The 144179-nt window shown below is 47.7% G+C and overlaps 1 protein-coding gene across 8 annotated transcripts; it reads left to right on the forward strand.

Moving 5' to 3' along the window:
* The first annotated feature begins 36917 nt into the window (after positions 1-36917).
* On the forward strand, positions 36918-103967 carry BCAS1 (brain enriched myelin associated protein 1). Of its 8 annotated transcripts, XM_059705262.1 has the most exons (13): positions 36922-37092; positions 45961-46037; positions 48261-48339; positions 55148-55728; positions 70704-70859; positions 71752-71796; positions 74569-74703; positions 79070-79246; positions 84808-84849; positions 89486-89659; positions 96981-97046; positions 99616-99906; positions 102992-103967. In XM_059705262.1, the coding sequence occupies exons 2-13, from the start codon at positions 45966-45968 to the stop codon at positions 103064-103066; spliced, it is 1893 nt and encodes a 630-aa protein (XP_059561245.1). In that variant the 5' UTR covers positions 36922-37092; positions 45961-45965; the 3' UTR covers positions 103067-103967. The 8 variants fall into 8 exon arrangements, with proteins under 8 accessions (XP_059561251.1, XP_059561248.1, XP_059561246.1 ...); XM_059705265.1 differs by lacking the exon at positions 89486-89659 and having other exon boundaries at positions 36920-37092; XM_059705263.1 differs by lacking the exon at positions 84808-84849 and having other exon boundaries at positions 36921-37092.
* The last annotated feature ends 40212 nt before the right edge of the window (positions 103968-144179 follow it).

Here is a 144179-nt window from a genome sequence, read left to right on the forward strand (position 1 = left end):
ATTTTGTAGAGCAATTGGAAGCTTCATCTCATCCAGGCTGATCACAGCTTTGGGATGGGTTTCAAGAGTTGTTTTAGTGATGTGGAAACTGTAAACAAATACACACACAAAAAAAATGATGGTTAAAGGATGCCCTGGCCAGGTGCCTCAGTTGGTTGGAACATCATCCTGTACATCCTGTTCTCTCTCTCCATTTCTCTCCCTTCCTTTCTCTCTAAAATCAATAAACATACCCTCGAGTGATAATTTTTAAAAAATCATGCTTAAAAGGAAGGACAACAATAATCATATTCTGAGAGATTTTCAATGTTTATGGTATTTGTCTTTTCTCCTTTTTTTCTTGCATTTTGGTTATTTTTCTCTCTCACCACCACATGTAAGGAGCACTCCCCTCCCTAAAAGAACTCCACCGAAAATCTTGGCTCCTTTTGATAAGGAAGGAGGAGGAGACAGTCCTGAGCGATCTTCCCAGCCTCCAAACTGCAGCCGCCCTGCGCCTCCTGACTTTCACGGCGTAAAAAGTACTTAAAAGAGCGTCATGGTTTTCAGTGGGAGTTTAGGACCATTGTTTGGCTGAGAAAGGTCCAAGGACAGGAAAACTGCTAAGCAGAAGAGGAAGACTAGGAGAGAAGATAAAGAATAGAAAAATAGAAGGAAAGGAAATGAAGAGCAGGAGAAATTGGTCATTGAGCAGGAGAGGCCAGGTAGAAGCAAACGAACCAAAGACATCCATGTGCTGACTGGCGTGGCTCCATTCACTGTGAAGCCCGCGTGGCTAGGGCTGGAGTAAAGACTTGAGAAAGGATGTCCCAGTGGATGACTTCTCTGGAGTCGCATCACCCTAATCCATCTGGTTGCCTCCCTACTGGATCCACCTCTGCCTCCTCTCTTCCCAAGAGGCTGGGCTCCATGGACCTCCCTGTTCTAGGCGCAGCCAGCAGGAGGCAGGTGTCTGCAGAATCTCACAGACTGAGACCGGTGTGGGGAGCCTCTATAGGGTTAAGCCTCGGATGACCTGTTGGCAAAGTCACAAACAAGTCCCAGCTTAGAGGGCACAGTCCTCTTAAGCATAATTAGGCTTGACCTTATAAGCTCCCTAGATCTTACCTGGGAAGCTAATGGGCTGAGGGAAGTGCAGCAAGAACAAGAACAAAAACAAGTGAAACTCACAAGAACAGTGTAAACAAGTGAAACTCACAAGAACAGTGTAAACAAGTGAAACTCACAAGAACAGTGTAAACAAGTGAAACTCACAAGAACAGTGTAACTTTGGTAACTACTACCTGTTTACCTCTGACTATAAATATAAAGGCTCAGTTTGCCTCCGGATCTTTCTCTGTGGCCTTAGCCAGGCACAGGAAGATCCACGGAGACTAAAGAGAGCTACAGAGTTCTGAACGCTGTCTCCGTGTAAAACATTCTTCACCGACTCGGTCCACACCTTTGGGAACCCCTGGACCGCTGGGGCTAGACCCCGGCAGACCGGGAACTGAAAGAGGTCAGAGTATTGCTTCTATCCCCACCATGGCCACATGTGTGCTACTGGCTTTATCTCTTTCTTTCACCGCCTCAGCTCTCACTGGGCACCTGCAAGAAATATTTCTTTTGCCCCTCAGGCTATAATCCTAGTCCTCAGCACAGGTAGTGTTTCAAAAAGATCTCTCAAGTGAATGAAAGAAACAAATGCTTGTTTCTGATAACCAAGGAGAGTACATCCTACCACGTACTCCCAAAATGAACTCATTTCCTCTTGGGAAGAAAAAAGAATGAATGCCCTTTTCCTCAGAGGCAAATAAATGACATCATGATTACACACTAGCACCACACTAGCCAGATCTTTCCTTTTTTTTTTTTTTAAGTAAAAGCAAAGCACTGAATTAGACAAAAGATCTTTAAATCCTAATATTATTTCTAGAAATGATCTCTAAGAAGAAAGATGATTTTTTTATGATAGGAAAAAAAAAACAACACTTGGAAATAAAGCAAAGGAATGGACTAGTACTCCAAACCTAAAGGTACCCACTAGAGCAGGGGTGGGCAAACTTTTTGACTCGAGGGCCACAATGGGTTCTTAAACTGGACCGGAGGGCCGGAACAAAAGCATGGATGGAGTGTTTGTGTGAACTAATATAAATTCAAAGTAAACATCATTACATAAAAGGGTACGGTCTTTTTTTTTTTTTTAGTTTTATTCATTTCAAATGGGCCGGATCCGGCCCGCAGGCCGTAGTTTGCCCACGGCTGCACTAGAGGCAACTCTCCGCCAAGCTTCCGCGGAACCCTAGGTCCCTTCTCGGAACCACAGGCACAGGCCAGCATATGAGCTCACTGCCCAAGCCAAGAGAGAAGCAACCTAGACAAAGAAACCAAAAGACTTTGGATTCCTCTGCTGAGTATTTTATGGCCAAAGGACATACACCAAGGGTCTTCAGGCACACTGGCAAGATATTTCTTCCCCACACACTTTGGGAGGTTACAGTTGTGGCCCAGAAATCACCATCCCCCACAGGGCTATGGTAATTACTAGATGAACTCATCAGAAGCTCTGTGTACAGCAAATAATTAAAAAACCCCAATAAGAAAAACATGTCCTACTGTGAGAGGGCCAGATTCCTCCTGAGGAGCGCTTTATCACAAGGTACATTACCTACTTTCCTATCAGCTTCAGCCTCCACTAATGCTGGACTTAAACATCACAGATTCAGGAAGAGTTTATTACCCTCTGCTGGCAATTTTGAGGAAAACTAATAATAGTAACCAATTAAAAATGGCCAATTAACTGACAATAAGTGGTAGAAAAAATACAGGAGAAATTTGAAGGGAAGTAAGGTAACTACTTTGAGAACCAACTTTGTAAAGACGACATACCCGTCTCGGGGTTGAAGACTTTTATGTGTCAAATGGAATAAGCATCTGGAGGCTTGAAAGGGTTCTGCATTGACAGCAGTACTATTTCTCTTGAAGGAAAGGCTAACGATGCATCTCTGTGGTCCGCTTCCCCAAGCCAGTTATCATGTGCATGAGACTGATGTCTCGGGCTGTTTCTTAAACACAGGCTGGGATAATGACAGAGTATTCTGTGAGTGTCCCGAAACACCTCCAGGAAGGGTTGCACTGCATGTAAACCCAGCTCCTCAGAGGAAAGCCATGTAAGTACATCATGTCTGGGCTCAGAGCACCCAGATTCCTCTTTCCATCTACCAGGGCCAACTCTGACATATTCGTGGGGGAAAGGAATTCATTCTTGACCTAAAGATGATCGGTTCACAAGATGAACTATGCGAGGTGAACATCCCTGAGTTGTCTCATTCTCCTCAGCTACTGGCCTTGTAAACAACCACAGATGACATCACCCTTCTCCAAAACGCACCCAGAGCACTTACATCCATGACCTTCTGCCAACCGTTGGCAGCCAGGTGCCATGTTGAAGACATTTCCCTCCTGTTCTCCTCTGAGCGCTCCTCTTTGACTTTCAGACAGATCCTGGCAATCATTACAACGCAGCAGTGTTTTCTGTGGCACAGAAATTAGAAGGCGCTGGTTGGAGCTGGTATTTCTCTCTCTCTTCTCTTCTTCAACACTCATAGTCTTTCCCAAACCCATGCTGCTGACAACATGACCAAGGCAACATTTTCACATTGTTAAAATAAAATGGGACCTGTTTCCTCAAACTAAAGGGGTGCGGGCCACCAATTGTTGAAGTTTGGCTTTGAATTTTTTATAAATCACCCACACATGCACTCCTTTTCCTTGATCCAAATTTCTGGACTACTTATTTATTGAGAAGAAAATAACCAAAATCACCAAGAAAACACTGTAATGCTAAAAACAGAAAGAGTATAGTGCATTAAAAATAATTAAAAGCATCAAATCAACATGCATTTAGACAGTATTACGTATCAGAAAACTGACTTGTGGAAAGGAAGCATGTCCTCCCTGTGAAGCAAGCCTTGTCATGATTCCCATTTTACAGATGAGGAAATCAAGGCAGAAGTAGCCTACCTGAAGATCCGTGACAGAGCTGGGGCTCAAACCTAGCAGGTGGAGACCGCTAACCTCGACCACACACTCAGTGGCCACATTTTAATGTCTTACTCCCGACACGCGGTAAGTTAGAGGCTTTATTGAGGACTTACCAAGTGCTTGGTGCAGGGGGTAATACAGGAAGCCTGAGCAGACACAGTGCCTGCCCCGTGAGGCTCCCAGGCTGGTGGGAGAGAAGGGCGCTAATCTGAAGCGACCTCATCAGGACAGTGTGACGCCTTGGGTGGTGCCTTCATTCCAATGGTGATTGGCAGTCCTTGGTCATTGAGAGCTGCCTCTACAGAGACCCTCCCATAGGTTGTCCTCCTTTGAGGGTGGCCTCTCTAAGAGCATCTGATTTGCCCAAATTCACATTATTATTTAAAGCACACACTCCTCTCAGTTCAAATTTCCCTTTCAGGGTCTCGGTGCACACACTTGGCCTCCTCGGAATTCCTCCTGTGGTGCTTGGAGCAGGCGACCTTCCTGCTGCTCTTCCCAAGTCAAAGGCAGCGCAGTGTCCGCCAGCCAGTTCCAGGTGGAGCCCCCTCACGTGGAAGCATGCAAAAGCACGTTTCTAACCTCAAGTTTATCAACTCTGAAAACCCTGAGACTCGTTGAGTCTCAGAGCAACCTCAGGGGTATGTTCAGTTATTGATGAGGTCATAAAACAAATACTCCCCTAAAGGTGACCCATCTTAGGGGCGTCAATAAGGTTTCCCCGGGGTCTATGAAAAGGTTGAGACTTGGAAAAAATGGTGTCTAACATATGTAAAAGAAACATCAAACCCACATGTAATAGATGCGTCATTAAATATCTGCAAAACATAAAAGATGTCAATAACCAGCTGTTCCTCAAATTAATGCATACATATGTACATATGTGTATACGAGTATGCATACACGAGAGTGTACGCATATATATAAAATTACGACTTAGTGTGGGATGTGGTTGAAGTCAGATCTGTATGGTGTGGGGTAGAAAATTCCAGATATAAGAAGAACCTGACTTTGAGGAAAAGGAATTTGTGAAAAATAATTGGAGGGGGTGTCGAAGATTTAACAGTGTTTGGAATTATGCTTCTGAAGAGCAACCAAAACAATTATTCTCTTTGCTATTGGTCAGATTTTTAAAAGTAGTTCTGCTACTGGGGAAGGACATGTAATGAGAATAGAGCCACAGTTGTCCAATAATTCACCTTACTAACTATAGATAAGAAGTTTTCTTACAGATCCTCGGAAACTGGAGGAGGAAACAAGGCTGTAAAAAGATCAGATGCCTCGATGGGTCCACTATTCAGAAAAGAAATACATTTTGAGAACAGACCAAGGACAGGACACGCTTTGATTTGGTGGCTGTGCCCGGACCCTGACCCCCTCCGGGAGTTTTTCTCAGGAACGCTGACCATTCTCCCGTCCCAGGAACTGGCTGAGCTGCTGGTAACATCACAGAAGATGTTATTGGACTTTGAGCTCCTGAAGGCCAGACTGCAGACCTTCCCCTCCCTGTTCCCTGTTGTACTGCAGCTCGCAGCTGCACCTAGCTGTCTTCTCCCTCGTGTGTGTATAACCAGCCACTGGCAAGGGGGGTCAGAGAGCACATCTTTGTGGGTGACCCACTGCTCTCCCATCTTACCGGCATTATTGGAATAAACGCTCAGATATGATTCAACCCAGTCTTCTGCTTAATTGGCTCAAGTGGTGACAGGCAGCCCGGACCCCTTGGTTGTCCGGCTACAGTTCTTTTAATTAATTATCAGAAACAAATGGCCCATTTTTCACGGCAGCAGTTCCCTTGATTCATGCCCTCGGTCTTTCTTGAGCGCCACACTATGAATGACCCTCCCATTTCTCTTCAAGACTAAGCCTCATGATGTCCTCAAAGCCCTCTGGGCTCTGCTCCCGCACTGAGAGACTGGCAGGAAATCAACAGTGTCTTCTTCACAGGCCCTTCGGCAAGAGAAACCTGACTTCCCTTCCCGGTGAGGCTGAGGAATGCTGCCCTGAACCTGCTAACCTACACTCCCACCCTCCATCTGGGCTGAGTGACTCAGAGGAGACCTGCCCGTGCCTTCTCCTAACTGGGCTTGGGGAGCCGGTAAACAGGCCGTTTGCCTTTGTCTAGACACAGAAATGATTCAGTGGCCCCTCCTGAGCTTCCTTAGCAGCTCTGAAAAGCGCAGGAGAGAGACGGCTGGCTGCCTTTGGAACTCCTTGCTGCTGGGAGCCAGCCCACGGGACAAGCGCCCCTCAGTTACTGTTCCCCTGAAGGACTCCTACAGTGACTCACCAGCTGGGAGATCCCGTGCTCTCCTTCCTCATAAACAAACATGAAACTTTGAGCCCAGCTACAAAGTTCCCTCTCACAGCACCTGTTTACCTGTACCTGTTGCCGTGGTTCAGAAAAGCCGGAAGGTAGCCTGACAATGACTGAAGAAGTTTGCACACCCAAACACACCTGTCCATTGTTTCCGGTGTTTTTAGACAGAGGTTCTTAGCCTCGGGGTTAGAAAGTGGGTGCAGGCAAGATCTGTGGACCCCTGAAAGACCCTCAAACTTTGGGTGTATGTGACAACGAGCATTACTGGGATAGGGGCCTTAGCTCAGGGCTGGGATGGTAAGAATCTCCTAGCTGGTATAGTTCACATTTCTTGAGTTGGCACTTGGGGCCAGGCATTGTTCTAAGTCTTATTTAGTCCTCCCAACCCACTTATGTGTTTCCACCACTATTTTCACCATCCCCACCTTACAACCCCAAATTAACCAACCAATAGAAGTGGCCCAACCAGAAATAGACCCAGACACCTGGTTCTAGTACCTCCCTTCTACCGTACAGTTTCGTGGACGTGAAACAGGTAAGGAGACGGATGAGCTCCCATTGTAGCTGTACCTAGTCTGAGTGAAAGGTGGATCCATCTAAAAGGAAATGTGGACTTATTATCTGGGCTGTAGGCTGATTAAAATACCAGGACATTTAGCCAACTTTCTGTGAATTATACTAACAGGCATGGCTTGTGTCAAATCTCAGAAGCAGCAACTGCCTACAAAATTCACCTGCCATCCCCAGGGACTGTGTTTCTTCCCTTACATCTTCTATATCCCCCAAAAGATACTCCATTTCCCCGCCAAGTCATTTCAGAGACCCTATGCTTTACAGGGACACGGATAACTCATGATCTGGGTCTGCATGGCGCACACATGTTCACACTTAGTGGTAAACATGGCCCAGTGTTCACCGTCTCTCTTCCCCAACATGATGTGATCAGTAGACTCTGGTTATGAACTTGGGTTCTATTTATCCTGGTCCTGGGCTTCAACGGAAGAAATATGAGCTCTGGAGTTGGACAGTTCTGTCTGTGTCATTTAATAGTTGGAAGCAAGTTACCTGTGCGAACACCAGTAGTGGACGCGCTAGCGTTAGTAACACTTCCCAGGAATAGACGTTTTTTTATGTACCAGATGCTGTTCTATGAGCTGCATTTTTATATCATTTTATCTTTACCACCACTTTCTGAGGGAGGCACTGTCATTACCTGTGTTTTGCAGAAGAAGGAGCAGAGGCAAGTAGAAGTTTAGTAAGATGGTAAGAGAGCCCAGAGCCATGAAGTGAACTGGTGAGACCGCTCACCCTAAGGAATCCCTCACTATCTTGTGCCTTGAATGTGTGTGTGGGGTGTGAGAAAGGAGGAGGGCATCCCTTGTTACCCAAATTTTAATAGATGAAAATTCATATTTCTACCCCATTATTTTGTTATTGAAGACAGTGGCTCTTTTAGCAGTTCTCTGAAAGATGTCTGTTCAATTCAAGAGCAATGTCTTAAAGTGAACACATTTGCTCACTGAAGAGTAGAAATTACAATCTGGGGAAATGGCCTCATCTTAAATGAAGGTTTTAACCCGAAACTGAAATTTATGGGGTTTATGACTCGCCTCTGACTCCTTTTTCCAGTTTGCATACCAATCTGGGAGAAAGACTTATAATCAAGCCGCGTGCTGTCATCCTGTTTTTCCTGCCTTAAAGATGCTCAAATGGGATTGAGAAATAGAACGAAGCAACAGTGCATGAAAAATGGCATGAGCCTCCCGCTCAGTGTCTCGCTCCGAGCGCAGAGGCGGACACGGTTCGCTGGCTGCTCCCAGAGGGACGGGGTTGTGTTGGGTCATTAAAGATTCACCAGGTCATATTTTTGCAATTCTATTTTTGGGCTCGGCTGAGCAAAAACCCTGCACCTTATGAACCCGGACTCTGAACATCCTCTCTCTAGTTTACTATAAAAAGAAGATTCTTTAATGAACAATAGGGCTGGGGTGAGAGTTTAAACCCTTCTCTAGTTCTTACCAGCCTTCCTGAGTTTGTGGCTGGACAAGCAGACTGTGAAAGGTAGGCAGGAAACAAAAGTTAATACTGCCTTTATTCAAGGTCCTCATTCAGAATAAAGGGGAGGAGATCGTCACATGAGGGCTTCTAACTTCAGAGCAAACAGGCTCCCTGGGAAGGGGAACCACTTGACAGGAAGTGAGGCGAGAAGGCTGTGGCAGAAACGTGTGGGGCGCTGGAAGGTTCTCAAACACAAGTCACAAACTGGCCAGTTTCCAGCTCACTGTGGACCTCGGAAATGCTTTGTTTGACTTGCATGGTGCATTTTAAATTTTTAAATTCATTGACAACTTTTAAAAACCAGGAGGTTTCACTCTCAAAACTGAGATTCCCATTTCTCTTCTAATGTTAGATCTGTCTACAGTGGGCCTGCTTCCTGGCTGGCACAGTTGACAAAAGCCCCTCTGGTTTGCCCCAGTCTCCACCATTCCCTGTTACCTCCCACTTGGTCCAGCTCACTCATTTAGATCCCTTGCCTTACCTTCTGTACCAGGGGTGGGCAAACTTTTTGACTCGAGGGCCACAATGGGTTCTTAAACTGGACTGGAGGGCCGGAACAAAAGCATGGATGGAGTGTTTGTGTGAACTAATATAAATTCAAAGTAAACATCATTACATAAAAGGGTATGGTCTTTTTTTTTTTTTTTTTAGTTTTATTCATTTCAAACGGGCCGGATCTGGCCCGCGGGCCGTAGTTTGCCTACTGCTGCTCTGTACATTTGGGTGTTTAGCAGGTGCTCTGGGCCATGGGCAAGTCCTTTTTTTAACTCCAGTCCCCATTTTATTTGTCTCCAAAACGAAAAAAAAATATTGAAAATGTGAAGTTCCCTTTTGTTGTGTTCAGCTTTAAGATTCTATTAAAGGAGTAGCCCTTTATATTCTTGAAACTTCTCACTAGCAAAGGTAGAAAGTTACTTTCCCAGTGACTTCTGGGTTTCAGGATTTCTTTGGAGCCCTATGATTAGCATGCCTGAATTATTTTTCTCTTATTTCACCCGCTTTTTTTCTTTCCCCTAAAAAATCAAAAATTAAATATCGAAAATCTGTTCCCTGGGTCCTGCTTGGTCCCTCACATGGCTCTGTCCTTTCTTCCTGGTGACATCTTCAGATCCCCTGATGGACCTTCCTCCCAGCAGTGATGTTAGACTCAATGGCCTGAACATTCCTGTTCTGCTTACATGACCTACATCCCCAAGTTCATCCTCCAGCCTCACCCCTGTAAGCACAGAGGCTATGACTACAGATGCTGCTAGGAGTGCCCCCTGGACACCTACAAGACAGGTGGACACCGACTACAGAATTGTGTTCCAATCGAAGCGGATCCCAAGCCAGTCACACCAGGCCTTGTCCAGCTTGCAGACATGCGCTATGTGGTCACTGTATTTCTAAGCATCGCCATCCATTGGCAGCATAAACAGATAAATGAGGCCTTTCACATAAAATCCAGATTTCCGGCCCCTCTGGAAGTCAGGTGTGTCTGATGTGGGCTCACATCTCCATTTGGCAAGAATCAGCCAGGCTGAGCGAGAGAAATGATGGTCCCAGAGGGACCAGCTGCACAGCTCGGTGACTACCCCAAATTTTTCTTCAAAAATGGCTGGAGGCAGAATAGTAGAGTGGTTTGGAGCTCAGCTCCCCAGTGGGAGAGATGAACAAATAGACAGCCTTCGCCCTTCCCTCACCCTTACAGTGGCTTGTCCAACAAACAGGAAAAAGGCAATCCTTACCCAGCAGGATGGCTGTGAGAGTTATAAACAATCAGGCATGCAATGCACTTAGCTCAGACCTCTGCATATGGCTAATCATCACGATTAGGGCAGCAATAACAATAACCAATATCTACTAAGCACTTACTACCTGTCAGGCTCTGTGAACTGCCTCACATACACGATGATACCTAACCTCCCAACAGCCTATGCTATGGGTACTGTGATTACCATGCTTGTTTTATGAGGACCAGAATCAGACTCAGAGATGTTAAGTAATTTTCCCAAGGTCACACAGTAATTAAGTGTTGGAGCCAGGGTTTGCATCTAGTGTTTGCCGTCTTCACCACGCTGGGATGTACTGATTTCATGGTCACGAAAACTTTATGAAGTGGGTGCTATTAATAGCTCCATTTGACAGATGAAGAAACTGAAGCAGGGAAACGTTCATTCATTCGCCCCAGGTCTCCCAGGTCAGGGAGTTCTCACCTGCTGCCCTGGTGACAGGCACTATACAGAGTCCTCTGTACACAGTCCCACTTGACCTTTGCCAACACTCTGAGTAAGAAATGATAACCCCGCATTATAAACTAGAACAATGAGTTTCAAATACACACCATAAATTCCTTCGGGCTACAAGGTGTCACAGGGTTAAATCTGGCTCCAGCTGATCACAGAGCTCCAGCCCTTAGCTGTCCAAAACCCAGTGGCCTCTTCCCCTCGTCCCAATGGCCCAGATCTCAAGTGCCCCCCTCTTCTCTCTTCCATGCCTCTTTTCCCATAAGTCCAAAAAATTAAGATCTTTTCAATCTGGCCCTAACTGGGACTAGACTTTAATCTCAAACGCTCATTTAGAGGTCAGAGGTCCCAAACAGAGAGGCGGGGGTCTGCCAATGATTGACAGCTGAACTTATCACCCCTACCACTCGCTGCAGAGTCATCCAGTTCACATGTTGCAAAATCGAATCAGAGATCTTTCCTCATATTCCTCTTTGGTAGGCAACCAACTCAAAATCTGGATCCTGCACCAGAAATGAATTGTTTTAAGTGCACTGAGGGTGTGGGTGGGGCAATTGGGGAGATTTGAATAGAAACAGAACTAAAAGTAGTATCATGCTAAAAATTTGGAATTTGATCATTGCACATGCTTATATGAGGGAATGCCCTTGCTCTCAGGGGGTACTTGCTGAGTCTTTAGGAGTCAAAGGACATGATGTTTGCAATCTACTCACCAGTGATTTAGCAGAAAAACAATATATGTATATTTTATTATATATTATACATGTTACATAATATGTCCTGTATATTACAAAGAAAGAGAGAGAAAGCAAAGGTGGTAAAATGTGAACAATTTGAAGAATCTGGGTGAATGGTATAAAGGTATTTGATGATGCTATTCTTTCAGTGTCTTTGTAGCTTGAGATTTTCAAAATAAAAATTGGGAAAAAATTTCTTAAAGCGCCCCAGTGGATGCAGAAAATGCAGTGTCTACACTCAACAGACTATTACTCCACCTTAAAAAGAAAGGAAATCCTGTCACAGTCAACCACACGGGTGGCCCTTGAGGACATTATGCTACGTGAAATAAGCCGGTCGCAGAAGGACAAATGCTGCCTGACCCACTTCTATACAGGACCCAGGATAGTCACACTCACAGAAGCAAAGACTGTCAGGCGGTGGCCAGGTGCTGGGGAGGGGAAGCCGGCTGCTCAGGCACAGGTATGAAGGTTCAATTATGCAACTTCAAGTTCCAATGAACTGGAGACAACAATACTGTATGTGGACTCCACCATCATAACATTTTTTAAAGTTTTTTAAACCCAACCAGCGCTTGTGTTTGCACCTGGCTTCCCGAGCCCTCCCTGCCGGCTGAGTCACCCCGAGTGTCCATCTGTGGTTAGACATGTCAGCTTTCCCAGCGGCTGAGCGGCGAACTTACAAGGCATTATACACAGAGCTGGTGACTTTAGATTTAATGTGTATGTTTTCATGTCCTGCCTCAGGTGTATATGCTCTCTCACACACATGTACACCCCCACACACACACACACAGACACATGCAGACACATGCAGAGTTGCCCGTCGGATCTGCCCCTGTTGGCTCTGGGTCTCATCCATGAACTCAGTGCCTCGTCTGCCCCCGGTGTCCACCTCGCCTTTCCTGGGTGCAGTCACACTTTAACACGGAAGTCACGCACCCCCTGACCTCTCTGAACCTTCCCTGGTAGGCAGGTCCTAACTCCGCAGGCGCCCAATTCCCTCGGGAAGCCTTATCTACCCTGTGGGGACACTGAGAGGTGACGGGAAAATGCTGCGGACCGAGCCTTCTGTTCTTGCCACCGAGTCACCTCCCAGCCCCTCTCCTTCGCGTGTGAAGGAGTCCACTGTCACGGCAGCTCAGGTTAGACACAGACCGCGTGGGAGCACCTGAAATCATTAACTCAGCCCTGACTCCAACTTGCACTTTCTGACCTCGCGGCCGAGCCCAGCAGAAAACAAGTTGTAACACTCGGAACTGAAATCTGCAAACCCCCGACCTTTCACAGAAGGGTCGTGGCAGGAAGAAAACACTGTCCCCAAAAATGCACATCTCAGCATGAGGCGCCAAGGGCGTTAAAATGGTAAAGCAGACCAAGAGAAAAGGTCCAATGAGAACAGACAAAACAAGTAACAAATTATGATTTTTTAAAATTGTGAAACACTTCAAGCAGACAGGAAAGTATCTAGCATCCAGCTGTTTTTTATTTAAATTCTTTATTGTTTAAAGTATTACGTAAGTCTCCTTTTTTCTCCCATTGACCTCCCCCACCCCCCAGCACATGCCCTCACTCCCCCCCCCCAACTGCCTGTGTCCATTGGTTATGTTCCTATGCATGTGTACAAGTCCTTTGGTTGATCTCTTACCCCCTAACCCTGAGCCTTCCCTCATAGGTTGTACAGTCTATTCAATGCTTCTGTGTCTCTGGTTCTATTTTTGTTCATCAGTTTATGTTGTTCATTATATTCCACAAATGAGTGAGATCATGTGATATTTATCTTTTTCTGACTGGCTTATTTTGCTTAGCATAATGCTCTCCAGTTCCATCCACACTGTTGCAAATAGTAAGAACTCCTTCTTTTTTACAGCAGCGTAGCATTCCATTGTGTAGATGTACCACCATTTTATAATCCACTCATCTGCTGATGGGCACTTAGGCTGTTTCCAAACCTTAGCTATTGTAAATTGTGCTGTCATGTACTAAGGGTGCATATGTCCTGTCTAATTGGTGTTTCTGATTTCTTGGGATATATTCCTAGAAGTGGTATTACTGGGGCAAATGGAAGTTCCATTTTTAATTTTTTGAGGAAACGCCATACTGTTCTCCACAGTGGCTGCACCAGTCTGCATTCCCACCAGCAGTGCACGAGGGTTCCTTTTTCTCCACATCCTCGCCAGCACTTTCATTTGTTGATTTGTTGATGATAGCCATTCTGACAGGTGAGATGGTACCTCATTGTTGTTTAATTGCAGCCAGCTTTGCTGAATATTAATATTGGTCATTGATGCCCCAATATGTTTGTAAGATACAAAGTAATACAGAAGCCCAGCCGGTGTTGCTCAGCAGTTTTCCCAGGAAACAAGAGCTTGCAGATTCGATTCCTGGTCCGAGCACATGCCCAGGTTGCAGGCTTGATCCCCAGTAGGGAGCGTGCAGGTGGCAGCCAATCAATGATGTTCCTCTCTCATCTGTGTTTGTCTCTCTCCTTCTCTCTCTAAAAATCAATAAAAACATATTTTTTTCCATTGATTTTTCAGAGAGGGGAAGGGGCAGGGAGAGAAACATCGATTTGAGAGAGACGCATCAATTGGTTGCCTCCTGCAAATGCCCAGACCAGGGATGGGGACAAACCTGCAACCCAGGTACATGCCCTTCATCAGGAATCAAACCTGAGACCCTTCAGTGCACTGGCTGATGCTCTAACCAGGGCTTCTATTTACATTTTGAGTAAAAGGCACCTACCTCTGAGATAGAATAATAGCCAACACGTCCTAGTATGTCAACATAGCGACAATAGTAATGATTTAAAAATAGCAGCTAACATGCATTGAGTACTGACTGTGTCAGACACTTGTTTTCAGTACATGTAGTATCTCATTGAATCCCTGCACCAAATCTGCTATTTTGATACTATTATTTTGAGGACACTGAAAATGGAGATGCAGTACAGACCAGGTGGAGGCGGGGCCTACTCCTTCCGTGAGCAAAGTGACCTGGAAGAAATAGCTGCTCAAAAACCTCCAGTGACCCCACCTGGGGACGCACCACTCTCTGGGCTGGAGGGCAGACCCTATCGGAAGCAGAGCTGGCCTTGCAGCCCACACCTGAAGGAAAGCCGACTGTCAGGTATCATCCAAAGGTCGGGGGAAGCTCAGCGTGTGTCAGGCACCCATCCTGTTTCTTAGGGAGTAGCCTGCCTGGAATCTTCAAAAAATCTGCTCACTCTCATCGTTTTACGCTTATCCGCGTGATTAATGCCACAGGGTGTGTCAAGTCTCGCATGTTCTCGATTCACTCAGCTTGAAGCTTGGGACAGCTAGGATCACTTTCATCGCTTCCGCATCTGAGTGGGTGGGCCTGTGCTCACCTTGGGGTGTTTTAATTCCGTTAGCTATGAAACCCCCACGTTTGTCTCGGGGCTCTGTTGTATCTTTAATGAGAAGGAAAATGGGGGTAGAGGAAAAGGAAAATACTATTTGAGGTGCAACGGTGAGTTTTGGGTTAGGTTGGGTTACATACAGTTAACCCTCGCTTTAACTCACTGGGGTGGGCATTATTGTCCGAGTTTGCTCAGAGAAGTCAAGGAAAGCACCTAAGGATCCCACTGATCAGCAGGCTCCAGGACTTGGCCCCAGGTCCGCAAGACAGGAGCCCAAGCTCAAGCTCTTTCACCATGAGGCCCGGACTGTATCCTAGGAAACGGATGATGAATTGGGTTCTTATAATTTATCCCGATGATGATGGTTGAAACAATACCATGTAACCCTATTAAATCACGGCCTGTAGTCCGGGAGCCACAATCTGCCAGGAAACACAAGAACGAAATGATTTAAGGCGGCTGCAGAAACCCACCCTCTCCTTGGCATCCCCAGCAGGAGTGAAGGGATGAGCCTTCTTTCTATAATCTTTGGGAGAAGATCTTTCCCCCCCAGCACCACTGGTAGCTCACTGGCCGGCCGCACTGCTCTGCAGCGCCACAGAGAGGGCGGTAGCTGAGAAACACCTGGAAACCTCTAGAGGTCTTCCTGCTTTTCCCCTCCACCTGCCACCCCAGACTGTGAGCCGAGATGTCTTCCATTTGCCCCCCAGACCCACCTTCTGCTCTTCAACATGCTGTGGAGAGCAGTGAGAACGGCCAGTAAGGACTGCCTACCTGTGAGACCTCAGGGTCCCATCATGCCTGACTGGCTTCAGCCAACAGGGTTTCCCGCAGAGGTCAGGAGAGAGACAGTGATCGGAGGGAGGGGACAAGTTCCCTGACTTCCTCCTGGGCATGACCTCTGGCTGGCTGGCTGGGAACCTTCATCATAGGCCATTGCCCACCTCCGGGGGTGCCCACTGCTTGACTCTCCTCCATTCTGCGATGACCCTCTGCTCCCTTTGGCCTGGGGACGGTCACAGCTTTCTTGCTGCTAGTCTATGGTTACCTCACCATCTCTGGGGTCTCACAACTCACACCTCTACCAACAGTCTATTTCACATCAACTCCTTCTAAGTCACTGTGTTCTGACTCTGCCATCAGGTGCTCCATGCGGCCCTTTTGCTATGACCAGTCATTGTCTAGGAAGAAGCCTGATCTAGACCAATGGCGTTTCACCCTGTGGGGCCAGGGCACCCGATGGCGTTTCACCCCGTGGGGCCAGGGCACCCGATGGCGTTTCACCCCGTGGGGCAGGGCACGTTGTGAGGAGACACAGCAGCCTGCACCACCAGCTGCAGCCGAGGAGAGGACACTCCGCTGGAACAGAAGTACCCCGGCCCACGAGCTCCACAGAGAGGGCGGCCGCTGAGAAACACCCGGAAATCCAAGCTCCTGCACTTTCCTCCCCGCTTCCTCTCTGTGTGTCTCCTGCTCTCTCTCCGCCTCACCAGTTCTCTCCGGTGGGCAGTTCATTCTCCCAACTCAGCAGCCCGGGGATGAACACCTGGAGTCTGTATCAGTGGCTCTCACAGCGCTGGCCCAGCCACCTCCAGCATCTGGGAACTCATTCGAAATAGACATTCTCGGGCCGTTTAACACCCCTGTCCCCGCCCCTCCCCGCAGGAGGACTCCGATGGGCACCATGGCCAGAGAACCGCAGCCTTAGAGGTGGCGGACTGGTGATTGCCTGCTCCCTCCGAGAGGCCCACCCCGCCCCCTCCTGGCCGAAGGAGGTGATGTCCGTGTCCAAGGAGGGCCACTTTCTCAAGCAAGTTTTCCGGGAGCTGGAAGGGCAAGTCCTTTCAGTCCGCCCTTTGGGTTTCTTTCCTCCTTGGCAGCCAGAACTACAGGGCTCGCAGTCAGAATCGGTGCTCGAAAAGCAAGAGGCGGGCACGGGAAAGGCAGGGAGGGGAGGGGAGGAGGAAGAGGAAGGAAAAAGAAGAGGAAAGAGAAAGAAATTGTGCAGAACCTCCGGGATCCGGTTGAAACTCGATTGTGGCCCTCACTAGTTTTGCTCAGTGGATAGAGCGTCAGCCTGGGGACCAAAGGGACCCAGGTTCGATTCCGGTCAAGGTTACATACCTTGGTTGCAGGCTCCTCCTCGGCCCAGGCCCTGGTCAGAGCCCATGAAGGAGGCAACCAATCAATGTGTTTCTCTCACATCGATGTTTCTCTCTCTTTCCCTCTCTCTTCCACTCTCCCTACAAATCAATGAAAAAATATCCTCGGGTGAGGATTAACAAAAAACAAACAAACAGAAAACCTCGATTGTGCTGTGTGGGCGTGAGACCCCATTTTTAACTCCCCCACGTCGGGGTGCAAACTGCTGGTCCCTGGGCTCACCAAGCGTCCTCTCTTTACCGACTCGTATTTGGAGTTAAAACTGAGAGTGAGCTTTGCTCAGCACAGAGGTGTCCCCACCCTGCCACAGGAATCACCAGGAGGCTCATGACGCCCAGCGCTGGGCCCCAGGCATCTACACAGTCTCCCATTCAACCCTCTGGGGTGGGGCTGAAAATTTTGCATTTCTAACAAGTCCCTCTGGTATCATTCTCTCTAACCAGCAGGGCATTTCCTGATATTTTTATAGCATCAAGTGTCAAAGATAGCCCTTATTTATTCCAGATGCTAATAATTCCTAGTGCTGATTAAAAAACAAAAACAAAAACAATTTATTGTTTGACAAAACCCAGGGCAGGAGGAGCACCAGGCCCCGACCATCTAAAATATAATGCAACTCCACCACCTGCTGGTTGTCTCAGGAAATGCAAGGGGTCCTGAGTGAAAATGGCTCCTTGCAAATTAACATTGGCAAACACAGTATGGGCTAGACTCTAAGCACCACCCTCCTCACCTTTCTTTCTTTAGAGAATAAATGTGATTTGTGTAGGTAAGGAATCAGTCTCGGGATTCTCACTACATGGCACCTGGCACCTAGAAATAAAAGTGATAGCGAATATTTGCCACCCTTTGCAATGAGCCAGTCGTCTGCACGTCAGCAATGTGGATGAACTCCACTGCTCCCGGGCTTCCTATGGGAAACTCAGGCACAGAGACTCTAAGGAACTTGCTTACTGTCACACAGCAGAGTGGTGGAGATACCCTGGCCAGTGTGGCTCAATGATTGGAGCCTTGGCCCACACACCAATGTGTCGCAGGTTCAACTCCTGGTCAAGGGCACATAACTGTGCTGCAGGTTCCATTTCTGAACCCAGTCAGGCCCATGTGGGAGGCAACCAATTGGTGCCTCTCTTTCTTTCTTTTTTTCTTTCCCTCTTCCTCCCCTCTTCCTTCCACTGTCTCTAATTTAAAAAAAAAAAAAAAGTCAATGAAAAAAATATCCTCAGGTGAGGATTAAAAAAACAACAACACAGTGGTGAAGACAGAAATCAAGGTAGCCTGCTGGGTGACCTCAAAAACTAGCCAGAGAAAAGTGCCCAATTACATGTTTTGGATTAATTAACTCACCCTTCCCAGAAATTTAGCGCTGAAAGGTGCTTTAGATCCGAAATTTTCCATCCCCTTTATTTTATAAAAAGAAAGCCACTTGGGCACAGAGAGGTGAAGTGACTTGCCTGTGGTCACTTGGGCTCCTTCAGCCACACGCGCTTTCAGCAGCGTTTACTGCAGGTAAATGCCAGGACTCTAGTACTGAGTTATCTTTGGAGACTAAACTCTAGAAATAATAACAACTCACTAAAAATACAAGGTGTTCAAAAAAATGAATACACACGTTAAAAGTGGATACCTCACTTAATTTTCACTCCTTTTCAGATTTAACTGATTTGAAATAATGGGTGAAGCCGGACTAAGCTTTGAACAAAGCAAATTTATCCTAAAGTGCCACTAGACTTTTTTTATGAGGGTACACAAGAGATAAACTTTACTGTACAAACCTGGCAAAGTCAATGAACTGAGCATGTACAAATACCAAATGAGATGATTCTTAATGTTCTTGATTCCATTGCTTCTCATTATCAGCAGTTCCTGGACCAGAATAGTCATTAGTTTGAAAACAGGCATTGGCAAAAAAAAATTATTAATTTCTGTAGATTCTTTTAAATTTTGAAAATGAACTGTTTTAATACACATTAACTTTATAATCATTCAAAGTGAGACTACATTTTTGGAGATAACCTGTATATATATATAATCAAAGGCCTGTCACATTCTGCCATTTAAAAAATCATTTCCCAGTCACTCAGATAAGTTATTAACACTTCTGACATGTACTACATGGATCATTATTGACTCGAGACTTTTCCTGTAATCTATTCATTTTGGTTTTATTTGTCCTTGTCCTAAGCAATCATATCTGTCGAATTGTGCATGACATCACCTGCTAAAGTTATTGTTTGATTTATTCATTTGAAATACTCGGAATTCATTTGTGTAATGCCTAAAAGTGTCCTGCTCCCCACCAGCGACAACCCACCATGTTTTGGGGAGAAGTGGCTGGGCCTTCAGTTAGCCTGGGACCTGCATTCCTCTCTTGGCAATGACACCTGTAGGTCGTGTCATGTGGGCCAGGTTATGACCTTACTGAATCCCGGTTTTGTCATCTGAAAAGTGAGGTTAATGCCTTTTCTTATCTGATATGGTCATTATTGGGATTAAATGTAATAAATATCCCACATCAGAATTTGACAAGATGCCCCACACATAGCAAATATCCAATCAATGCCAATATTCTAATGAGCATTAATAATTGCTCTTCTGAGGCATGACATTGCACCTTTTAAAATGAACTGTGAATTTCAAGGCTAGTCATCAATGTTGCACTTCATCATCTTCTTTGAGGATATAAATCTCTATTTGAAAGAAGGGACTATGTTACCCTTTCAACAGCTGGACACACAGAGGCATATCCTATATAATAAAGAGCTAATATGCTAATTAGACCAAACAGCAGAATGACCAGACAACCATCCGGACAAAGCCGGGTCTAAGCCCCTTGCATGAATGTCATGCATCGGGCCTCTAGTGTCATTATAAATAGAGTTACCATATGATCCAGCAACCCTTCTTCTGAATGTCTACCTGAAAGACTCAAAAACATTTATAGACAACGACATATGCAACCCTATGTTCATTGCAGCATTATTCATGATGGCCAAGATATGGAAACAACCTAAGTGCTTTTGATGGATGATTGGCTGAAGAAGATGTGGTACACACATACAATGGAATACTACTCAGCCATCAGAAATAGTGAAATGCTGCCATTTGCTACAACCTGGATGGATCTTGAGAGTATCATGCTAAGAGAAATAAGTCAGATGGAAACAGTGAATTGTTCTTTTCACTCATATGAGAGATATAAAACTGAAAGCAACAAACAAATAAGACAAAAAACAAAAACTCACAGACACAGACAAATAAGATCTACAAGCAGAAACACAAAGCGTATGATTGAAGCAAGCATGTGTGTAAAACACAGTGTTTTCTATGGTATTGTGGTTATCAGAGGGAAAGAGGGTGGGGTGTAGAAAAGGATAAAGAGGGTCAAATATATATATGGTGACGGAAGGAGGTTTGATTTTGGGTAGTGAACGCACAGATGATGTGTTGTAGAATTGTACACCTGAAACCTATCTAATTTTGTTAGCTAATGTCACCCCAATCTTATATAATAAAGAGGTAATATGCAAATTAATCCTCATGCCATCACAAGATGGCTGCACCCACAGCAGAGGCAGGGTTCCTGTAAGACAAGATGGTTGCACCCCCACAGCAGAGGCTGGGTTCCTGTAATGAGTGATCAGCAGGGACCTGAGGCTGCATGGCACCGGGCCACAGTGGGGGACTGGAGGCTGCACCCCCCCAGCCCAGCAGAGCTTGACTAGGGACCGCAGGCCATGCCCTTGGCCCTGGGCCAAGGGACCTGAGGCTGCGCCCCCCACCTGGCAGGGCTTGACAGGGGTGGGGCTGGCCCAATGGAGTGGGGCCGGCTGGGTCTGGGTCTCACACAATTTCAAGGTGCACGCGGGTGGGTGGGGACTTAACTCTGGGTCCCGCGAGGAACCCCAGACTCTGACAGGAGAAAGATTTTCATATAATTTGTGGGGAGCCGGCACAGCCATGGCATACTCAGCCCCAGGGCGCCTTATGTGCCATGCCAGCTCAGCCTGGTTCAGTGACCCTGAGTGGGGGGGGGGGGGGGGTGAAAGGATTAAGAAAAGACAGACAAGCCGAAACCGGTTTGGCTCAGTGGATAGAGCGTCGGCCTGCGGACTGAAAGGTCCCAGGTTCGATTCCGGTCAAGGGCATATACCTTGGTTGCAGGCACATCCCCAGTGGGGGGTGTGCAGGAGGCAGCTGGTCGATGTTTCTCTCTCATCGATGTTTCTAACTCTCTATCTCTCTCCTTTCCTCTCTGTAAAAACTCAATAAAATATATTTTTAAAAAAAAAAAAAAAGAAAAAGAAAAGACAGACAAGAGAATGAAAGCTGGGTCTTGGTGGGACACTGCTCCCTGATGAGGAGACAGCACCAGCGCCCACAAGCCGTGTCTTTATTTTATAGCAGATGCCACGAGGCAAAGTAGGGGCATGATCACGTTGTTTACAGCATTCTCGTGAGTTTCAACCTCACTCAACTACATGCACCTGAACTCTATCACAAGGCACGTGGGGCCACGTGTTCGGTCCGTAGGTTCAAGCTTACAACCACAGCCGTTGGCTATGATTGTGCTGGGAGGGCCCTGCCCTCCAGCTGGGACTTGCACGTGGCAATGAGAGGACCCTGTCCTTTCATTAGTCCGAGGCTTAAACCTGACCAAAACACTGTAGCCGCACCCCACATAATTTTACTAATTTTCTTTAATCTCTAACACTTCTATTATAGAGAAAGGGCAAATAGCAATATTAAAGTATTTCCTCTAATTAATTCCCTTTTAATGTGCACGAATTTCATGCACCGGGCCACTAGTCAATTTAATAATTTTTTAAAAAGTCATTATAATGATTTCCCTAAAGTCTTTGCACAACTCAGTAGGACTATGGGCATTGTCAGATCTGTGGGTTGGGAGTTTATGCTGTTAAAAGAGTGTGCAGTCTTCCCATATCAGGAAACAAGCAAACCATGAATCCTTAATGTTGCTCCCTAAGAATGGAGTGGACTCCGCCTGCTGGAGGATGGTCTCCCCAAGATTCATGAAGGACAGTTCCCTTGCTCCGAAAATAAATCATTCCTGTGGAGAAACCACGTAGAATTCATAAATTCTCCAATCTATTTGGGAGAAGAAATTCAATTTGCATTCTTTGGGCTTCTTATGCCACCGATAGGAAATAAGACAGCCTTCCTGGTCAGACGAGGACCTGTGACTCAGCGTGTTTAAATAATTGCACACACACAAAAGAGCCGGAACTAGTACAGCAGATTCAGACTCAAGCCTCCGAGCGCTCCAATGGGGCATTGTTCCTCCCGGGGAAGGCTGGGAGGAGAGGCTGTGGCAGACGCACTCAGGGGCACATGCCCGAGTTCTCTGCCCTTGGCCTACGCTGCAGGGGCCCATCCGCCCTGGGGAGCCAGCTGGGGAGAGGAGCCGGTACCCTGCGATCGATCGGAAGGTACACCACTGTGTTCTGCACGGACGCTTGCTTTAATGTTCTCCCTGGTTATCAATGCAAATTATCAAGACTGCATCTCAGCCCTCAACAGAACAGAGAAGTGAGCTGGACGCGTCCACGCGTCCTTGGGTGCACATCGCAATGACCTGAGCAGCTTAAAATCATGCTCCAGACCTGGCCCAGGCCAGCCCGCGGCACCTGTGGAAATTCATCCCTGGGAGGGTGGCTCCGAGGGCGGCGCCAACGTGCGTCCCATTCCCGGCTGAGAGCCACAGAGCAGGCGGGCAGGACGGGACAGCTGTAATCACCCAGCAAGCCAGGCTCTCCTGTGCTCAGAGGCGCCCCGTGAGGACAGCACGGGACCGTGGCGAATGCTCAGGTACCAGCAGAGTCCCTCCTGGGTCCAGGACAGGTCTGGGCTGACTCTGGCTGTCTGGCTTTCCCCAGACTCTTCTGTAACCTGCCTGCACCTCTCTGACTGCGATTCTATGAATGGAGGGGAAGAGCCACCCACTAGCGACTCATAAAATCAAGGTTATTCCAAATCACAAGGAATATTGTTACATGGACCAAATACAGTAGCTAGAACAGGGTAGAATATACTTAAAATAGAAGGTCTCACATTAAGTGTAAGCACTTTTTCCAGAGTCCGTGTGTGCGCACACCCACGTGCGTGCCTGGGAGCAGGCTCCCGATGGAAAATGTGTGTCAACTTGTAAGTGACTGTCAGAAACGTTTGAACAACTGTTGTCACACGGGGATTGTGTGAGCATGGAATCAGAGAATGTTGTGGTGCATGTCACCTATGAAGATCAGGTAGATTCACCGATGGACAGACAGACTGCTGGACTGACTGCCCGGCAGGCAACCTGAAGCGCAGCTGTGTAGCCCAGTGTCGGAGGACAGATCGATGGGAGTGGGGCCATCAGCTGTGGCGCCCTTAGCGGTGCTGCTGGAGGGTCTTTGCTCCTAAGAGAGTGTGACTCCCAGAGGGACTTGAACCCCATTAATCCCCCAACATCATAGATGAAAATGTCCCCACCACATTCAGATTCAAGAAATGTCACATGGGGTTTAAAGAGTTTGGGTAATGTGTTATTACCTATAAATGCAAGGTCTCTGGGTCCCTTGGTGTCCCTGACCACACTCTTTGGAAACTTTCCAGATAATTCCATAAGCATTTATTGCCCCTCAGAAGGTTCCAGGGAATGCTGCCGTGAGGGGACCAAGATGCCTGCGATGGGGCCCCGACCTTCATGGAACTGACTGTCAAGTGGAAAGGTGGTGATGGAAAGAGAAAACCTCAAGCATTCACAGGATAACTGAGCTGAGAGGGGAGACGCTCTTACTACACGCCACCTCCATTCCTCTTGGTAGAGAGCAGAAACGCTCAGAAACGGGGAGGGGGTCATGTCTCATCCTTGGTAATGTTAAAGACAAGGAAGAAATATTTCCAGGTATCCCCAAGACGTAAGAGATAAAGGGACACCTGGCTGGGTGGCTCTGTTGGGTGAAGTGTCATCCTCTACACCGAAAGGTTGTGGGTTTGATTCCCGGCCAGGACACATACCCCGGTGGCAGGTTAGGTTCAGTTCCCAGTTGGGGAAAGTATGGGAGGCAACTGATCGATGTTTCTCTCTCACATCAATGTATCTCTCTCTCCCTTCCTCCTCTTTCTCCCTAAAATCAATAAAAACATCCTCGGGTGAGGATTAAAAAAAAAAAGAGGAAAAAGGAATGAGGAAAGTTTTTGGATGAAAGAAAAGGGATGTTGAAGATTCTAGAAAGTGACTTAGGCTTTAGCAAGTGACCTCAGAAGAGAAGTTTCTACCTTTCTTGAAAAATCCCTCAAGACAAGAACGTTAGAAGTTTGGCCATTAGCTTGAATTGGGGACAAGGGGGAACTATGGGACTCACAGCTATGAATTATAAATAGATCCTTCTGGATTCTTATGTTTTCTCCACCATTCACTATTACCTTGCTCACAACTAATCTGGTAGCAACTAGTTTTTAAAGATGGCCTTTACTGAGTCCCCCCCCCCCCCAAGGAATTCAGCTAAATTATCACCAAAGCAACAGCTCTCTTTATTTTGATCTTTATAGGTTACCAAATGATTTATTATTTGTTCTCATGATTATGAACAGGCACTACTGGCACAAGCAGGTATGAGAACAAACACAACTTGAGGGCTGGTAAGCGTACAATTCAACAGGTGGACGCACAGGGTGCCCAGACCCAGGAATTACCGAGCCCCATGGGCCGCAGCTGCTGGGGCATCCTCAGTGTGCCCTCCGGCTGGGTGTGTGCAGAGGAAAGACTCACCTGTACGCTGAGAGCGGGAGGCGAGGTCCATCCAGAGTGAACAACAAGATCGAGTTTACTTCAGCCAGCCATCTCTTATCTGGGCTTCACAATATACCTCCCTGAGACAGATATGCTAGTTCTTAGATAAAGATTTGCCCCAGTTTAATTGGTACCTTGAGTTGCTAGCTCAGCAATCGATTGATAATTGATCTCCCAGGACCAGCTTCTCCAATGCCTTCCAACCCAGGCAGCTCATTAGCTCGCCCCACCTGGGGCAGCTCCCCACCCCCATTGACTGCCGACCCCTTTCCGCCTGTGCCCTGCCCCCGAGGCCAGTCCGGATGGACTGTGTCAGTGATGTGGTGCCTGCCCTTGGGCTTCGGGTTGGGTGTGGTCAGTCGGGACGCCTGGCAGGAAATTGGAGGAAGAGGGGAGAGTGAGGTGACTGCAGGCTGGCTGTGACCTTCCACAGCAGCGGTTCTCAACCTGTGGGTCGCGACCCCTTTGGCGGTCGAACGACCCTTTCACAGGGGTCACCTAAGACCACCCTGCATATCAGATATTTACATTATGATTCATAACAGTAGCAACATTACAGTTATGAAGTAGCAACGAAAATAATTTTATGGTTGGGTCACAACATGAGGAACTGTATTTAAAGGGCCAGAAGGTTGAGAACCACTGTTCTACAGAAAGCCACTGTTCACCTGACAGCAGCAGGCTTTATCCCACTCTGGGCCCCCGCAGCTGCCCTTGGGATTCATGCTGTCCTGTCTCCACCCACACCTTGATCAATCTTGCAGGCGATAAAGCTGCCTTTGACTGTCCTCATTTGCGTGCACCTTCGGTCTCCTTTTGACAGAGACGGGTGCACCATGGGATGGCTGTCTGGAATGCGGGGGGAGGACACTGGTGGGGGATGATCCAGTTCCCCTCAGGAGACATTGTCAAGCATCCCGAGCTGCTCTCGGGAAAACAAACGAGGTGGCAGGGCATGGGGTTGTTGGAGAGGCGCCTGGCGCGCCCACTCTCTGCACAGCTGTCCTGGCTGTCAGACAAGGTGGCGTCCTCTATGGAAGTTTACACACTGTCACTTAGATGATAAAAACTGATTCCCAGGAAATCTCGAAGCAATCAGTGAGTCATCGCAGATGCCACGACGGGGCGAGACAGCGGTGGGCCCTGGCTGGCCCAAAGCCTCTTCTCCCTTCCTTTGGGGACGTCAGGTAGCGTTGGGAACGTGCTAAGTCGTGAGTAGCAAAAATTACTAGTTGCACACTTAATCATTGTGAACACTGATCGAGCGCTGTGTGCCAGGCACCGTGTGGTGCCCTCCCTGCCCTGACTCACCTGAACTTCATCAAAGCCCTAACAATGGCCTCTATTGTTCTTCACGTTCACAGCTGAGGGATCCCAGGCTGAGGGCTGTGAAAAGACTCGCGATCGCTCACACAGCAGGTGGCAGGGACAGTGTTCAAACCCAGGTCTGTCTGGTTCCTGTCCTGCCAAGGGCACAGCACCAGGTGAGCAAAATGCAGGCTGGGTTCCAGGCTGTCTTTGTCACTTAGTGTTTGGGTCACCTTGGGCAGGTCACCAAGACTCAGAACCCACATTTATAAAATAAGACTACTATTACCTGTGGCCAGGCCTGCTGTCAAGATGAACCGGGGTCCCCTCTGTCCCTACAGAGACGCCTGCCGCCTGGTGGATGCTGGAGGATGCGCAGGCCCCAAGGACATGGAGGGTCTCTGCTTTTCCACATCTGATTTTGTAACTCTTTATTTTGGCCACCTGGGGTTTACACTGAGGAATGAGAATAACATTAAACAAAACAACCAGCACTTATCTTATGCAAGCATTGTGCCTAGGGTGCTGTGTGCGCTACCTCATTCCACCCCACACTAGGCTACAAGGGAGGGACTATTATTGTCCTCATGTTAGCAGTGACTGAACTGAGTACCAGAGAGATTAAGTAACTTGCCCCAGGCTACACAGCTGGGAGGTGGCAGAACTCACCCCAGAGCCCAGATCTGCCTAGCTCCTGCACCACTACTCCTAACCGCTGCCCTATGTCACATTCTTATTTCTGACTGCATTTAATGAACATTTCTATGCTTACTCTATACCAGGAGCTGTTCCGGACACTTCAAATATTAACTTATTTAATCCTCATAAAACTGTCCTGGGCTAGATGCTGTTATCACCCTCATTTTTACAGGTGGAGAAAACTCAAGCCCAGAGAGGCTAGGTAACTTGCCTAAGATCGCACAGCTTTTCCAACTCCAGATCCACTTTTGCTCAAGGTTACAGATGAAGCCAATGCCAGGGTTTTGGGGAGTGACAGGTTTGGGTTGCCCACAGACTTACTGATTTGTGCGGCCATGCAACCAAACCGTACCCTTTGCAGAAGGGTGAAGAAAACAGACATTGGTTTTCAACCCTCGGCCTCCCCATAAAACAGCTGGGTGGATGCTGGCCTCAGTGGGAATGCCAAAAAGATGCAAAAGCAAGCCCTGTGCTCTGTGCTGGCTTCACCGCAGACATCCGAGAGCCTCCGCCCACTTGCCTGTAGGCAAATAATTCTGGATTAAATGTCAGCCACCAGGCAGCCCTGGGCGGGGAGCAGGAGCTGGAGAAGAGCCCAGGCTCTTGTTCGACAGGGAGACAGTGGGTATGCGGCGCTGAGCTCTAAAGGTTAATTGCTCTGCGTTACATTGTGGCACTTGGTCCTGGTGCCAAATGGACTAAGACAATATTGACCAAGCATCAGCCAACATCAGAATGCAAACACACATGGACATCCAAGTCCTCAGGCAGAGAGAGTCCAAGCAGGAATCTGAATGCCAGCAAGATCGGCCGAGGGTGAGGCAGCCCCCTCAGAACCTAAGACCTAGGGCAATGATGGCGAACCTATGACACGCGTGTCAGAGGTGACACGCGAACTCATATTTTTGGTTGATTTTTCTTTGTTAAATGGCATTTAAATATATAAAATAAATATCAAAAATATAAATCTTTGTTTTACTATGGTTGCAAATATCAAAAAAATTCTATATGTGACACGGCACCAGAGTTAAGTTAGGGTTTTTCAAAATGCTGACATGCCAAGCTCAAAAGGTTTGCCATCACTGACCTAGGGCCATGCATGCCAGCATTGTGCTGCTAGGAGCTTTGCCTGTGCTGGGCCTTTGCACCCGTGGCACTCTGTGCTAGAAACAGCTTTCTCCACTCTGCTGGACCCTGGCTTTCTCCGGACTAATGCCACTTTTTATTCAACTCTCATACATAAGGACTTCTTTTGGGGAAGTGCTTCCCCACCCTAGCTGAGCTAGACACCTCTTCGAGCTGCATAACCCCCCTTTGTTGACTGCTGTTTGAACATTTTTTTTCCAGTTTATACACATGTCTTTCTCCCTGTTAGTCTGTGGCCCAGACAGAAACTACACTCTTTTTATATTTGCATCCTTTTGTAATCTTAGCACTTAACACAATGCCTGGTATGTAAGTGCTTGATAAATGTTGGAAGGAAAAAAAGGATGAGTGAACAAATGAATGAATAGATGATTAGATGGCTGTATGAATGGATGGATGGATGGATGGATGGATGGATGGATGGATGGATGGATATTTGCATGCATGCATGGATGGGTGCATGGGCTGCATGGATGGATGCACAAATGGATGCATGGATGGATGGATGCATGGATGGGTGGGTGGGTGCATGGGTGGTGCATAGGTGGGTGCATGGGTGGGTGCATGGGTTTGATCAATATTGTCTTAGTTCATTTGGCATCAGGATGAAGTGCCACAATATTACTCAGAGCAATTAACCTTTAGAGCTCAGCCCACACACCCAAGCATCCACCCGTTCATCCACCTGTGCATTCATATGTGTGTGAATGGCACTTGGATGGATGGTTGGGTGAATGGATGATTGAGTGGATGGATAGATGCCTCTAGCAGGAGTGACAGAAGTTTCCATTTTCTGGAATTCAAAAAATCATGTCTTCTCCCACTATAATTGGTCCATAAAATTATGTAAATCCTGTGACCCAGACAGGAACTACACTCTTTTTATATTTGCATCTTCATGGGCCTTTGCACACGTGGCACTCTGCTAGAAACAGCTTTCTCCACTGTGAAGAAAGCCCCAGCCACACTTCCCCTTTCTCAGAACATAAGGTGTCTTATGTGAACTATTAATCATTAACTAACTGAGTTGAAAATATCTGTATGACTACTTGGGTTACTTCTACCTACCAGCTACTGTGTCAACAGGTTATTGATTGAACAATTACTACCCAGTGCTATTTTTCTTGAATCCTGACACAACCCTTGGAGGCTGAGAGAGAGAGAAAAGGGGAAATAGCATCTTGGTATTATTGTAAACATCGTGTAACCTCTTGGATCCCCTGAAAGGGTCAGGGACATTCCTGGATTCCTGGACCACACTGAGAATCCCTGTGTTAAATTATGCATAAGAAAGTATGTGGCTAAAGGAGATGGGGGAGGTCGCAGAGAGTATAGGGGGCATAAATGGTGATGGAAGGAGATTTGACTTGGGGTGGTGAACACACAAAACAATATTCAGATGATGTATTACAGAATAGTACACCTGAAACCTATATAATTTTATTGACCAATGTCACCCCAATAAACTCAATTAATGGGGAAAAGTATGTGGCTCTAAGAGCTGGAGAAATAGGTCCGCTTTTTCGGTTTGTGCGTTTGGATAACCTTTTGAATGGTTTATTGCACTTTTTCCCATGTGCATTTCAATTTTAGAAATCAACTTTCCTAAGGCCACTGTCACAGCTTGGCTCTATGAGAAGCAGCCACAGAGGGGGAGGTTTGTCTGTAGGGAGTTTATCGGGTGTGATCGTGTAACCCACCCTGTGAGGGAGGGACAGAAGCAGAACCTATGGGAAGAAGAGGGTGGACTCCATTACATAGTCGCATTGAGGCCTCAGCCCATCTGACTGGGAGCTCAGAGCTGGTCACCCTCCTGAGCTGTTCCCATGAGGCAAGGCCCCCAGGTCCTCCTATGTCTGTACCCACCAGTCTCTGCGCACTGACTGCCCAGGGAAGGGGCCTGATCTGGGGATGGCCAGTGCTGGAGAGAGGAAGACCATCCACAGCCTCCCTTCCAGAATTGGGCGCTGAGCCCTCGGGACTGGAGGGGTGATCGGGGCTGGGCACCGGCCTCCACTGCAGCCAGGGCTAGTCAACACCAGGCCTGGAATTAGAAACCGGTTTGGCTCGGTGGATAGAGCGTCAACCTGTGGACTAAAGGGTCCCAGGTTCGATTCTGGTCAAGGGCACATGACCGAGTTGCAGGCTTGATCCCCAGTGGGGAGCGTGCAGGAGGCAGCCAATCAATGATTCTCTCTCATCATTGATGTTTCTATCTCTTTCTCCCTCTCCCTTCCTCTCTGAAATCAATAAAAATATTTTTTTTAAAAAAGAAACCCCGTCCCTCTGTTTGACTCTGGAAGGGACCCTCTGAACACTGCTTCATCTCATGCAGGCTCTATTCATCAAGTGTAGGCAGCGCCCAGCCAGCATGGCTCAGTGGTTGAACATCTATCTACCTATGAACCAGGAGGTCAGGGTTCAATTTCCGGTCAAGGCGCATACTCGATCCCCAGTTGGGATGTGCAGGAGGTAGCCAATCAATGATTCTCTTTCATCATTGATGTTTCTATATCTCTCTATATCTCTTTCTCTCTCCCTTCCACTCTGAAAAAAATATATATATATATTTTTTAAGAGTGTGGGTGGCAAGCTCTACCGGTCTGGTCCTGGCTGCATCCCAGCCTTTATTGTCTGTGTGAACAGTGACAATAGTAACTGGAGTCACCATGTCCTGTGTCCCCGCTGGGCGAGGGTAAGCCCAGGGCCCGCCGTGCCCTTCCCTGTCTCCTCCCTGCTCTGGTATTTCTGTCCTCCATGCTCCAAGCCACGTGTCCTCACCTGGCAGCTTATAGAGGCAGAATATGATGCCACCCATCTTCCTACCCCAGCGCTTCTCCACTGGGGCAATTTTGGCCCTGCGGGATCATTTGACAATGTCCAGGGACTTTCAGGGTTGCCACAACGGGGGGAGGGAGGTGCTGCTGGCACCCAGTGGGGCCAGAGATGCTGCTAAACACGCCACAATACGCAGGACAGTCACACCTCGGAGAACGACCCAGCCCCAAATGTCAACAGTGCCGACACTGTAAAACCCCAATCCACCGTGCCCAACATAGGTGGCGTCTCCCTTTCCATAGTAACAAAAACAGGACCTACCCTCCGCTGTTTGCTAAATATTTTATACACATCAGGCATCGATCCCAATGTGACCTGAAGACACTTAGTCCTGGGGCCTGGGAGGAACTTGCCCACGTTCCCAGGGCTACTCTGAGGCAGCACCAGGTTCCAACGCTGAGGAGGACCCATCCCACATGGGGTCCGATGCCAGGGCCCTGATCTCAGCCCCTCGGCTAGTCGCCAGCCCCCCATAGAGGCCAACAAATAGCATTAAATGGTGGGAGCCATGGTTTGGGATTCCGGGAGATGGCAGATGGGCCTTCACAGATGATGGCAGCGAATCTCCAGGGACACGGACTGAGACCAACAAGAAGCTGTGCTCTGAACTGAGTCGCGTGGTCCTGGCTTGTGCTTTGCAAGGTAGCCTCTCGCTCATAGAGCCGGAGGGTCAGACTGTCTCACTATACCCAGGGTAGTTCCCAAAATAGTGCTTCTGTTAAAAATGTGCCTCAGAGCCCTGGCCCGTTTGGCTCCGTGGGTAGAGTGTTGGCCTGTGGACTCAAGGGTCCTGGGTTCGATTCCAGTCAAGGGTACGTGCCCAGGTTGCAGGCTCGATTCCCAGTAGGGGGCGTGCAGGAGACAGCCAATCAATGATTCTCTCTCATCATTGATGTTTCTATCTCTCTCTTCTTCTCCCTTCCTCTCTAAAATCAATAAAAACATTTTTTAAAAAAGAAAAATTTAAAAAAAAAGGTTCCTCAGAGATCCAGGGATTTATGTGAGCATAGTCAGCGACCAGCATTCAATGAGGGCGACAGGCAGCTTTTAGGTTACATGTGGGTTTTGTTACTATGTGTCTGTCCCTTGAATTACCTGTGTTTGTGTTTGCTTTTTGGTTATGTGTGCAGGAAGGAGCATAGCCTATTTTTACATATGCACACTGAACATTTGATTAAGAGCAGCCCCTGAGTCAGAGGGTATGCAGCTGTCATTTTGTTAATCAGACGATGCGCCAGGCGCCATGCTAAGTGCCTGTGAATGATCTCATCTAATTCCCAGAAAACTCCATGACTTGGGCCCTGCCAGTATCCCATTGTACAGATGACAAGACGGAAGCACAGAAAGGCAGGCCGCCTGCCCACCGTCACGCAGCTACCAGCCGCTGCGTGACCCCAGAGCCTGGTTCTCACAGGGCTGGGCCCGGGTTAGGCCTTGAGAGACTGACCCAAGCGTCGGTCCATGGCCCAGTTTGGGGTGAGATATCTGTCCTCTCTGAGCCACGTTTCCTCCTTGCCCATCCTTCTTAAGTTCTAATAAGGAGCACGTGGACAGGAGAGCGATCTGGAAAATGCTAAGTGATGGTGCACACAACTGACAAAGGACACGTCAGATTCCCCATCTCAGCCGATGCAGGCGGGCTCGCAGGACCACCCTGAAGTGTCTGGGTCGAGCGCCTCTGGCTCGGTGATCAAGAGCAGTGCGTGGAGGTCTGCATGCAGGAGGAGGCGTGTCTGCGGGGCAGCCCGCGAGGGAGGCCTGGGACAGGGTCCGAGAGGTTCCGGGGCCTCTTCTCAGCACAGCGACCCGCTCCAGCCCGGATCCCAGGGCGCCCGTGGATACCAGAGCTGACAGCTCCACGAGTCCGTCAATATTTGAAGAGGGTGGAGGCCGTCGAGCTGGGAGATTATGAGGCCAACCAAGCAGGCGTGACGGTGAGCACCACCTAAAGCATGCCCGGCGGGGAAGCCTGTCTCCAGGGAGCCGCTGAGTGGGCGCTGGGAGGCGGTTCCCCACCCTGAGGTGTGCCCGGGGACTCCCTGATGCCCGCAGCCAGGCTCTGCGTGGGTTTAATGCTCCGGGGTCACCACCTTTAGAGTTTTGAAGAGTTTTATCTTTGAACTTGTGCTGTGGGAGTAAATCTCATGGGCAACCTGGTAGAAGGTCCCAAAGCAGAACACTGGCAGCCCCAAAGCTGACGGGGGGAAGTCCCGCCCGCTGCTGGTGGGCATGCAGAAGGTACGGCCACTGTGGGAGAGCCTGGTGGTTTCTTATAAACTGAACACGCTCTGACATATGACCAGCAACCACACTCCTTGGTGGTTGCCCAAAGGACTTGAAAACATACGTCCACAGAAACACCTGCACACGGATGTTTACAGCAGCTTTGCTCATAATTGCAAACATACATGAGCCTTGAGGCCATGAAAAGGCATGGAGGAACCTTGATTGCATATGACTAAGTGAAAGAAGCCAATCTGAACAGGCTGTAGGACCCCAACTATTGGACCTTCTGGAAATGGCAAACCTATGGAGACATTTAAAAGATTAATGGGGGTGCCCAGCTAGGGTTGCTCAGTGGTTGAGCATCAACCCATAAACCAGGAGGTCATAGTTTGATTCCCAGTCAGGGCACATGCCCGGGCTGTGGGCTCAACACCAGTGTGGGGACATGAGGGAAGCAGCTGATCAATGAGTCTCTCTCATCATTGATGTTTCTCTCTCCCTTTCCCTGAAATCAATAAAAACATATATATATTTTAAAAGATTAATAGGGGGTTACCGGAGGGGGAGGGGACTGGGGAGAATGCGAATTGGGTAAAGGGGGTCAAATCTATGGACAGTGAGCCATGCTGTGGCCAGGGGAGAGATGTACAATATGCATGCCCTGTCTGTTGCCGCCTCGTTCGCACTGGGCATCCCACAGGCAGAGGGCCCGGTGGCCACCCTCTCAGCAAGCCCCACAGGGAGTATAAGGTCTGCGTGTCACGTGTGCAACTGGGTTGTAGGGGCCCTGACAGCCCTGAGAAGTCACACCTTCCGTCCAAATCAGAAAGTGTCTCAGATACAGAAAGAAGGTCTTTCTAAGAAACATGAGCAACCACCGAAGAACAGTATCAGATCCCTGCCGACTCGGTTCCCGCCCTGTGACAGCCCCTCTGCTGGGGACATGGCACAGAAGGGAAAGACATGACCCCTGGCTTCCCTCCCTTCAGCCCTCGTCATGAGCTGAAGGCAGAGGGTGTCGGGAGGAAGTGTGAGTGTCTAGAGGGGACATGACAGCCACTGGGGGCTTGCGTGGCACTCGCTGTGTGTTGGTAAGAAGGAGCTAGGAGCCGTGGGAGTGCGGGGCGTCTGCCCGTGAGTTCGGGCTTTTGAAGGTGGCAGAGCACAGCACACGGAATGGTAACGTTCATGCTGGTGCCCTGGCCAGGGGCTCGGCTGGTTGGAGCGTCATCCGTGTGCCAAACGGTTGCGGGTTTGATTCCTGGTCAAGGCACATACCTAGGTTATGGGTTTGATCCTCAGTTGGGGTGTGTACAGGAGGCAACGGGTCTCTCTCTCTCTCTCTCTCTCTCTCTCTCTCTCTCTCTCTTTTCCTACCCCCCCTTCCTCTTTCTCTCTAAAATCAATGAAAACACATCCTTGGGTGAGGGTTTAAAAAATTCATGCTAATAACTTGAAATTTTAATTTTTCCTTTCTTAGAATGACTTTGTATAGCAAATGAAAGGTACGACAAGTAGAGAGAGACAGAGAGGGAGAGAGAGAGAGAGAGAGAGAGAGAGAGAGAGAGAGAGAGAGAGATGTCGTGGAGGAAGGAAAAGCTGTGTGCACACCTAGTGCCTTCAGCTATGCTTCTTCCTCTCCTATAAGGGACTTTGCTTTTTTATTTGTTTGCATCTGGTCCTGCAAATTCTGTCACCGGCCCTGCCTCTGCCACTACCGCTAGGTTAACACTTGGTGAGAGTCTGCAATAGACACGCTGCTCCGTGCCCTCCCTCCCTCCCGCCCCAGTCACTCCGATCCCTAAGCCCCATATTCTTCTCCTGTAAAATGGGTGCAAAGATCCCAGTCACAGTGTGGACACAACTGAGAGGGAGGGATGCAAAAGGCTTCGCGGAGAGTCAGATGCCATTCACGTGGCGATTGTTGTCCCAAATAATTCAGAGTGAGCAGGTCCAGTCAGGAATGGTAGTCCCAGCACCGGCTCTGTGGTGGGAAGACAGCCTGTCATGGTTTGCAGGGTGCTGGGGGTTGGGGATACAAAAATAAGCACAAAGGCGCTCAAAACCAAGGGCAGCGACGGGGGCTGAGGGGGCAGAGCAGCTGTCGGTCTAAGACGGGCTGAGCCAGGCCAGAGCCCAGGCCGTCGCACCTGCAGCCGCTCTGCCTCGGCTCCTAGGCACAGTGTGTGTGCACGGCGGCTGCTTAATAAAGGGGCCGATGACATTCCGGGCTTAAAGGTACAGCACGGAGCTGGAGTCAAGTTCATAGCCCTCATTACGGGGCATCCCTTTGTGAATTCAGTGTTTATTTAAATACTATTTTTGCCCCTTCCCTGTTGCATTCTGAAAAGGGTCTTCTCTGGCTCGCCCTGTTTCTCTCTCTCAGCAGCCTTGCCTTTTGCTTCATGGTGGGGATCACACTCTGTGGCTCTGTTTATTTGTAGGACTCTGTGTTCAGTCACAAGGAGCCCAGGAGGGTGGGGGCAGGGCCTCTCTCCTCACCTCTCTAAACCGGAGTCTATTTATAGCCTGGTACCCAACAGGTATTCATGATGGATGCTTGGAGGAGCATATTAATGAATGAAGCCACAGTAATTACTAGTCTGCATTTCTCCTACATGTTTTTCAAGAACACTGAAGAGTATAATTTACCATGTTTCCCTTTTTGCCCTGGCTGTTAGGAAGCTCAATTCCATACTAATAAAAGGGTAGTATGCTAATTAGGGCGGACATCTTCCAGACGACTATCCCGACATCCTTCCAGACAAAGCCACAGCGGCTGCCTGAGACTCAGGAAAGCCACGGATGGTGGCTGCTGCTGCCCAGGGCTGGCCCAAGGCTCCGGCAGCCATGGTTGCTGCCAGTGGCAGCAGTGGCAGGGTAATGGGGGCGGTGCCTTCCCCTGATCAGCCAGATTGCCTCCGGCAGAGGGAGGCCAGACTGCAGCTTAGACTGAGGGCCCAGGCAGAGGCGGTTAGGGGCAATCAGGCCAGTAGGGGAGCAAGGCAGGGTTGATCAGGCAGGCAGGGGGGCAAGGTAGGGGCGATCAGGCCGGCAGGCAGAGTGGTTAGGGGCAACCATGCAGGCAGGCAGGCAGAGGGGTTAGGGGAGATCAGGCAGGCAGGCAGGCAGAGGGGTTAGGGGAGATCAGGCAGGCAGGCAGGCAGAGGGGTTAGGGGAGATCAGGCAGGCAGGCAGGCGAGTGGTTAGGAGCCAGTGGTCCCAGATTGCAAGAGGGATGTCCAACTGCCAGTTAGGCCTGATCCCGTTAAACCAGCAGTTGGACATCCCCCGAGGGGTACCAGATTGGAGAGGGTGCAGGCCGGGCTGAGGGACGCCCCCCTCCCATTTACCAATTTCATGCACCAGGCCTCTAGTATCTTCATACCAAGTCTGTAAATCAACATGCACATTTTTAATGACCCTCGTCCCATTGCTGTACCCATTTTTGTTTTTCTATCTCCTTTAGCTATTTTTAATGTATGCTCTCAGACTGTATTGCATGGTCCTTGTGGGACATTTTAATAAATACCCCTCCTGGAATGAAATAAATTAAACAGCCTGTCCTGACCTTCCAATGCCACGCTCTGACCCCAGAGCAATGAGGGTTACCTGCTTTCCGGTGCCCAGAGCCCTTGGGGAGTGATGTTCACATGAGCAGGGCAGTTCAGTGAGTGAGATGTTATTTCCTCCCAATCTAATGGTTTGGTTAGTGGTGGTGGAGGTGGTGTTCCGGAATAAATGAAGGTGAAAGGCGAACAGAACTGCAAAACCCCACAGAACGTGTTTTCCCTGCTCTGCCCATGACTCATGGTAACTGGGGAAGGAATCAGCTACCCAGGTCAACCTGAGCGGCCGCAGTGGATGAGGGGCCCTGGACGGGATGCTTGGAGTGCCAGGGAGGCACTAGAGCGAGAGAAATCAATTGGCTGGCTTTTATTGAAGAGACGCTGCTGCCATAGGGCAGTCGGGGCACAGGTGGCCCCACCCAGACCGTGTTTGCCCTGCCTGTGTATTCAGCCAGCAGGCTCCGGATGAGGAAGCAAAGGGCAAGGAGCCGGCTCAGTTGACAGCTGGTACTGGGCCGAACCAGCTGCAGACAAGGCGCCCTGCACCAGAGCAGCTCCAAGTGACACCGGGGACTGAAGACACTCCCTCCAGGGACTCAACAGGTGAGCTCTCCTAGGTCCTTCGAGCACGGCGTGAGGGTTTGCAGTTTGTGGCGGGCAGGGACCTGCAGAAGCAGGGGTCAGCGAGGGTTGTTTGACCCCAGCCCTGCCCTTGACTCACTGTGTGGCCTTGGGGGTCTGTGAGCCTCCGTTTCAACTTCTGTGAGATGGATCCAAAGACAGCCTTACCGGAAAGGTCTGCAGAGGATGCAACGCTTATGTGGGCAGTGCCAGGTGCAAAGCAACAGAAATAGCTCCTATTTGCAGAGAACCGCCGAGGGTCATTTTCAGTGTGAAATTTGGGGTGGGGGTGGGGTAACCAGCAGTTGGGGGGTGAGGTATGCGATTTGGGGACCTCTGTCAGGACAAGGACGCCCACGGTAAAGCTGACTTTGGGGGTCCCTGGGAGCATTGTCTGAGACGGGGAGGAGAAGGGAGAAGAAACCTTGAGTGTCATTTGCGAGCCTGGCTTTTTGCGCAATTTGTCTTATTTAACACTCACGGTTGTAATCCCAGCTGCACGACTCCAGGAACCTGCATCATCTGCAGCCTCGTTCTCTGCCTGGAGAGTCATGATGATTGGAGGGCGGGGGGCCCCGGAGCTTCAGGCTCCTGATCTGTAAAATGGGGTAATAATAGTGCCGAGATCAAAGCCAAGGCCGTGAGGGCGGAAGGACCAGGGTGCGAACACGTGTGCGCCTGACGTATGTGAGCTGTGATTTTTGTTGCTGCTGTCCTGTCGTCTTCTCCACTTACATTTAGGAAGCTGAGGCTGGGCAGGGGGAGGGCACCTCTGGGCCTCACAGAAAGGAGCTCACGTCAAGACCAGGACTTGAGTGACGTGGGTGAGGCACTCCCCGCAGGAGCAGACTTAAGCAATACCAAAAACTCAGTCACCAGAATAAATGATACTTTAAGGCAATATTTAAAAATTTTTAAACCAATGCCAAGAGATCTATGGTGAGCAGAATAACATGTTAGGTACAGATGGGATAGTAACAGCACTCATTCTGGTTCATTAAAGGTTGTGTGAAAATACGTTGTTCATCTTGAGGACTAAGTTTTCGGGGTCCTCCTTACATTTCGCACTAGTGGCTCACTCCCCCCACCTCATCCAAGCTGTGATGGCACCACTTCAGGCCCGGGGTGTGCAGTCCTGCTCCCTCCGTAAATAATAGGGGAGAGGGCACACTAAGGTTTAAGGAGAGTGGGCCGCCCAGCCAGCGCCCCAAGTCCTGGGAGATGCTTTCCCCGAGTGCTCGGAGCCCTGGAGGGAGGGCTTTTCAGGGAGAAGGCAGGCACTTGGGGAGTGCTGGCCCTGAAGAGCCCACGAAGGCTGGTGTCTGATGGCAGGAGGTGCACGGGGCGGCGTGGGGAGGCCTGGGGAGGCGCAGGGGCCCAGTCCACGCAGGCTCACCTGTCCTCTCCAGTGTGAGGCTATTGACTGTCAGTGTCAGCAGCGCCTCTGGCCTCTGCCCAGAGCTGGGCGGGCAGAGGTTAAGGATTCGAGTGCCTGAGTCACGTGGAAACAGGTCCGACCCTAACTGCCTCTTCACAGCTTCTGGCCTGGGGACCACTTCTCCACTTAATCGCCAAATATGGGTTGGGGGCTCACCAGGAGCAAGCAGGACAAGCGAGGTGCCTGCCCTCACGCAGTTCACCTTCTGGGGGTGAGGGCACTGCATCACGGTCTGGGAGTCTTTATCTGTGTAATGGGGAGTGACCGCTGCTGCAAGGAAAATGCAGCTGATGGGAAGAAAATGCCTGCCCCAGGGCCGGGACTAGGGTGAGGCCAACCGGGCCCCTGGGGCAAAGCAGGGAGACACTCCCTGGCCGAGCCTGCCCAACCCTGAGAGGGCGCCTGTTTGCATTTGCTCCTGGGCCTCTCCCTGATCCTGGCCCTGCCTGGCTCATCATCAATAATTCATCGGTCAGTGTTACCTGCTGCCCTTAGCTCGACGATGTTTGGGCAATGCTGAGAATAGGTAGTGAGCTCTAAGACACTGGGAGCATCAACCATTTATATAAACACTAGAGGCCCAGTGCATGAAATTCATGCACTTGGGGGTGGGTGGTGTCCCTCAGCCCAGATTGCAAGAGGGCATAGGCCAGGCCAAGGGACCCCACTGGTGCATTATCAGGGCTGGGGAGATTGGCCAGCCTGGGAGGGACCACAGGAGGGCTACAGGGTGTGTCTGGTCCATCTCACTCAGTCCAGATTGGCTGAACTCCAGCAGCAAGCTAACCTACCAGTCAGAGCGTCTGCCCCCTGGTGGTCAATGCACATCATAGTGAGCAGTTGAGCAGCCTTAACATATCATTAGCATATTATGCTTTGATTGGTTGAATGGACACTTAGCATATTAGGCTTTTATTATATAGGATAATTGACTAAGACATCAGTTAGCAAGTATCCCAAAAACACGCAGTTCTGTTTTAATGACGGCACCTCTTCCCCTGGACCCAGGCGGTCCCATAGCAGGATGCAGGGCAGTCAGTCCTCATGCGCCCCCTTGTGGAGGAGACAGGCGGTACCACTGCACCTGGCGGTGTGGTGCTGGGGAACTCGGGGAAATGCAGGACCACAGGGCGTGGGGGAGCAGGTCTGCTCTCTTCACTCACCTTGACCTTGCCTTTGGAGATGGGGGCACAGGGCTTGTTCTGCTGCGTGTGCCAGCCTGGCCATGTTGGCACCACCCTCCCCTGGGGGGTGAGGAGGGCTCACAGTTTGCCATCATTAAAGGCATTTCTGTTTGCTTGGTGACTAATTCTGTCACCATCCACCCTCCGAGGACCTGCCCCTCCCTGTGACCGTCATTTCGCTGCCCGGCTGCAGACTGATTGCTCTTTCTCCGGCCTCTGGGACCGGGTTTGCTGTTTGATGGGTTCCCAGGAGGTGGGCTCACTGTTAACCTGCATGTAAACCCAGTGAATGTCAATCGTGGGTGTAAAAGCCACTGTCACCTCACAGGAGCCTGATGAGTTTGGGTCTGCGATGTCCTCTCTCCGGCCCTCACCTCACAGACAGGAGCGGAGGCGTCTGCCCGCAGCTGGTGCCAGCAGGACCTGACCCCAGGCGGAGGGCCTGACCCCAGGCGGAGGGCCTGACCCCAGGTGGAGGGTTTGCTGTTTCATCACCAGGGATGGCTCCCTAACCAGATCTCAGAAAAGCAGGTCCCAGGAGGCACTGGGCCACCACAAGGAGAAAATCACTAGGTCCAGTCCCGGAGCAGGTCCCTCCACCGCGACACTGGCGATATTTGGGGCAGATCGTCCTCTGCCGCCGGCATCCTGTGCACTGTGGCTGCTCACTCTGAGCCCTGATGCTCAAACCTGTCTGCAGAAATATCTACATGTGTGTGTGGGGGGGGGGGCAAAACTACCCCCAGTTCGAGAAACACTGCCTGTGAGTTACTGAGAGTCAGAACGGAGGGCAGCACATTTCTAAGGAGAACATTTTAATAAGATCACAGAGAGAGAGATCTCCCATATATCTCTACATCTGTCCCAGGACCACTTGGGTGCCTGCCTCATTTAACCTTCCCTGAAACACTGTGATGTGCAAGGCCTGTTGGGCTGGTGCCATGACCTCTCTGTGCCTCAGTTTCTCACCAGAAACTTGAGTAAATAATAGCATCTAACCCAGAGGGTGGTTGCCCAGGCCAGGGAAGTGAGGACACACACAACAGCAAACATGCAAGGTGTTTAATGTTGTCATCATGGTGAATACTGGCCCCTTCCACAAGGCAAATGCATCTGGAAGCGCATGCCTTGCTTCAAGCCTCATCATGGTGAGACTGACGGAGGCTGGCTCAGGCCTTAGCTTTCTCTCGGAGGAGGAGGGTGAGTGCTCCCCACTCAGGCAGCCCTTCGCTGTCCTCCCTGGCAGAACCCACACTCTCCTCCCTTCTCAGAGCCAAGTGGGAAGGCAAGGCTGCCAGGAGCAAGCATGGCCTGCACATGTTTCAGGAAAGAACGCTGCAGACCAGGTGTGTCTCTGTCTGCAGGCTGACACAACCGGCCAAGAAGGTGTGCCTGGGAAGGTTGGGGACATGCTCAGGTGCCCCGGCTGGAAGTGGTTGGTTCCCAGGGCCCTGCCTGCATCTGGGAATCCCCAGCCTGATTCTGTGAGTCAGGGAAGGCTGCACCCAAGAGGTTCCCAGCCAGGGACACTCATTCACCCTGAAATACTCAAAATAGTGGTTCTCAGCGTTGGCTGTCATGGAAACCACCTCGAGATCTTGAAACTACAGGGATGCCGGGCCCCAGCCCTGAAGAGGCTGATGGGATCGGTCTGGCTGGGGCCTGAGCACGGGATTGGAATGTCACTGGTGATTCTAAAGTGTGGTCCAGTTTGAGGACTGGCCTCAAGGACACAGCCGGGAAGTGGAGAAATAAAGGGGCTTCCTCATCTGAATGACCTCCAACCAGAGAAAGATTTACCCCACGTTCTCAAAATGTGAGGACCTCAAACACGAGTCCAATTTCAAAAACAAAACGCTCTGCCATAGGGCAGCTCGTGTTTAATGTCAGCCACGGTCACCAAAGCAAAACAACTAACACCATCAGCTCCTGAAAGAAAGGGGAATGTGACACCACCTTCAAACGTTGCCCTTCTCCAAAGAGAAGCTAGCTCTTGCAAATGAAGACATTTTCCTGGATGAAAACCTCTATCTGATTTATTTGTCTCTTTTGTTGGAGACTTGAGAAGACGTCACAGGAATCATTGCCTTAACTGCCTTGAGGCTCAGTTTTGCCATCCGTTAAATGGGGATAAAAAGAGTCCTTACTTCACAGAGTCCTGGAGAGGCTAGTAAGGTGTTCAGCCCATCCTAGTTGTAACAGGAAAGTCCTGCCTCCCAGAACACCCTTGTCCCTGGGGCAGATGTCACCATCACTGTCCCTGTGTATTTGCTAAAACTACAGCTCCAGGGCCCCAACCTGGCTTTTTGGTGAGAATCTGAAGTGCTGGCAGGTTCCTCAGTTGAGTCTTACCATCAGGGAGCTTTTGGGGGGGCACTGACAGAAAATCCTATATAATAAAAGGCTAATATGCAAATTGTCCCCACCGGTGGGAGTTTGGCCGACGGGAGTTAGACTTGCACTGACCACCAGGGGATGGTGTGGAACATGGCAGGTGTCAGCGATGTGGCACTGGCAGTGGGCGACAGTAGAGGAGACGCTGGCCCCGATGGGCCCCAACAAGTGCAGGACCATGGCTGGACGGTGAAGCAGGTGAGCAGGTGTCACCAGGCCAAGGTGGGTGCTAGCGGGGGCCCCAATCGCCCTGCCAGTCACCCCACAGACAATGACCAATGGTGTGGGGGAGGCCAGCAACCGGGTGGCACCAGGCCAAGGCAGGTGCGAGCAGGGGCCCCAATCGCACCGTTGGTCACCCCACAGATTGGCCCTGATCTTCGGCCAGCCCTAGGGACCCTACCCATGCACGAATTTCATGCACCGGGCCTCTAGTACCAATAATAATGATGGCAATAATACTAACCATGGCAACACTTGCATGGGCCTCATTGTGTGCCAGGCCCTTCCCAGGGCACCTTGCATAGATTAATTTAATTCTCACAACAACCTCTTAAAATGGGGGCTGTGGTTATCCCCATTACACAGACTAGGAAACTGAGGCCGAGCAAGGCTCAGTAACTTGCCCAGGGTCACTACTCAGAATGAAGCCTGGCAGGGACTCCAAACTCAGGGTTCATCCCCAGAGCCCACATCCCTGCCTACATGCTACACTGCTCTCTACCCAGAGCGCCCAGCACTGGCTGGCACATGGCAGGCCCGTCCTGCACGTCTGTTGTGATTATCATCACCGTTCTATTCTTTGTACTAGCTTTTGGGCATTAAAAGACTTGCCATTCCATTGCCAACTTTTAATTGCTAAACTTTTAACTGATGTTTTAATTGTGAAGGTTTAATTGGGACGCATTTTCTTTGCCCTCCCCAGACGTTTTGACCTCACCTTGTGTAGGCTGAATATTCATTTCTGCTGACACTGACATTGGCCAATAGGTGGCCTCAAACATTTTTCATAACCTCAAACCCCAACTTGGGCTGAATTTAACCTGAATACTAGGAGCTTTAAAAGTTGTGTAAAAAGCTGCATTTAGGGAGACAGAGTTTGGTGTGTGTGTATTTGTGCATGTTGCCTGGGTCACAACCTTTAACCTAGGAGCCTCAGTTTTCCCATCTGTAAAATGGTCATGCTGATTGGCTGTAAAGGAGTGAATTAGTTTACCACAAGCAACCCTCTTAGAAAGTTTCTCAACACGTGGACAGCACTCACCAAATATGTTGTTACTATTTGATTAGTATGGTTGTTAGAGCTGTTACTGTCATTATTTTTATACACAGTGGGTTCAAATCCTGGTCAGTCTTACTATGGGTAACATACAATTTCTCAGCCGCCTCAATCCACTTATTTGCAAAATGAGTGTATATTACCCAGAGTGATCTTGAGCAGGGATTGATAAGCTTTCCAGAAAGCTGTACATGGATGATAAAAAAAAAAAAAAATTAAGAAGATGAGTGTGGCTGTCTCCTTTTTTTTTTTTCCCTAGTAAAGCACAGAGATTAATTAAAACAAAAGTACACTCTCAGATCAGGGAGTGTGGGCAGACTCGAGAGGTGAGTTGCCCCCATGGCTGTCTTCCAATAAAACCAACATTTGAATTTCATATCATTATGATGAGTCGCAATCCATGATTCTTCTGATTTTTCCAACCACTTCTGAATGTAAAACCCGTGCTGAGCTCACTGGCTGGACCAAACAGCCTGCGGGCGGGCTCTGTCCCTCAGCTGCCATGTGCCGACCTGGTCTTGAGGATTCAGTGTTATATTCATAATGCCCCCTTTGTAGATGGAGTGATGACCTATTGAGATTACGCACACCGTGGATTTTACAAATAGAAAAACTGCGAAATACCAAGTGTCCTGTATGTGTTAGTGCTGCTCAGCTTTATTACCCGGTGCAATTAAAGAGCATGTCAAATCCCCAGCTCCTGTTATCTACCAGATTCCCCGAGAGAACGGGAGGTGAGATCTACGACCCTTTCCCACCTCGGTAATTTCTGCTTACTCAATGTGTCAATTCTCAGGGCATAAAAACTCACACGGCGGGCGAGAGGCCCATGGGACCCTTGGAGGTGCACTGGCTGCTTCCAGACAGAAATCAGGCCTGGCTTGTACTCTGAAAGCCGCCAGAGCAGGTGGGCCCGCGGCCAGGTGTTGGAAGTGGGGCTCCGCTGGAATCGCTTGCGGTGTGTGAAGTGGTGTTTAGGTAGCCAGGCAGCAGGTCAAGAGCAGCTGGAAGAGCCCACTCCTGGGACCAGACGGACTCTGGGTCAGATCCGTGCTCGGCCACGTGTCCTGGGTGGGTTTGAGAGACTGGACTCCCTCCTCTCGAGGGAGGTGATAAAGCGAGGAGCTGCCCAGGGGTCAGGAGCGCGGCAGCCTGTGTTTGCATCTTGCCTCTGCCACACACCTGGGTGACCTTTGGGACGTAATGGAGCCTCCGGGGACTCAAAGCGAGATGATGACACCTGTCTCACAGGTGCTGTGGGGCCACATGAGAAGATGCAGGAAAGGCACTTAGAGAACAGAGCGTGGAGGACAGCATGCTGAGTAATTGCTGGCTGTCAGCATTGTGATTATAACAAGGCTCAGAGGCGCGCGGTGGTGTGAGCTTGGCTGGCCCAGCATGCCAAGTGAGGGTAATTACCAATGAGGCGTCCCTCCCGCCAACCAATAAGCAATGGTTAGCACGCGATACGTGTAAATGCGGCGCGGAGAACAGGAGATGCAACGGTGGGTAAGACAGACAGTCCTGCCCTCGTGGTTCTTACAATGTATTGGGGGAGGTGCAGACGTTACATATTCAGTTTTGCCCTCCAAGCCTGGGCCAGTCGTTACTTGGGCCTCTTGTCCTCTACCGTGGCCCCCTCTTGCTATGTTAGCAATTTATTTTATTCCTAGCATCATATCCTGTGTCCTTTGTTTAACAAACACTTATATATTGCTTCTTATGAGCTAGACATTATTCTAACCACTTAGCAAGAATTAATTGATTTAGTACGTAGGATTCCTGTGAGGCACAGAGAGGCTAATTCACTCACCCGAGGACACACAGCGACAAGAGGCAGAAAGAGGGTTGAAGCTCAGGTTGTCTTGCTCCAGCTTTGTGCTCATAACCACCTACCAAGCTGCCTTGTCATCAGAAATGGCCTGGTTTGTGGGTTTCTTGTTTATTTGTTTATTGTTTGTCCACCCACCACCACTTCCCCCCCCCACCCCTCTCCCCCACCCCCAGGTTGCAGCTCTGTGACGTCAGGGGCCTCATTTCTTTAATTCATAGTTGTAACCCTAGTGCCTGGGGCAGTGTAAGATGCAGAGTTGGTGCTCAGTATATATTTGTTGAATCAGTGAATGAGGAAAATACAGCCAAATAAATGTATAATTACAAGTAGTGACGAATGCTATATAAAAAAATATATATCGTACTACGACGGGTTTTAACAGGGGGTCTAATTTAGTTTGAGGATCAGAGAATGCTGAAAATTGTAAGTATTCCTTTAATTATCTTCATCCTAAAATCTCCTGGGTATGAAAGCTGTGACCAAGAGGGAAGAAATGCTACCCACACTGAATACACTGTTCATCATGATAAAGATTTACCCCAGAAATGAAACACAATTGAAAACTGGGGCTGCATTTGACTTGAACTTGGTGGATTAACGGTCTAAAATGTCTCTCTCCCCCAAATAAATGTTGGCCATTGTGATGACAGGCCACAGTCACCTGTCCGGTCTCTACTTTTGTTTGTCTTGAATTTTAATTTCTCTTTTTTCTCTCTTGCAGGAACCATGGGTAACCAAATGAGTGTTCACCAAAGAGCTGAAGAGCAAGAGAACGATTCAGAAACAGACGCTCATGAGGTAGAGTAGTTGCGGTCACTGGACATGAGCTACCACCAGGCAGAACGGGGGGGAGGGGAGGGCAGGAGGCAGGGGGGATGAGTAAATGGCCTGCTCAGCGCTCACTCCATGGGCCCGCTCTCCCCATGGCTTGTCCTGTTGCATTGTAACCTCCGGAATCCATCACGGAGCTTGGCAAAAACGCAGGCGCTAGGGCCCCACGGAGACTCCCTGCATCAGAAGCGGCAGGGCTGGGAGCCTCGGGGTCCTGTGTCTTTAAGGACCAACAAGGTGATCCCTCTGGAGCCCATGTGACACCTGCTCCCAGGTGGGTTTGGGCCAGTGGTTCTCAACTGGGGGTGGTTTGGCCTGTCCCCACCAGGGGGCTTGGCAACGTCTGGAGACATTTCTGGTCGTCACAACTCAGGTAGTGCCACTGGCCTAGTGGGCAGAGGCCGGGGTGCCGCTAAACATCCTCCGTGCACAGAACAGGGGTCAGTGTCACCGTGCGAGGATGACAGCCCCCGGGACACCCCGTCGTTCGAAGCCTCGCTGCACATCAGAGTCAGCCGGGAGCCAGCGGCCACCCAGGACCAAGTGCACAGGAACCTGTGAGGGAGGGAGGCCAGAGCCCCTCGCCTGTTGCTTGTGCAGCCAACGGGGCAGGGGGCACTCGTTTAGGAATTCGTCTCTGAGAGACTTCTCTGGAAGGCTTCTCCTCAGGTCTCCGTGGCCAGGGAGCGCAGAGCCGGCACTTCCACCATCAGGGTGTCAGAGATGGCGTCAGTGTGAGACCTGGAATTCCTCCAGGAGGAAGATGATGCCTGTGAGCGAGTACGGATCAGAACACAGGGGGAATTCCTGCTCGGAATGGAAGGCTGGGTTTGAAGGAACGGCTGAAAACTCATAGCGGGTGTTCAACCTGACCGCACACTTTCATTACCCCGGACTTTTAAAACCCTGAGGGCTGGCCCCATGGCCAGCTGAAACCGGCCGGGGGGGTGGGGGGGCCCGGCAGCAGGTTCTAAGCTGCCCCGTGAGTCCATGTCTGGCCCGGGAGCCTCTGGCCTCCAGGGCGAGGCGGTCACAGGGAGCCGAGCCGTGTGCTGAGCCCATTCTGGGGGTGCGGGCTCTGCCCAGTGTACACTGCCAAGAGGTTCCCGACTCTTACTTCCATCAGGAGTTGGAAAACAGTGTTGATGGAATCTCCTGATTTGGCAGCTGATTCCAAAATGCTTTTTAAAATTCTGTGAGCCAAATAAATCCACTTTGCACCCCACGTATTGGCCTGGGAAAGCCGGCTGTAACCTCGGGGCCACATGGTCACGTGGGCTTGATGTTTCACTTTCGTGAATTCTTGGTAGAATTCACGATAAACTCGAGAACATGGGCTTACTTTAAACAACGAAAACCATTCAAAAATGTAAAGAAAGGAAAAGTCTTCTGTGTCCCCCTAGGAAGGCCCCACCTTTTAGCTGGTTGCTGCTGTTTAGTCTTTTTGTTTTCATTTTTCTCTACACTTACTAACGGCTTACACCACTAACAGAATCTGCAAAATAAGACACAACGTGCAAAGCACTTAGCATAACATTAGTCTTCAATTAATGTCAACTATTAGTGGTATAATTCAGATGATTTTATTACTTAACTGACATGACATACCATTATTTTCTCTATTGTGACCTTTTGCTTTCCATGTGTGTATATGTGTATGTCTGTATGTGTGTGTACACACACATACACACATACACACACACGCACACACAATCTTCTTTAATATCTACAATAAATAACAGAAGAGAAAAATATCAGGTCAGGGCCCTAAAACTGGACAAAGGCTGCAGCATGAGGTGAGGGGAGCGTGGAGCAGGCAAAGGCTGCAGCGAGCTCCCTGGGTGTGACAGGGGTGTTGACTAAGGGCCCGGCTGTGTGTGCAGGACGGTGGGGCGAGGTTAACCTCACAGGCTTTGGAGTCACATGCTGAGTGTTCCCCACTGATCAGTCAGCCTGGGCGTTCCATCGCCCGTGGGCCCCCCCCCCCCAGCTGCGCCCACAGGCTCCTGAGCTGAGACACAGACAAGTGGTGTTCTCAGGGTCCCGGGAATCCAGTCTTTAGGGGGGAGATGGCATTTCTCAGAGGGAATGCTGGGAGTTCCCAGAAATACGATCTTTAAATTAAGTTAAATTAAGGCACCCCGTGGCCTTGAGGTCTGACTTGACTGATACTGACACGTGTCTGTGCAGGTGGTGTCGAAGAGAAACGGTGTTCACAACGGGACGCCGGTGATGGTGTCGACCTACACAGTTCAACTCTACGACGAAGGTCGGTGCCACAGGGCCTCTCGGGGCCGGGACTGCTGATCCTGGTGACGGGGAAGTGAGACGGAGGATCGGAGTCCCAGGCTCACCTGGACACACCTGTGTCTGTCGCCGGGGGTGCCTAACAGTGTCCCAGCGGGTGGTTTACGCCACTGAAATGGGTTGTTGTGCAGTGCGGAGGCCAGAAGTCCCAGCTCGAGGTGTCGCGCAGGGGTGGTGCCTTCTGAGGGTTGTGGGGGGCTGTTCCCTTCTGAGTGCTGTGGGGGGCCGTTCCCCACTTCTGTGCGAGCTCCTGGGGCCTCAGGCTTCCTCGGCTTCCACGTGGTGTTCTGTGTCCCCACAGCACCGTCCTCCCGTGCGTCTGTCTCTGTCCAAATCCCCCTTGTATAAGGTGCGGCCACACCGGGTTTTCCTCCTCGGTGACCTCATCCGTACCTGGTCATCTGCACAGGGGGTCACGGGCACTGGGGGTGAGGACTCCATCCTCTGTGGGCACACAATTCAACTCGAACAGCTCTCAGCTCTCCTGGTGCAGGACAGCTGAGGAGGCCAGATTTACGGCCGATGAGATGAAAGCAACAGAGTAAAATCACCCAGTGTGGCCTGTGGAGGCAGACAGGCCCCTGGTTAAAACCGCTGCTCTGACCTTTCCTGTAAGCCGAGCCTGGCTCCCTCTGTCACTGTGCAAGCTGTGCCCGTGCCCCTGACTCCCAGAGTGGCCTGGGCCAGAGCATCCCAGCCACAGCGGGAACCGTTAGACCTGCAGATTCCGGGGCCCCAGCCAGACCTCCTGGGTCAGAAGTGCTGGCGGTGGTGACCCCCATGTTTTCTCGCATGTCCCCAGGGATTCAGCCTCTCCCTCCGACCCCTGCTTCTGAGGCCCCACGCGCGCCCCTGGCGGCAGAGAGAGGCCTGGAATCGCTCCGTCTAGAGCAGTGGTTCTCAACCTTCCTAATGCCGCGACCCTTTAATACAGTTCCTCATGTTGTGGTGGCCCCCAACCATAAAATTACTTTCATTGCTACTTCATAACTGTAGTTTTGCTACTGTTATGAATCGTCATGTAAATATCTGATATGCGGGATGTCTTTTCATTGTTACAAATTGAACATAATTAAAGCATAGTGATTAATCACAAAAACAATATGTAATTATATATGTGTTTTCCGATGGTCTTAGGCAACCCCTGTGAAAGGGTCATTCGACCCCCAAAGGGGCTGCGACCCACAGGTTGAGAACCGCTGGTCTAGAAGGAGCCACTCGACTCTGGGCCAGCTGCCCTGCGGGAATCCCTCAGCCGATAAGAAGAGGTTGCAATGAAAGCCGGATTTTAGGAATTTCAAATGAAGTTTCCCAATTCAAAACAATCTAAACACTGCGGGCCAAACCCTAAGCGGGCCACATCATAAATGCCAACCTCTGCTATTGTAGTTTTTTCCTACTTCACATCTCTTAACAAAGGTCGCTTCTTTCTTTAATCACCACCACCAGGTTATCCCAGCAGGAAGCGTTAAACATTTAAGCCCTATAGCCAACTCCACACGTGCTTGCTTGGATCTGGGCTCACCAGGAATCCTGCCCACGATAAAGTGTTCCTGTGTGTGTGCCCACAGGGAAGGGCCGCCTGGGTGGGAGGTCACCAGTGGCCGGTCCCCTTTTCAGCTCTATTTTCTCCTCTTAAACCAATAGACTGCCCAGGGGGTTAAATCATGAGTTCTTTTTATTTTATTTTAAGCTTAAATCCTCACCTGAAGATATTTTCCCATTGATTTCTAGAGAGAGTGGAAGGGAGAGAGGATGGGGGGAGAGAGAAACATTGCCTCCTATATCCACCCCTACACCCCTCCCCAGGGCTGGGGAACCTGCAACCAAAGTATGTGCCCTTGACCAGGAATCAAACCCTCAACCCTTCGGTCTGTAGGCCAACACTCTAACCATTGAGCAAACCAGCCACAGCCATGAGTTCTTTTTAAAATGACCGCTGAGAAGATAATCCTTCCTCCAAAGTTCTCCATATTGTAATACAAACTGTCTATATTTTTTAAATATCTCATGAGAACTCTGATGAAGCAGCTTGCTTTGACGCAGAACACTCAGTGCCTAAATGATACCCATACCTGAAACTTCTCTGGCCCAGATTCTCAGATTTCTGAGGATAAATTAATGCATTGCATTTCTATTTTTAAAGTCTTTCCAGAGCCCTCGGAATAACTCGTTGTTTTATGACTGATATTTAGGAATGTAAGCTGGTGATTGTAGTAATAATATGTAAATATTATGAAACAACTGATGTTTACTGAATACCCACCACCTACCACCTGCCGCATTCAGTGTCTTCCAGAAAATATGTCATTTAATCCTTACAGACACTCTGTGAAGGAGGCACTGTGATTTCCTTGCTCGTTTTATAATTGTATTGAGGCACAAAGAGAAGCCGTAGCCCAGTGGCTCTCAACCATCTGGCCCTTTAAATACAGTTCCTCATCTTGTGACCCAACCATAAAATTATTTTCGTTGCTGCTTCATAGCTGTAATGTTGCTACTGTTATGGATCGTAATGTAAATATATGATATGCAGGATGGTCTTAGGTGACCCCTGTGAAAGGGTCATTTGACTGCCAAAGGGGTCGGACCCACAGGTTGAGAACCACTGACATAGCCTGACCAGGTCAGTTGTTTAATAAATGACGGGTTCAGCGTTAAACCCAGGCCCTTCCCATCCACAATGTGAATTCTTTAACAATTGCCCTGAGCTGCCCTGGAAGCCAGTGCTCAGTCCCCCGCGGGATAGCATGACTTTCTTAGGAAAGAAAACCGGCACCCGACACAGTGTCTTTCCTGCACTGAAGAGGTCAGTGTCCCTCCCTCCTGACGCCGGGCTGCCCTTGGCCTGTACTTGATGCCGTTTCATCTTCCTTAAACTCTTGCACATTTTTTTCGTGGAAAGTGAAACTCTTTAGTATGTCGTCTGTTTGCTCTAGGAGAAAACCTTTTATTGAAACCAGATTCAAGATGGGCTGGGTTTTCCCAAGCTTCCTCCTAAGGAATGAAAGCTCGGTTCTGCTCATGGGAAGGGGAATTTTATTCTTTCCAGAATAATGTCAGCAAAGTACATAAACTATTCCCATCTTTGTAAGAGCATAAAACCTGTCACTCCAATGGGTTTTTATTTTAATTTTTTACTGATTTTAGAGAGAGAGGAAGGGAGGCAGAAAGAGAGACACATCAGTGTGTCATTCCACTTATTTATGTGTTCATTGGTTAGTTCTTATATGTGCCCTGACCAGGGTTCGAACCCACAACCTTGGCATGTCGGGACAACGCTCTAACCAACTGAGCTACCCGGCCAGGGCTCCAGTGGATCTCCTTCTGCTCACTCACGCAGATTGGATTTATGTGTGTGAGTATGTGTATGTGTAAGTTAATGTTTTCAAACATGTTTGTTTTTAATGTTTATCTAAGGCAGCGGTTCTCAACCTATGGGTCACGACCCCTTTGGCAGTCAAACGACCCTTTCACAGGGGTCGCCTAAGACCATCCTGCATATCAGATATTTACATGACGATTCATAACAGTAGCAACATTACAGCTATGAAGTAGCAACGAAAATAATTTTATGGTTGGGTCACAACATGAGGAACTGTATTTAAAGGGCCAGAAGGTTGAGAACCACTGCTCTAAGGTCACAAATGACTGTAATCTCATTTCCCCAAGTGGATTCCTTTCCTCTTACTGAGAAGACAAAGTGATTTTCACTTCTATCCAGCTCCTCAGAACTCACTTCCTCCCATTTCATTCTCTTTACCTTCTTTCCTCCCATACTAACTGCCTCCCAGGCAAACTTGAAGAGCCTGGAAACTCCATTTCAAGGAGAGAATTGGTTGCCACTAATTGGCTAGTGAGATAGGTACTGACCAAGCCCCTGAAATTCTCTCCAAGTCACTGAGTATGTACATAATTTAAACTGAATTAAGTGAGTTGGGGGCGGGGTGGGGGATTGTTAGCCCTGTAATGGTAAAGTCCAGCTTCAGGCAGAGCTGGATCCAGGTGTCCAAATGCTATCCTTGGGCCTCTCTCTGCTCCTTGATCTTCTGGCTCTGTTTTCATCTGTGTTAGTGTCATCTGCGGGCAAGCATTCCCAAAAAGGGATGGCCAAGGCCACCAGCTCTGATGTACCCCCTACTTGTTTGCCAACTCAAGCACAAAGGGCAAAACTCTGTTCTAATGGCAAAACTCCCAGGATTTGATTAGTCTTGCTCAGGTCATGTGCCCACCTGGGAGGTGAGCAATTTAGCAAGCTCCAGGGCATGGGCATGGGTATGCACTCACCCAATTTGGGGGGCAGAGCTTCGATGTCATGGAATGTCCCATGTAAGGAGTCCTAGATCTCACAAGTTATCAAAAAACACTTCATCCATTCTCTGATATCAAGAGTAATGGTTTGCATCTGTTGTAATCTCTAAATGACACTGAAGTCTCATCTGGATCCCAGGATGTAGGAAATGCATCCTTGATCAAAGCAATATATTGGCATTTAAAAAAAATCTGTCTGCAGGAAATGCTTTTCAGAGCCATTTTCTGGGGCTGTAGCACTCGCCTCTGTTCCTCTTGTTTCCAGCCAGAGAGAGAGGAAGAGAGGAAAAGGACTGAGAGATCAGTGATGCTCTTGGCATTTTGAAAAGCCCTTCCTTGTTCTGAATCGTAGTGTCTCCCTTTCTCTCAGCTGTTTCCTTTTCTCCTGGCATGGACCAGCCCCACAATTCATTTATATTCACTCTGACACTTCAGCCGCTTACTGGCTTTCTTGGCACCCGACATACTCATCTATCACTTTCTCACTCCCGCGCTTCCCCTCCCTCCTGTCCCCCCTGAGAGTAACATTGACCGTGATGATGAATTCCGGGACCACAGGGAAAAGGCTAAGAAGAGCTAGAAGTTATGGTCAATGTTCCTGCAGGCGGTTCCTTGAGGTCCGAGTTTAGGAGGAAACCCTGGTGCTTGCCATGGGTCCCCGGTGGGTTATTGGGGAGGCTGCCCTTCTGCACAAGAATCCAGATCTCTCTTTCTCTCTCTCCATGTTTGTTCCTGACTGTAGACACTGGGAGATACTAGAATTTGGCAACAATTGCTAATGGATGGATGTGTGTATATATGCTTCACTCCATGTTCATGCCCACTATGAGCAGTTCAAAAGATCCTCAGTTCCCCCTTCTCTTTCTCTCTGTCTTCCTACAATCAGATATTTAAGAATAGCTGTCGCCCAGATGGTGTGACTCAGTGGTTGAGCGTCGACCCATGCATCAGGAAGTCGCTGGTTCGATTCCCAGTCAGGGCACATGCCCAGGTTGCAGGCTCAATTCCCAGTAGAGGGCGTGCAGGAGGCAGCCGATTGATGTTTCTCTCTCTCCCTCTCCCTTTCTCTCTCTCTCTCTCTCTCTCTCTCTCTCTCTCTCTCTTAAATCAATATTTTTTAAAGCAGTAGCTGTCAGCAAATTATAAAGCAGAAAGCAATGTTGGCAAAGGCATGGCAGAAACCTTAACAATAATCACAGTATCTGCCAACTACCAAGATCCACTATGGAAAAGGCGATGTGCCAGGTCCTTGGCAAGAGTTTTCTCCTTCAAGCACCTCAACAGCCCTGCAGGGGAGCTACCATCATTCCCATGTTACATACGAGGACATTCCAAATGTTCAGTGACTCGCCCAAGGCCATACAACTTAGCAGTGGAAGATCTTGATCTTTAACTGTGGTTCCAAAATGTGTGGTACATCGCATTGCTTTATAACAGGGACCTAGAGGAGAAGGCAGTTGAAGGTCAATGCAGAGGTCAAAGCAAAAGAGATGCCGGCAGCAGAGTCCTCCTTGCAGAAGGGGCGGTCCCGGGCAGCTCACCCCGGTGTCTGACCCCACGTGCCTGAGGCCACGCGGGCCTGGGGTCCGAGTTGCTTTCTTGTGTGGACATCTGCTCTTCTAGCCTTAAAATAGAAACTTCTGAGTCTTCGTTTTTGAAATCCCTTCGTATTCTCAGCAGATTTCTAACTGTAACCTCCCTGGCTGTTTCCTCACTCATGAGTCCTGACAATAGCTAGTGTTCCAGGCACTGTTCTACCTGCTCTAAGAATGCTAACTCACGCATCTTCCTCACAAAACGCCTCCTTTTACCAGACCGCAGAGGCACAGGACAGGTAAGTAACCTGGATTCAGATAGGCATTCGAGCCCAGTGGTTCCCAAATGCGAGTCGCCCCCCCCCTTCCCCGTCCCCCACCCTCACCTCCCGCCTGCCACCAGGGGGCAATTGGCAGTGTCTGGAGACATTTTTGGTTGTGACAACTTGGGGGCGCTACTGGCGTCTGGTGGGTTGAGGCCAGGGATGCTGCTGAACACCCCAATGCACGAGGTGGGCCCCGTAACAAAGGACCCACCAGGTGCCAGGAGTCCCAAGGCTGAGCAGCCTCTTCCAGATGCGGAGCCCAGACTCCTCCCGCTCCTGCCTCCCAGGGGACATCGGGACAGCATTGTCCTCAGGGTCCCTGCGGAGATGCAGGAGGTCCTGGGCCTGAGCCTGGGGAATGCAGCACCTGGTGGGGCTTTCCACCACGGCTTCCTCCTCGGACCTTCTGTTCCTCTCTCCCGGGAGGAGTAGGGTCCGGGACAGCTGACAGCCACCCTCTGCTCTGCAGGGTGATGGCAATGGGCCCCTGTGCGCGGTGGCGTTTGTGTGTGAAGCGGGTGTCATCCGTCACCCGCCCTTGCGTTTCCTCTCGGGGCTGGGCTGAATAACGGCTGTTTGTGTGTGTTTGTGTTTGCAGTGGATTTGGGAATCAGCGTCCAGGAAGACAGTGCGGCCGCTTCTTCCCCCAAGACAGTGGAGACCAGCGCCGTCGCGGGGGCCGGTGGGCAGAATCCCGGGAAGGAGGCCAAGCCCCGGGCACCAGCTGCTAAATCGCATTTTTTCTTGCCTCTCTCGCGGCCGGTACCAGGGCGTGCCGGAGACCGAGGCGAGGACTCATCGGAGCCACCCCGTGCGCCAGGGCGGCCCGATGTCAGCTCCGCGGGCGGCCTAGGGGACAAAGGCGCGAGTGACAGCATGGCCCTGCGGCCGGCAGCTGCGCGGGGCACCGGCCCCGATAAAACCCCCGGCCGCACCCCCGCCGACCACCACGGCCTCTCTGCCACTCGGGGACCCGCGCCTCGGCCACCCGAGTCAGGGGGGGCAGCCCCCTCCAAGCCTAAGGACGCCGGCTTTTTTAACAAACTCTTCAAACTGGACAAGGGGCAGGACCAGGCCCCCGCTGTCAGCCACCAGGCGGCCGAGTGTGCGGCGCGCGAGGACCAGGACTTCGACATCCCCGCGTGCCCCGGGCTGGCCCACGATGTCCCCGCAGAGAGGGTAAGTGCTGGCGGGACAGCCCGTCCTGCTCTGGGTGCGACGAGCTCGGGCCGCTGGGTAGGACGAGGGCACACAGAGGCCTGTGCAGGCGCCGGGCCCTGGCAGGTGTCAGGCCCTCGCCCCCCGCAACAAGCAGCACATTGTAGCGGTGCCTCCCGGCATCGGGGCAGAAACATCTGTTTGCAAACAGTCCCAGCTGTGGATCTGTTTTATGTAAAAGCCAGCGGAGGTGAGTTACATACAGATGAATCCGTCCTTCCATTTATCAAAGGGGAAGAGAGACAGGTTGCATCTGTGCTTGATGGCGGCCGGAGGGAAAGGCGTTAGCAGGATAAGAAGATTTAACTAGCTTCCTCGGCTTAGGGGCTTCCCGTGGAACACATTTCGTTTCTTACGTTTCATAGCCCGGATTGATCTTTAACTGTCTTTTGCAGTAAAGGGTGGGTTTATGTAAAGAGCTTTTACTGCTATGGGCTGACTCTGTTATATACTAATTACTTTCCAACAACCCGGAGTAATACCTTTGTAAAAACTAGATTTTTTTTTTTAAAGGAGGCATCCAGAATTCGTTTTCTTTTCTTGACACTTTTTGGCCTGTACAAAGAAAGGCGCCAGTTCTTTTGATCTTAAGAAGAGCATGAGCTTTGAACCATGGAAATATTTGTTTGTGTTCGGGGAAGAGAGAAGAGATCCTTGCATAAAGAAGGAAATAAAAATGAATACATTGCCTCTTAAGGGATTTGTTTCCTTAGTTAATGGACTTTTAAATGACAGTATTTTTCAGACTTTGGGGTTAAATCAAGTGCCTCTAGTTGAGGTTAGAACCAGGAAAGCATTAGCAGGGCTGAGTTATTGATTATACGCTCATGTGTCAAGACGACCAATATATTTGTCTTAATAACAGCTAACTCCACGGCCACGCTGCGGATGCTGACACTGACTGCTGTTTGTTGAGTACCTACTGTGTGCCAGGCTTTGTTCTAAACACAGTACATAGATGGTGTGCACTGCTCTGCAGTTTCACCACCTACTGTGTGCCAGGCTTTGTTCTAAGCATGGTACATAGATGGTGTGCACTGCTCTGCAGTTTCACCACCTACTGTGTGCCAGGCTTTGTTCTAAGCATGGTACATAGATGGTGTGCATTGCTCTGCAGTTTCACCGCATCTGGGGTAGTGTGAAGAGTTACATTGTAAATATTAAACAGCAGCTGAAAATTCCGAACTGTTAAAACTGGGAAAAGATCACTAGGCTCATGTGTTTAGTTTCTTAACGATCAGTATTCTTGCTGTCCTGTAAAAGTTGATTCCAAGAAATACGATATTCAAATGTTCCTTCAAAAGTTTAGAACAAGTGCCCTTCAAATGCCCCCTTCCCCATATGCACCAGTTCGGGAGCCCATTGACCTGCTTTCTGTCTAATTCAAAGTAGGTCTGTCCATGCATCCAGGCCCCAAATCTTTGCTGAATGTGCCACAGCGAGGCCGGGGGAGGCCCGGCCTCATGGTGGACAGGTCAGAGCGCTCCTGTCCTCAGAGAGTGTGCAGTCCAGCAGGGAAGAGGATGAAAGCCCCACAGGTGTTATACGAGGTGTCAGGTGTCTGCTGGGGGGAGAGGAAGTTAAGGGGGGCAGATGTTGGAGAAGGAGCCCCAACATGGGAGAACTAGCCTCGCTAGCCCAGGGAACAGTCCCTCACTGTATAACCCCCTCGCAGAACGGTGCTTGTGTCGGGGCTATAAACGGGTCATTGAAATTCATGGATGTCTGAGAAGCTATGTGCTCCTTCACTCCGAGTGCGGGCACTGAGGGAGCTCGCGCCATTGGTCACGGGCCCCAAAGCCCATCCCGGGTGGGTGACCCACTGCATGGCCACTGTTCGCAGGGGCATCCGAAGCCCACCGCTGTCTGCCTTAGGGAAGGACTGACCTGCTGGTGGGAGACCCACCTTGCGGCAGGTGTCGAGTGCCTCCTCCTAATCCCCATCTTAAGGAAGTAAGCCAGGTCAGCATCCCATCGCCGCGCCTCACACGCACACGCGCTTCCCCATAGAACCCAGCGCACCCAGCCCATTCCTGTTTCAGGAAAAGTGCAGACGTCTCCAAGCGGTGCTTTCTCGGCTCAGCTTTCCTTTTCACTGACGACTCTTAGGGGGAGCCCCTCGATTTGAGTGGAATCAGTTTCAAAATGAGGCTGGGGTCAGAAGAGAGGGGCGTGTGTAGGGAGCATGGCTGGTGTCTGATATAGTCAAGCCCCAGAGATGCTCTGAAGGCACAGTGACTTCTCAGAAGACCCCCTCCCCCATTGTAACTTGTCTTCCTCTCTGAGTGAGTCCACGCCCTTAGGTCCACGGACAAAATGTGCATCTGATTTTGTGACATTACCAACCTCCAGTCGTTGCTGGTGGTATCCTTGGAATGGATGCCACTCTGTACTCTGCATATGAAACACAGACACAGCGTGAACTAGCCATTCCTGGTTCTCCTTCAGTCTGTGAACTTGGGGATATGTATGTGCATAGGTCTGCAAAGATCTTCACACATGAAAGCAGCCTTCTGATTGCTAAGGTTTCTCATCTGGTTGCTGGCGGCACAGTGTGTCTCTGGAGCGACACACACACACACACACACACACACACACACACACACACACATCAATTGTTCTAGATGTGTCATGAGAGAACACAGCCCTGAGAAAGTAGTAGGAAAAAGACTCCTTGATCCATGGCCTTCTGCGGGAGCAGCACTTATGCGTAAATGGCCGTCAGTGTACTGATTCAGAGCCCGCAGAGTGAATGATGCCTCGGGCTCAGCCATGCCAGCTCCCCCACCCCTCCCCCAGGCGATCGGAGCGGTGTGCCCAGCCCCTCGCCGGATTGGCATTCCAGCCACAAACCCACCGAGCTGCGAATTGGGAGAAAGATGCCACCATTTCATTCTGGGGGGAACACAAATCTTCTGTTTTCAGGACGACGGTCTGATTTTTGTGCCTCATAAAACTACATTCAGGGCCAAGCAGGACTCAGACAAGGCCGGGATTCATGAACAAACGCAGCATTTACTGCGCAGGCCGAGGAAGGATAAAGTCTGTGCCTGGAAGGTTTCGCTGCGCTGGGATTCCCACGGGCCAGCGTGTGGGCAAGGATAAGACTTCCTTTCTTAATTTTGCTCTCCTCTCAGCAACTGGCCCAGAGCTACGCATTGAAGATTCATCACACACACAAAATGACAATTTGACCTTTACTGGTTAAAACACACACACACACACGCACACACACACACACACACGCATGTGCGCACACACAATTTCTGTTGTCAGCCAGGCTTCAAGAAGTGTCTAATGTTGGGGGCAGGAGGAGGTCCCTCAAAAGTGTTGCCAAGCACAGATGTGTGAGATGGAAGCAGGAATATTCCTTTTCTTTTCAACGTTTAATTAAATTCTGCAGTTGTTATTTAAACACCAAGCTTGTGCAAGGCATTTAGGAGATAACTCATCATTCTAGCCCTTCAATGATGCCCTCACATCTGACACAACAGGCCCCTCCTTGAAGCAGCGTCCGCACCTGCTTCCCAGGCCCCCCCTGCCTGGCTGCTCTCCTTTATCCCCTCGGCTGGATCTTGCCCTCCCCCCTGGGTGTCCCCCAGAGTTCAGCTCCTAGTTGTTGTCTCTCACTGCCCTCACTTCCTTACAAATCTCCCCCTGGAACCAGGGATTTAAATATTAGTATTTGCTGACAAGTCCTAAATTTCTATCTCCAGCCTAGATCTACCCCTGAATTCAGGCTGCACTATCCAGCTGCCTCTTCTAGTTGACTGCTCACTGCATCTCCATCTGAGCGCTCACTGAGCATCTCAACCGCCATATGTCCAAAACTACAACCACAAAGTGCCGACATGCTGAATACACAGGATTCCTCCTCTCAGTGAAGGGCGACTCCGTCCAGCAGCTGTCATTTAGGATTGGAATTATAAAATCAATATCTTTAGTAAAGTAGTCAATTCAAACAGAAGCATTGCAGTCAAGGAGACTAGATTTCAGCTCTGCCTCTGTCGCCTACTGGCTGTGTGACCTTGTGCAAGTTACTTAACCTCTCTCAGCCTCAGTTTCCTCACCTGTAAAATGGAGATAATAATAGTATCCAGCATGTGCTCACATGATTCACACTTGGGAAAATTAAATGTCATGTAAAATACTTAACATAGAGATACCGCATTTTGAAAAAAAGAAAATGTAGCTATTATTAGGATATTGGTTTTCCCCCCGTCTGTCACTCCACATTTTAGTCTTTTTGTTCCTCCTCTCCGTAGTCCTCAACCAGAACTCCAGAGGCAGCACAGTTGAATCTAATTTGAAAGCTACATAACCAAAGACATAAGTTCAAATGTAGGTTTTAAAAAGTGCAGGAGTTGTGAAATTATTTTAGAAACAATAGAATTTAAATGCCCATGCCCATTATCCCTGGTTTCTTGGTCTGCTGTTTAAGGGTCTCTACACCCTTCACTCTGTATTTCCAAGTGCACTTTCCACTATTCCCTTAAACTTCTCCCATCAGCACGGCCAGCCTTGACCCTGGCAGATGTCCACTGCTTCCCCGTTTTCTCTGTCGGTATTTCTTTTTCTCTCTGTTTATCAAAAGTTTACTTCACCTTCAACCCAAGTTCTGAAACTGACCAGACGTCCCTCCTCCTGAGGGTCTTCTGGCAGCATGCTCTATCTTAGGTCAAATTATGTGATAAAATCACTTTGAAGGAATCATCTCATTAAAACACCACAACTCGCCAGGGCCATGGTCGGCAAACTGCGGCTCGCGAGCCACATGCGGCTCTTTGGCCCCTTGAGTGTGGCTCTTCCACAAAATACCATGTGCAGGCGCGCGTACAGTGCGATTGAAACTTCGTGGCCCATGCGCAGAAGTCGGTTTTCAACCTGGGCGAGTCTATTTTGAAGGAGTACTGTTGCTATTTGGCTCTGTTGACTAATGAGTTTGCCGACCACTGCGCCAGGGGATGTCTGCGTTTTTAGCATTTATAGAGATGAAGAAATCAAGGCCTGAGAGAAACCAACTCACTTATTCCAAGTTTCACAGCTAAAGGAGTATTGGCCAACTCCATACTTACCATGTTCAACATCATGTTTTTACCAATTATTTGAAACATGTGCAATAAGGTTGCAACTAGGCAAAATGGAAAACTGTTACTTTGAGGAAGTGCTATTCAAAAATATTAGTAAATAGAAAATCATAAATACCAAGTTAATCTCAAATTTAAAATAATAATTAAAAAAGAACCACCTGATTCCAACATTAGAAGGCCAAGTGAACTATAATCTGTGCGTTTTGTTTTGGTTTGTTTACGTCAGGGCCCCAAGGCCAGGCCATCGGGCTTAGTTCCTGAGGCAGTCAGAGCCCCAGGCAGGGTGCTTGGGCTGGCTCAGGGCTGTCACAGCCCCGGGGCCCAGTCTCTCTTTTCCAGTGTCCTCCGTGGACTGGCTAGGCTCATGGGGTCGGCCCTGTGGTTTCAGATGGCTGCCTTGGTTGCAAGTTGTCATCATCACAATGTCCTATAAAATGAAAGGGGTTTCCTAAGACTTACCCAGGGGCAACATTGAGTCACATGTCTATGATTAGGTAGAAGGGAGGCTAGGGAAGTTTCTTCATCAGAAAGTAGGCTCTGCCCTAGCGGTTAGCCTGAAGATTGAAGGGTCCTGGGTTCGATTCCAGTCAAGGGCACATATCAGTTGTGATTTGATCGGTGGCCCTCGTCCAGGTGCATGCGGAAGGCAGCCAACCGATGTGTCTTTCTCACATGGCTGTTTCTCTCTGTCTCTCCTCCTCCCTTCCACTCTCTCTAAAAATCAATGGAAAAATATCCTCAGGTGAGGATTAACAAAAGAAAAGAAAAGAAGGCAGGCTCTGCCAGCAAAGACAATGTACCACAGATAGAAAACTTTATATCAGGAAGTCATTAAGTGTGTGGAACTAGTAGAGTTGCTGCAGCATCATTTATTAAATACACTATTGCACTAACTTTTACCTTGACTGTGACCCACAAGAAGAATAGATTTCACATCTTGACCATAGATACATGTACATACATGAAACAAAGAATTCACAAAATGATGCTATTCGTACAGCGCTAACACAGGCTGCTATTTTCTTTTTCTTTTTATTCACTTTGTTCGATGTCAGTTTTGAACCACTAAGTTAGTTTCTAATCCACTAAGAGTCACAATCTAAAGTTTGCAAAAACTCTATTCTACCGTAGCCACCTTCTTTTCAGACATGGAGACAGTGGTCTTGCTGCCTGACTGTTTCTGATGCCCTGGGTGCCCCGTGCCCAGCACACACAGCAGGCACTCACGTTTCCCAGCTGCCTGACCAGGGTGAGGATGACACCTATGTTACCACCTTCCAGTGGGTGCTCGAATATATTATCGCAATCTCATTGTCAGCTCTGCCTAACACTCCTTTAAATAGAACATGGTTTCAAAATATGTGTCTGACATAAATGCGTTCACTTAGGTAAACTAGGTAAAATCATGTATGTGTACCATTTAGTTGGCGTTTTTAATTCAGACTTTAACCCGCCGTGGTGTTAATCATGGCTGAAATATCAACTGAAGGCTATGATGCAGAGTTTGCAAAATAAATTTTGAATTAACTGTCCCTTTCATGTTACCCAGTTTGATTCACTCCTTCCAGGGTGATAACAAAGCCCTAATTACTGAGCTGTTACTAACTCACAGGGAGGTGAAGTCAGTTGCATAGAATCACACAGCTAGAAAGCCTACATGCCTAGCCTCTGTGTCTGTAAGTTCAAAAAGAGGGAACACTTTGAACCTTTTGAGACATCTAATATCTGTATAAAATTTCTGGAAACATCAGTCCAATAAAATCGACCTAGAAATAAGACTCCACCAACAAGTAACTTTGGAAAATACTACTTGCTTTATACTATGGGTTCACAATGGGCACCAGTCTACCAAAGGCTCTGAGAAGTCCTGCAGCAAGCCACCCACTTCACTTGGTTTAGCTGAGTGTTTCTCAAATGTAAATGTCCATGTAACTATTAGTTGTCTAATCAGCCGGGCATGTCTTCCAAAGAACCATTTTAAGAAATGCTGTTAGGCATGTAGACCAACTTGGGGAAATGGTTTTATTTGACCTGTAGTGTGTTAAACATTATTTTAATTAATTGATAACATTTTAATTGGCAAAGTTGACAATGTTTTTAAATTACAAGATCTCAATACAATTCCATATTTCAGACATTCCTGAAAAATGGGAAATTTTGTGGGATGTGAGTTGTGACTCTCCCTTGAGATGGGGCATTCGCTCTCCTATTCACCCCTCATGGATTCCCAGCGGGGCAGCCGGGGCCGTGTCCCTTACTACAGCACTGCCTTGTCATTGTCTGTGGTAGAGTGGAGAGTAAATTAAAATATTTACTTCCTTCACAGCACTTACCACAATTTGAAGCCACTTATGGTGACCATCTGGCTAATAAACTGTAAATCCAGGCCAGAGTCCATCTGTTGATAGGTGTCAAACAATAAATAGGAGACATGAATACTTTTATTTATTCATTCAACAAACATCTGAGTGCTTTCTCTGTGCCAGGAATGGAGTTAGGTTCCGGGGTGATAGAACCACATACCTCAGGGGAGCTTTCATCCTCTAAACAATAAACAAGAAAATCAGTGAACAAACCATTCCTGGCTATAAAAAGGGCTGTAAGTGAAATAGTAGAGTTTTGAGATAGAAAGTGCGGGGCTGACCGGCAGACCATGAGTGACGGATGAATGATGGCTCTAACACATGTTTCTGTGAAAGAGAGGCTAAGGCACTACTTGGCTGTCGTCGCCAAGTAGCCCTGTTCGCCTGCCTCCTTAGGCTTTTATTGTCACAACAGCTTGAACTAAAATTAAGCTCTAGATACAATCAGCAGGGCAGGTATCCTTGAGAAAGCACATGCTGCCCTAACCGGTTTTGCTCAGTGGATAAAGCATCGGCCTGCGGACTCAAGGGTCCCAGGTTCGATTCCGGTCAAGGGCATGTACCTTGGCTGAGGGCACATCCCCAGTAGGGCGTGTGCAGGAGGCAGCTGATTGATGTTTTTCGCTCATCGATGTTTCTAACTCTCTATCCCTCTCCCTTCCTCTCTGTAAAAAATCAATAAAATATATTTTTTTTTAAAAAAAGAAAGCACACGCTTCTACAAAGTCGGGTCTTTAAAGACTAAACATACAGATTCTAGCAAAACACCCCGGGGGATCGGACTTGTTTGGAAAAGTCAAGGTAGGGGCTGCCCTCAGAGGCCAGGTCCCCTCAGAGGCCCAGCCTTTCAGAGATTCCTCCTTACAGACCTTCCAACCCAGTCCTGTGCTTCCTCACAAGAAAGTAGGAGGCTGGTCATTAAAATGGGGTGAGGAGGGAGTGTGGTCTGATCAGGAAATTCAGGGGAAAGGCTGTGATTTCTTTCCCTTTTCGCACAATGCCAAACCACTCTTAGAGAGCCTGCCACCTGATTCTGCCAGCATTCGCCAGTTATCCCACGACGGGAAAGGGTCTGTTAAACAGGTGACAAACACGTTCTAGGCTTTGGGTTATTAGCTTTTGCAGTTTGAAGTCATTTTTAACAGATATTTTTCCTCTAATAAATGTAAATGCCACTGTCAGAACCTGTTGGAACTAATCGTAGAACAGAAGAAGCTTCCACGAATCTCTTTGCCCAACATGATTTCCTTGGGAATCACTGTCCACCCACTCTGTGCCCACAGCAAATGCACGTTTCTGTTCCATCTCATGTGCAGTGGACTTTAAGAGCGTGCCAACTCACGTGTCCTTAGGAATGTCCCCCTAAACTAATGACTGCTTCAAAAAAAAAAACAAAAAACAGAAACAAGCAAGTAATATCTTACTGCATAGTCCTCTGCCCATATTTCACTTGCCATTGGAAATCAAGATGACAAATTCACTTCCGCCTCCAGTGGAGGAGTTGCTGGGAAAGTGGGAAACCCTTGTTTATAGGGCGCAAGCATGCATTGCTTTCTTTGATTGATTTTTCCCAATTGCTATCTATGACTACGATGAGCAACCAGTTTATTTAATCTCAGAAGGATAGCATCCCTGCCTCAGTCAGTGCCATGGATGAATGAGGCCCCTCCATGAAGGGGCTGGGCACTAGGCTTCTGCCAAGATCTGGGTATGTAGTATCCTGAGGGTACGTCTACAGAGCATTATAGCAGGTGTTGATCTGATGATGTACAATAAAAAGCATCTTACTGGGTAACTGGTCGGGCCTAGCTCCATTCAGTTCGTATAAGCAGATAAAACAAACACTGTTGCCTCTCTTCTCCCAAAAAGGGGAGGAGCAATGGATGAGGAGCAGATTTAGATCAGTGTCATTGCAGCTTAGATCCCCCTTATGGAAAACATTTCAGAAGGCAACAAAATTCTACCTTTCACGTTTTGATGTTTTATGTTCTTTTTCTTGCCCTCTAAAATCTCTAATAACTTTTTGTTGTTGTTGTTAATCCTCAGCTGAGGATATTTTTCCCATTTCTTCTTAGAGACAATGAAAGGGAGGAAGGGAGGGTGAGAGAAAGAAAGAGAGAGAGAGAAAAACATCGATGTGAGGGAGATACATAATATAACTGGTTGCCTTCTGCACACGCCCCGATCAGGGCTGGGGATCAAACCTGCACCTCAGGTACATGCCCTTGACTGGGAATTGAACCTCGACCCTGATGCTTGGGCCAATGCTTTAACCACTTACTCACGCCAGCCAGGGCAGAAATCTCCAATAAACCTTAATCATCTACCTGGATCGCTGGGAGGCTTGTTTGAACCATGGCACTTGGGCAATACCCAGTTTTAAAGTCCTAAAACACGCATGCTTTCTCAATGAGCAATTTGACATCAAGGGATTTATTGAGAAAAGGAGCAAATTTTTATGCACAAAACTTTTTTTTTTTTAGTTCCAGCATTAAAAGAGAAAGCTGGAAAGATACAAAGGTACCAATAGGATGGCTTTTATGATTACGGCACCACCCTTCCACTGGACATCAGAAACAAGGATGACATAGAAATAGAATCGTGGGCATGTGAAGACAGTCATAGTACAATGTTAATCAAGAAGAGCAGGTTCCACAATAGCACACACAGAAGGAGCCCTTTGGGGGAATGATGCCTGCCTGCCCGCTGGCCCACGCTTCACCCTTCCTTCCACCCAGAGGAGTGGAGAGTAAAAGCTTGTGGATTGTTAGTAGTAGTTTCTGCCAGTAGGGGGATAAAGGGAGAATTTTACATTTTTCCTCTTTGTTCATCTATATTTTCTCTTTTTTAAAAAAGAAGAAAGCACCGCATACTGCCTAGCTAATTAAAAACAAAACACTACAATCTAGGTAACTTCCTGATTTCTCCACTAGGCTGCGCTGTGAGGCTTGAGGCATCCTGAGTTCAGTAGAAATTGCAACAGCAGCTACTAAAGGCTTCTTTTTTTTTTTAGCTTTTATTTTTTTATCTTTAATTTCTTTATTGGTTAAGGTATTACAAATCTAACGGCTTCTTTAACGTTACTTTATGCTTACAATCATTCCCACACTGTGCGGCCCTGAGCCTGCGTGGCAAGTCCTTGTTCAGAAATCACGCTGACTTTTAAAGATACACTTAGAGCTTGCGTGCAGTAACCCCCAGGAGGAGATGGGAAGGGGTGATTTTGTTGCTGGGCAGCTTGGGGAGCCCTCTCACAACTGGCAGTTCTTGTGGTGGTGCTGTTGGTGTTCATTCCTCTTTTTTACCGGAGGGTTCAAAGATGGGGATACATTTGCACCCTCTGATGCAAATGGGGCAGGAATCGTGGAGGAAATAAACATGCAAAATCAGCTGCAGTGATAGGCCCTCCTTGGGTGAATTTCAGATTTGTAGTAAAGCAAAGGAAAATGATAATATTAATTACTTAATTAATGCCAATCTGCTTAGGGAATTGTGATGTTCCACAAAACATTTTTTAGTAGACTTTGGGTTTGGAGTGAGTTCCCGCTTGTTTATTAACTTGCTTTCTTTTCAAGGCAAATTGGAAGACGTAAATCCCACCTTCAAGAATGAACCCAATGCCATTTTCCCCCTAAATCTGACAAAGGCTCTGTGCAGGTGACGGTGCTCTCAGAAGGAGGAAAGGAAAGACTTAGTGATTGCCCGGAGACCACTGTTGCCTAGCAAGTCGTGCCCTTTGTGCTGTTGGGGCATCCAAGTGGGAGAGGAAGCTGCGCTTTTCCTTTTATTTTAGGCAGCACGTGGCTCAAATTTCTAACAGATGGAGAGGAGCGGAGTAGTGGGTTTTGTACCAGTCAACATTTCTCAGACAAATTTCCCTGTGTTAAACGGTACGTTAGGCTTGACTCTTGGTACAGAGGTACAACATGAAACCAGTGAGGTACAATCAATGGGGAACTGTAGACGGGACAGACGTTTATCACAAAGTGTTCCAGATGAGGCGCTTTTCAGCCTTGATCGTCTTGCCTTAACTTATACTTTCACTTTGACACAGTCGACTTAGCTTAACGGAGCCTGAAATCCAGTTGACAATTTACGGATGAAAGAAGGCCCCAGAAGTTCCATATGGGTTTTATTACAGACAATCAAATTATGATACAGCGGCATTATTTTTCAACATGACAAATTGTGATCACTTAACCAGCGTTCCTGCCTGATTGCTCTTTGAAGCCAACAGAAAGGGGGGAGATGCAGGCTTCATCCACACGATGCAGCACAAGTGGACACCGGGAACACCTGTTGGCTTCAAAGAAGCTTCCAGATGTTGCCTGGAGAATGTGTGTGCATCTGTCTAAGATTTCTGTTTGCTGAGAATGATCTGGTGGCCTGATGAGAAGAGCAAAACCCTATTTGTAGTTAAGGACCAAGATCCTACCAACAACCCAATAGTTAAGGCACAGGCCACACGCTGCTGGCCTTCGGTTGGTCATCTTCCCAACCATGTGAAGTCTGGCCCACGGGAGAGTTTTTAAAATTTGGAATTAGTGGCCCACATTATGTGATCATTGTAATTTTTAATGAAAATTAAGAAATTATAGAATGGTGTACTTGTCTACCAACACCACCCTAATAGATGATCATTGTTTGTATTTTTAAATGTATCCTTCTAGGGTTTTTTGGGCATCCACAAGTAAATACAAGCATTCTTTCTCCTTTTTTTTGCACAAAAGGTAATATAATATACACTGCTCATTCTGTACTCTTTTTCAGTTAGCGCTGCTTTCCATATCTGTATAGAAAGAACACTGCTTTCTATTGCTTTACCACTTGCTCATTTGCAACACTTACGTAGCTTTCTGTTGAGTAGATGTACCGCAACATATTTAACTAGGACTTTATTGATGACATTTGGTTGGTTTCCAAACATTCACTATTGCCTCACTGCAAATCTTGTATCTTTGTTATTTCACACGTGTGTGAATTGGGGTTTAGTATTAACTCTTAGAAGTGAAATTGCTGGCTAAAAGAACATATTCTTTTCTTAAATTTTGGTTGATAATAGAACTCTCCCTCAGAAAGAGGCCCCTGTAAGCAAACCACCTCCTTGCACTGAGCGCCTGGTCATCCTCAGTTGCTGTCCAAGCCCTGAGACGTTGTTGCACCGGAGTCAGAGGTGTAAAGGACTCCCAGGAAACGCCTTCAGGTGGAAACTCCTGGGGCAGACGGGAAGGTTGGGGGGCTCCTCTCTTCCTGCGTTCTGTGGAGCTGCATCCCCCCTCAGAGTCCCTTTCCTCCGTGAAGAAGTGCTAAGGGTCCCCTCTCCCTTGCTCAGAGAAGACCCATCATGGCAGGTTTTCCCTGATAGTAGCCTTGTCCATGTGACCCAACCTGGTCCATGTGACCCAACCTGGTCCATGCAGATCACCTGACATTCTACCAATTCATTTCCTTTTCAGTTGATTTTGCTGTATTTCATGTTATTTCCAAGAAGTTCAATAAATGTTCCCTTGTGTTTAGTCCTGGGAGCAGGGTGACTGAGACTCAGATCCTTCCATCCCCTGTGAGCACTGGGGTCCAGCCGATGGGCTGTGAGACCGGAGTGGCTCAGAGCAGCTGGCCCAGCCTAGGAGTCAGGGACCTTCCAGAATAGATACCTCCCCCACATCCCCACACACAGCCTCTTAAAGAAGCCTGTTCCTCGTCTTTAGTTTCTCCCTTGCAGTCCTCACTGCCTGAGTCATATGTCACATTTACTGATTTATTTGTTTTGCGGCGGTGGGGGGGGGGGGGTGTCAAAGGATCAGCTTCCCTCACTTTATCCATCTCCAGGCCAAGCTCCCCTCTCTGGGCACCGCCCTGCCTGTCCTGGATGTGTTCCATATATCACCTGCCACCCCTGCCAATGAACCAAACAGCTTTTCAGACCCAAAGTCATACCTGGTGAAATTTTCCTTTTTGTGTGAGAATATAAAGTTATAAAATGTGCACACTTCTTGACCCAGAAATTTCACTTCTGGGAATTTACTCAAAGGAAATGTAGATACACATGATTGATTAAAACCACTGTTTATAACATCCTAGATGTAAAACCATAAGTGCCCATCAATAAGGATATGAGACAGTAAATAATGTCACAACCAGACAATAGAATAGCACATGAGACATGAAGGATGATACAGATCTAAATGTATTGCAATGGAAAGGTGTTTGTGCTATTTTATTACGTGGGGGGAAAAATAAGTTGATACAGGTAGCACCATCCCATTGATATAAAATTTATTTACATCCATTCATCTATTAAGTAGTCAAATGGTCCATATGTATTGAATGCCTGCTGTGGCCCTCCCTGCCCTAGATATTAAAGAAACAGCAGTGAGCAAAGTCGATGTAACCCCTGTCTTTGTCAAGCTTCCAGTCTCGTGGGAATAGGAAGAATGGGATAGATACCGAGTAAATAAAGGAAAATGTTGTCATAGCTAAGACAGAAAAGGGCAAGGGACAGTCTTAGAACAGTGGGTTGCGGGGGGAGGGGGGGGATGGGGGAGGTGACTTAAGGCTTGAAGGATGAATGGAAATTATGCATGGGCAGACAGAGAGGGACAATGTTCCAGAGAGAAAGCCTTGAGGTTGGAACTAGCTTCCGGTATGTTTGAGAAACTCAAAGAAAGGTGGCGGGAGTGAGTGGAGTGAAGAAGAGAGTGCCACCCAGAGACTGGAGATGAGGACATGGGCCAGACCATGTAAGACATGGGAGCCCCTGACTCCATGGGCCATAGGAAACCTTTGGAGGGTGGGAAGGAGTGGGAGGCTAGGGTTTGCTGAGTCAGTAATGGATTGGAGGAGTCCAAGCAGACCGGGGCGGCGGGGGGGCGGGGGATTGCAGTCATGGGGTGGAGAGATGGCCAGGACTTGACCCAGAGTCACAGAAGTGGAGATGAGACAGGAGAACAGAGTCAGAATGCATGTTAACCCTTGGCTGAGTTAGAGAGAAACTGAGTCCCTATATCACCTTCCTGGCACCAATAAACAACCAGATCCAGACAACACAATTATTATTTTAAAATATCAGTTCTTTTTTTTTAGTTGCTATGATTCACCATTGTGTGGATTATGAGAACTCAGACACGTCTCTGGGGATCATTGGACTAGGAGACCACAAAGATGGAGACCATTGGCATCATGCACAACCTCTTTGCAGAATTGGGAGAAAAGGGTTTTTGTTTGGAATGCAACGTGCACGGCTGTGTTTGTTACCCTCCAAACAATGTCCCTCCAACTAGCTGCAAATGCTGAATATGTTAGAAAGAGTGGAAGGGGGAGGAAGAGTGACTCTCATAAGCTCTTGATTGTTCTACACACCCGTGGGCAGACGAAGTATGGCTGGAATTAGGGGGCAAGGGAGAGAGGGGTGTGAACCAAAAATATTACTTTGAGAGTCTACATTCAACAAGTTGCAACTGTGAAAATGCTGTTTTGCTCCTAGGACATAGTTGAAGGCCAAGACAAGGGACAGGAAATCACGCCCGTGAGTTGCTCTCTCCCCCGGGACCCTGAAGAATTGGAGATTGCCAAGGAGGACCCCCAGACAACAGCTATCACTGAGGATAATAATCCCATCATGAGCTTCTTTAAAACACTGGTAAGTCATTTCCTTCCTTTTCCCCTCAATTCTATTGCTCAAAGTTTTGTTTTTCTAAGAATAACGCACATTTGAGTGTCATTGTTCTGACTGATGCAGCTGGGACACTGGAGAACAGCGACAAGATGTGTTTTGCAAGGAAATTGTTATAGCAGGCCTTCAATGAGGGAGACTTCGGAAATGGGAGCCATGGGTGCCCAAATTCCATACCGTTGAGCTGGATTGTAATGGAACTCTCTTGCAACTGGATGGTCATTGATCATGAAAATAACTGGAGAATACTTCCTCAAGTTCTTAACCTGTCAAAGCATTTTGACACTCACATGGCAAATATGATAGAAACCACTTTCTATCTTGTTCCAGCTCAGTCAACCATTTGAATTGGATGGAGGCAGGAACCCTGTCTCCCATGGCTTGCTCATCTCTGACCCTGAGGGGAAGAGCCCATGGCCTGGCACATGCCAGATACTCAGAAAGGGGCTGGTAAATGAAGTCATTAAGCAGACAGCTCCAAGTGTGTCTGAGCTACTTCCAAAGGCCAAGACTGACTTCAGAGGAAAAACCAAAAAAACACCAAAGGGTTGTGCATTTGTTGGATTAGTGGCAGAATCGATGGAAAGTCTGTGGCATTCCACCAGTCAATTTTTTAATGTGGTCAAACTCTTGGTGAATGCATGAGATCTGATGCATTTCATTATAAAACATTCTCTTTTGTTAACTTCTGTATAGTAGATATACCAGAAGTCTGTGGGCTTCTGCTCTATTAAAAGGATTTTGGGTTACGTTCTTTACATGTAGAGTGAATTCGAATGACCTAAAATCTATCTGTCTATGAAATAAAATCACCCAAAAGAGCTATAACATTTAACATTTGATTTCTCAAACTTTTAAGGTGTCACCTAACAAAGCTGAAACAAAAAAAGATCTGGAAGACACGGTAGGTAGTTTGAAGTGTGTTTGTGTTTGGGTTCGTGTATAGAATTGGATTTGAATTGGTATCTGCTTCTTTGTTTCTTGAATTTTTGTGTGTGGATATGCTTATGCACATATGTACATTTTTAGCAATTTAATAGCACTGTTAGATTGTCTTTAAATGTCTCATTTATGTTAATGGCATTTTAATAAAAATTTTAGTGGGAAGCTTGAAATATATGCCAATTCTGACTAAATAATGTCACAACAATCCATTTCTTATATAGAAGAAGAGCAGAATACTAATAATTATCTATCATCTTGGTCTCTTTAGCCGTATATAGAGAGACCCAGGGAATATAGTCCAAATTAGCTCATGGAAATGAGGAAGAGGTGAGACTCAATTTATAGTGGAAGTAAAGGCTGCTATATTTTTGGTCTTTAAAAAATATGTTCCTTGTTTTTCATGTCGTTTGGGGAAAAAGTAAATCTCACTGCAAAGGCACTTATTTGATGAAATGAAGTAGCCACCAGTGGACACACCCAAGGAGTTAGGATGCCCTAGAGACCCGGGATTTTTTCACTATCATCCTGAAATTCAGCCAATTCCCCTCAAACTAAACTTGTTTGGAATGACTACTTTCTAGAGATGTTTTCCCTTCACAATTGACAAAACTGATTATCTCTAGTGGATCACGTGGCTTAAAGTCCACGGGGCTCCGAAGGAAAGTTTAGCTTGGTGACAGCTAAGTGTCTTTCGTCCTCCTTTTAATAATTGAGAGTGTTTTGAAAGACGCCAGGACCAAATAAATGGCTTGGCCAGCCTGATGCATCTGCTGCCCATATTTGAAGGGGCTACGTTATGAAAAGGATCCTAGAATTTGTCACAGACCTGTGTTTGAGCTCTGGTCCTTCAATCCAATTGCTATGTCATCCTAACCTGTCTGAACCCAAATCTCCACATTTATAAAATGGGGACAGTAAAAAAAGTTGGTAAACCATGGAGCTCTGTTCAAATGTCAGTGATCCCTCTTTCCATAACCACTGTAAGGCAGACAGCACCGTGACTACATTTGTCTGGTATTGACTCGTTTCTCTAGAACTTTATGCTTTTATTGAAAAAATAGAGCACAGCCGGTGTGGCTCAGTGGTTGAGTGTTGACCTGTGGACCAGGAGGTCATGGTTCAATTCCCAGTCAGGGCACATGCCCAGGTTGCAGGCTCAATCCCCAGTGTGGGGCGTGCAGGAGGCAGCGGATCAATGATTTTCCTCTCATCATTGATGTTTCTATCTCTCTTCCCTCTCCCTTCCTCTCTGAAATCAATAAAAACATACTTTAAAAAAAAAAAGTAAAAGAAAAAATAGGTATCTGAGTCATGTACATGTGTTTTCCTGTGGAATTATTCATTTGCTATAAGGCAGCCAGTGTCAAGTTCAATGAATATTTCGGGTCCAAAGTTTCTCTTTTGGGTCTGTGTTTTGTATTGTTTGAGGACGCATGGCACAATAGGCTGTAAATAGTGGGGTGTATGGGTGTGTTTTGTGGCTTAAGTGACCTGATGCTCTCACTCCCTTCAGCTGCTCAGACATCAGGCTAGTCCTCCACCCAGAATGTGGTCCCAACTGAATGGGCCTGGCTGATAAAATCTCACTGTCCAGCCCTGACAGCTGTGGTGTCCCTGATGGTGGAACCCGGTTTCAAAGGAGGGTTTTGCGAATGTAGGTTGTCCTTGACACCCACAGACCTCTTTCTACAGCCCTGGTTCTCATACCTGGTCTTTGTGACATGTTTTCTATTGCAGTTCTTGGAATCATACTTTTGAAATGTCTGTGCCATTTGTTCATGCTTCCATTTGGGGAATTTTTAGCCCACTGCACACCCCACACAAAATCGCCCCCCCCCCCCCCATTTGTAACTCGAGTCAACAATTCTGAGTGGTTGTGGCTGGACTACTTCAGTTCCAACCTCTCCCCACTTTGGCTCAGTGAACTGGCTCAGACTAGAAACTTCTTTGGCCTGGGAGATCTGCCCATCTAGAAGTCAGCTAACATTTTTGTGGGTGATACTGCTTCCCTGAAGTCCCTAGCACTGAATTAAAGGAGGTTCGTTTGGGAATGAAAGTCTCTTGATTCTAGGACGCAAAAATCTATCATTTGTTGTCTTCAAATATGTGTTTTCTTTCCCATGTGGCAGTACCACTTAGATCAGCGGTTCTCAACCTGTGGGTCGCGACCCCTTTGGCGGTCGAATGACCCTTTCACAGGGGTCGACTAAGACCATCCTGCGTGTCAGATATTTACATGACGATCCATAACAGTAGCAACATTACAGTTATGAGGTAGCAATGAAAATAATTTTATGGTTGGGTCACAACATGAGGAACTGTATTTAAAGGGCCAGAAGGTTGAGAACCCCTGACTTAGATATTTAAAACTGTCAAGTAGAGACTGTGTTACCTTTTTAACTTGGGAGATTTTTCATCTGGGTATTTTATGTCCTATAGACAGAGTTGAAATGTTCTGTCATTGTCTTTAGCAAATAAAGTTGTGTTCATCTGGGTCACTGAACCAAGTTGCCCTGGTGAAAACCCATGTGTGCCTGCCATGGACTGTGCTCTTTAGCAAATCACCTTTGAGAGTCTCAAAGAGAGAAACAGCCACATGATACCTTGTGGTTGGGGGATGCAGGTGATATGCTGCGAATTGTCGAAGTGTTTGAATATACTTAAAAACAATGGAGGGAATGGGTTTTGTTTAAAAACAAAGTGCTAAGCTGTGACTGCTGTTGCCCAAAAGGCGTGCAAAGCAGAAAGTGTCTGTGATGGGCAAGCTGGGCAGAGGACACTCGAGATCCAGGCGAAAGGCGCCAAGAAAAAGCACCTGGACAGCCCCAGGCTAGGACTCGCCTTTAGACGGTTCTTTAGGCATAAGGTCTGTATTTGTTGAACTAGGAGGGGAACAAAGAACCCTGGTCTTCACCACGCAATGCACATGCCATTCCGTATCCACCCAGCTCCGCTTCCGGGAAGAGAGAGCCTTGGTGGTTGGGACTATTAAAGGGGGATTCAAGATTCTGTGAATCAAATTTCAGTAATTTTTTTAAAAGTCTCCATATTTATAAACATCTCACACTGGTTTCTTCCTAGTGTGGACCAGGGTTCTGAAACTATTCTAACCCAGTGTTTCCCAAATGTTGAAAGTATGCATGCCACCGTCATCACTTTTGTCATATACACTATTATTTACTTGGTATTTTTATATTGAAGTCAACCCATTTCCTAAAGGCATCTTTAAAAGAAACTTTATATTACATTTTACGTAGGAAATCAGAATCCTCAGAGGAGGAAGGTAACTGTTAATATAGCTAATAAAAAAAAGAGCTTACATTTTTGTTTGTGTTAAGTCCAAATCTAATGCCCTTTAAAGGCAGTTAGCCACCAGCAGACCAAGAATTTCCCCCCAGATCTTTTTGGAATAATTTAGTGAGAGTTGAAAAATGAAAAGTATTTTCACTATTTGAGTGTCATTTCATGTCATATCTCTCTGCAACGTAAAATCCTTTCTGATATCATCAGTGGTATGCTTTCTACACTTTGGGAAATACTCTTCTAATTTAAAGATAACAATTTTATCTTTCTCTGGCCTGCTCCATCCATTGCCTGTATTAACTGAGCTTATACTGAACCCACATGAAAACCCAGGCAGAACAAAACAATGAATGGGCAGAACAAGTTCTATCTCCATGTCCTTAGGAGTCCTTGGGAGACTTCACTCTTCTCATGGCTAAGAAGATGCCAGTGTTGGTCTGAAACCATCAATTAAAAGCACCCTTGAATTGGGCCAGCGGGCTTGGGAATGTGTCTAAAATATCAACCATTCTGCACTAAGTTGAATGATCTTATTAAAAAATGTCCCCAGCTGGATGTCATAGTCCCAGGATTGTGTATGCAAATAAAAGCTCCATAGAAATTCTCATGGGTGAATCTATATTTGCATAAACGTGTTAGGAAGCCACCCTTCAATTTCCATACAGGCTTTTTTTGTTCTGTAAAGAGAGAAAGGGGTGATAGAATTTGCGATGGAAGGGGCAACGTTAAAAAGCAGTGGTACTGTGTGCGGGAGCCCGTTTGGTAACAGCTAGTGAAACGCCATAGGCCTCATGCAGGGGATCCAGCTGAGCTCCTCTGGAGCCCTGATGAGTAGGGGCCTTGGAGTGTGAGATGAGTACTCAGCCCCAGCCCTGCCTTTCACGATGACATTCATCTCACACCCAGAATCCCTCCCCTTTGCCTGGACCCCCCAAGTTCAATCTTCCTAGGACCTCCCCAAATCACTGGCCTCCCCTCCTGCCCCTGAGGTGCATATTGGGTAGGATGGGGTCGGAAACGACTGGAAGGTGCAGAGGTGTCCCTTTCTGGGATGCTGTAATTCGCATGCAAGGACTTTGGGGTTTTGCCTCGAGTCACACTCAGTCTCTTTTCCTGTAAAAGTGGAGTACGGGGATTCCCAAATGTTCTTAATTCTCATATGCAGCAGTTTGGTAGCTCTCCCCGGCTCTTATCTCCAGACCTAGGACAGTTTGTTTATTTTCTTTACTTGATTATCCTGTTGTGCAAAACGATTGGAAAATAGGGCCATTGAAACTGACCTGGCAGATTCTATCAATAACCCTTGTGGCATGATTACAGGAGGTGTGATTAAAATCATTCTTCTTGGTTTTATTGTAACCTAGAACAGAAAAGAAGAAATCCAAGCCCTAGCTGGTTTGACTCAGTGGATAGAGCATCGTCCCGAGAATGGAAAGGTCTCAGGTTTGGGTGTGATTCTGGTCAAGGGCATGTACCTCTGTTGCACGCTCCATCCCTGGCCTGGTCGGGGCACGTGCAGGAGGCAACCAATTGACATGTCTCTCTCACATTAATGTTTCTCTCTGTGTGTCTCTCCTCCTCACTTCCACTCTCTCTAAAAACCAGTGGGAAAATATCCTGGGGTGAGGATTAACAAAACAAAAGAAAAGAAATTCAAGGATGAAATACTATCTTCTAGTTGTGCTCTAAATGGTTACCAATTCTGGTTAATGCCTAGGTTTGTTTCTCTAAGTCTCAATTTTCTTCCTATAAAAAGAATTCTTTAGCCTAAAAAAGTGGAGAAGCCTGGAATTAATAAATGGAATAACATTCTTGCTATAAAGAATAAAAGTGTCAGCTCTCCTTGGGCTGAATGTGAATCTGCAATGCCTCAGATTGGAACCTTCTCATGTGTCCCCAAACACTGGGCGTGACCACAGGCTCAGTGGCGGGCATTGTTTTAGTGCTTTGGCCACGCCCAGAAGTGCCCCGTCCCCACTCAGGTTTTCCCGAGGGGCAGTCATCAATCCTGCCAGTGCCCTTACAGTTGCTTAACGACCCCCCACCCACACTGTTTGGATGGTAAATCAGTGCTTGCTACTTACCCTGAGGTGCTGGGTATCTGTCCAGCTCGCGGCTGCCCCGTCATTGTGCTCAGCCCACTCAGCCAAAGCCGCATGAGGGTTCCACACACACAACCGAAGCCCCCAGATTCTGAAGTTCTAGAATTTCTCCCTCTTCAAAGAAGCACAGAAAACACAGCGTGTGGCTTCAAATAGTCAAATTGATGTCCTTTGCAAACACCCTATGGAGAGGCGATGTGCTGTGTGGAAAGAAAGCCAAAGTTCAGAGCTGAGGCCAGGCTGTGGCCCCTAATTAATGTCGAGCAGATCATGGGCCTCAGTTTCCCCATCCGTGAAAATTCGGGCATTGGCCCAGAGGGTCTCTAAGACCCTGTCCAACATCGAAAGTACCATGAAGCTTCCTGAATTTCCACACCTCGGTTTTACCGCCGGATTTTTTTTCTTTTAGTCAGAGATCTGACATCCCTAGAATTGAAAGGGCTTGTGTCACTAACTCCTGGAGCACAAATCATAAAATGAAGATGCTTAAAAGAGGTCAGGTCAGATGGACTGAGTGTTAAAATTGGTTATGCTGGCCAGACCCATGTGGCTAAATCAATGGCTGAGTGTCAACCTATGAACCGGGAGGTCGTGGTTCAATTCCCTGTCAGAACATATACCTGGGCTCAATCCTCAGTGGAGGGCATGGAGGAGGCAGCCGATCAATGATGCTCTCTCATCATTGATGTTTCTATCTCTCTCTCCCTCTCCCTTCCTCTCTGAAATCAGTAAAAATATTTTTTAAGAGAAAATAATTGCTAATGCCGGTGTTCACTCATGTTGAGATCAGTTGAGACTCTCTTCCTCCTAACTCCCTTTACCCCATGACTCAGGGGGAGGCTGAGCATGGGAGCTCATGGTCCTGTCCCTGAGGAAGTCAGACATCCTGGAATTGGACCTCAGCGTGGCCCAGAGGGGGACAAGAAGAGAGAATGGGGAAGGAGGACAGGAAGAGAAAGAGACAGGAGGGGGAGAGCGGAAAAGAGAGAAGGAGGGAAGGAAGGAAGGAAGGAAGGAAGGAAGGAAGGAAGGAAGGAAGGAAGGAAGGAAGGAAGGGAAGGAGGGAGGGAGGGAGGGAGGGAGGGAGGGAGGAAGGAAGGAAGGAAGGAAGGAAGGAAGGAAGGAAGGAAGGAAGGAAGGAAAAAAGAGAGAGAGAAAAAATAGGGGTCAAATGAATAACACTTGAAGTTTTGAGTCAATTACAATCTATTCAATTACTTCTAATTTAGATATAGAGGCTCCATCTAAAGGTGAAGAAATGGGGTTTGTGGGGGCTCTCCCCACTCAAGAGCCTTTCACTCAGTCTAACTGTCTCATACGTCCTCGTAGCCTGAGTCAGCGATCTCCACAGTGGAGTGTAGGAGAATAATCGAAAACTTCCATTTTAAATTATATTTATTTTAACCCTTCTGTAATTTTGAACTGGGGTTAGTAAAACAATGCATCTCTATAAGATAAACAGGCATGCGTGTTGGCGGTGCATGTTCAAAATGTCTGTACTGATAGGAACATAATCAGCATCACCTGAAGACCAACGGCCTGGGTGCGCATTAACCTTCTAACAGCAAAGTTTCTCTTACAATCAGCTGGGTTCCTAATGAGCTACTTACATAAACACGATCAATAACGGTTCCGTAGGTATTTTTGTCCAAAAGGAAAGTCTCTTGACTTTTTCCAAGATTTTAACACAAACCCACATTCATAGTAGCATATTTGGAAAAGTATGAAGAAAATTAACATGCACAACCCCAGCCCATGTTTATAAAAGAGAGATCTTTCACTTTTGAGATCTGGAGATCATTTTCAATTTTGCTTAAAACTCTATAGGGGGCTGAAAAGTCACCTGCTACGTCAGCAGACCTGAAGTCAGACAAAGCCACCTTTGTACCCCAGGAGACCCAAGGGGCAGCCAAGAATCCTACACCCACAGAAACAGCAAAGGAGGGTGCCAAGCAGAAGGGGGGGGCCTCCCCTCTGCCTCTGGGCAAACTGTTCTGGAAAAAGGTAAGTGCTGGTCTCAAGATGTGGAGAGGGCGTGGGGCCGGGATGACTTGAGAAGTTATTTCCGTTGGGCCAATCAATGAACTCAGCAACATGTGGTGTTTCTTTCTCTTCTGCAAAATGACTCAAGTAGCCATTGAGTGGAAGACTTGCTCATTGACTCAGAATGACATGCCTCGCATAGTATAAACATGTGTTTCGTGGGAAAGGAAGGGGAAGGAACAAGGAGAATACTTCATTCTTGGAATTACTCCGGTTCATGACTGCGGGTTGTGGTATTTCATGACTTCATTGTCTTTTGAAAATCACTTATTACTTGACCCCCTCCCTGCCCCGGCTTCCTCTGAGCACTCTGTCCCTGGCGAGACGAGCCCCCCTGGGCTCTGTTTGCCCAGCCAGATGTAAGCAGTCACTAGAAGCACCAGGTTTCACGATCCTTTGGAAAAGCCAAGGTGTCCACCGGCTTCCCATGGGGCAAGCACACAGCGTGCTCTGTGATGGGAAAATGTAAACCACGGTCTGATTTGTTCCTCTCTAGAACGGAGGAGCCGTGCGAGGGAGTGGTTTGGGTGGGGCTGAGTCATTCTGAGAGCTATTGTTTGGTCATCACAGCTGCCACACATGTTCCCAAGTCTTGCGTGTTTTCAATGTGGCCAAACGATGAGCAAGACATGGTGGGTGAGGCGGGCGGTGGGTGTGATCCGTAGAGCTGGGAAAATCCAATTTAGTAATTTCATCAAAACCCATGCCACTTGCACACACGGCCAGGCAGGGGATGATACAGGTGCCGCTGTGGAGTTAGTTTATTCTCTCGTCTGGAATCCTGGATTCCTAGCTGGCTTTCTGAATGTCCTCCTGTGTGTTTTCCTGCCGTGAGGAATTCTTCCTTCCAGGTTCTGCCCAGGAACAAACTCCAACACCAAGTGAAAACTGAGGGTGATGCCATTTGGTGTTCAGTTCAAACCCTCTTCCCTCACCAACCACCGATGACTTACTTTTAAAAATCTGTTATCAGCACTATAATGTAGAGGACAGTTTCTAGTGAGTGGCATCCACATAGGGGCGGCAGGGCACATGAGTTTGGTGGCCCATAGTCAAACAGGTTTACTTTTATTTAAATATATATACATTTAAAGTGTTTTAGGAAAAACAGAACTGGCACATTGAACTTGGTTTAACATATATTTTGTTCAAGGTAAGAGATAGGTTTCAAAAGCAGCCCAATTGCAAGGCAAGTGCAGCATAAGTCACGGTACTGACAGTAAGTAAGTAAAGGTAAAGTGGATCCTCCAGGACGCAGACCCCGAGACAGAAGTGAGGTGCAAGAGGAGAATGAGTGTGAAGGGTAACGGGAGTGGCAGGAGGAGGCACAGAGCCTGCCCACCAATCAGAGGTGAACACCGTGACCTGTGGCTGAGGGAGGGAATGGAGCGGGAGAAGGTCCCTCAGCCTGAGGGTGGGCTGGGCCAGAGGGGATTCCCAGCACAGACACTGGGCGTTCTGGGGCCACACTTTGGGCAGAAATAGCCCAGCACCCTCAGTGCTCAGTCATGGGCTGGGAGCAGCCGGGGAGAGCCGGCCTGGGCATCGAGGATGCTGAAGACGCCACTCGATGGCGCATACAACAAGGCAAAAACCTCACAGGAGGCCAGCCAGTATCAGATGTTGGAGGATCCCTTACGTAAGGGTTAAAGTCTGTTGTCAGACAGATCTGACTTTGAGTCCCCGTCTGCTTGGATGAGCCTCAGTTTCCTAACCTGTAAAATGCAAATAAGAAGAGCACCCACATCATGGGAAGGAAGCCAGGGTTCAGTGAAATAATTCTGCTAAAACCCTAACACGTGCCCAGCGCAGAAGTGGCCGGTGGGTGCCGTCCCCAGGTCATTGATTTCCTGGCCTCCGCTCGGGAGGGTTGGGCACTGCCCACATCCACTTCTCATCCTTCTGGGCCGCCCGGTTTGGGGGCGCCTCTAAGCCAACAAGCCGCCGTGCTTCATCCTTTCTTCCCTTAGGGCTCTATCGGAGGTGTGCTTTCAAATTCAAGCTTTTCCCATGGAGATAAAAGGCGGGTACTGGACATTTATCTCCCTAATAACAGAATTTCATTTATTTCCGTTCCACTCTTTTTTCCCCAACATTATCTGGTTTTACTTCTTTAGTCGATTCTAAAAATTACTAAAAGCTGAATCCCCTGTAAATCTTGGTTTTCCTTCTTTCGCCGGGTCAGAAAGAACCGTGGCCTCTGGAGGTAAAATGGAACGATTCACTCCCGTAACAGTATTTTTAATCGGTTTCTTTCATCAGTGCTGACTTTTTTTGTGCTAAATACTTTGTGTCAAGTAATCAGCATTGAAAAGACAGCAGTGCCTTTATTTTGTTCGTTAGATTCTACTTATAAGTGAAATCATATGGGTCTTGTCTTTCTCTAAAAAAAACAAAATAGAAACAGACTCATAGCTTCGGAGAACAGACATGCAGCTGTCAGAGGGGAGGGGGAGGGGGAGGGGCTGGGTGGAAAAGGTGACGGGATTAAGAAAAAACAAAATAAAAGCCTCATAGTCAGACAACCTTATGGGATTGCCAGAGGGAAAGGGGGTTGGGGGAGGCAGAAGAGGGTAAAGGGAGGGTAAGTGGTGATGGGAGTTGGTAGTGAACACACAGTACAGTATACTGATGACGTGTTGTAGAATTGCACCCCTGAAACCTAATTTTATTAACTAGTGTCACCCCAATAAATTCAATCAATTGATCCAAGAAAAGACAGCAGTGGGGAGATTGCTGACCTCTTGCAGTTTACAGTCTCATGGGAACTTCTCTTCTAATTGGAAATAAAATTGAGACCTTTGTTTTCTTTAAATTAAAATAAGTTTAGCATAATACTCTCCAGGTCCCTCCATGCCATCTCAAAGGGTAAGAGATCCTTCTCTTTTACTGCTGATAGTACTCTAAGAGAAATAAGCCAGTCAGAGAAAGACAAGTATCACATGGTCTCATTCATATGTGGAATCTAATGAACAAAATAAACTGATGAACAAAATAGAATCAGAGACATAGAAGCACCGAACAGACTGTAAAACCTCAGAAGGAAGGTGGGGGTAGTGGGTGGGTGCGGAGAGATTAACCAAGGAACTCATATGCATATATGCATAACCCATGGACACAGACAATAGGGTGGTGAAGGCCTGGGGTGAGAGGGCGGGACAGCTAGAAGGGGTCAGTTGTGGAAAAGGGTGATGTATGTAATACTTTAAACAATAAAGATACAAAGTAAATAAAGTAATTAATTAATTAAAATGTTTTAGTTATAAAATCATTCTTGTAAAAATTCTGTAAAACTCTGACAAGCACTAGAAAATTCTGGTGTTTCCAGCCACAAACCCGCCGTGCAAGCTGCTCCAGACATGGGCTCTGAGCGGGTGTCTCTGACATGTGACCAACACGGGAGGGGCAGGAGCCCAGCCAGTCATTTATCCAATTATCCCAACTGGATAGGTCAGCCCCTGCTGACCTAACGGCGACACGCACGGCCAGTGTGCCAAAGGGGTTTGCGCAGCTCTTGGACGCTGCCTTAGAAGGTAACCAATCACCTCCTTTTCCCAACCCCCACTCCTTGGTGACACTGAGAAGAAGGTCTCCCCTTGCTATTGGCAGGCACCTCTCTCTGTGCCACACGTGCCCACCTCCCTTTCAACAGGACTTTAACTAGAACTTAATGAGCATTTGCGAAACGTCAGAAAGACCTGGAAGTCTGAAATCATGACAACGATCACAGAAGCATCGTGTCCCAAAGCAGCTCCTGCTTCTCACCATCACCTCCGCCAGGTTCCCAGTCCCATCTCGAACACCATCTCCACCAGGTTCCCAGTCCCATCTCGAACACCGTGAACGACAACGGCCAGGACTTCCCAGGCACAGAAACCAGACACAAGCTAAGCTCATCCCAGCCAGCGGGGCTGGCAAAGAGGCTTGAAGAATTGAAAACTGCTCTTTGGAAATGGTGGGAGGACTGTCCCCGCCTAACGCGGGCAGTATATTGCCTCTTGAAACTTTAGCAGGTCAGGTTGGAGGCGGTCTGGCTTTCAAAATATTGTTTAGTTCCTCACCTGTTCATAATATTAAGTAGCATGCAACTGTTCTCAAGGAGAAAGAGTGTAATTCCAAGAAAGCTACTCTTCTGAATGGCCTATGGTTTCTTGACAATCAGAAGCTTCCAGAAAACCCACAGTCCTTTTCAGGGGCATGTTTGTGCCCAGGTAAATGTCATTATAAGAAGCAGATAAATACAATAAATGATCCACACCGAAGTCTAGAGAGAAAGAAGTCTGGTAATGGGAAAAGACACTCAAACAAACACCCACCACCACCACCACCAAAAAAAAAAAAAAAGTGTTTCTGATCCTGGAAGTCATCATGGCAGGAGGAAAACTTGGTCCTAAGAACCACCTCCACCACTTTTTAGCTGTTCCACCTGGGACAAGTGACTGCCCCTCTCTGAGCCTCCGTTTCCTGCTGTGTAAATGAGGGTCCCCATTCTTACCGCTCGGGGCCACAGTAAGTGAGAGAACATATACAAAGCGCCAAGGGCAAAAGATGGATTTGTAAATGTCAGCTCCCGTCTCCCCTTCCACTGGATGTTTTAAAGGTAAAAATAAAGGCAGGACTGGGAACTAAGTAGATATGGGGAGGAGTTCTTAACCTGAATCCAAGAGCAGAGATGTGAGAGTGAATGAACACCCGGAAACCATGTGCAAAGTACGTTCTTCATGCTCACTTTCCAGGAAGACAGCCCGATCTGTCCAGTGAACCTGGACTGAAGTGGCCTGTAAACACCACCACCCGGAAAGTTTAGGCACAGCTGCAGGAAAGACCAAAGGTGAGCTCTGCAGCCAGAGCTTGGCAAACCGACATAACAATTGTGGCATCGTCTTTGGATAGAATAGGGCTAACTCCGCTCCTGTTTGGGGCAGGGCAGGGAGTAACCGTGAACTTGGATGTGTTGGGCCCCAGCCCTCTGGCTGTCCATTGACGTGTTTTACCAGAATTAGGCTTGGACAGAGGAACGTGGCCCCTATTGAGGGCTGACGTGAGCAGCTTCTGACTCTGGCCACTGTGCGATGGTCAGGACAAGGCCGAGGGCCTGCTTGTTACGCGGCGCCTGCTGCTTTCTGCGGACCGTGGATGACTCTCTCTGGTCCTCCACAGAATTTTCCTGATCATCATTTGTTTTTACCTGACAGTGTCCATGTATTGTGTGACCGAACACATTTCCCCCTTTCCAACAGCTACCAGGACATGTCACCATAAACGTGTTACAGCCAAGACTGCGGCTTGTGCTCTCTATAGTGACCCCTCTCCAGGCTGCACTGGCTGTTCATTTTCCCTTTGTTGCATTTAAAACTACATAGCATGTATGATCTTGCTCTTCTGTGTACATTTGTGTCAGCTCCTTCGAGTTCTTTCTGGAACAAGGCACATAAGCAACGTCCTGGAGTTGCACCCGGAGGCTGTCAGCCCCGGTGTCTGTAACATTCTGACTCTTGCTTTTGTTTTTATCTTCCCTTCAGTCGGTTAAAGAGGAGCCCGTCCCCACAGGTGCAGAGGAGAATGTAAGTGACACATGACGCGAGACTCATTCCATTCTCATCTGCATGTTGGACAGGGGCCCCTCAGCTCCCGAGTTGTGTTCCTGCATGCTCCCAGGGTTGCTCCTCTGCCGTGGACTCTTTCACCCTTGCACGGGATCAGGGACCTCTGGGGAATGACTTGGGGTGAACATTTGTAATGCCCATTGAGTCAGTGCCAACTAAGTGCAAAATCAGAGCACATGCTTTTATCATTTGTTATCCTTTAGGGGCTGAAAGAGTCTACTAACTGTAAGAGCATCTTTATACTTCCTTCGGGGACAAGGATGCCACACCCTCTGCTCCATTCTGCTCTGGTTGCTTCTTTTCTTTCACGTTCATTTGCATGACAACCCAGATTCTCTACTAACGGTGGGTGGTACCCAGGACAGGCACTCGCCTCAGGCATGAGAGCCTCTTGCTGCAATAGGTGCTGAGACTGTTGGTCTTGGGTGGGAGAGCCAACTCCGTGAGTCTGTACCTGAGAGACTTAGGTGGAGCCCCACTGTCTTTTTGGCCCTGATCTTCGGAGCAATGGCCAAAGTTTTCAAGACTGTGCACTCATGTCTGAAGGAGCGGGCTCCACACCAGACGCCACGAAAATGTTATCTTTCCAAAACATCTTCCCGGGAATGAATGAGTTGGCCTCGTGCTCTGAAAGTGGCAGTCCCTGGAAACTTTAATGAGTGGGGATGGTGAGTTCACTGCTCCTCAACTTAGAAACGGAGCACCATCGTTTTGCCGGAGCAAAATATACTCTGCTCTTCTGGGTGTCTCTTGTGTACTTGCCATGGATAGGTTGCGTTTTCGTTTTCATTTAGTTGCTGGAACTGAACAAATACTGAAAATCCAAGCACATTCCAGAAATATTGTTGGCGATGTGGAATAGAAATTAGAATGGCTATGTTATCATTCTTGTGTGTGTGTGTTTCTCTGCAAAAACTTCGTGGCCCTGAGTTTTTTTGCAGAGAAACTTCCTCTAGGCATTCGTGAGTGGTGGCCTGTCTGAGGCACCGGGTCTCCCACAGCTCACAGGCCGCGATGCAGAGTTAATGTCTAGTGGGCAAACAGGAAATATTTCACTTTCTAGTAAGGAATTTAAAACAGGAATATAAACATAAGTTAAATTACTGATACCAAAGATAAATGCAAAAGCTGAGAGATAAATGAAAAAAAAAGCAAAATATTTTCTCAAGAAAATAAAGAAGCATTACAAAAATTGGCTATAAATCAGTTTACAAAACTCACAGCTCTAGTAAAAACTGTATAAACCAAATTTTAAGAGTAAGTATGGTATAATATTTGAGGCAGAAAGTGAAACTGTATTTTTCCAAAATATGTGTCTTCATGCAACATCTAATATCCCCTCCTGGCATCAAGCAAGGGGGATTTAATCCGAAATTATAGTGTAAATCTGACTCTAATTGTGTTCATTAAAATGTGCAGATGTAATCATACATTCTAAATAAGGAACAACTTTTTCCAAAGCCCTGGCCTGGAAGGAAATCAGAAAACTATCCAAATAAAAGTGAAATTCTCATGTCTATATATGCAAATAAGCTCCTAATTTAGCTTAAATCCTTCTGGGTTTCCACACTGGACTTTCCTTGGCTGCTGAAAGCCAACTTGTGGGGGAGTCTTTTTTTTTAGAATAGACTCTGGTCCAGGATTTATGAGTTGACACCTGGCAACCTTAAGAAGGGCCCGGCAAGAGAACCACTGGCAAGCAGATCAAGTTGATTGATAGAGGTATCACCATACAACCTGATCGCTTTATTGTGTGAGTAATTTTCCCTCCAGCCCTGCCTCAAAGCCAGAATAATTCCGAACCAGAGTCCGTGAATCAGACTGTTCATTACTTACCTAAGGCCATTTCTCTTTCTCCACCTGGCTTCCCTTGATCTTAGGCAAGCTTGGTAACTACTACATCCCCAAAGTATTTGATCATGATTAGTCTAAACCAATAATTCCATATTCTTCCCCAGTAATCAGTGTAGGAGTAAAAATGTTACCGACTTTTGGCCAATGAAATGGCTCCTGAGGTAGGGAATTAAAGTACAGAAGTTCATTTGGAGCAAAATCTTTTGCTATGATCTTCCTTCCTTCTTAGGACCCTGGGTGGAGGATGTGATGCCTGGACCTGTGGCGGCTACTTTATATCCATGAGGTAGCAAATAAAAGCCAGCATGCCAAAGATGTCAGAGCCCAAGGGTAGAAAGAGCTCAGGTTCTCAGAGAAATTGTGGAGCCACTAAACCAATCCCAGAACTTCTGACTTTCAAATGTTTTGTTCCATAGCATTATTGGATAGGTCACTATTAGCTATTCAGTTACTGGTAGACAACTTCATCCTCACCAAAATGACTCCTGACCTGCGGTGTGACATGGGCCAAGTCATTCAGTCATTCCGATGCTTCCCCTGTCAGTAGAGATAACGTTGCCTGCGCTGAGCTGTCTCTGAACTACTTACCGAGGCCAGTATTAAACTGCCTTGCACAGTGACAGGCGCAGTAAACAGGTAGTTATTAGCATCATCTCTAAACCGGGCGCATGTGCATGGGGGGTGATTCCAGGGAACCTGTGCCCACATGGCAAACAGCTCTCTTAACAGCACACGCAGCAGCAGGAGTGTGAACTGAGCGTATTACGCACCAGGCGCTGTTCTAGGCACTTTACCTGCTTTGCCCAGTTTGATTCTGAAAACAGCTTTCTGATGTGTATGCTGTTCCCATGGAAAGGTGAGCAAATGCAGGCCCAGCGATGCTGAGTGGGGACTTGGCGTGTGAGAGCTGCTGGGAGGGGCAGAGTCGGACTTAGGCCCAGGCAGGCTGGTGCTGGAGGCTGCGCTCATAATCACCGTGTGCCCTGGCTGCACTGCAGGCTGACCCCAGGGCTCCTGTGGCTGAAGCATATTTTTCAGAAATGCAATTGAATTAAATTGGGCCTAGACGTGGGAGTCCACGCCCACCCCTGACTGCCAGGCCAGTCCCTCCTTTGGCTCCAGTCTGAGCTGGTTTCCTAAAGCCAGAACCGGGTCCCAGGCCCCGCAGAAGCCTCCTCACGAACGTGTTTTCTTTGGCTGGCCCCGTGCTGTGTTCTTCGAATCCCTGTAGATGGAGCAACCTGTCTGTTCTTCATGGCAGTTCCCACCACTCCCCCTTGTCTTCTATCTGGCCAGTCCAAGCTGAGATCCCCTGCTGAAAGCCAGCGTCTTGGCTCCTGGGACTTTTGAGTTTGTAACTCTCCAACCGAGATCTTTGTTTACAAAGCGAAGATGCTGGAAGCCATGCCAATATTTTAAGAAAAGGTGGGGGAAACAGCTGAGATGTAACTGCCTCATTTCGGGGTGTTGATGTGTTGGTGGACAGACAACTTCCTGTTCCCGTTGACAATGCTGAGATAGGTGCCCAAGGTCATCATTTGGGTCATTTGCAAATCCTGAAGGACAGGATAGGGGTTCCCCCACAGCCTGCTCTGCTTTGGAAGTAAGCCCCTCCCCCTCCTCCCTGCAGTGAGGACAAGACGGAGGAAGCTGGGCTCTGGCACCAGGAAGCCAAACTCTGCTTCCCTCCAAGGCAGGGACAGCAACCGTATGTCAAGGGCCAGAGAGTCAAGATTTTAGACTTCACAGGCCACACACAGTCTCTGATGGACATATCTCTCAGTTAAAAAAATATTTACAACCTTTAAAAATGTGGGCCCATTCTTAGTTTGGAGGCCATACCTCAACGGACGCGGATGGATCCGGTAATGGTTTGCCAATCCTGCCTGAGGAAACAAACTAGCAAACAAAAGTTATAAACCCTCTCAGTTAACTTTGGTCCTGTTGCAGGGACCAAAACCAATGCAGAAACTGCCCCAGATGTGACCAGGGCCCGGCGCAAAGGCAGGCCATGCACAAGGACACGTGTGGGATCAGAGGCAGGTGACCTGGACCTCCCAGCTGTGCACCAGGGCTGGCTAGCCATCCTCACAGACAATCAGGGACACTGAGCTCACCAGGCACCATGCTGGGGGCTGTAAACAACTTTGCCAAGTTCATTTCTCTTCTGAAAGTCTGAACTTGAGCTAAGCAACAATGACGGTCTGGGGTGGAGAAGGAAATGAGTTAGCGAGGACGTGGAGTCTATTGATGGAGGGGCTTTCGCATGATCCTTTCTGCACAGAGGACAGTTACCCCCAGGTGCAGGGAGCAAGGATGTGGAGTGGAAGTTGTCCCGGTCATGGTCTCTGAAGCCGAACTCTTAGGGGAATGATTTCCCCGATGTTTACACAGGCAGGTGCAGGTCACCTACGTCACATCAGAGGTGGGCCTCCTAGAAGGGGAGGCGTTTGGGGCAGCTTTGAGGGCCCGTCCCCAAAAGGCACTTCCTGTCCAAGCATATACCTTCCTGGGGCGGGTTTTGCTTCCAGGCCGCCTGTTGGCAGTTGTGGAGAAAGCAGCTGTGAGCGCACCTTGTAAGACATGAGTGCCCCCTCTTGAAGATTTGCCTGCGTAGAAACAGTCATAGACTCAAACCTGTAGCCACTGGGCCGATGCAGGGCAACCAGGACCCCGCTTTATAAAACATGGTTGGGGGCAATGTTTTTTTACTGTCTTATTACCTGGCAAAACAATCCAGGTGGTGTGTGAGTCACCGGTAGAGGTTAGAAGGTCCCAGGAAGTAGACTCCGCCTTACAAACAGTGGATCTCAACGAAGAGGCGGAGGCCACACCTGCACCCCCAGAAGGAAAACTCAAAAGAGAAGAACGCAAGCCACCGACAAACTCCCTGATGGCGTTCCTCAGACAAATGGTAAGCTGCTCGCTTCCGGTGCAGGCAAACCTGAACCCCTCGCACAGCTTCCGAGGCTAAAATCGCATGTACACGTGCATGAGATAGAATTACAGGCGGGGTGGAGGGCATGTGAATTGTGCAGTGAGAAAATTCCCTTTTATGCTTCAGATTCAATCACAGAGAAAGTCTGTTTATTGCTAATCCCATATAATAAAGAAGGAATATGCAAATCGACTGTTGCTCTGTCACAACGATGGCAGCGCCCACACCAGAGGCGGGGTTTCTGTAATGAGCCTTAACCCTTAACAAGCAATCAGCAGGGACCTGAGACTGCACCAACCCCCCCAACTTGGGGCTTGACAGGGGACCTCAGGCCATGCCCCCTGCCCCAGCACCAGACCAGGGGACCTGAGGCTGTGCCCCCCCCACCGGGTGGGGCTTGACAAGGGTGGGACCAGCTGGGTCTGGATCTTACCCAATGGGGGTGGGGCCGGCCAGGGCTTGGTCTCAGGAGATTTTGAGATGCACGTGGGTGGGTGGGGACTTGACTCTGGGTCCCGTGGTGTGCCCCAGACTCTGACAGGAGGAAGATTTTCATATACATTTTACTAATTTTCTTCCATCTCTGACACTTCTGTTATAGAGAAAGGGCAAATAGCAATATTAAAATATTTCCTCTAATTAATCCCCTTTTGGTATGCACGAATTTTGTGTACCAGGCCACTAGTATTTCATAACCTTTCGTTAACCTCTACTAACCCCTTTTTTATTGATTTCAGAGAGAGGAAGGGAGAGGGAGAGAGAAACATCAATGCAAGAACATCCATCAGTTGCCTCCTGCACACCCCCACCAGGGGTTGGGCCCCAACAGGGAATCAAACTGGTGCCCTCTTGGTACACAGGATGATGGTCAACCTACTGAGCCACACCAGCCAGGGCTCTACTAACTCCTTTCTTAACAAAGAAAGAGCTGGCCTTGGATCCTGAGTTTTAGCAGACAACAGTATCCACCTAGAAGTTAATATTATTGTTTACTTTTATTTATTTGTGAAGGTTCTACCTGTTTATGGCAAAAGACACTGCTTTTCTTATTATGGGAATTATATGCCATTTCCTTTGAAAACACATTTATGACCTAAAGAACATAGGCATTTTTAAAGGATTAAGTAATGAATAGTCAAAGTTATATATTGATGTTGAAAAAATTCTGAAGGTGGCACAGACTTGGATAAAGCTGACTTGTAGATATTCAAATAAGGAAATGAGAACATAATTTTCTAAGAATGAATATGTATAACTTAGTTGGTAAATTCGCCATGCTCTTAGTTATATAGAATGGAAAGAATTCAGGGATACAGCCTTTGGTGTCTATAAAGCATCATCCACATTAAATATCTAAAGATCCAAGAACCTAAATAATATAATGAACTAACACCCACATCAGTCGGAAGACAAAAGACAACAATGCATGTAAAAGGTCATTGGTTTAATTCTCTTTTAATGAAAAACAAGAATTTCATTATCGTGTGCCTTCATGTTCATGAGTATTTGGGAATTTAATCCTTTAAGAAAGCAACTCTAATTTCACAGGCCTAACCTGTTAAGGAATTCTTTCTAGTCCTCAAAATGAAACAACACAACACCCTTGCCAGTGGGAGTTGAGGCATATGCGAAATAACTCTTAGAAACTGTTGGCAGGAACTGTTCTCTTTCGTTGCTGGTTTCTCATGGAGAAGCTGTGTAGGGGAAGGCGTGGGCACCCTATGTGGCTGGAACCCCATCCATATTCCTGGCCATTTGCTCTGCAATTTGGCACTGAAAATGGGGATCAAGATTGGAGATGTTTAAACCAATTTGTACACAATGTCAGGAAAGAAAAGAACATTTGGCCTGTTTCTGAAAACCCACCTGCATCACAAATGGGGTCCCCAAATAGCTCGTCAGAGCCTTGAGTGTGATCCAGCTGGCCCATGTCTGAATGGAGTTGAGAGATAACATGTATGTCAGACAGAATGACTCTCTCTTCCAAATAACCAACATGCTCGACTTCTTCACTTAAAAGAGAGGAAAACACAAGAGACTCCAAATAAAGCATAAAAGACGTGTAAGCCATCCATTCAAAACAAATCCTTACATTCCAATGAGTCCCATGTTACTTAAATTCATCCTCCAGAGCTATCCATTGCTTGGTGATATTTTCTAGCAGTAGAAACTGAGTAATCTGAACTGTTAGGGGAACAAAATTGGAAACAAAAGTCCTTTGGAATTGATTTTCCATAGGATAGGATAGGGATAGAAGTAGACGCCTTTTATTTTCTGAAGCAGACTTCAGGGGATTCATAGTGTCAGGTCTCACCATGTCCATTGTTTTTAATATCTGTTGCCCAAGAAAAGGGTGGTGCCTGGGAGCTTAAACATTGTTCCTTTGATTGTGTAAACTCCAAAGCTTCCATGACTGTTGGGATTTCCCCTAAAATTCCAGATATCCTAATGACTCTTGTCTTACATTCTGTTTTGATTTCATTATAACATTATATTACTACTAGAGGCCAGATGCACAAAATTCATGCAAGGGGCTTGGCCCTCGCAGCCGCGGCAGCTTGCCTCAGCTCTCGCAGCCCCAGCTTCGTCCGGAAGGTCATTCGGCTGTCCAGTCTAATTAGCATATTCCACTTTTATTATTATAGATTGTGATTAATTCAAATCCACAAAAGACTTGGGTTTGCTAGTTTACCGCAATCCCCACTACTTCCTATTGTCACATCCAGCCCAGCTCACTCATTTATGTTGCTGGCCCTACCTCTGTGAGTTTGAAGTCCCTGATACAGAGCCACGTCATCCTTTATAACAACTTCATTGAGTCTCATTGTCTGGATTTATTAGACTCTGATTTGCTCTTGCTCTGTTGGTGGACAATTGGTTTGTTTCCAGCTCGTTGCATTTCATTCATTCACTTATTGAACAAATAATTATTGAGCACCCACTTTACTCAGGCACAAGGGATACAGCCGTGAGCATCAGACATGGTTCTTGTCCTCATGGAGACGAAAGCTAAGGAAGAAAACAGGCGTTTATTTTTCTCTCTCTGACGCATTGAGTGAGCACAAACCATGTGTCTTACACACAAGGTCTCACCTACTTCGCTAACTGGCATGAACACCCCTGCCCCCTGCTTTTATGCATCTGTGTTAATATGCCCTTAGTGTAGCCTCCTGGAAGTCAGCTTCGGCAATTATTTTGAGGAAATATTTTTAGATTATATTTAATGGCTTCCAAACTAATCTAAAGTCTTTGTATTTATGCAGGAAGGAAAAAAATAAACTGCTCTAAGGGCTTGAAAATAGAGACAGTACCTGGTCCATCTCTATGGCATTCTTTGTTTTTTGTGTTGTTGTTTTGTTTTTTGAGTAAAATAAGGAAATGTTTCCACTGATTTTAGATATTGTTACATAATATAGTTTTTTTAAATAACTGACTTAATAGAAGAGAATACTCAATTTCAAATGAATCCCCTTGTTTGTAAGCTATGTCTCCAGTCACCAGATCATTGATTTTCCACCTTCTAGTCTTTGTCACCCTTAAGTTTCCTTCAGATAATGCATTCACCATCCCATGATAAAGTAACTCTTGGTTGAGTTTTTATTTTAATAAATGTATTGCCCAGTTCATTTCTAAAGAGAGCTTTTTCCTTCCAGAAATTGACCTCATAAAAGTAAAAATAGAAAGAATATCATTTTTTTCCAAATAATTTTATTTCAGGGAGGGGGGGAAATAGTCATGTAAGTACTTACCTTACAAGTAAATATAGCACTTCACAAAGACCCTCTGGGCTCCTACAGACCTTCGGCATAATTGCAAGGAACAGCTGAAACATCTGTCATGCCCCAATCAAAAATGATGCTTCTATGCATTAAGTCAACTGTATGTCAAGAAATTGGATAGTTGAAGCATTATATTTTTATAAAGTGAGTGGGTAGAGGACAGTATTCATGTACCTGCAAACCAGGTAGGCAGATGAAACCATAAAGGTGGTAGAGAGAAATAGAGACATACAGATCTATCATTTGTCAATATTAATAACACCCTGTACTTGAAAAGTACAGTACGTTCCTCCTCCAAAATTAGTGCCACATACATTGTTTCACTGAATCCTCCTCCAGTCTCCTTAGACCATTAGTTTTGAAGGAAACTCTTTGTTAGAGTAACATTCTCAGGTTTAGGTAAGAAAGACTGTGAGCTTCAGTATTGGGCAAAATACATTCAATCTAATGAGTCTAAGAAAACCTGTTGAGATTTACTATCTGGAACGGGGTGGGGAAGACGGTGGTTTGTAATGGTAACTATAAAACAAAACACAAGAGTTTTCTAGCCAAAGTTCTGGGCAAGGGGGATTGTTACTGTTGTTTTTTAAATATATTTTTATTGATTTCAGGGAGGAAGGGAGAGGGAAAGAGAGATAAAAATATCAATGATGAGAGAGAATCATTGATTGGCTGCCTCCTGCATGCCCCACTCTGGGGATCGAGCCCACAACCCAGGCATGTGCCCTGACCAGAAATTGAACCCTGACCTCCTGGTTCATAGGTCGACGCTCAACCACTGAGCCATGCCGGTCAGGCTAGCCAAAGTTCTTTTTTTTTTTTTTTGGCTAAAGTTTTACATATGTCTCCTTTTTCCCCAGTTGACTCCTTCCCTCCCCCCTCCCCCCCAGCCATTCCCACCCTGGGCAAGCCCCTACTGCCCCAGTGTCTGTGTCCATTGGTTATGCTAATATGCATGCATACAAGTCCTTTGGTTGCTCTCTAACCGCCCCCCCCCCAACCAGTTGTCTCTGGATCTATTCTTATTTGTCAAATTATGCTGATCATTATATCCCACATATGAGTGAGATCATGTGATATTTATCTTTCTCTGGCTGGCTTATTTTGCTTAGCATAATGCTCTCCAGTTCCATCCATGATGTTGCATGCTGTTGCAAATGGTAAAAGTTCCTTATTCTTTACCACAGCATAGTATTCCATTGTGTAGATGTAACACATTTTTTTAATCCACTCATCTGCTGATGGGCCCTTAGGCTGTTTCCAAATCTTAGCTATTGTAAATTGTGCTGCTATGAACATAGGGGTGCATTTATCCTTTCTGGTTGGTGTTTCTGGTTTCTTGGGATGTATTCCTAGAAGTGGGATCACTGGGTCAAATGGGAGTTCCTAGCCAAAGTTCTTGATCCCAAATTCTTCCCTGAATATGAACTATAAATGCTGAACTGCTCATAAGGAAGGGTTTCTGGAAGCAATGTTTGTTTGAGCAAGTTCTGTCTTCACCAGCAATTTGCATTTCTCTCTACTCTTAAAGGGGATGAATTCTGCACTTCTCAGTGATTAATAGTAATGATGATAATAGCTTCCATTTGTTGCGTGCAAAGGGAGTGGCTGGTACTGTGCTAATCAGCACATCGCGTGTACCACTCACTTATTAATATAAAAACCCCGCGGAACGAGCACTCCTCCTGCCCTGCTGTGCGGGTGAGGGCACAGAGACTCGGGCTGAAGCGACCTGCCCGAGGTCACAGAGCTGCTAACTGGCCAAGCCAGAGCTCAAACTCGGTTTTTGTTGATTTGCCCTTCTACTCGTGTTATTTCTGCTTCCTGGGCTTCTCCTGGTCGCTGGCTTTCTCTGAGACGACCTGGAGATAGGCCAGCCAGAGCTCCATTTTGGTGATTCTCTGAGTAATGCTTTCTGAGCAAACATCACTTTTATGTCGTGGTCCTACCTGAAATTCCCTAAAATTACACTCACTTGGAATTACAAGGCAAAAGGGGAGGAATGAATACATGATGGGTGTAAAGCTTGGACATAGTTTTCTGAAAGTTTTTGTCACTAAAATGCGACTGGCCTCCACTGTGTAATTTTGTCTGAATTGTCCAATTTCGTTCCAAGTGAGCATCTTGGTAAAACACCAAGTTTGGACTCATAGCCTTTGTTTATCCTGGAAATTTCTAGCAGGTCCTGTTCCTGGGATGTATTGTAGTGAGGCCGATCAAGTAAACAGTGTTGCTGATATGCTCACACCCCATTAAAATGGCTTCCCAATTTTTCTTGTAAATCTCAATTTGGGTTGGATAACATCTCCATCAAAATACATGCCAAACGTCCCCATGAGAATTCTGAGTACCTAAGAGATATATGTATTGGAAATGGTTCAGACATGCCTCAGAGTATCAAGCTGTAGGAATGTACGACCCAGCAAAAGGAACAGAAAATAACTTTATGCAGACCCAAGGCTTGGGTGTCACAACCAGGTCCTGTCTCCACCCTTTGACTATCATGAACAGAAATAAACTCCATGAAGACAGTTGCTCTGTATCATGTTGGAAAATTTCTGAAATTATTTCAGAGTCTTCAGACTGTTCTTTAAAGTATTTGTCTCTGAATTTTAGTCTCTTTAAACAGGAACTCTGCTATTTTTGACAGCTGGAAAAATAAGTTTCTGTGGTTGTGGTCCTTTTAATACAGAGCCCAAGATGAACTGTTCCAATTCGTCTCTGAAGAGGAGTTCTGCCCAGAGGAACAGAAGGGGAATAGAGAGAAATTGAACAAGGGACGAGGGAAGGAATTAAGGAGGGAGGGAGCAATGAAGAACCACCAAATGTCACCAATGAAAGGCTACCAATGGTTTAATTGTTTATTCATCTACTTTATTTTTATTTGTCCCAGTTTTATTAAGATATAATGGACATATATCACTGTATGGCTTTCAGGTGTACAGCATAAAGGTTTGAAAGTTTAATTAGCATTCATAATCTCATACAGGTACAATTAAAAGAAATGGGGGGAGAAAAAATGTTTCTTCTTGAGATGAGAATTCTTAGGACTTAGTGTCTTATCAACTTTTCTATATCACACAGCAGAGGACACTGTAGTCATCTCGTTGTACATCACACCCTAATACTTATTTATCTTATTACTGGGTGTTTGTACCTTTGGGCCACCTGTTTGTTCATTGACTCATTCATTGATGTTTTCAGTCACTTCCTGGTTCCAACATTGGTATTTTCATCACCACTTATTTATCCCAGAATGACCTAACCCTGCAGTCGAAGACTTGTCTTGTTGTTGTCATTTTTGGATGCTGCTGCTTGAATTTATTAGACTCTCTGGGCGCAGACCATGTGGAAAGAATGTATCTCATAAGTAATCCATTTCCACTTGGTCGTCCATTTGTCTTGATCTGATTCTCAACAACGAATGACTGCGGCCACCCGTATCAGAACGGCCTTTGCGTGCTCTATTTTGCTGTGCGAGCGGTAGCTGAAAGGCCATTGTCTGTTTGTTATTTTAGTCAGTGAAAGGGGATGGAGGAACCACCCACTCAGAAGACATAAATGGGAAAGACTCCAGCTACCAAGTAAGTGACGGGTGACCTCGGTTCGGTGGTGGGTTTAGCTGTCGTGCCCTCGGTTCTTTCCAGCCTCATTCCTAGTGCAGTCCTCAACCATGCCAGCTCAGTCCGTGTCTCCAGGTTAAGCGCCTACTGTCTACCAGCACTAATGGGCTCTGCACATACAGCAGGAACAAGCGAGAGTTCCCCGGCTATTTCTTATTGCAAAGCTTTCCCACATGCTCTTCCCTCTTCTCCACATGGAAAATGCCTCCCTGTCCTTTAAGTCCTGACCTAAACATCACACGGGGACTTGAATCAACGAGTATTTCCTGAGTGCCTCCTCTGTACTGGCACTCGGATCCACACAGTCTCTCAGGATCACCTCTGGTGATGTTAAACCAGATGAGCAGTTTTTCCAGGACTTTCCCAGTTTTAAAACTGTTCCATGTCCTGAACGCCCGCCCCCGCCCCCCTACTCAAACCAACCAAGACAATTGGCCTCCTTATTCACATGGGCCCGGCACGGTGTCATTACCAGCTCATGTAGTCCTCCCAGCGGCACAGGTATGATTTCTTTAGTTACCTCCATACAGAGGAGGAAGCTGAAGGACCGAACACACAGCAAGGCCACACAGCCAGGTTGTGACAGCACTAGAACCTGGTCCCTTTGACTTCATACACCAAGCTCTTAGCTATTCGCTGTATCTTAAGATTGTCCATGCAACAAAATCAGTGGGGGAGCTGTTTGAATGGGGCCACTGGCTACTGATCTTTTCTGGTGGGAGCCTCTGGCTCATTGTCTGCTGTACTTGGACCTTCTGTGCCTTAGCATTTGCTAGAACGTAGGCAGCAGGGGTCCGACAGAAATACTGAGGACACAAAGTTGCAGAACAGCTTCTCGGGTGCACTGAGTGTCTGATTCTGATTTCTGCCGGGGGACGGGGGGTGGATGCTTGCCCTCCTGGGGCTGCAACCTGCCGAGACCTGGGGACTGGGGACTTCGCTGTCTTCCCACTTCCTTCCAAGGCATATGCTCAATCCACAACGTCAGTGACAGCTCTCTGGCTGCTCCTTCTCAATCAAACTGCCACCTTGTCATAGAATTTCTGGGCCTTGGGACAGTAATAACTTCATAAATCAGAGATTGCGAACATATGTCCAGTAGATCGAACGTGGCTCACAGGGTACTGGGGCTGTGGTTGGCTGTAAACAGCGCTTCAAAACTTGAGAAGTCAGTACTTAAAAATACACATATGTCACATTTAAAAAAATAAATTTTAAGTTTCCATTGAAAAACCAGATCTGATGATTACACTGGGCTGTAATCCTACATAGCCTCCCTAGGCTGGGTCTGAGCAGCTGTTTAAACAGGACGTGTGACATTCAGCACACCACAGCCCCCCACTCCAAATCATCTCCCTAAAACATCAAAGACAGCATTGCTTCAACTGGTGTCTTCTTACACTAGAGAAATAGTTCCTTGTCCCTACTTTGGTTTCGCAACTGGAGGAATAAGGTCTCCAAAAAAATTATTCTTACCTGTAGCCTCGGTCATGTTTTATTTTATCTGTCTGGCCCCTGTAGGCATTTCAGTTCAAGAAAATTGTGGAGAAAAGGCTTTTACTTCCTAGTAGATTTTTTTTTTTAATCTGTCATTTATTTACCCAGTATTTTCTAGAATTTTGGATTTTACAGCCTCATCTCTCCAAATTGTAGAAACCAAGTAGGATTATAAACATTCCACTTTAGCATGAAAGGATGTAAGTTCAAAACTAAAAATAAAACAATCATCTTCTTTATCACTGTTTTATGAAGCAAAGGGACAATTTCACACCAGAAATCAAGGTAGACATAGAATAGAAAAGGTATCCCCAAGAAAAGAGTCGCATGCAGTTGTACATGCAGAAACATCTCAAAACTAGCATTAGCATGAAGGGCTTCAGGAACAGCTAGATCCAGGCGCACACACAAAGCCATCAATATGTGGGCTCTTCCTTTCTTCCTCTCTCAGCTTTCCTCTGTGTTAGCTAACTTTTCAAACGTGTTTTTCCTGGAAGTGCCCGTGGCTCTGGAAGCTGCCGGCTTTTATCTTTAAACCCGGCAGGAAAGGAGCAGGACTCCCTCACACAGCTGTTTGAACAAAGCTCTGAGATTAGCCCAGTTTTCATCTGTTTGGCCATCCTGAACCAATCACAGCAGCCCAATCACATGCAATGGTTTGATTGGCCAGGCTGGGTCACGTGCTCCTGTCCAGGGGTATCATTAGTTTGCCTCAACCCTAGGAATAGTCAAGAGGGGAGAGTGGTTCCCCAAGGAAAACCCAGGTTCTGGTACCAGAGAAAAGGAAGAAGAATGCTTGCTGGGAAAGCATGAAATCAACAAATTATTAGATAAACAAATAACTGTTCCCTGCTGTGACTGTACCGTAATAAGTATTGGCGCATTTCTTGGTTTTCTTTTTATTATTTTCTTCATTTCACCCAGGACTCATGAAAACCTAGATCCCATCCAACGTTTGAGTATCTCTGTTTTAACGTATTTATTGAGAGTTGTCTTGCAGCCACTGAGATGCATTTGTTTGAACTTGCTGTAGACCTCGCACTCCGCGCAGAAGGCCACCACGCCGCCCGAGCCCCAGCCCCAGCCGGCAGGAGCGAGCCAGAAGGGCAAGGAGGGCTCCGCCAAGGACAAGAAGACGGCCGCCTCCGAGAGCAACAAGCAGAGGAACACCAAGCAGGAAGCCAAAGAGCCGGCCCCCTGTGCGTGTGCGGAGCCGGCCGTGGCCGTGGCTGTGGCCCAGGCCAACGCGCTGCAGAACGGGGACAGGCCCCAGAGGAGACGCGAGAAGCGGAGCCAGTCCTTCAGGGGCTTCTTCAAGGGCCTGGTAGGCGGAGCTTTCAGCATTTCTTTCTGGGCTCTCGGGCCAGGGGTGTGCTGCTCACCTCCTGAGGGGACCATTGGCTAGGGGCTGGCGGGACATTTGTCAAACAGTATTTATGGAGCACCTGCTCTGTGCCAGGCGCTGTGCTGGGCACAGAGAGAGAAGGTGGGCACAGGCCTTGCTGTCTGGAGTGACAGTCCTGGCAGGATGGATGGGGGGAAGAGGGGGAGCCAAGTCTGGAAACAGCTGGGAGGCAGAAGGCAGGCCTGTGAGGGGAGCCTGAGGGTGAGGGCATGGCCTGGCCTTGGCCTTGATAGGAGTGTCAGGGAGCGCTTCTCAGAGGAAGTGGAGTCTCGAACTAGTCTGCGGACAGAAGGACAAGGGGAGGTCTGAAGGCAGAATGTGTGCCAGGCAGAGGGAAGACAGGTGCCAAGGTGTGCTGGAGAGGTGGCAGAGAACTGGAGTTCAGTCTGACTGGATGAGAAAGCAAGGGCGGGAGATGTTGGCAGGGGCAGGAGATGACTAGAAGCATGGATGGCTGTCTGTGGCCAAAGGGAGTCTTGAAGAATTTAACCCAGGGAGATTGCTCTAAGCCTGACCCTGCAGGCCGGGGACACAGAGGTAAATACCAGTAAACTTAGCTCCTTCCATCCAAGGAAGCCTGGTCGGCATGAGAGGAGGCCAGACATTAAATAATCAATCAACCTTTTTGTGTTCTTTATTTCTGTCTGTTTAGTTGTTTCCTCCCTAGGCTATTGGCTTTGGGAGGGCCGTGACCATATCTGTCATGGCCAATGTCCTGTCCTCCCTGGTGTGGTGGCTGGCTGGATGCATGCCTCATGGATGGATGAGTGGGCGGATGGATGTGTGAGGGGATGTATGAGTAGATGATGGGTGGATGGGCAGACGGGTGCATGGATGGAGAGGTGGCTGGATGCATGGACGGATGGATAAATGGATGGATGCATGGATTTATTAAATATTGTATTTTCCATACAAAAAATACAATTAAAACTACTTTTGCCTACCCCTGTATATACCATACTATACTGTGTTACCCTATATATATTTATATTACATATACATGTTTTACTACACTGTACTATATGTACTATATGTTATGCTATATTAACCATACTAGGTTTCTATATGTATGTATCTATACTAATAAAAGGGTAATATGCTAATTAGACTGGGTAACTGGCCATCTTCTGGATGTCCAACTTCCTTCCAGACAAAGCCACAGTGGTGGGGGCTGAGGCAGAGACAGTTAGGGGTGATCAGGCCAGCAGGGGAGGGCAGTTGGGGGCCATCAGGCCAGCAGAGGAGCGGTTAGGTGGCAATCAGGTGAGCAGAGGTGGTTAGGGGCGATCAGGCAGGCAACCAGGTGAGAGGTTAGGAGCCAGCAGTCCTGGATTGTGAGAGGGATGTCAGATTGCCGGTTTAGGCCCAATCCCTGGGATTGGGCCTAAACCGGCAATCTGACATCCTTCAGGGGGTCCCAGATTGGAGAGGGTGCAGGCCAGGCTGAGGGACACCATCCCGTGCATGAATTTCATGCACTGGGCCTCTAGTATATAATATATTATTCAGTATACACTATCTTATAGTATACTATCCTATACTACATTATACTACACAATACTATCTATATATACTATCTATTATACTACTCTATACTATATGTATTTTACTATCTGTGCTTCCTTCTATGTACTATCTGCACTTGGGTTAGGGTTAGGGTATATATACTTTACTGTACTATATATATAAGCCCATATTATACTATACTGCCTTACAATATATTTACTATACTGTAAAATGGCCAATAATAATAGTACCCCTGATCATGCAGCAAGGTGGATAAATCTCAAACCCATGATGTTACATGACAGAAGCTAGGCTCAGAGCTCTATGCTCTGTGATCCCATTGCTGTGGCATCCTGAAAGAGGCAAAGCTCTAGGTCTGGAGAACAGCCCCTGGTTACTAGTGTCTGGGGCTGGGGGAGGGGTTGACTCCGAAGGCCTAGGAATTTGTAAGTGATTGAACGCCCTATTTTGGTTTTGGTGGTGGTTACATGGCTACTTGTATTGGTCAAAGAACATAGAACTGTACACAAACAAGGATTAATTTTATTGTATGTAAATTATACTGGACAGAAAAGGTTAAATAATAATAATAACAATAATAATAGTACTTGATCCCTAGAGTTTATTCAGCCGCATTCAGGTGGTGCCTACTGTGTGCCGGGCAGGTACTGGGCACCGGATACAGCCGGCAATCCACAGCGCTCCATGCAGGTGGAGACAGTGTGGATAGAGAGTGGTTAGAGAGGGTGACTGACATGAGCTATAATCATGGAGGGTTTTCTACGCCCCAGGCACGGTGCTAAATACATTACATGTACAAACTCACTTCATCTTAGAACAATTCTCTGAGATGACTTGTATCACCCACAATTTTATTTTTTTTTAAATAATAGTTTATTGATTTTGAGAGAGAGAGAAACATCAATGTGAGAGCCTAACATCGATCGCTGCCTCCTGCACACCCCAGCCAGGGATCAAGCCCACAACCTTTCAGTGCACTGGATGATACTCAACCAACTGAGCCACACCAGCCAGGGCTGTCACCCCATTTTAAACATGAAGAAACTGGCCCTGGCCAGGTAGCTCAGTTGGCTGGAGCATTGTCCTTATATGCCAAGGTTGTGGGTTCGATCCCCAGTCATGGCACAAACAAAAATCAACCAATGAATGCATAAATAAGTGGAACAACAAATCGATGCTTCTCTCTCTCTCTCAAAAAAAAAAAAAAAAAAGAAGAAGAAGAAGAAAGAAAAAGAAAGAAGCTGACTGAAGCACAACCAGTTATTTGTCTAAGATTTCACAGAGCTAGAAAGTAATAAAACTAGGCATTGGATTTGGGCATCTCATGGGAGACTATTCTCTTACCCACCACTGGCGAGTAAGGTGCATTTATTGAGCACAGTGCTCGGCCCAGAGTAAGTGCTAAATAAATGGCAGTTGTTGCTATATTGATATTACAGAGCCTCATTAGGACATACTTTCTGATATTTTTCTCCAGGGACCAAAGCGGATGTTGGACGCTCAAGTGCAAACAGACCCCGTATCCATTGGACCAGTTGGCAAATCCAAGTAAACAAATCGCCACAGTTCCCACCACGTCCTCCTGCCACCAAGAGGCCTCCTCCCTATCCATCTCCTCCCCAACCCACTCCATGTATATATTTTTTCTTCTGATGGCCATCAAATGCAATTCTGCCTACAAACCAAGCCTGAGCTGTTGTATATTGAGGTGTATTATTTACGTCTCTGGTCCGATCTTTGCTGGTAAATAATCATAAGGATGGTTTAGCAGGTTAACTTGTCGGGTCAGAAGAGTGGATGGTGGGGTAGGGTAGAGGGATCTTTCTGGTTAAACTATGAAGCGTGGCAGCGACAAGTTGCAGGAAAGAAATGGCTGCCTTGCGTAATTAAGCTTTGTCTTAAACGGGCTCATCCAAGAAGAGAGGAAAATCTGTTTGTTTAAGTTCACCTTTCAAGGAGGGAGGACATGGCTCCGTATTGGGAGGTTGCCAATTTCCTGGAGTGGAATGTGTGGGGAATGAGAAAAGGAGTAAGAGTTGTTTTTTACATAGGGTCCTTGAAAGTTATTGACGAGAGGGGCAAGATTGACTGGAGAGAGCTTGAAACAGTTTGGGTAAACAATTGCTTTTTTGAGGCTCAGTGACAAGGGCGAGGATTACAACTTAAAAAACAAAACACACAAAAAAACAAATAAATGCAGTTGCTAGTTTATTTTGCAACACAAGGGGGCGCCCAGGGCTCCATGTGACTCCTGCATCCTGTGTCCCTAACAAAGATGTGGTCCCTGCGATCTTATGTTCTTCATGTTTCTCAGGTGGCTGAGGGGCTTGCTTCATCTGTTCTGTCTGGCACTTGTCTCGCGTCTGTCTGTAATTTCCTAATGTTCTCAGGATGTGCTCTGGTAAAACCCTCCCCGTAACCCCAATTAATAAAAATTTACAGAAGATTATTCACATATGAGTTTTTTAATACTTGTACAGAGGAATAAATAGGACCATGAGTCTATTAAAATGTCATTCAAAAGTCGCATATGATTGGCTGATATCATGTACTGTATCTTTCTTTCTCTGAGTTAATAAAAAAAAATACATTGACATCTAAAGCATCTTTTAATTTTCCACTTTTAAAGCAGGTCTCTCACATCCTATGTCTGAGACGCCTTTATCTTCCCCAGTAAAATATATATATCAGTGCTCTTCCTCCAGCTTGCCCTCTGTCCTAGCTCCTCCCAGGTTCCCTGTATGTGGGCACACAGGAAGACCACCGTGTGCGCATGTACGTTTGCATATGCACACGCACCTGCATAGAAGTGCTGTCTTGGGCCAGGCTGCCTAGAGCTGAGCCTGAGATGGGATTCGTCCCGATGCACGTGAAATCCTGAGGGAGGACTCCCTTCAGAAAGGGAGGAAGAGAGCAGGGCTGGGAAGGAGCTGAGCAAAGCCTGGGCTCAGCTGGAGCTGGGCTGCACGCTGCATGGGGGGCGCTGTGGCATGAAGTGCACCCCACAGCAGGTGCTTCCTCCAGCCAAGGGGCCACCCTTCGAGGCAGGAAGGCAAGCTCTTCCATTGCGCTGAGAAGCTGGGCTCCCTGAGCAGCTAGAGGCCGTCTGCTTGGGCAGCGTCCGCTCACAGATACACCCACGGGGATTCACATTCACACCCCTGAGCATAAATGCATGTGTTTATACATATATACATACACTGCATACAGAAATAAATGCATACAGGGATCTATAAATACATGCATACATTCATATTCAACACACATACAAATAGTGTATGTAACTAACACAGATAGACACACACACTTGCCCATACAAATCCATCACATGTGTGATCCATCACACATTGATTGGAAATGAATTGAATATATTCTAAGACTGCACTTTAGCCAAATAAAACCATGGATTGGGCAACAAGGTGTTTAGAACGTGTGTTTGGGTGCTAGGTTTCAAATAAAGACCCCAGGTGTCTCCCATGAGGCTGAGTGACTTCCTCAGACCGCCTGCCTGAGCCTGGGGGTTACTTTGAGAATGACCTCATGGCACCTCATGTCCCAAAGTTTAACTTGGCACAAATCAGGGAAAACCCCTCTGGGGGAAGACTTTGCAGGGGGTGACGCTCCCCAGCCCAGGGTCACAGAGCATGGGAAGAGGGCAGGGAGCCAGGCCGCTGGGGATTCCTTTGTGTCCGGAACCAGCGGGGGGTTTGCGGGCCACACCAGTCCACTGAGAATGGTGAGAGGGTGAGAGTATCGTTTGCAAGTTTCGCCTCACTGGACACTGGGGCTTTGGGCCTGATGAGCATACTCAGGAGGAACTGAGTCATATGCAGAAGGAGCCCTCCCATCTGCCACCTCCCCCCCAAAAATGTAAAATCTTTAAAGAGGTCCTTTGCTGAGAATCCCCCTGCAGAGCAAGCCAATAGTTTCTATAACTGGTTTCCCATCCTCCTGGCCAAGAAGGAAAGCAATCTTTTCATGAAATTACTCGCTTTCTACGGCATGAACATTGAACCCAGCTGACTTACGTGGGGAGCTCTATATTGAATTGTTAATACAGCGCTAGGAAGCAAGTTTGAGTGTTGTGTGGTTGCTGTTTTATGGGGAGGGGGTGGTTGTGGTTTTGGTTGTGTGTGTGTGTTTTAGTTGAGAGCCCATTCCTGAGCATTTACAATAAACACGAAGAGAGACTGATGTTCCTCAAACTAAGCCACTCGGGCAGCGAAACTGCCTCAGCAAAGCCTTCGAACACCCGAGACTGAGAGCCGTGGCCTGGGGAGGGGCACGGGGCCTTGTTAGTCTGTGCTCTCATTCACTTGTTTGCTTATTTACTTTTAGGTGCACAGGGAAGTGCGTCTTCTCCAAAGTCAAGAAGTGGCCTTTCCCAAGAATTGAGCTATTGAGCTGAAATGGCTGCCACTGGGAAAACAAAACAGGAAAACTCCGCTCCCAGGCCCAGCTGATGGTGACTGACAGATGCCCACATATTAACCCCTTCACGGCACCGCTGTTCTCAGCGGCCCTTCGCGCAACTCGTGAAGTTACCTTTAGGGGAAGGGAACACATACCCAAAAATGCCCCAAGGGAGGAAAAAGGGAAAGAAAGTGAAGTTCTTTTATTTTTGTTGTCACCTCTCCCCCGCCCCCTCCCCTCTTTAAACAAATGATCAGGGATTTAAACACACAGACAGGGTAGCTGATTGCCCTAGTTTGTTTGCAAACAGCCCAGATTCGATTAGATTCCAGGAGGCCGGAATCGCAGCCTGTTCCCAGCCCCGCTGGCTCCTTCTCAAAGCGGGAGCAGATTCCTACCCACTGAACCTGGCAAACGTCATTTCTTATGTCAGAGTCCCAAATTGATCTTCAGCTTTAAAAAAAATAAATGCAGTCGGCTAGCCCACCTTCCTTAAAGAGCAGGAAAGCGATTGCAACGATTCACTCACCCAAGGAGCAAACGCGGAGCATGGCTCGCAGAAACGGAAATGGTAAGGGTCGGTTCTAACCATCCTCCCAACGTGCCCCTTAAGCCTTTGTCAAAGGCACTTCCCAGGTGAGTACAGTCAGGCTCCTCCTGGTCTAGAATCTAGATCTCAGTTCACGCCCTCAGTGGAGAGAACAGAAAGGAAGGGCTCCGTCAGGAAGAGCAGAAATTCCCGACTGAGCAGCAAAGTGGGTACATTTGTAATTCAGATCCTTAGCGCTGGCCTGGAGGCCGGTCAGCATCCAGCCCTTTGCATAAGTTGGTTTTCTGGGGAGTTTAACCCTTTCGCCTCTGTTTCCCTTCCCCAGAAAGCTACTCTTGGAGCCTCTCCATCTCTCGGCCCTTTAACTAGACATAACAGCCCAAGCAATTTCACCGAAATAAGGGAAGTCACAGTAATACCTTAGGCGACCACATTTCACAGCTTGTAGAATGGTTTTTGAATGCGTTATCTAATTTGAAGCTGTGCCCCTCACTGAACTTAATTGCTTCCTTTGTTACATTTCATTATGAGGGGACTGTCGTGTACCTGTATGGCTCACCCTCCCCTCCCCTCCCCTGATATCCCCCCACCCCCAAAGGATCACTTCTTGACAAAATGGCCCCCAGCTGCATTGCTGACAATGGTGGCCATGGAAGGAGCACCTTGCTTGTGTAATTTACTCTCCAGAAGGACGTTTTCTTTAAATCTGGCCACACGGGGGAGTTCCAGGACCGGGGGTCTGGAATCTCTAGCCAGGCTCTTTTCCCTGAGTGCCTAAATCAGCGGTTCTCAATCTGTGGGTCGCGACCCCTTTGGCGGTCGAAGGACCCTTTCACAGGGGTTGCCTAAGACCATCCTGCATATCAGATATTTACATGACGATTTATGACAGTAGCAACATTACAGTTATGAAGTAGCAACGAAAATAATTTTATGGTTGGGTCACAACATGAGGACCTGTATTTAAAGGGCCAGAAGATTGAGAACCACTGGAAATGGAGGTTGGGGAGAAGCAGCTCTTAAGAATGTGTTTCTTGATTGACTTCTAGAGAGCAGTCAAGTTGAATGAAGAGAACTAAAACAAGGGGCCAAACTGGGCATGCTCCATCTCTCTTCCCACTCAGCTCTGCCAAGCAGGCACCACTGCTACCCCGCTGCTCAGGAAGGGAACTAGAGGTTAGATCTCCTGCCCTCCAGCTGAGTGTGGGAGGTAAGGCTGGGGAGGATGACTTAAATGCTTTGCTACGACACCAACTTAAATGTTTGCAATCACACTACCCTTCCTTACCTTCTTCCAAGACTGAGCTGATGGGGATGGAAAAACAAACCAACCAACTTGATCTTTATCTTTGGGCTGGGACTCACAGGAGACCTGGACATAGTAGATTCTCCATCAATATCGGCTGAATGGATAAATCGGTAGATCAATATTCTATGTCAAATCCACTAGAAATTGAGTTGCCTCTGGTATGAGTTGATTTTAGCTCCAAGTGTTTGGTCACTCTAATCAGACATCCACCTCCCCAGGTGGGCAGCCCAGTGGTTCTCAAAGCATGGTCCCATAATGAGCAGCATCACCTAAGAACTAGGTAAAGATGCAAATTACTGGATCCACTCCAGGCCCGCTAGATCAAAACCTCTGGGGTTGGGACCCAGATGGTTCTGATGTACAAGAAAATTTGAAAATCACTGATCAGGGTAGTAGAGCTACCACTTCACTGAACATCAACTTTAGAAAAACAGCCCTGAAGATGCAAAGATAGCAGCTATTGGGACTGAGTCTATGCCAGGTTGAAACTTAACCTAAGCTCTTAAAGGCATGTTTTCATGTTTGTGGGAGAGACAGGAGAGCAAAAGACAGTAATAATGTCATGTAAGAGAGGTAGATGCAGGAGCTGTAGGACTCAGGAAGGCACAGATAAGAGCCAGAGGGGTTCTCAATAGAAGAGGAATGCAAAAGCAAGTAGCTCAGTGTGGCTGGAGTGAGGCTGCGGGAGGACAGATAGGATGGTAGGGGCTGGAGAGGCAGCTCAGACCTGATATCAGGACACGTGGAAAGGAGCCCATAGGAAGTTTAAACTTTCTCCCAAGGGCTATCTGGAGCCGTGGGAGAGATCTGACTGACTCAGATTTGTGTTTTGGTTGCAGATAGGACCCAACACAAAGTCAATTCAACTAATACTCATTGAGTGACCCGAACTGTATACTAGAAATAATTCATAATCATTTTCTTAAGCCTTTCTGAAGAGGATAAGGAATTCCCACTTTGCCCTGCCAGAGTGGCTCAGTTGGTTGAGTGTCACCTCGTAGACTGAAAGGTTGCTGGTTCAATTCCCTGTCAGGGCACATACCTGGGGTGTGGGTTTGATCCCCAGTCAGGGAGCGTACAGAAGGCAACTGATCAATGTTTCTCTCTCACATCGATGTTTCTCTCTTTCTCTCTCTTCCTTCCTCTAAGCATGTCCTTGGGTGAGGATTAAAACAATAATAATAATAAAGTCCCACTTACATAAAACTTCTAAATGGCTTTGGTCCTTACGTGGATACTTAAGTGCTTATTTCCCAGGATCATAAGTGTGAGCCTGGAAGTTGGCCCCAACCACTCAGATGTTCCACACCTATGACCCGAGGCTGTGAGATCTTGATCAAGTGACTTCACTTCTCAGAGCCTGAGTTTTGTCCCGGCAGAATGGGAATAACAAGGGTACTTATCCCCGAGAGTCAGAGGGAAGAGGAAGGAGACAATGCATTTATAGCAAGTACCCACAGTGCCTGGTGCGCGATAAGTGCTCACCCAGCATTATTGATGACATCTGCCCACCGTAGAATGTATGTGTTCTCTGGCCCAGGCTGAGAGACCGCCGAATCTTTGGGACACCCTTAAAGTGTGTCCCAGTCTCTCCCCACCCAGGTAACAGTTGGCTGGCTGGCTTATCCAAAGCAAGAGAAAGGGAGGAGAGAAGAAAAAATAATGTTGATTTTCCCTGGTGTCCAACTCCTTCTAAAGTAAAGTCCCCCTGTGGGAAGGGACTGCCCTTGGCTTTCCTCGGTTGTATGTATCTATAATATTAGCCAGGTTGCCATGGTGGCATCTCTCCGGCCCGCCACCTGCAGCAACGACAGCCTCCCACCTCAGAGAGCCCTCCCTTGTTGGCTTTCCTTCTGGGTGGCCTTGTCCGGGGTGGTGGGGATTTGTTCAGCCCAGGTTGCAGGGCACTGTGGGAATGCCTGAGGTTTCATGACCCCGGGCATCTCTCAACCAATGAGGCACGGAAGACAGTAGGCAGTATCTCAGCTCCCCATTTCTCAGCAGGACAATTTGGAGGCCTCTTATCCATGTTCCCAAAAGGGTCCCCAGCAAGACAGAAGCCTAGCTACCCCCAGCAGTAACATACTCATGAACACCCCACCCCCATGTGTACGTCCTGGGATCTCTTCCCAAATAAACTACCTGCATCCATGTTCTTGTCTCAGGGTCTGTGTCTAAGGCACACACGTCAGTGTCTCACGTAGGGTCCTGTCTGGAAAACCCAGCTGGTGCCAAGGGGTTCCATGGAGGGAACCCATATGGGCACCAGTTGGAAAGGTGCTGGAAGAGCGGAGCAGGCAGGCCTGTGACAAGGAGACATTAGACAGAGAAGGAAGCGGCAACTACATTAGCGCCAGGCAGCCAAAAAGAAGTGATGTGCCCGGAGCCAGGGAACCTGGGCCGGAGGAGAAACAGAGCACCATGTGGGGGTGGGGAGGGTAGCCAGGTCTAGGGGGCTCTCCAGAAGCCCGGCTTGATGACGACGAGAGGGTGCCAGTTGGCAATGGAACCTGCGCAGAGCAGTTTGAAGGGCAACATGGCAAATAGGCAATAAGAGCGAATAGGCAAATGCCGGGCACCCTCAGAAGCCCTGCTTTGAGGGAAGATGGAAATCAGGGCACCACTGTGGCTAGGGCCCCACTCCTAGCCTGGAGGGTGACCATGGAGCTTATGGCTCCAGGGACGGCCCTGCCACTTTCTTTATCTTCAGATCCTAGTAATGGTTAACCAAGCAGGCTCCTGGTCCAAAGGCCTTGGTTGGAATCCCAAATCACTCAACACCTTCAAGCCTCACTTTCACAGCCATGAAATGGAGGTGACAGCAGAATCCACCTGTGGCGTTGCGTTGCCATGGGGATTGAATGATAGACTCCAGGGGAAGCAGTTAGCACTGTGCCTGGCACACAGTAAGCGCCTAATAAATGCTCATGCTTATCAGAACATCTGGAGACTTAGCTGCTCTCTGGCTATCTGGCAGCCCATTCAAATTCCTGCTCAACCTTTTTTCTTTTCTTTGCCACCCACACCCCCAATGTCAATGTCTAGAATCTGCCTCTCATCTCTATTTTATTGCCTTTTTAAAAAAATATTTCCACTCTCACAGAAGTTCTGCCTTCCCCTCCCTCCTGGGCTGAGTCCTCTCGCCACAGCCCCACCCCCGCCCTCTCCCGGCCAGTTGTTCACAAGTAGCTGAGCAGTTTTGAGGATACAAAACAGGAAATTATGCACAGCTCTGACTAGGGCAAGATCTTATGCAAACCCTTCATCAGGCAGATTGCTCCCGCTCTCAGAACCTGGGGCCTTGGAAACCAGGTCCCCTCGCCAAGATCTCCTGGTCTGCTTAATCACTTCCTTTGCAAATGTACCGCCTCTTTGACTCTGGAATGGAAAAGAGACGGTGAGAAAGAGGGAGGCGGGAGCTGAAAATGCTTTACGTCAGCCACAAGACGGGACAGGAAATTCTGGAATGAGGGGAGCATTTTTCTTTAATCTCTCAGTGAGAGCCACAGCAGCCTAAGACAGCCGCTCTGGGCAAAATGGCCATTCTAGCATGTTCTTTTGCTGTTGGTGCTCACTCAGGGAAATGTGTGGTCTTCTTCAGTCAGGGGCTTCATAGAGAGTATTGGAGCAGCAAAGATTCATCCGACCCTTTAGTTGACTCAGGCAGCAAACATTTGTTGAGTGCTCACTGTTCCCAGTGCTGTGTAGAGATGACTACGGGGGGCTCCAGACAGGCAGAGTAACTTCCCCCCCACCCCCTCATGCCAGGTGAAAGTTCAAGGGCCTCCAGGAGGCTGCCTTCTACCAGAACCTGCAGTGGGTGATCCAAAGCTGTTGTGTCATTAAAATCCCTGAAAGACAATCACAAGTGGCTTCTTTTCCTTTCTCCCCCTCACTTTCTGAGCTTTCCCTGGCAAATCAGAGCTATGTGCTCTATTAATCCTTAAGGGAAGGCACAGTCTTACCTGTGATTTTTATCTACAACTGGGGACCAACCCATTAATGTTGAGCCAGTATATGGGATGGGATGGGATGGGATGGGATGGGATGGGATGGGATGGGATAGAACATTTCATGTCTAATTATAGGTAATATAGGTAATAGTGATTAGTGAAGGGTCAAATTTTTTATTATGAATATGTATATATAGATTCAATATCTATTTCTTACTCTGGTTTCTAATCAGAAAAGTTTAAAAGTCTCTGACCTTTAGGATAGTTTAGTGGTTAAACGTGTGGGCTCTGGAGTCTACTGGCATGGGTTTGAATCTCAGTAGCTGTACTAGCTGTGTGAGATTGGGCAAGTTCACTTACCCCCCCTGGATCTCAGTTACTTCAGGGAGGTATCCTATAGAATAAAAGCATAATATGCAAATCGACTGAATAGCGGAATGACCAGTTGGTGGGGGCCGGGGCCGGCAAGCAGGCCACAGCAGGCCAGGCAAGGCACGTGCCAGTGAGCAGAGGGAGGGAATGGCAATGGGGGCAGTTGAGTGGTGACCAGCAGCAGTGGAGGAGTGATGGGGGGGGGGGGCTGGCACCGTCCCCTAATCACCGTCTACTCACCTCCTACAGAGGGAGGCCAGGCGGCAATGGCAGGGTGATGGGAGTGGTGCTGTCCCCTGATTGGCCAGCCCAATCGCCTCCTGCAGAGGGAGGCCAGACTGTGGCTTAGGCCCGCTCCCCCAGGGGACATCCCCTGAGGACTCCTGAACTGTGAGAGGGCACAGGCCTGGCTGAGGGACCCTCAGCCCAGTGCACGAATTTTCATGCACCAGGTCTCTAGTCCTATATAATAAAAGCCCAGCTACTGAAATGGCAGAATGACCAGAACAACCAGAAACCAGAAAGACTGCAGCTCCTCGCCCTGCTGGCCCCACCCCCAGTGGGGACCCACACCCCAATCGGGGGCATGGCCGGCCTGCAAACCCCATTGCCCTGCCAGCCCCATTCCCCAGCAGGGACCCACACCCCAATCCAGGGCCTCCATCAGGGCAGGCTAGCCGGCCCTGACTCGTGCACCAGGCCTCTATTCTATATAATAAAAGGGTAATATGAAAATTGACCCTAACAGCGGAAAGATTAGAATGACCACTGGGCCCATCACTATGAGGCACACTAAACACCTCTTGGTCCCTTCCCCTAGCCAGCAGGCACCAATCACCCAATGGCGAATGGGAACCGGGGGTGGATGGCAGGGGACGCAGGCGGCGCCAGGCCAAGGCCCCCACCCCACCGGTCACCCCCCACACACAGAGGGTGACTTGGCGGGGGCGGGGCCAGCGAGCAGGCAGGAACAGCTGACCTCTCAGTCTCTTACCCTGGCCGTCAGGCACCAATCACCCAATGGCGAACGGGGAACCGGGGTGGGGGGCGCCCGGGGAGTGGCAGTGGGGGGTGGGGCAGACTGTGGGCAGCCGAGGAAGATGGCCCTGATCACAGGCCAGGCCTAGGGACCGTACCCGCACACAAATTTCATGCACCGGGCCTCTAGTCTATATATATAAAAGCCAAACAACCAGAACGACCAGAACAACCAGTCGCTATGATGTGCACTGTGGCCAGCCAACTGGCTCAATGGGGGTGGGGCCTGCCAGCCAATCTCCCACGGCCCCTCCCCCTGGTCAGCCCCTCCCCAATCGCCCCCCCCCAACCCCGGTCAGGGTCGGTGGGGCCAGCCAGCCAACCTCCCATCTCCTCTCACTGGCAGGTTGGCCCCAATGGCCTCAATTGGGGCTGGCCAGCCGGACCCCACCCATGCATGAATTCATGCACCAAGCCTCTAGTAACACAATAAAGAGAACTATAAGATGTGATATTGGCCCTGACTGGTTTGGCTCAGTGAATAGAGCGTCGGCCTGCAGACTGAAGGGTCCCAGGTTCGATTCTGGACAAGGGCATGTACCTTGGTTGTGGGCACATCCCCAGTAGGTGTTGTGCAGGAAGCAGCTGATTGATGTTTCTCTCTCATCGATGTTTCTAACTCTCTATCCCTCTCCCTTCCTCTCTGTAAAAAATCAATTAAAATATATTTTAAAAAAAAAAAAGATGTGATATTGGATATCACCATCTCTGAGGTTCTGGGGCCATCTATTTTCAGAAAGTGCCATTCTGTCCCCTATATCTCTCCTTTGCCTCTAGATTACTGCTAATCTTTTGAGGGAAACCCGAGCCATTTAATGTATAAAAGTTCTCTGGAAAATTGACCAGATAACTAGTTGCAGACCATCTCATCTACTGAGAACAACTAGAAAAGCTAGACAAAAAAATTGTTCTGAAGGGACCTGAGCACAGATACACTATGTCCACCTCCCTGTAGAGGACAAGGAGACTGGCCCGACTCTTCAGTAGAACTGATAGCAGCTAGAAGACAAATTCTTTAAGAAAAAATTAAAGGCTAGAAGAAAATAACTGCCCATCTATAATTCTATACCCAGTAAAAAACAAAACAAACAAACAAAAAAACAACACATCAATATTTAAGATGAAATAAATACATTTTCAGACAAAAAATGAGTAATACATTACCAATAGACTCTAAACAAAGACTAAAGAAAGTTTTTTAGGGAGAAAAATCATTATCTCAGATAAAGAATAAAAATTTAGGAAAGAGTAAAGAGCAGCAGAAGGATACAGGTATTAGTAAGTCTAAATAAATACTAACTGTATTAAAACATAATAATAATATCTCTTGGGATTAAAAACAGATGTAGAATTAAAATATATTACAGCAATAGCACAAAAGGTAGACAAGAAAGAACAGGGAATTAAACATGTCCTAAATTCCTTGCATTGCCTGAGAAGCAGTAAAAGCGCTAATTTTATTAGACTCTATTCAGTCAAGGATCACACTTGTGCTCTGTAGTATAATAATAAAAAGAAAAGAAAATATGAAAATAACAAGCTAATAGAGAGGAAAAATAGAATAATCTAAAAAAATAAGACCTCATTAATGTAGAGCCACACTGGCTAGGGCAACAAAAAGGGTCATAAAAGAGAAATAAATAAATGCATAACAGATAGAACTAATTGAAAACAGCTAATAATATATTAGTATTGTGTTCATAATATATGAACAATTGCATTAAATGTAAATGAACTAAATACTCCAATTAAAAGACATTGTCATACTAAAATTTTTAAAACTATATCCTGCTTACAAAAGGCAAACCTTAAACATACAGAAAGGATGAAAATAAAAGGGATGTAAAAAGGTATTGCCTACACACACTAACTAAAAGAAAGCTGATTAGTTATTCTAGTACCAAATTAAGTAGATTTTAAGGTAAGAAACAATACAATACAAGGGAGATATTTTAAAATAACAAAAAGAGCCAGTCCCATCAGAAAGATAGAAAACTTCTCAATCTACAAACACCTGCTAATATAGCCTCCATATATGTAAAACAGAGAAAATACCAGATCTAAAAGGAGAAGTAAAGAAACCCCACAATCATAGTGATAGTCTTTAACATTCCTTTATCAGTAATGAATAAACTAACCAATAAAATTACATCAGTAGAAATAGAAAAATTTTGACCAACACATTTAACCTAATTGTGACTGACTTGTAGCCTGGCCAGTGTGGCTCAGTTGGTTAGGTGTCATCCTGTGTACCAAAAGGTTGCCAGTTCAATTCCCTGTCAGAGCATATGTCTGGGATTGCAAGCTTGATTTCCAATAGGGGGCAGGCTGGAGGCAGCTGATCGATGTTTCACTCTCACATCAATGTTTCTCCCTCTCCCTCTCCCTTCCTCTCTCTCTCCCTGAAAATCAATAAAATATATTTTTTTATGGTAAAAAGAAAAAAGGAGTGACTGATTCATGTTAGCATTTTGGAAAGATGTGTGTGTGTGTGTGTGTACGTGTGTATGTGTGTGTTCATGCATGCGTGCATGTGTGACAGTCATAAGGTAGTCAGGAGTATTTACATGTGTGAGTCAACCTGGGAATGAACCTGTGTCCAACTGAACATGAAGCAATTTTTCAGACTTGGTTTCCGGAATATCCCCAGGGTGAAATAATTTCCTGTTTTAATCACTGTCTTCTCGGCCTAAGTGTTTCTTGTGTGAACTGAGCTGGCATCACCTGTTTCAATTTGGAATGGTGGGTACACAGAAAAAACTCTATGAAAGTCCCACAAAGTTACAGACACTTCTGAAAAAATGAAGTGTCAACCCAATTCCTGGCCTCTTTTATCAGAGTGGGATTGGTTGATTCCTCGACTGACTATTAGCTGTGAGTCTGGGTCTGGGAGAATGATAAACAGGAGAAGCAGAGAACACTCCAGTATAGCCAAGGAAGCATCCATTCCAAAGGCCATACAACAAGGAGACAGGGGGGGAAATCTCACATGCATCATTGGGTCATGTGCCCTTGTGTGATGTGTTTGCAGTAGCAGCTAAGAACATTCTAGAACTCAGTTCTACGAACTAGTTCTGAGGCATTGGACTTGATAAGAAATAGCACATCTCAGTTTCTTCACTGTAAAATGGGCTGGCGGACCTGAGACCACCATCGTTTTAAAGTAAATCAGATAATACACACAGACTACTCGGAGCAGTGCCTGGGATTAAGTCAGCACAGAGTTAGCATGTGCAACTTTTATCATTGTGCTGTTTCAAATATTTCTTTCCTTTTTTATTATAAAACCATAATATTTTTAAAAATGTATTTTTATTGATTTCAGAGAGGAAGGGAGAGGAAGAGAGAAAGAGAAAAACATCAATGATGACAATCGCTGATCAGCTGCCTCCTGCACACCCCCTACTGGGGATTGAGCCAGCAACCCAGGCATGTGCCCTGACCATGAATAGAACGAACTGTGACCTCCTGGTTCATAAGTCAACGCTCAACCGCTGAACCACACCAGCTGGGCTAACACCATATTTTTTAAAAATCTTTATTGTTGAAAGTATTACATATGTCCCCTTTCCCCCCATAGACCTCTTCTAGCCTTCCCCATCCCGCCCCCGCCCCCCCCCCCAGGCCTCCTCCACCCTATTGTCTGTGTCCATAGTTCTACATATATGCATGCAAGTTCTTTGGTTGATCTCTTCCCATCCACCCACCCTCCCCTGCCTTCCTTCTGAAAATCTACAATCTGTTCCATGCATCTATGTCTCTGGATCTATTTTGTTCATTAAATTCCACATATAAGTGAAATCATATGACACTTGTCTTTCTCTGACTGACTTATTTCACTTAGCATAATACTCTCTAGGTCCCTCTATGCTGTCTCAACATATTTTTTAATCTTAGGGGAGAATAAAGGTAAAACAGACCATCATAATCCCATCTCCCTGAATCAATCTTATTTTTAAATAGTCCTTTCAAATATTTTTATATTGACCTTTTCATGAAAGCAGGCATATAACAGGTGCTCAATAAAATGCATGCTTACTGCCTAATTTTCCAATTCAATGTAAACTATTTTGTTTTATGTTCTTTGTACCTTAATTATAATGATACTAGAGGCCCAGTGCACAAAATCTGTGCACAGGTAGGGTCCCTAGGCCTGGCCAGTGATCAGGGCCGATTTGGGCCTTCCTTCCCCCAAATGCCGGCTGCCGGCCGGGGCCTTCCTTCATTCTGTGTCACTCCCTGGTGGTCAGTGCATGTCATAGTGGGCAGTTGAACTCCCAGTCGGGCCAACTCCTGAGAGGACAGTTTGCATATTAGCCTTCTATTATATAGGATTATCCTATCTAATAAAAGAGAAACATGGTAATTAGCATACGTCCGCTACCCTTCCCATTGGCTAATCAGCGAGATATGCAAATTAACTGCCAGCCAAGATGGCGACTGGCAGCCAGGGAGCTTGAAGCTAACATTAGGCTTGCTTGCTTCAGTGACGGAGAAAACCAACGTTCCCCGCCTGCCTTGTCGGCCTCTGAACTTGCAGTTTGAAATATTCTTACAAATATAGAAGCTAAACAAAACCCCAGAAACCTGCTTTCAGCCTACCAGGGTCTCAGAGCTGGAGTTGATACAGTGTTTCTATTATAGAACCCAAACAAACCAGATACCTGCTTTCAGCAGCAGAGGCCTCAGAGCTGGAGCCAGAGCTAAAGCTGGCTCAGAATAAAAAAAAGAAAAAGAAAAAAAGGAGCAGTTGGGAGCTTCAGTCACCCACCAACCTGAAAACAGCCCTCAGCCCCTCACCCAGACTGGCCAGGCACCCCAGTGGGGACCCCCACCCTGAAGGGTGTGTGACCAGCTACAAACAGCCATCATCCCCTCACCCAGGCTGGCCAGGCACCCCAGTGGGGACCCTCACCCTGAAGGGTGTGTGACCAGCTGCAAACAGCCATCATCCCCTCATCCAGGCTGGCCAGGCACCCCAGTGGGGACCCCCACCCTGATCCAGGACACCCTTCAGGGAAAACCAGCCAGCCCCCACCCATGCACCAGGCCTCTATCCTATATAGTAAAAGGATAATATGCCTCCCAGCACCAGGATCAGCGGAGCTGCGAGGCCTCCCAGCACCGGGATCAATGTGACAGGGGGCAGCGCCCAAACCCCCTGATCGGCCTGCAGCTCTGTGTGTGACAGGGGGCAGGGCCACAACCTCCCTATCCGCCCTGCTCTGTTCGTGACAGGGGAAGGCGCCCCAACCTCTTGATCAGCCCTGCTCTGTGCCTGATATGGGGGAGCTCCCCAACCCCCTGATCGCCCTGCGGCTCTGTGTGTGACAGCGTGTGGCGCCCCAACCCCCTGATCAGCCCTGCTCTGTGCGTGACAGGGGGTGGCGCTGCAACCTCCCCATCGACCCTGCCTTGAGTGTGACAGGGGGCGGTGCCCCCCAATCAGCCCTATCCTGAGCATGACTGAGGGTGGCATCGGAACCTTCCGATCCGCCCTGCTCTGTGCATGACAGGGAGCGGTGCCCCAACTCCCCAATCGGCCCTGCTCTGAGCCCGACCAGGGGCTGCACCTAGGGATTGGGCCTGCCCTCTGCCACCTGGGAGCAGGCCTAAGCCAGCAGGTTGTTATCTCCCGAGGGGTCTCAGACTGTGAGAGGGCACAGGCTGGGCTGAGGGACCCCCCTCCCCCCCGAGTGCACAAATTTTTGTGCACCAGGCCTCTAGTATATATATATATATATAAGCCTAAGAGATCACCTGACCATCCGACCATTTTACCGGTAGCTATGACATGCACTAACCACCAGGGGGAAGACGCTCAACACACAGGCATGGAAACATGGAACAGACTGATGAATCTTGGGGTGGGGGGGGGAGAGATTAACCAAAGATCTTATATGCATACTAGAGGCCCAGTGCATGGATTCGTGCACCAGTGGGGTCCCTCAGCTTGGCCTGCAGGGATCGGGCTGAAACCAGCAGTTAGATATCACCCGAGGTGTCCCAAATTGCAAGAGGTACAGGCCAGGTCAAAGGGACCTCACTGGTGCACAAATCTAGTATATGATACAATACTATATTATGGTATTATAATTATAGTATGTACATTCCCCTTATTTTTTTATAAGCTACATGATTATAATTCTTTTGGCTCCAGGATATCTTGTTGTGTCACTCTGCAAATGTTGGCTAAGCCATTTCTCTTTTCCCTTTAAGTTAGCTGGAAGGGAGCCCAAAAAAGTTGAAACCAAAATGGAGTTCCTTCCATAAGACTGGGTTGTAATAACAGTAAGTCCACAAGGTGATGAGATTATGAGGTGATCCTACTTTCATTTGAAGCTTTGCTTTTCACTCTTTCAAAAGAAAAGTGTAGTAAAATTCACAAATCCCCCAACACAGATCAAGAAAAGATATGAGTATGTTGATGTATTCATGAACAAAACCGACAAATTCACCCTGAGTATATATGTAGGCTCTCATCAGACCTGATTAATTCAAAGACTGGCTTTAAAAAGCTACAAAGAAAATTTTTCAGCTACGTATTATGTTTCCTGAAGCAGCACCCCCAAAATCTTATGATGTGTTGGGTGGATAAATTCCTCCCTCCTGGTCTTGGGAAAGCAAGAGGAAGCTGAGTACAGCCATGCACAGGAGTGAGACAGCCCGTTGCACATCGATGCTTGCTTCTCATAGCAACCACGGGGGCTGCAAGCCTGCTGGTCCAGAGTGGGGTCTCGGAGGCGGTCAGCCATGGGTGTGAAGAGCGGCTTTTGCCACGGGCTACCTTGACCCCAGGTAAGTTAGTAACTGACCAAGGCGGGGTTCAGTCCCAAGTCTCCCTGCCTCCAAGCTTCCTGGGCTCCCACACACAAAGCTCCTCTGTCCAGATTGGTTTGTCTTGTTTTGGTTGATTCAAAACTTCACCAGGAAGAACAGCCAAGGACAAGGCTATTGCGCTCCCTTCTTGAGAGAGGGTGGTAGCTTCGATTAGTGTGGGTGCTTAAGAAGTGGTGGGAAGCCCCTGTTTTCAGGATTGGTTTGAATAAAAGTTGACAGAATAGTGTAGTCTATGTGCAACCCACACATGCACCTGAAGGGGGCTTAAGCATGCCGCCTGGAAGGTCACAGCGCTCAGCAAATTGGGTCATTGGCTCCCAATGGATATCGAGGTGGAATTGGGTGCCTTTGCCTTTCACAGGAAGACCTGCAGGTTAACAAGACTATCTTTCTCCCCAAACTGCCCTTTCTTATTTCAGCCCATGAGTGATGGCCATAAGGTGTGGTGAGCAGAAAATAAAATGAGATTCCACCTGAGAATAAGACCGCCCATTTGATGACTGCCACAGGCCCACTCCATGTATTTTATTTCATTCATTCATCTTCAAAGGGACCCAATGAAGCAGGGATCTTCACCCCCTTTTTACACATGAGAAAACTCAAGTACAAAGAAGTTACGGAACTTGCCGGAAGCCACAGAGCTGTGAAGTAAAAGGGCAAGGATTCCAAGGGGTTTGTTTGATTCCAGAGTTTGTAGGCTTCATCATGAGCTGCCTGCCATGCTGGCGGGAAGGAGGGGATCTTGGTGAGGAACAGGCCAGCCTTCGCTTCTCTGCAGGTCACAGGACACTTTCAGGGGCAGCCTGAGCGGCGGGGCCACACCTCTGCTGTAGCCGGTGGCTCCAGCCCACCGGGGTTCTGAGTTTCTCTTGTAAGTGTAGGAGCACACAGCAGCCCTGGTTGGGAGCGGGAGGGGGAACATTTGTCACCAGTGTCTGGGGAGTTGATAACAGTTCTAGATCCTTTTAACTGTATGGGAGCCTGACACTGACATTTGGGGAAAGGGGGGGAAAGTCTCCACAAGGCTGCCTGGGGCCTGCCTGCCCAATTCCTTGCCAAACAGGAATCCTTCCTTGGCGACCTTCCCTTGGAAACGATTCCCAAACTGCAGTTTTAAAAACAGTTCCTTCTGGGAATTATAAAAGCGATCGTGTTTTCGCTAGAAAATGGTTGTGTCAACAGAAATGCATGAAAAATAAAATCACCAATTTCCCCATCACCCAGAGAGAAGCACTGTTAATAGTCGAGGGCTTTTCTTTCTGTTTTCCTTCAGCATAGAAACTTAATTTTGTCAGTGCAATTGGACTCGACTGCATAAAAAGTCTCCTAGCATGCAGTTTTTAATCAAACCTCATATACAAGCATTTCTCTATGTTTTAAACTTTAAAATTTGGAGAACGTGATTTTTTAAATTACTACCTAATAGTCTACCCCAGTGGTTATTAAAACATATCTAATCATTTTTCCATTGGTGGACATTCCTTTGTATTCTATTTCAAGCCACATTATCCCTATATGAATGTTTCTCCTTTACACCGGTATTGGGGTCCTATCCCACCAATCAAACACTTTTTTTTGTTGTTCTTGTTAATCCTCACCCCAGGATATTTTTCCATTGATTTTTAAAGAGAGTGGAAGGGAAGAAGAGAGACAGAGAGAAACATCGATGTGAGAGAGACACATCGATTGGTTGCCTCCTGCATGCGCCTGACCAGGGCCAGGGATTGAGCTTGCAACCAAGGGATGTGCCCTTGAGTGGAATCAAACCCGGGACCTTTCAGTCTGCAGTCCGACACTCTAACTGCTGAGCTAACGGGCTAGGGCCCAATCGAACACTTTTCATTTCCTATCAAAACCCTTCTAGATTTTTCTACATCAGAAGAGTCAAGATGTTTGTTTGAGGTAGAAGTTCCAATCTGACATCTTGGCAGCTGAATCAGCCTCAGAGGTGTGTTTTATGGACCACATGGGATTACCTTCAAGACCTTGCAATTTATAAGTGCGATCTCGGCTCAGAAGCAAACCCATGCTCTACTGTAAAAGCAATGCCCTGTAGGAGAAGCCAAAATGCCCTTACATTGAGTTTTCTGTTACCCAATTAAAAGCAAACCAGCCCTGGCAGGTGTGGCTCAATTAGTTGGGCACCATCCATGCACTGAAGGGTTGCTGGTTCCATACCCATTCAGGGCACATACCCAGGTTGTGAGCTCAATCCCACTGGGGATGTGCGAGAGGCAGCTCATCAATGTTTCTCTCTCTCTCTCTTTCTCTCTCTCTCTTTCTCTCTCTCCCTCTCCCTACCTCTCTCTATTAAAAAAAAAGCAAACCAACAGAGAACTTTCCCTATCCCCTCACCCCAACTCAGCCTATAGCAGTGATGGTGAACCTATGACACGGGTGTCAGAGGTGACACACAAACTCATTTTTTTGGTTGATTTTTCTTTGTTAAATGGCATTTAAATATATAAAATAAATATCAAAAATATGTCTTTGTTTTACTATGGTTGCAAATACCTAAAAATTTCTAGAGTTAAGTTAGGGTTTTTCAAAATGCTGACGTGCCGAGCTCAAAAGGTTTGCCATCACTGTCTGTTCCTCGTTCCCTTAGCCTGGATCACCACTTCTTACCTGCCATTTACTCAAGATATTCTCAACCCTTCTTCATCCCACTGCTTCGCTGGGACAGACCAGACCTTGCAAACTGCCAAATGCGGAGTTCTATGCTTTCAGTTCATGTTTTACTGCACAGGTAATACCGAAATGCATTTTCCCAGTTAATATAATTAACAACTTTAAGATAAAGGTAGATTCCCTTCTAACCACTTATTCCTGATCTTGGACACTTTCTCCTTCAACAAGAACATCTAGCATTCTAAGTGTGGTGGTGGGTCCTCAGGTCTGAGAGAGAGGGAGAAAGAGAAGGGTGGGGGGGTGGGGGGATATAAGAATACTGCTATGGTGCTATGTATTGTTGGGAAGTTTTTCAGTGTAGCTTATCTTTTTCACTAATCCTTGGGTCCCCACAGCACAGATGTAGCATGGACCATGGTTTATTCACCTGGAACTCTACTGATGGGCATTTAGAGCGTTTCTACTTCATCTCTACACAGAGAAGGAGCACTCTACCTGTCTCTCCAGGGCGGCGACAGAGCGCTGGGCCTCCAGGCCATTGAGCGCCTCGTTTTCCTCTTGTGGTTAAGAGGTGTTGATGAACCAGCCCCTCCAAGAGGGCTGCAGGTCCACGTGAACACCCCATTTCACCCTTCAACTCCTGAGCTCCCCGGAGCAGCAGGCAGCAGGCAGCAGGCGGCCGCTGCGGTTTCCTCCTCCACTTCTTCCGGTTGCTTTTTCGTTCTCCCAGGCTATCGTTTTGTCAACGTAAGAAATGTTCAAACCTGTGAGGAATTTCTGTGAGTTTATTTGAGCCAAAATGTCAACCATTGCCCAGACACAGAATCTCAACAGTTTGAGATAATGTTCTGGAAAATGGCAGGTTCGTGCCTTGTTTTATGCATTACAACCAGAAGAGAAGACGCAAGTGGGCTACCTGAAATCCGTTGGTGATAGATTAGAAAGGTGGGAGAAAGCAAAGGGGGTGTGGTGGGAGGAGGGAGGACCCCTGGGATTGGATAAAAAGTAAAATGATAGACGTTTTAGGCGGGTGCAAGATAGTTAACAGTCAACAATTAACTCAGTGACAGTGAGGGGATTTGTGCCTGTGCTTTGAGGGTCTTGAAAAGGAAAACTACTTTGACATCCCAACGATATCATAGATGCAAAAAGACAATACACAGGCTTAGTTAAGGTCAAGGCTGACCTTTGTCAGGGAAGATACCGGCCTAGGACTTGACTACCCACCATAAACTGCTTTTTAGTTTAAGAAGTTTTCATTTCAGACCATCCTTTGTGGTTACTTTAGGTCTCTGAGTTTGCAAGGCTGCCACACAGGCCTCCGTGAGCTAGTCAGGCTAGCACTTGGCCCCTTTTCATCCACAATCCATAAGTCTCCTTTGCAATGTTCCCCAAGTGCCCTGAACTGTGGTTGGAGCCGGGAATTCCTGTCTTGCTCTGACTGGGTGACCACATCTACTCCTGTGGTTGGCACAACAGCTCCTGCAAGGGGCACAGACTCAAACGCTTACAGGAGCCCAGTGGGTAAAAATATTCCACGGCTCCCCCACCACCAAGCCCCGCCATCCCGACCTCCAGCTGTTCTTGCATTTTTGGAATCTGTGCCTTCTACTCTCAGATTTTTTTTACAAAAGGAGCTAGAACTCTAGATTTGTATGTGAATGCTCACAGTTTTTAAGAGTTGAAAATAAAATTAAGGGGAATTTTAATCCCATGTGGTCCATAAAACACACCTCTGAGGCTGATTCAGCTGCCAAGATGTCAGATTGGAACTTCTACCTCAAACAAAGCCGTTCCCTTCCTCAAATCCCCCTTTTTCTAAACTGGCTCTGTCCCTTACCCAACCAGTCGCTCATCTCCTGATTCCACCACAGAAATTGTTCCCGGATTCAGCCCACTCTTCCCTCCTCACTGCCATGGCCTTCATCCCAACGCTCACCAAGCCGAATCCTGGCTGTGACTAGAGCATCCTGCCCCCAACTGATACCACCCTGCACCCCTCCCTCCCACGTGCTACCCTCCTCTCCATTCTAGAACATACTCCCCATGGCTGATGGAGTGAGAGAAGGACGAGGAGAAGGAGGGGCAAGTGTCCAGGCCCCGCCTCTGCTCAGACAGCCTTCCTGGCGCCATATCCCCCATAAAGAAAGTTGCCGATGGTGGCCACGTTTGATCAGCACTTGGTCCAGCAATATAAAATTTGACCCAACATTATCAAGTCAGGTTTCACATAAATATTCAGATACTGGATTCAGATATTTCCTGAAAGGTCTGACTGACTGACAGCCCTGGGTCTGCATGTTTGATAATACACACGATCATTGTTTTATTACATGGTAGTTAGTTGTAAACAAAAGTGGTTACATGGACTCAATTGGCCTGAACCCAGGAGTGACCATGGCTTTGGTAAGCCAAGTACTTGACTCCCTTTCCTATTTCCTGACCTCAGTCAGCCTCATGCACCCATGTTACTGGTCCTAAAGGGGGTTGCAACCTCTGAACCACGAACTAAATCAATTCTGTTTCTGTGCACTTAAGACCCTGTGTGATATGGCCCTGACGCTCCCACCCCCAGCCCTTCCCCTCACCCCCTTCCTTTTCCCCATCACTAACACTGGCTGACTCTCTAAGAAATTGTTTCAGACTTGAACCACTCAAATGCCATGACTGTTTTACTTACTTAAATCAAGGCAGACACACTCCGTTCAGAGAGGTCTTCCCTGTGGCTCAATAAATCTCTCTTCAAATCACTAATGAAGTTGAACTTGCTCTAGACAGTGCATTTCAGGTTGAAGAAACTCCTACTGGAGCTCTTTATTTAGTTCTCAGGAGTATCCTGCTCATGTCAGATTCTAACAGAAGGAGACTGCGCTGCTGACCGACAAAGTCACCCCTAATTCATCGAAACCCCCAGGAGAAATATACTGAAGATCCTTCAGTAAGAGTGCAGCTCACGTTCATGGAGAACACACACACACAGACACACACCTCTGAACGAACTGGTTTTCTTCCTTTACAAATTTGATAATATAAACAATCGTTGTTTTATTACATGGTGATTAGTTGTTCATGAAGACTATTGAGTCAGGCTTATTTTTGCAAAACTAGATTAAATTTTTTAAAATTTGTTTTGTTTTAAGATTCTTTAAAGCGGTAAAGTCTGTTTGATGTTTATCAACAGAACACAACTTTAATGGAGGGGAGGGTGCAGTAGCTTTAAGACTATGAGCTTTGAAAACTACATTTCCCAGAATCCTTTGCAGCTATATGTGCCCATTTAAATGGGTCTGATCAATGAGCTGTCAGAACTCATTGGGTGGACTTCCCAAAAAGATCATTAGAGGCAGTGGGGGGCAGGTGAACACTCAGTTGGTCTCCTTTTCCCTCCTCTTTTTCTGCTACCTGAAAGGCCATGAGACTATGAGAAAAAGGCCAAAACATCTGGCCTTAAAGTCCATACCACACCAACACCAGCAACCACCTACCTCCGGATTCTTACTGAATAGGGGGAAATAACTCTTATTTAAGCTGCTGCTATTTGGTTTTTCTCTTATAAACAGATAAGTTGTATTCTATTCCAAGCTATTCTAAACAACAGGGTTGGGAGGACATATCCCCCATTGGCTAGCCCACCAAAAGTCACAGGAAAAGACTAATTAAGGGACAGCTGTAAACACTATTACTTTATTCATAGTATCTCAAAATTCCTCATGTGCTATTTCACCATTTTCTGCCTTTTGGCCTAAATGCAATCCAACATGAAATTTATCAACTGTGCGTGTAATAAACAGTCATGTGGAAGCCTGAGCCATCTGAAAAAATTTAAACCCAAATCTTTAGTTCCATTTTGGCTGAAAGCTAGATGCTGCAAGGCTCTCGATTCTCACTTTACTCTGATTGTGTAATTCAACCTGAACATGCTCCCAGTGCCATTCTGGATTTTTCTGTAATCTCCCCTCCTTAAGAAATTCAAGATAGCACCACAAATCACAATCAGATTGTAATAGGATTACTGTTTCAGGGCTCAGTTGGGGCTGCAACCCTGGCCAGTAGCTGTGTCTGTGGCTATCTGAATAACTGCTTCAATTCCCCACTTGTTTCTGCGTGAGTGTAGACCTGACCTCTGGGCACGGCGGAACATTACTCATAATCAAACCGAGAGCTTCGACGCTAAATGCGACCGTGTGTGCTATATCTGTTTTCTCTCTGGCGCATTATTCAAATACCATTGAGTTGAAGTCAAGTTGTCCCAGCGCCCACGGAATCTTTGCCCCAATGGTCCCTGCAGGAGCCCTTTCTTAAAGAGCTTCCTCTGCTGTACTGTAATCTGTTTCTCAGTGAATCTGTGATGATTGCATGTTTCAGCCTGATTCTTTTCTCCTGCCTCATGTCCCCTGGCGATCCCGTGGTCTCCATAAAAGCCATGTGTATCTTATCTCCCCCAAAGCAGTTGCTAAAACCAGAAAGCAGGCTGGAAAACATTTCCCCAAACTGGACTGTGTCTCATCATTCCTTCCTGACACCCTGAGATAGCTTGTTAGCATATGTCTCCCCCTATTCAGCATAGCCCCGCTGGGCGTCGGGGCTGAATGACATCATCCAGGAATGTATAATTAGAAACAAACACGCCTCTTTTCGAATCTGTGACACCAGGAGAACTTTAGAAAAATTGTCCAAGGAAGAGGTCTTCTCTGGCCAGACAGAAACTCCACTGGCTTTCAGGACACCAGCAGGAAAGGACTGGAAAGAAGTGGCAAATAGCCCTAACCAGTTTGGCTCAGTGGATAGAGCCTCAGCCTGCGGACTCAAGGGTCCCAGGTTTGATTCCGGTCAAGGGCATGTACCTTGGTTGCGGGCACATCCCCAGTGGGGAGTGTGCAGGCGGCAGCTGATCGATGTTTCTAACTCTCTATCCCTCTCCTTTCCTCTCTGTAAAAAAAATCAATAAAATATATATTTTTAAAAAAGAAAGAAAAAGAGGTGGCAAATAACCTTTCCAATGGCTGGTCCCAGTGCCATGTCGTAACCTAACCCTCCAGACCTGGGGTTAGGCTCAGACACTTGATGGGCTCCTGGCTCTCCCAGGCAAAACTGGGCCTCTCGAGAAGTGGCCTGAACTCCTGCCACTGTGGAGACAGACCACAGTGACTTTTGAGTATTGATTTTTTTATTGTTCAACCAGTTCTTTTTGAGGGCCTCTCTCAGCAAGTCCTATGTCTGGGGATTCGCTGCTGCTGTCCATGGCTGTCATCTCCTCCCATGGATAATGTGGCGAGAGTTCCACTAATGCGCTCGCCCTACACACATGCAAGTATTTCCATTTAAACTGAGATGAACAGACAGGAAAGGAAGCTACCCATGCGTCTCGGTTTTCAGAGCCACATCTCAGATGCTCAGTAGTCACATGGCTGCTAGCAGTTGCTGTATTAGATGGCACAGATCTAGAATATTTTTATCGTCGTGGAAAAGTTCTTTTGGGACCATGTGACTAGATTGTGTGACTGGCCTGGGACATCCTGAATCACAACTATTGACCTGGTGTAATTATGAATGGTACCCTCTTTCACTCTCATCACATCCTGGTTGGGAAACCTAACGGTAATGAAAATGAACTTGGCCACCGTCTCTATGCAACCCCATGAGCCACAGTCTTTGCCATGACTTCCCTGAGACCCAAAAGTTTTGTCTTGATGAAACCGTTGGAAGTGTCAGCAGAGCTCCTGTCGTTTCTTCCTGCTTCTCTCCCGCCTGCCAAATCTAACAATGTCAGGAACAGAAGAAAAAAACCAGGTGAAGGAATTTTCAGTTCTCCCAAATGCATGACTAACGTGTGAGCTGCTTTGGGCTTGTTTTATCATTTCTCCTCGCTGGAAAGAGCTCAGATGGGCCCTTTTGCTCTGAAAGTTGCCCGGGGTCATGGAAGAGGGGGACAGGCCTGCTGTGGCTTTCCCTCTGAGCTCCCAGCGCAGCTTCCATCCAGGGCCCCTCACCTGGGGCCCCCAGCCACCAGTTCCCAGCCACCAGCTCCCAGCCACCAGCCCCTAGACCCCAGCCACCAGCGCCGCCCTGGCCTCGGCCCCTGCCCATCTCGCCCAGCAGAGGGCATCCAAGTCTAATATTCTGGGTAAAGAATATTTACAGGATCGTTAGGGATTTTTTTTTTCCTTCAGTGACACTTTTTTGTGAGCAGCAGTCTGAGGTACCAGATAACAGAGGTCACCTGAAGGACGTGTGGTTGGACCTGGGAGCTGAGAGCCGTGGGGGCCGCAGCCCGCTCGGTGGGGACCCGCCTGGGCTCAGGGACGCAGCCTGCAGGGGGGACCTGGGCAGACACCATTTTGCAGAACCTGAGAAGTGAGGTCTAAACTGGCACAGATGTCCGTGCGGCCCAGTGAGGAAGCCTGGGGGACGAGACGCTGCCCCCGGGCTGCACCCCTGGGGCTGGCACCCCCCTGTGGGGCTCCAGGAGCAGCCCAGCATGTCACTCCCCAGGCAGGCAACAAAATGGTGGTGGCCCTGCAGGGTGGCGGCAGGGCCTCAGGGGACCTTTGTTCAACCTGCTGGGCTGCCTCCCGCCTCGTCAGTCCACATTCACTATCGTCTACCTATTTGTCCATCCATCTATCTATGTCACCCTCTCTCAATCTTTCTCTTTCTCCCCTTCTCTCAATCTCTCTCAATCTCTGTTCTCTCCCACTCCCTCAGCCTTTCTCAATCCCAAAATCTCTCTCCCCTCCCCCGCCTCCATTTCTCTTTCTGCTTCTCTCTCTCCCCCATCCCCACTGCTCCATTCTATTTCCTATCTGCCCTTCCCCATTCCTTGTGTGTGTGTGTGTGTGTGTGTGTGTCCCTACTTCTCTCTCTCTTCTCTTTTCTCCCACCCTCTCAGTCTGCCTCTCTGTCTCTGTTCTCTCTGTCCACCCCCTCCTTTTCTCTCTCTCCACTCCCCCCTCCTTCTCCCGGCCTGTCCTCAGAGGAGCCTTCCCCTCCCCCCCCCCGCCGCCCCCCCCTCCCCAGGGGTGCAGTCCCACTGACTGGATTCCAGCTTAGCTCCTCCTGTGGCTGATTGACTAGTGAGCAAAGTTGAGCTCTGTCCTATGAATCTAAGGGCTGAGTGAGGCACAAGGCCAGCTGTGAGCGGGGTTGCCTGGTTTGCTGTTTGGGGGCATGGCACATACTGAGGGCATCATGGATGTTCGCTGCTCTTGGGAAGATGCCAGGACACTTTGGAGGAGCTTGTAAATGGCAAACACTCAGCGTCTGGACCTTTCAGAATGAGAGCAGCAGGTCCCCTGGGCCCTGGCAGCTGGGCCGAGCGGGACATTTGTCCACTGAATCGCGTTTTCTTTTCTGTAATAATCGCACCTTCCTTAGGAATAAGTAAGACCAGGCAATAAATAACGAAGGCATGTGGTATGGGTGAACACTGGGTGTTACTATTTTATTATTTCCTCACCATGACCTCCCTCAGCAGGCCTGGAGCTTAGCTTCCGCACACAAATGCTTGATGGAGAGGTTTGGCCCCACCTCACCTGAGACTTCCTCTCTGGGACTTTGTAAGTCATCGCATTGTGATTCAGCTTCTCTCTGAATAAAGCAAACAAGCCTTGCTGATCACCGCTTCTGAGACTGTTGATAAAGCACTCAGCACAACTTTAGGGAGAAAAATTCCTGGCCACCCCCACCCCACGCTCCCAGGGTGCCTGGGGCAGCGCCGGTACTAAAGGTGCCACATAGATTGGATGATAAATAAGGTCACTCTACAGACACATAACACAGACCTGGCTAAGTTCAAAGTCAGGGACAGGAGATAGATAGATAGATAGATAGATAGATAGATAGATAGATAGATAATAGATTGATGATAGATGGACAGATAAATAAATAGATAGATAATAGAAAAATAGATGATTGATAGGTAGGGAGGGAGGTAGAGCGATAATAGAAAGATAGATGATTCATAGGTAGGTAGGTAGATAGATAAATAGATGATAAATAGATAATAGTTAGATGATTGATGGGTTTATCAGTAAGTAGGTAGGTAGGTATGATGATAGATGATAGATAGATAGATAGATAGATAGATAGATAGATAGATAGATAGATATAAAGAGATGAGAGAGAGGGGAGATTAAGACCTGGCATGAAATCCTACTCCCACAGCTGAGCGGCCAGGTGACCATGGACAAACCACCCACTTCACCTGGCAAGCGGGGCTCACCGCTGTGCCCACGGGCCGGTGTGCTGACTGGATGGCAGGTGCTGGTGCCCAGGCCGCGCAGGCTTCTCCGCGGGCACCGACCAGGCGCACAGTGAGGCCCCAGCAAAGGAGGGATGTCCCTCCCTGAGGAAGAAAGAGGCATCTCAAAGGAAAGCAACTTTGTTGTAGCACATAACTTCACGTGGCATTTCAAAAACCATCATTCTATTTTATGCTTTAATCCTTTTTTCTTTGAACCCCATTTGGAGTGTGGGAGAGGGCCGCATTGGCACGCTGAGGCCACTCACATGGCCTTGCAAAGTGTCGGGGCTCGGCCTGCCTCCTCTGTTAGATTGTGTGTCACCTACAGTGACAACTGCACAGAGACAGGAGGGGGGCTGAGTGCAGGGCAAAGGTGATGGAGTGACGGCTGCGGCCTACGCTGGGGGGACAGCAGGGGAAGGGAGGACAGAGCGCACAGAAAAGGGCCTTTGGAATGAGCCCAGACTCCGGCCTACATCCTGTTTGCTCCGCCCAGAGTGGGTGAGGCGGTGGCGGAGGGAGGCATAGCTTTCATTTAGAAACGTCCATATTCCCTGTTCCACCAGCTCTCCCAACACCTTTTTGGATGTTACTCAGGCTCCTAAGTATGGCAGCAGCAGTCACGTGCGGCCAAGGCCAGACCAGGCTGTGCCATGGAAGCCTGAGGCAACCTGTGGGGCCAGCCCCCTGGCCCATCCCCGGCCCCACCGAGGGCAGCTGGAGCCAGGGAGACTAGGCAACCAGGGTGTCCCACAGCTGCAGGCCAGAGCACCAGGCTCTGCATTCTCCTCCTTCCTTGAGGCCTTGCTGCCTGAGAACTGCCCGCCTCCGGCCAAGGTATCAGCATCTGAGCAAGATTTGTCTTACCGGCTCCTTAGACCTCAACTCCAACGGACGTAAGCAACATAGAAATGGAGGGGCTCATCTCACTTAAAGATCTAGGACTTGGTAGCTTCTGGCACGGCCGGACCCAGGGCTCAGCCTGTAGCCACCACGCGCATCCCTTTTGCCGCTGCTTCTGTGTCCACTCCACTCCTGGGACGGTCCCCTTCCCTAGCAGCTCCCGGGAGCTTCACATTCACATTCTCTCCGTGTGAAACAGAACACCTTGCTGCCAGTAATTCCAGCAAAAGTCTCGGCTCGAGTCTCATCAGAACAACTTAGACCAGTTTGCCAAGCATAGGCACCAACGCCCACCCCCAAAGTTGGGGGTCAGGGTCAGCCCCCCAAAACCCCATGAGCTGCAAGCAGGGGCTGGTCATGAGCCAGAGGAACAGCAGGAGCTTTTACCCAGAGAAGAGACGTGGATGTGGGCGCTGTGAACATGGGATCTATGACCCAGAGTAGGTGCTCAGTGTCCTGTACTACTGCAGGGGCCACCTGACCAAACGGTGCCGGAGACCAATTCCAGCATGTCACAATTTCAAGAGTTTCATCAGAAGGTGACTTGGGGACTCAACAGGGTTGGGTCACACATGTAGTCACCTGTTGGGAATGGCTGAGGGCATTGCCCCAAACCTGAAAAGGGATTATTGCTTGGCTGCCGGGCAGCTAAAAGGCATCTTAATCTACATGTTATTGCCTCCTACTGACCAAACACCTGAACAGCTGTAGGCTAATCCCCCCCACCCCCATTCTGACAATGGACTCTGTACCAAACCCTGACCCTTTGAAGTGTATATCTCTGCCTCGCCTCAGGACAAGTTGTGTTAATAAAAAGCATGGAGTCCTGGGGACGATGAGAGAACCTAAGGCCTTAGACTTAAGACCTTAGAACTTAGCTCCTTTAGCTAAACTCCTCTGACCCCCAATACCTTTCAAAATTATATTTCGTCTCCAGACTTTTTATTAGTCTCCGGATTCCTATTTAACATCTATGCACAGCCTTCTCCAGATTCCTGAACCCTTCTTGATGCTGGGATAAGAACCCCGGCAAAACGGTAAGGACCGTTGGGGACCAGTGATGTGCTGGAACCGTGCCTGTGAGCTGGTGGGTCTCTCCCTGGCAGGGCACTAGAAGTTTCTGCAGAGTTTTTAAACCTTTTCTACCCCAGCCCCACCCTCAGGCCCTGATGCAGTTGATCAGGGTGGGGTCTGTGTAAATGAATGGAATGAGCCGCCAGGGCTGAAAACCCCTGCTTTAAGCAAATGCATTCATTTGGCCCGGTGCCCCCAAGCCCCTAACCAGAGCACAAGTCCTTTAAGACTCAAGGAATCATTAGGGAGTAATGATTATAGGTGAGGCCTTCATGCAGAATTTGAAAATCTCTCCAAATGATTTCTCCCAATGCCCCATGTGCGAAGACAGGATTTGGATGATAGCTTTTAAAAAGGCAACGTGGAACTGAGCCTGTGTCTGTGTGTGTGTGCATGTGTGCGTGTATGTGTGTGTGTGCATGTGTGCGTGCGTATGCAATTCGCCCACCCCTGTGATTAGACAAAACCTGGCTTTTGGGTGGTTAAGTCAGCAACACGCATGACTCAAGAACTGAACTAAGTGCTGAGTCATGTGCCTCCCAGTTTTTTTTTTCCACTTTCTTCCTTCCTCCCCCTCCTCCTGTCATCCACCAACATTGGATGAAAGGTTGTGGGTATTTCACATCACTAATGACAGACAGATGGACATCATGTGCCTCCGGCAGAGATATCCTGAGAAGGATACAACATCCTCTAAGCCCCACATTCCAGCCAAGCACGCATAACCTATACCTAATCACGAGGAAACATCAGACAAACACAAACTGAGAAACACTCCATTATATGGGGCAGAGGGGAGGGGAGGGACTGGATTCTTCAAAAATGCTAATATCGCAAAAGACAAAGAAAGGCTGTGGAAATGTTCTAGATTAAAGGAGGCTAAAAGGACATCAAAGTTAAATGCCAGCCCTGCCCCTCGACTAGACCCTGTGCTGGAGGGGGGATGTCCTAAAGAATGGTGTAAGGTCAACTGATGACCCAGAGTGTAGATGATAAATTAGATCAAAGGCTCACATCAGTATAAGTGGGTGAAGTTGTTTACTGGCGCTATCTATGTGAGAAACTGCCCCATTCTTTCTTCCTTTTTTAACTATATTTTTATTGATTTCAGAGAGGAAAGGAGAGGGAGAGAGAGATAGAAATACCAATGATGAGATTCCCCTCCCCCCCCCACCTCTTGGGGGGATCAAGCCTGCAACCTGGGCATGTGTCCTTGACCAGAATCGAACCCGGACCCTTCAGTCTGCAGGCTGATGCTCTATCCACTGAGGCAAACCGGCTAGGCCGAGGCTGCCCCATTCTTAGCAAATACACACTTGAAGAATTTAGAAGTAAAGGGCCATGATAAATATAACAGCCACAAATAGTTCAGGAAAAAAAAAATGTGTGTGTGTGTGTGTGTGTGTGTGTGTGTGTGTCTGTAGAGAGAGAGAGACAGAGAACTCAACCCATTAAGCAAATGAAGTAAATTATTAATAGGTAATCTCATAAGGAGTATACAGGTATTCTTTATGTTATTCCTACATTTGCAACTTTTTTGGTAAATTTGAAATTACTTTCATATGTAAGGTGTTTTTAGAAGCTGGGAACAAAGAACGATTAGAAACAATAAACAGAATGTGCAAATACACTTCATGAGTCATCCAGCTTCAGAATCTGAAACGCACATGCGCGCACACGCCCCATACAGGAACACTCACTCATCCCAATACAATCAAGGTTTCTGTTTGCACCCAAGACTCCTCAACAGTCAAGATGTGAGGGACACCCATCTCGGAACAGTATCATAAATTCTCCCAGATTCGGGGGTTGCAGGAAGCTGCCAGATGGCACCACCCCATGTCAGCGGTTTCTCAGGACTCTGGAAGTTTCTGAAATACAGGCCACTAAGTAACAGTGAAAACATCCTAACTTTCACCTGGCCTCAGGAAGCCCGATGGGCGTCCGCTCTCCGTCTGTCCGTCGCACTTCATTGTGAAGACTCTCCCATATTAGCCTGCATCTTGGTTCTTGGACAGGCCATGCCCTTTCTTACCTCCAGACCTTTGCACCTGCTGTTCCCTCTCCTGGCAAGCTCTTGTCCAGTGCTTCCCGTAGCTGCTTGTATCTCCTCATTTACTTCCAATGCTGTCCAGCCTCTTTATTTTGTTTATAGAAATGACCACTAAGTGGAAATATTGAAAACTTGGGTTGTTTCCTCTATACAAATACGGTGCAGAAACCTTATCTAACATTCCCTACTCTACTCAGGCTCTGAGGCCCTGGTCCCTTCTGCCCTGAGGAGAATGCCTTACTTGGCTCAGCCCCCACACCTCACATGCATACAGGCCCCACCCCCTCCCCAGCTCCGTGGGGTTATGCTCACTCTCAGCTCCACAGAGAGCCCCTCCCTCACCACTCTCTTCCTCCTATTACTTTAATTTTCTTCACAGCAATTTCTATCTGAACAAACACACACACATACACACACACACACACACACACACACACACAACACACATCACACACACAGTGCATATCTGACAAATGAAACATCCTATATAATAAAAGCCTAATATGCAAATCAACCAAACAGCGGAACAACCAGCAGAATGACAGGTCACTATGATGTGCATTGACCACCAGGAGACAGATGCTCAACACAGGAGCTGTCTCCTGGTGGTCAGTGCACTCCCACAGGGGGAGCACCGCTCAGCCAGAAGCCGGGCTCACGGCTGGCGAGCGCAGTGACAGTGGTAAGGAATAGCAATCTGAGTGGTAAGGAGCAGTGAGCAGGTGGGCGGTAAGGCGTGACAGGTCCCAGACTGTGAGAGGGCACAGGCCGGGCTGAGGGACCCCCCCAGCCCCAGTGTACGAATTTCATGCATGGGGCCCCCAGTATTATATATTTCTGATTATCATTCCAGCTCCCCACCCCAAACTTCCAATAGATTATAAACTCCATGACTGAGTCAGTGAACAGTGGGCAGGCTGGATACAGTTGGCACTCCATAAATGAACATTGAAAAGAACAGTTAGAAGGCTTCAATGACCTGAGTTCCAGACTCACTGTAAAGGTACTGTAGCTAAGGCAGGGTGTTACTGGTGTGAGGATAGATATGGAGAGCAATGGAACATGCAGAAATATACCCACCAGATATCAGCAGCAGAGTTCATCAAGAGGTGCCAAGTGAATTTAATGGGACAATGGTAGTCTTCTCCACAACAATGCTGGGGCAATTGGGTATCTATATGCAAAAATAACGAATCCTGACCCTTGCCTCACAGTCTACATAAAGCATTATTTTGAAATGGACCAGAGGGAAAAGGGGGGATGGTGATGGACCACCCATGATGGAATGCCACTCAGCAGTCTAAGGGAAGGAGACTCTCAACTTGGGGTTAAACACACAATATACAGATGATATATTGTAGAACTGTATACCTGAAACATATATAATGTTATTAACCAACTAATGGCCCGGTGCACGAAATTTGTGCGGGGGGGGGGGGGGGAGTTCCCTCAATCCAGCCTGCACCCTCTCCAATCGGACATCCCTCTTGCTATCTGGGCCCACTGGCTCCTAACCGATCACCTGCTTGCCTGCCTGATCACCCCCAACTGCCTCTGCCTGCCTGCCTGATCGCCCCTAACTGCCCTCCCCTGCCAGCCTGATCATGCCCCCAATGGCCCTTTCCTGCCAGCCTGGTTGCCCCCAACTGGCTCCCCTGCTGGCCTGATCTCGCCCCCAACTGCCCTCTCTACCTCGGCCCCCACCACCATGGCTTTGTTGGGAAGGAAGTTGGACGTTTGGAAGATGGTTGGTGTAATTAGCATATTTCCCTTTTATTAGTATAGATAGATTATATAGGATAGGATTGCTTAAATGGGCGGGGGGGGGGGGGTCTTCCAGCAGGAGGAGATGCTCTTGGCAGACAAAAATACATAATCACTATATCTGGACTGATAGCCAGCCATTTGCACTATACTGCCAAACCAGTCATTAAAAAATTGAACCGCTTTCTTGCACCTTACACCAAACAGCTGTTGCCCTTAAAAACCCTGCTCAGCCCCCACCTTAGGTTCTGCCTTCACAGTTCACCCAGATTGGGTTCTGATTGGTTGGTTTCTATGCCAATCAGTGTCAAAAGCCCCGCCTCCTAGGCAGCCATTGGCTCCTCACACTTCACCCAGATTTGGTTCTGATTGGTCAGTTTCTATGCCAGTCAACATCTCCGGGCCTATCTATAGTCCTGATCAGAGAGGCGGGGCTCATCAACAGCCTGGAAGAGAAACAGAGGTGCAGCTGCTGGCGAAGCCCAGAGAGAAAGAGAGAGGCAATGGCTGACCAACAGCTGCCACAGATGCTGCAAATAAGACCCTGCCTCTCTCTTCAGGCCTCTTTCCAGGCCTGATCCGCAGCCCCCCTCAGCAGTCAGTGCTGGGTTGCCGGGCAGTCAGTGCTAGGTCGCCATCACCATGGCAACCCAGCACTGACTGCAGGACTGACTTCCACTCGGTCAAGCCTTCAGTCGTTATGGACCCTGGGTTTTTATTTTTATTTATTTATTTTTTTAAAATATATTTTTATTGATTTTTTACAGAGAGGAAGGGAGAGAGATAGTCAGAAACATCGATGAGAGAGAAACATCGATCAGCCGCCTACTGCACATCCCCCACTGGGGATGTGCCCGCAACCCAGGTACATGCCCTTGACCGGAATCGAACCTGGGACCTTTCAGTCTGCAGGCCGACGCTCTATCCACTGAGCCAAACCGGTTTCGGCCCTCGGTTTTTCTATATTAGGATTCGTCTCCCTCTTGATAACCCTCCCCAATTTGTTTTTAAATGGGAAGGACTATGCTACTCAGAACCCAGTCCCTAAACAGAGATAGGATTGCCTGATGTTGGGTCATGTGATGTGGCACAAACCCTGAACCAGGCCAACAATAAATAAGGATGATTATATTTTTATTTTTATTATTTATTTATTTATTTTAATATATTTTTATTGATTTAAGGGAGGAAGGGAGAGGGAGAGAGATAGAAACATCAATGATGAGAGAGAATCATTGACTGGCTGCCTCCTGCATGCACCCTACTGGGGATTGAGCCCACAACCCAGGCAGGTGCCCTTGACCAGAATCGAACCTGGTACCTTTCAGTCCACAGGCCGACGCTCTATCCACTGAGCCAAACCAGCCAGGGCAGGATGATTATATTTTTTATACTAGAGGCCCAGTGCATGAAATTCGCGCATGGGGGGGGCGGGGTCCCCCTCAGCCCAGCCTGCACTCTCCAATCCGGGACCTCTTGGGGGATGTCTGACTCCCAGGGATCGGGCCTAAACCGGCAATCGGACATCCCTCTCACAATCCTGGACCTCTGGCTCCTAATCGCTCACTTGCCTGCCTGCCTCGTCACCACTTACTGCCTCCCCACCAACCTGGTTGCCCCTAACTGCCCCCCCCGCTGGCCTGGTTGACCCCAACTGCCCCCCACACCAGCCTAGTCACCCCTCACTGCCCCCCTGCCAGCCTAATCACCCCCAACTGCCCCCCTCACTGGCCTGGTTGCCTCTTACTGCCCCCCCCCTGCCAGCCTGGTCGCCCTCAACTGTCCCCCCCCCTCCACTGGCCTAGTCACCCCACACAGCCTGCTATTCAGTTGTTTGGTCATCCCTCACTAACCCTCTCTGCCGGCCTGGTCATAGGCAGCCATTTTGTGAGGGTGTGAGGGTCAATTTGCATATTACCTCTTTATTATATAGGATGTCATCCCAATAAATTCAATTTCAAAAAATTGAAATGGACCATAAAGCTAATAGACCTAAATGTGAGAGATAAACTTATAAAATGCCCAGAAAAACATAGGAGAAAAATCTTTGTGACCTTGCACTAGGTAAAGATGACTTAGGGTCCAGCCAATGTGGCTCAATGGTTGAGGGTGGACCCATGCATAGACAGGTTGCTGGTTAAATTCCCCGTCAAAGCACATGCCTGGGTTGTGGGCTTGATCCCCAGTAGGGGGCCTGGAGGAGGCAGCCAATCAATGTTTCTCATTGATGTTTCTATCTCTCTATCCCTCTCCCTTCCTCTTTCTCTAAAATTAATAAAAACATATTTTTTAAATGTCTTAGGCTGTAAGATCATCCATATTTTAAAAAAATGAATAAATTAGTCTTCATAAAATTTTAAAACTTATGATCTTTAAAAGTTACTAATTAAGAAAACAAAAATGCAAGTCACAAATGGGAAAATATTTGCAGAGAGTATATGTATCAGATGAAAATCCAGAATATGTTTTTTTAAAAACCTCTTTAAAACTCCTTAAAATAATAAGAAGATAAACAATTTTTTTAAAATATATTTTATTGATTTTTTACAGAGAGGAAAGGAGAGAAAAAGAGAGTTAGAAACATCGATGAGAGAGAAACATCGATCAGCTGCCTCCTGCACATCTCCTACTGGGGATGTGCCTGCAACCCAGGTACATGCCCTTGACCGGAATCGAACCCGGGACCCCTCAGTCCGCAGGCCGACGCTCTATCCACTGAGCCAAACCGGTTTTGGCTACAAACAATTTTTTAATGGGCAAAATATTTAAACAGATAAATTCAAAAAACATCAAATAAGCACATATCATCAGTCATTAGTGAAATACTAATGAAAACACAATGAGATATTTCCATACATCCACTAAAATGGCTAAAATTTAAGATTGATAATACCAGCTATTGGCAAGGATGAAGAGCAATGAGAACTTCTGTACAGGGCTGATGGGAATGCAAACACAGTGCAGCCGCAGTGTCAAACAGGTTGGTGTCTCTATAAAGTGAAACATACACTTTGCATACCACCCAGCGATCCCCCCACAAGGTGTTACCTGGGAGAAATAAAAGCGTTTGTCTGCACAAAAAGTTGAACTCAGTCATTCATGGTAGCTCTGTCCATCACAGCCCCAAAACTGGAAATCACCCAAATGCCCATCGACTGGTGCGAGAAAAAAAACAAATAGCAGTACATCCCGGTGATGGAATACCACTCAGCAACAGAAGGGAAGGGATTACTCATCTGCTCAAGAACATGGGTGAATCCCAAAAACATATTCAATGAAAGAAGTGCACAACTTCATTTATTTAAAATTCCAGGAAAGGGGAAACTAGAGAGAGAAAGCAAATCCACTATCACGGTGGTTGCATGAAGATTACGTGGCTGGATCTACTTGTCAAAATTCACCACAAGATTTTAGCCCTGGGAATTGTGTCATATGGAAATGATACCTCAATAAAAGACATGCAGTCGGATGGGGGGGAAAAATGAGTATCTGACAAAATTGGTATCTCTTCGCTCTCTACCTCCAGCTAAAGTCCAGCCTGTCTGTGCTGACATTCTTGTTAAGCTGCTGGGTCACCTAACCCCTCTGGTGTTGCCCGAGGACAAGTAATAAAGATGACTCACAATCACGCCCCTTCTGTAAAATGGGACCATAGCAGTGCCTGCCTCCTAGGCTGGTTTGAGAGAGAGTGAGAGGAAGGAATACAGGTGAAGGAGGATTTGGCTGATGCACAATCAATATTAGCAAACACTATGCTAATAACAGGTTGGGCGTTTATTGATGTGCCCAACCCTGGGCTTTGCCTTTGGAAACATAGTTCATTTCTTCCTCACAAGGCAGGGCTTCTTAATCCCCTCTTGCAAAAAAAAAAAAAAAAGGCTAAGGATCAGGCTGGTCACACAGCAGCTAAGTACTTAGAGTCCAGATTCAAATCCAGACCTGCCTCACTCCTGGGTACTCAGCAATGTTACAGAAATCCCATTCTGACCCTCCCTGCGCTCTCCTTTCTCTTCTTTCTCCTCTCCTCCTCTTGACTCACCAGGGAGTCATTTCCTGTATCCATCAGATCCTTCAATGGCCCTTCTGCCCACTGAGTCCTCCACCCACCTCTATGGCACCTCCTTTGTTGTTGTCTTGCTTCAACAGCATCCCAGCAGATGGGAAGCATTAGAGTTCATCTCTCCACAGAGGCCTTCCCTGACCACTCTATCTGTAGTGTTTTTCGTGGCCTTCACCCTCTGTGACATTGTACAGCTATCATTTTTGCTCATTGTCAACACACACACACACACACACACACACACACACACACACCACTATCTACTCCCATCCCATGCCACCCCCACATAGAATGTAAGCTCCCTGTAGGCAGGACTGGGTCTGTGTGGAACACTGTGTTTTGTCTGTTTTTACCCCACCGCTGTATCCCTCCTACCTAGGCCATTCACATGGAACTGGTATAATCATAAAGTTCTGGAGGGAATGTACAAGACCATCATCATCCAACACTTACATTTTTATAGATGGGGAAATCCAGAGAGGTTAAGTGACTGCTCCAAGGCCACACAACTTGTTGGGGCAAAGCCGCGGGGCAAAGCCGCAGAGCAAGCATTGAATTTTTTGGATCCCTATCAAGTAATGGTTCTGCTACTTCACATTGCCTTTTATGTCCAGGTCTAAGAAGGCAGGAGGCACAAGACACAACGTAATCATTTTTTAATCTAAATTTTTTAAAATTAATGTTAAGGTCATGCAGTAGGGCTGGCAGTGAGGGGTCGAGAGATCCTTGGCCTCTAATCAAACTTTCAAGGTCATCTTCAAAAAGATCGCAGGCTTCAGGGAAGCAGTAATAAGACAACTTGAAACTGGTGTCCCATTCGCAGAATTATGTTGCCTGTAGCTCATTTTAAGATAATCAGTCCCATAAATCCTGTAATCCTGTATACAGCACAATGTTGTTGCAGTCAACAGTAGTTTATGTATATCCAAGCTTTTATTCTGTTTAATGTAAACATTGAAAACATTCCATAATTTTTGGTAACCCTTGCTTTGGCAACGCTTCATTTTTATTTCTTGAGATGCCAGAAGCTGTGTGGAGTAGGGGCGGCCTGGGCCTCTCCCGGCCTCTGTGTGGTCCTGGGCCCCTACCTGTCCACATTGTTGGAGACAGCGCCCAGTGTCCTTGTGCCCTGGGGGCACACAGCTCTCTGGAAGGCTGAGCGAGGAAGAGTCTTCTCAGGCACAAGCTCTAACAGGAGCCGGTGGTTATGCAACTGGCTTACAAAATGTTCCTTTGCAGCTCAGCCCTGTTCCTGGTTGCATGCTCTTCTGTGGGTAACTCAGCATGAAGCGTTGTCTACACAAGAAAAACAAGTCCAAGGCTGATGCCTCTGATGGTGAAATCACCACCATTCAGTGGGCAGCCATGGAAAAGTGTACCTAGCTATCTATACCCAAGCCACAGGGTCACGTGCCAGAGCGTGACATAGAGGCTCAATAAGGACAGATATTTGGGAGTGTGTGCTTGTCATAAACTAAAAATGTGGGTGAATAGACATCACAGAAGGCAGGAAAGAACTATAACCAACCAGTGACTCGGGGTGAGTTTACAGGTCTGTGATGGAAACCGATTGTTGAAGATTCCTTTGGACACATCACAGATATCCGCATTTGATGGCGTGGACTGATCCCAGGTGATGCATAAATGACTATTCATCAGCAATTAGAACACCTTCTAGGGTCCCTTGGACAAACTGTCTGCAATTGAAACAGGCCGTCTCCTCAACATCAGTGTCCGACCTTGAGCATGGATGGGCGGAAGCACTTGTTTCTTGGTTTAGTGGATTTTCTGCTTGCAAAGTTTGGTCATAAACCCAAATAAGTATTTAGCTATCTATTTAGAGTTCAGGTCAGAAGCAGGAGGATGTAATAGCTAAGACTACTTTTCTTGGAGCCTACAAACCAGTGTATTAATGGCTCCCCACTTTTATGCCTGCCCCCCTCCTTTTTTCCTTTTAGCCTTGAACACATGCTAATAAATGATAACAAATAAAAATTCTTAAAAGCAGAATGAAGCCTTTCTCGAGATCCTGCCCCATCTACTTTTTATTTTTATTTTTAGAGTCTATAATAGTCAGAATAACATTTTGGTGTCGGGAGTCATCAACACCAAATCCCAGCTGTGTGCCTCCCGAGTTGGGTGCAGGCTGGACACCTGCCCTCATTCCAATGACGGACCTTCTGACGCAGGTCCAGGCACGGGGTTAAAACTGCCGTGGAATCTGAGCCACAGACCTGGGTCCTGACTCAGCCCCTCTGAACCGGGCTCCGCATAAGGACATGGGCATTTCCTGCTCTCATTTCCTCCGAGGCGGCTCCGGAGTTCCTGGGAAACGTTGTCACGAACAGGCTGCCAATAACAATAATCAAATCCACGGAGAGCAAGCCTATTTCCCCAATTAGACTCTTGCGACAGTAGAGAAATCAAAGGGGATAAGGGGCAGGGAGAGTCAGGTGAATCCAATACTCCCCCGCGCGTCCGACATGCCACTCCCCGGGGACACATCGTTACCAACAATGACTCTTTCTGCTGCGGAGCCCAGACGCCTAAGCCTTCTCCAGCCTGTCTGCGAGGCTTGCCAGCACGTATTGGCAAGAACTTCCGTGCAAAAGTCACTGGGAAAGGAGATTGTTTCCAGCCCGGACAAAGCTCATATTCCGGTCGGGTTCCAGTCCCGGCTGTTTCAGGCAGGGAAGGGGGATTCCCACGCTCCTGTCATCCCAGTCACCCTCCCTCATAGTCTGTCCGAGCCCGTTGCTGAATGGAGAGAGAGCCAATGCCCCTGACATGACGCATATGACGCATAAAACGCCTCGCCGGGCAGGAGCACGCAATGAGCTCATGCGGAGCAGGGTGACCTCACTCGGGGGAGGGGGTGAAGGGCCTGGATCCAGACAGGAAGGAATGAAATGGAGCGAGGCAGGCTCCCAGGTAAGATGCAACTGCCCGTCAGCAGTGTCCGGGCTGCCGTGTCCACAGGCTCACGGCTAACTCCCCGTGTGCCAGGCACCGCTCGCCTGCACCGTAAGAGCACTGGTCCCATTTGCAAGTTTATAGTGTTGAAGGTTCTTTTTTTAGAGTCCAATAATGTATATTAGATAAATAATAGTACGCGAGGTAACAGATATGGCTAACATCCAAAGCAATATGCAAATGACAATTGAGAAACAGTGTACTAGACGATTCTCTCTCTCTCTCTCTCTCTCTCTCTCTCTCTTTCTCTTTTTGAGGCAATACCATTTCTCAGAAAACAAAAACCCCACCACAACAAAGAAAGTTAAAAAAACAACAACTACCATGTATCAAACCTTAATTGCATGCCCAGCACTGTATTAAGTATTTTATAAGCATTAATTCTAATCCACACACACACACACACCCACACACACACACACACACACACACTAACAACTGTGAATTAGGAAATACTGTTACTCCCATTTTACAGATGAGGAAACCAAGG

This window comes from Myotis daubentonii, chromosome 8, assembly GCF_963259705.1.
Source record: "Myotis daubentonii chromosome 8, mMyoDau2.1, whole genome shotgun sequence".
Classification (NCBI taxonomy): Eukaryota; Metazoa; Chordata; class Mammalia; order Chiroptera; family Vespertilionidae; genus Myotis; species Myotis daubentonii.

Coding starts and splice junctions, on each gene's coding strand:
- BCAS1 (XM_059705262.1), top strand. CDS start 45,966: ATGGGTAACCAAATGAGTGTTCACCAAAGAGCTGAAGAGCAAGAGAAC. Junction 48,340..55,147: donor AGTTCAACTCTACGACGAAG/GTCGGTGCCACA, acceptor TTGTGTTTGCAG/TGGATTTGGGAATCAGCGTC. Junction 79,247..84,807: donor GCAAACTGTTCTGGAAAAAG/GTAAGTGCTGGT, acceptor TCTTCCCTTCAG/TCGGTTAAAGAGGAGCCCGT.